The sequence below is a fragment of the Strix uralensis genome, chromosome 28 (genome assembly GCF_047716275.1).
Source record: "Strix uralensis isolate ZFMK-TIS-50842 chromosome 28, bStrUra1, whole genome shotgun sequence".
Taxonomy (NCBI): domain Eukaryota; kingdom Metazoa; phylum Chordata; class Aves; order Strigiformes; family Strigidae; genus Strix; species Strix uralensis.
Window position 1 is genome coordinate 4,926,162 of NC_133999.1, and position 124,216 is coordinate 5,050,377.

The window sequence follows — 124,216 nt, forward strand, 5'->3', positions numbered from 1 at the left end:
ATGCTGTCATTTCTGTCACTCGTTAGTGTCATGCTGCTGGTGGCGGGACAATGAAGTGTTACCACGGAGTTTACATACATGTAAATTCTTTCCTAGGGTTAAAGAGGGTATGACTAGATGCTGCCAAATATCTTGCTCTCCTGGCTGGAAGTCCCAATATCATGGCCTGCCCTGGAATTTATGAAGAAAACACTTCTCGCTCCAGAGAGGTGTCCCCCCAGCCCAAGTCCCACGTGAGCCTCTTGTGTGAGCTGGGGTCATGCTGCATTTGGGGCTTTCTCTGCTGCACCCCACGGCACCCCCACCACTGCGGTGCTGCTCGAGGAGAGGAGGGTTAACAAACAGATTCTCTACCTGAGCAAAGAAGCAAGTAAGACAAGTGTAGTGAGGCATATTTCTCATTAAATATAGTAACTGGAAACACAGCTACTGGAAAAGGGAGCTCATTTATCATATCTCATGGATGACACTGTTTTATTACCTCTGGGGCTGTAGGTAAACTTCTGTCTTACTGGGTAACACAAGGAATCAGAGCGTTGTAGCTGCTAGGGTTTCAGCTCCTGTTTTAATATTTCCCGTCTGCTCCGCTGCAGCTCTCATTAATTGTGTGGTGTGGTTTTGTGCGACATCATCCCAGCCTGTTAGGACGAAGCCCTCTGTGCCCCGCAGTGCCTCTGTTCCCAGGCGCAGAGACCTCCGTTATCTACGTGGACTTAACGATTGGATCGTGAAACCTTGCACCCTGGCATTGCTGCTCTCCCCACTTTACCTGCTCTCCTGCGTTAGGCACATCCCTACAGAAAGTGGTTTTTCAGTGCTAATACTAGTCCTGAGCTGACATTTGCAAGACAGTGACGATAGCTGCTGTATCACGTATTTATTTCTTTTACAGATAGCAGCAGCTACAAATTTAGGCCCTTTCAGCAAAGTTCCCGACAGTAATTGGTCGTATTAAATTTGTGTGCAAATTTTATGTGGGGAAGTTAACATCTGATGACTAAACGTTCCGCTAACATCTCATTTATATCAGTTGTTGTGGTATGCAGGTATTAGTATGCCTGCCTGGTTGTGCAGCCTGTGAAAACGTGTGAAAACTGGCTGAATGGAATCAACTGCTGCTAAAACATCTAATCTTTTGTTTTAATTTTTGCTGCTGTTCGCGGCTGGGCAGTTCACATCTCTGTGCATCCTTCTGGTGTGGGAAACTGTGGCAGCAAAACCCAGAAGGGTTTGTCTCTGCTGCAGAGACTCCAGCTGATTCAAAAGCACTTCTGCAGCCTAGAAGCCCTTTGGGGTTCAGCTCTGGTGTCTGCTCCATCGTGTCATTTTATTTTGGTGTCTAAGGGGACAAAGATAGAGTAGTTGTAGTGAGTACTATACCACAAGGCAGTCTAGGGAAGCTAACACCCGTGGTGGTTCAGGTCAGCCTTTTCCTGCCACACAAGAGGTTAAATGCCAGGATCCCTCGTCAAATTTTGGGGCCAGCTTGAGGTCCATGAGATCTTGAGGTGCTGGAGCGAGGGCAGAAGAGGGCAACGAGGCTGGGGAAGGGCCTGGAGAATAAATCCTGTGAGGAGCGACTGAAGGAGCTGGGACTGTTCAGTGTGAGGAGGAGAAGGGGAGGGGAGACCTCATCACTCTCTACAGCTCCCTGAAAGGACGTTGTGGAGAGGTTGGTGCTGGTCTCTGCTCCCAGGGAATTAGTGACAGAACGAGAGGGAACGGCTTTAAACTGCAACAGGGGAGGGTCAGACTGGATAGGAGGGAAAAATGTTTCCCCGCCAGAGTGGTCAGAGAGTGGAATAGGCTGCCCAGGGAGGGGGTGGAGTCCCCACCCCTGGGGGTGTTTAAGGGCCGTTTGGATGAGCTGTGGGGGGATGTGGGGTAGGGGAGAACTTTGTAGAGTCGGGCTGAGGGTTGGACTCCCAAGGGTCTTTTCCAACCTGAATGATTCTGGGATTCTGTGATGGAGCATCATGTCACTGCGGCTTTGCTGTACGTACCCGAGGGGTGCTGACAGGCAGGAGAGTTGGTTTGCAAGCAACGGATGCAGAGGTGGCTGACATGGCAAGCCCTGCCTGTGTTGAAGCATTCCAGGAAAATCAGAGCAGAGATCCCGACCGCATCAGTGCCCTCCAGAGGGGACACCCACATGTCGTCCTGGCAGTACGTAAAACCTATAGCATATATTTTAAAGCTCATATATGAATGTATGTTTCGGTCTACGTGATGCATAGGGGCCGATAGAAAAGCTCGTCGACATCCGAGGCTGACTAAAGGCTGCCTCTTTGCATGTCAATGCCTAGAGGTGTATTAATTTGCTTGATATGTCTTCTAACCTTATGTGTTTATCAGTCTTCCCTGATTTATATATCAGATGCATATCTTGTATTTATGCCATGCTTCACTTCAGACATCTCACGGTGCTGATATATTCTGGCAGATAGGAAGCATCTGATTCCTTCCCCGTGTGGAATTAGTCCTAGGTGGGATTAATTGCTCCATTTTGCCCATGCCTACGAGTAGCAGGGGCAGGGAGCTGTTGCTCCTTGTCGTTAGGCCTCAGGCTGGCCCAAGCTTTGTCATGCTAATTGCTTCCTAAACATATACCAAAGAAATTGCAATCTAAATGACGGCCAGATCAAAGTGGTACCAGGTAAGGATTGCTGATTATGAACCCACTAGAGCTTCGCTTGCTGTTTCCTCCCTAAAGCCCAACCTCTTTTAACGTTCAAGGTGGCAATTTTCTCACACCTGGTACTTTCCTCTCCATTTTGCAACCGTCGTCCTGCTGCGTAAGAGGAGTGGGAGCATCATGGCGCTGGCCCTGGTGGGATAGGGCTTCAAGCAGCTGGAGAAATGGCAGCGATACTTCTCCATCGCTCAATTCGCCTGTTTTTTTCAGCTTCCTGGTGAGGGTGAATTACAAAGGCAGAACAGATCTTCATGCATCAGCTGCAGCCCACTCAGAAGTGGAAAACTGTAGGTGATGATGATAAATCTTATGAGGAAAAATGTCAAACACTAGTGAGCTTTCTAGTTAAAACATTGCTACTCATAAGTGTCATATGGAAGGGAATCACTCTTTGCATGTGATATAAAAACTCATAGATACAAGAAAGCCACACAAACCAGGCAGAAAAATCTATTTTTGCATTCGGTGTGATTAAGCACAAGTCAGTTCTGCTGATACGAAATGCCTGCTCAAAAGAGTTATGCAAGCCAGGTGATAATAGCTGTGGGAGATGAATTTTAAAATACTGGGACATCATGTATGAATAGTGGGTGGACTATTCATTAAGCCACAGTTTTATTGCAGGGACATAACTTGTCCATGTATTTGATAGGAGAAGAGAAAACGTGGCGGAATGGATAACAGAGTAATTATCCATATTGTTGCTTACCATTATTACAGCAGGTCACAAGGAGGACATAACAGACTAGGTACCGTAAAGGTCATATTTCTGATTTTAATGGCTTGAATTTGCTCTCTAGACTGAGGTCAAAGATGACTGTTAATCTTCATAAACAGTTCTGGTGTATAAACTAGTTTACTCTTCCTTTTTATAAGGAAATGTGTACTTTAGATTAGGTGTAAAAATAAACAATTTTTTGTTCTTTATTATCACGTCTCTGCAGCAAGTGCCTAAGTTATTGGTAGCAGTTACAAAAAGCTAGATTTCTTCCTCGACTGGCTCAGGCTATAGTCAGTGTTGAGACTCAAACAGAACGTATATAATTTAAAAATATTAGATGAATAAAATGTGAAAGTGGCTTTCTCTCTAAGCTATCAGTTTGCCACTCTCAGTTGGAGAGAAAGTAAATGATTTTTACCGATTATGTGCCTTTATAGTGTAACAAAAAGTGTAGGGTAGAGTCTGAAGAACAGGTTTTTTGTCACCTTTTTCTGCCCTTGAAGGGTTTGCTGAATCCACCCAGGACTAAAAAACTGGGTGCTAGAGCGGAGGGAGAACCTGGATGTGTAAAGGAACCTGAACTGCCCTTCTCAAAATCCCTTATGCACCACCTTGCCTGTCAGGTGGTTTTTTTAGTTCGTGCCATTGTGCACAAGTCACCATCACTTTCGGTCCCTCTGCTCTAGCAGCTTGCTATCGAAAAAAGCCCCTTTCATTTTTCACTAAGTCTGTTGTTCAGCTTGAAAGCTTTCTTCTTCCTGACCCCCCCTCAAGTGGCTACAGGAAGCTCAGGAAACACATTTTGTTCTAGGAATGGTCTTTTAAATGGAAACTAAACCATATTACCAAAGGCAAATTGTGTGCTAGTGTTTCAATACATGTAGGCAGGAAAAGCATATTTTCCCCTTGAGGAAACTGAAAATACATGATGCTTCCCCTCATTTTTATTCTAATACTCTGTCTCTCTGTAATAAATATATTGTCTTTTCCCTATTACGGTTGCTTTGCTCAGCTTTGCCACATCTGACTTGGCTTCGTGGCTCTTCCCATCGCTCTGTCTGTGGCTTCGTCCATACAGCTTTCTGTGCCAGAGACTCTGGCGCTGGCCACCGTATTTCTCTCTGTTTAGCATTTCTGAAAGAGCCTGAAACCTCTTAGCAACTGGCCTTTGCACGGAGCTGTGCAATGGAAACTGCTCGTGGTTGGTAGTCTGTTGGCTAATGTGTAGACCAGGATGTCCATGGACACGGGCGTTGTTCTTCGTTTGACCCAACGTGTGCCAGGGGACAGAAAAATTCCTCTGCTGTGGCCTCAGGTTTCCCTCTCTGGAAATGGGGAGCGATGATAATTTATCTCTACCGAGTACTCCGGGAGAAAATCGATGTTTAATGTCTGAGCCAACGACCTCAAAAGCCTGCGAACCTCCCTGAACTGGGACTTGGGCATGGAAATACGCAATAACCAGCAACACCCATGTTCTCTAGATAGTCCAGGGGTATCGCAGTGGTGTCTGCTGTGATTTACAAGCACCTTCTTGCACACAGAGGGAAACATGTTGTCAGCGAGTTCCCTCTTAATTTGCATTCTTCCAATCTAATCAAACCTTTGTAAACACCAGCTCTCTGAAAATAATAATCAACAGCAAGAGACACATTGGCAGGCTAAGGGAAGGTGAATTAAGATGCTTTTCTTTCTCCTATGCTAATCTTTTTGCTAATTATGTTTTATTAATATTATGATGCAGATGCTCCCGTTCTTGTTTTCACTCATCTTGTCCGTAGTTAAAATCAAATTGCAAATGAATGAGCTATATATTTGACTTAATCACTTAAGCCTCTGACTTTCATCATTTTCATAAGCAACCCCTACAGTCATACCAGAATTGGGTACTTTTTTTTTTCCAGTTTTTGAAGTATTCTTGCATGATTATTCTATGGGTGACATTGACATTTTGTTATGATAAATTGGCTGAGTCATTATCATCAGGAGACGGTTGGGTTTTCTTACATTTATAACAAGGTGCTTTTCAATCCAGAATGAAGAAAAAAAAAAAAAAAAACACAACCCCTTTTTTGTTTTAAACAGTCTATTATTGCAGCTTTTATGTCAGAATTGCCATCAAATAATGTTATATTCTTCCCTTTTGATTCTTGAGGGATGCTTTGAAAGGCCTAATCAAAAAGAAATTGGAGTCTTGAGCTTGGTTGTTCTCTGTTCTCTGTAGATGAGCAAGTCTTTGAAGTTGAACAGTTGGTAATCCAGGCTGTTCCAGATGTATGGAGTCCACAAGACATCGCGCAGGCCATTATTTTTATGGGAATGTATGACAGGACCCAGCGTCTCCAGATACCGTGCAGTGTGGTATCCAAACCCTACGTTATTTAAATGTCTAAGCTATTGACTTGGTTTCGGGTGGGCTGAGTGATGACTATCACTTTGTGAGGTGCCACTGTGGCTGTAACAATATGTTGTTTTGTTTATATGTTACTGCTCAGGTGCAGCAGTGCAGTGAAAAAAATGGTAAAAGAAATGTAAATGTATGTCACGCTGAATTTAGAAGCTTTTGCTCAAGATCTGTTTTGATAGAAGTGCCAAATTCTATCAGCTTAGTTTATTTCAGGTGGCTCTTGCAAATCCTCCCGCTGGCTTGTCCATCTGTTGGTGCTGATGTTTTTTATTTTCTGGGGGTTTTTTAATGAAGAAATGAGGATACCCTTCACCACTACGGACAATTTTGAAAATATTGCCGATGTTCTGTAGCTTATCAAAAAAACGTCAGCCCATGAGTTTGTTTCTTTCCCAGAGAAACAAAATAATGCCTTGAGAAGAGAAAATATTTCTTGGTTGACAGAAACTATTTAAATACATAATTATCACTGGGAGGGAGTCATTAAGATTATACTTTTTTTTTTTTTTTACTCTGATGAATGTATTGAATTATTAGTTGCTTCAGAACCATTTATAGATCTAGCTTAAAGACAGATATGCAAATAAAATGCGGTGGCATACACTCAAGCTAACGTACCCTCAGTGCAGTTGTGGGATGATTAAAGGGCCCAGTTCTGATCCTGCAACTCCTAAAACTGGGCGTAAATTCGTTATTACCCAGCCGGTTGTCCTGGATTTTCCCAGGTATTGCCGAGATGAGTCTGTGGCCCTCTGTTTGTTGTAGTTATTCGAATTCAGTTTTGCATGGAGGATCAGTTCAAGCCCCATGCATGCTTAAACACCACTCAGTGTTTGAGGAGAAATGCAAGGTCTTCTGGAAAGCACGGTTTTAGGGGGTTAAGTGAAGCTGAAGAGGCACAGAGGTCTCCTGCAAAGGACTCTTGTTTTCGCCCTGATGGCAAGGAGGAGAGTATCTTCATTGCAGAGTGCTTTTTTGTGCTCTCTCTTCCACTCCATAAATCTGGCATTTGCTGAAGAATCAAGGAGGTGCAAGCTGCTAAGAATGGAGCCACTTTTAAAGGAAGATTTATTCATGGCTGACGAGCAAATATTCACATTAATGTAGAAAGAAAAGGACGGATGTTAAGAAAATGCTGCAGCAGTAAAGGCTGTGTTAAACTGAGGCATGTGGAATCTGCTTCTCATCTGGCACTAACTGACGTAGTCGTAAGGTTGCATGAGTTGACCCTGGAGTGGTTTTGTGCAAACAAATTGCTTTATTCATCCTTTCTTGCTGCACGTTTTCTTTATCTTATCAAGATTTTTTTTTTCCCTTTTAGATCCAGCTTTTATCTAATCGCAGAGCTCTCTGTTTTCTGTCTGCACTAAACTGTGGTCACAAAAAGATAGAGAGTAGTTACTAACAAAGTTAGAGAGGCAGGGACTCTAAGAGATATTTAATGGAATTGTACTCCAGAAAGTGCCCCAGAGAAGGTGTATATTGCAATAAATGGCCGACATTCTTGATTAAATTGCCTTCATTGAAGGAATGAAGTGTGCGTGCCTTGCCAGAAAACTTGATTTTTCTCCTGCTATGCACAATATATTTGCTTTCAAAGATGCAAATACTTTCAAGAGGAGCAATTGAATATGCAGCCTGTCATACCGATCTAGGGACGTTCTCAGGCTGAACACTGTGATCTATAGCATAACATGTTGGAACTGGGAACCTGTTCCTGTTACTCATTAATCCTGAAGTGCTGAGAAGAGATGCCCTGTGTAGTGTGACAAAGTACATCAGACACATACAGTTAAAGAGCAGTAATTAGAGTCGCTCCTGGCTCTCCAGCTATTCCCTCAGCACTCCCCTGCACACACCAGCGCTCCACGTACGTTTTCCCCATAGTCCTGCAGCTGATAGACCCAGTGACCCAGTCATTTGGATCAGATACATCTCAGATAATTTCTTAAAACAAGCTGCACATGCAGTTCCAGTTGGTTTCAGTAGCAATTAAGTGTGTGTAGGAAAAGACTTTCTTTAAGAAAAAAATAATCGAGGGGCCTGCAATGTGTGTTTTTCCACTGAACTTTAAGTGGGCAGGCTTCAATATTGTCATCACTCATCTTAATTGTAATTATTCTTAATTGTAGAATTCTTCTTTGGTTTATAGATAGTAAGAGTGAGTCACTCCTAGGCCAGAAATGACTACCGGCTGTAAAACGGTTGATGGATGTTCAGGGCCAGCATAAGATGATTTGGTCTCAGTCCAGTTCCCAGTAGACGTGTATCCACGTTACAAAAATAGGACATTATTAAATAGCCATTGAATTGATGGAGTCGGAACAAAGACTCAGCAGGCCATTAATAGCGAGCCGGGGTGCTGGACGCCTCAACGCGCAGGGTACCACCTCCCCGCACCCCTTCGTGACTTTGACTGGGTCACCGGCTGCTTTCCCCGACCGTAAAATGCAGATTGCTGCCCTTTCAGGAGAGCTGCGGAGTTTGTGATGTGTGCTGATCACAGAGGAAGCTGTGGAAATAGTTAGTTCCTTACTTCTCGTTGCCGTGAGAGTGCTTTTGATCAATAAATGGGCACACAGCCGTGTCTCTGGCCAGGTTGTCATTTCAGCGTACGCTGTCACAATCCTGCTGTAGAAACTTGAAGGAACATCTTCCCTGAGAGATATCAGGTACTTTCTGGCTGTGCTTGAGAGTATTGGAGCTGGGCTGGAAAAGGTGGATGTTGGCATTCTTTTTCCCAAATTCAAAATTTCGTGATTTATCAAATACAGATGAGCACTAAAAGATGAGGCAGCCCTAGTGGTGGAGGGGGAAACTCTACGGAGGAGATTTCACAGAAACCTTAATTGCATGTTGCTCAGCATTGTCAGTTTGACACGCTGACATTTGGAGATATTGAGCACATCTTTTTAGAGCGCAGAGAAGCCCTAACGGTGACAATCAATTATGCCGGTAGTAGTCGTCTTCCACTATTGTAGCGTGAACATCTACTCTGTAAATTAAAGAAGAAACTCTATTACTGAACAGCCAAAGAGGGCTTACATCTTCTTCTGAAGACACATGTTCTTCTCTGTATGTGCATTGCAGAAACATGGGGGCAACCGCCTTATTTTTGTCCGTTTGTTTCGGGCTAACGCTGTGCAGTTCAGGGGTTGAAAGCCTGGTCTCTCGCTATTACAGCTGAACAAGTTCTCCTTCATCTTTAGCAAAGCCTCGGAGGGAAAGCAGAGATAAAAATAAAAACCTGGTGAGAATAAAGGTCATCATGAGAGACAGGGATTCAGGATGAAAAGCCTCAAGAGAAAACAATAGGTAACAGCTCTCCAGGTGTCAGGGAGGAGAGGAGGGAGGTTTGTGCCCACAGGCTCTGCTAAGAAGCTGCCTGAAAGGAAAAGCAGCAATGCTGGTGAGGAGCGTTTGCTCTTCTGCTCTCAGATCAAAAGACAACCGGCAGCAGCAGAGTGGGCTGCTCTTTACAGGACGGTGTGACAGCAGTGGAGGGTACGTGATGGAAACATCTGTTTGTGCAGAACCTGCTGGAAAAGTAGGAAGATGCAGGGAAGGGGTGCAGAAGTGTGATGTTATTGATTGGATGACACTGTTATTGATTTTCCATTGTATTGGGAAGTGCCAGGTGGTTTTTGCTTTTCATTTCCTTGTTATCTGATTTAGGTAATAATGAAAAGGCTTTGAAGGATGGGAGGAGTAAGAATTACTAGCCCAGATCGTGTCAGGGGTCTTGTCTCATGGGTTCTGGACGCTGCCAGGCATTGAAGAGGAAGGTGGGGTGGGAGAAGCTCAGCTAGTATGGGATAAAGCAACCCCCTCGCGAAAGCTTCATCTGTATTTCTTCATGGCAAGGCCTTCAGGGCCCAAATCACACGGTTTTGTATCCCACTGAGCTGAATTAAATACAGCTGTGGTACTCCAGGCCACCTTTATCTTTTCCCCATCTATCCAAGAATTAGAAACACGGTTGGTTTTAGGGGTGACAGTACAGACTTTTGTAGAAAAATGAAGGAGCTTTGCTTTTTGGTAGAGAAGGTCTGATGTAGCGAATGAAAAACTTGAAATCCTGAGGTGGAAGCCTGAATCTAAAACCTCAGAGCTCAGTACAAGTGTGCGTGGTGGGTGCGTTTCTCTGTTCTGTGTCTACGACAGGCTGAGCACGAAACACCCATAGCTTCTTCATGACACCTCTCACCCTCTCGACCATGTGAAGCTCAATCTGACCCCCACCAGGTCTGACCGGAGCCCTTGGTGGCCTCACACAGGTCCCTGCTTGTGCCAAGCATGAGTCTTCCCAAGGGGGCATGTCCCAACCCAACTCATCTCTGTCACCCAGGACCTGGATCGTCCCCCTGGATCTCCGGGCAATAGCTGCCAGCCTCTGCTTTGTTGTGTGTTTACTCTTTTCTCATCTCTTACATTCATGAATATTTATGTGAAGCTCCAAAATAGCCAAGAGCACTTTAATCAGAGGACTATCTGCAACCTAATCAGGGATAATACTAATCAGGAAGTTCAGAGCACGCTTTAACACTTACTGCAGGAGGGGAAAGTTTACTCCCAACTCCAAAACAGAGTTTGGCGATGCGTCTTTTGCATTTGCCCCAGTTACCGGAAGAGAAAACAAAGATTTACTGTTTACATCTGGTGTTTTAAAGCTTCACGGCAGGAGCAATGAATGCTGGATATGTCATAGGAGCCGGTGTTGTCATGAGGAAATTATGCAAACAGCGCGATGCTAATTTAGATCCAATGTCTCTTGTGTTTCCAACCATAGGGATCTCACTTTTCAAGCCAATCTCTCAAAATCCCATCTTTTTTTTTTTTTTGTCACGTGGCTTGGGTTGGATACATGCTGTAGCTTGCAGGAGGATGATTTTAATGCAGAAAAGCTGATATGCTCCTTCTGTGTAAGTTTTTTTAAATCATTGACTTTGCAATCTTGATAACTAGGATTTTCTGACAGAGGTTGTATTCAAAAGGGAGGAAAAAAGGCTCTGGTATAAATAAAGGTAAAACTTTTTAAGGTTTAGCAAACTTAAAATTAGAGCTCATGAGGGTTTTAGACCTGCCAGGCAATATTGTACATCTGTTTAACATGATGCCCTTTCTGGAGTTGAGATTTTTTTTATTCTCACTCAGACACAGAGTTTTGCAGAAAATCCTTTTACATGATTCACATGAAAGTCTTTGCTTCCTGAAGTCTTCTCAGATATAAATGACAAAAGCTCACATTATCTGCCCCATTTTTCAATTGCAACTTTATGGGATAAGGAACCACAATGCTACTGGATTATATCTTTAATGCAGATTTTCCACTGAGGTTTTATTTTTAAAGTATTCATCTTTAGAAATATGTGGATTTAAAATAAATAAATCGTCTCATAGGTCACAATCCCGCTTCAACCGAAGCCAAAGGAAGCAGCATTAGGCAATAATTTCTGTCTCGTTAGTGTGCGTCTCTGCTTGCTGGATGTCTTTCCTCCCTTTCCCTTGGATAATAAGAAGCCGTGGGCCCGATCCCCTGCGGTGCCAGTCACATGGATGGAGCTCTGAAGCAACGTGTGCCTTAGGATGCACAAACTGCACAAGCGCAGAAACGACAGGGTGCTGACCCGCGGAGGGAGGATGCTTTGCCCTTCCCCGCTCCTGGGAATGACCCTTCTCAAGCTGGAGTAGCAAAATCGGTATTGGTTTTACAAATTGTGAAACAGGGTGTGGATGCCGAACGGCCGCGTTGGCTCCGGTTCAGCGCCTGAATCCAGTTTGGTGTCAGTGTAAATGTCACGCTGTGGATGATCACGGCCGTGGTGTTGTCGAGCTCGAGCGCCAGGTACCACCCCACCGGCGGAGGAAGGGCTTTTCTGCAGGGAGCAGGACTGAAGGCTGCTCGGTTGCCATCACCGGGTGGAAATCTTCTGCCCTGCAGTAGATTCCTTCTCAAATTCAGCTAGTGACTTAACGTATGGCAAAAAAGCTCTCGCTGTGGGCTGACCTAAGCCAACCTACCTCCACCTTTGTCTCTGGCTAAAACAGCCCGTGAGACAGTTACCGTCCATCAGCCATGAGCCATGATAAATTTTACACCACAGCAATTTGGTGGGTTTGAATTTGCAAGGGGCAGGTGGGCCGTATAAAAACAACAAACCGAGCTGGCAACGAGTGCTGATCCTCTCGGATAATTATCCTGTCCTCTCTCTGGCTTTAATGCTGATGCAGTTGTATGAACAAATTCAAAGTAGCAGTTGTGGTAGATTTAAAGCCGTTGCAGTCCTGATGAGCTGATAGTTTATAGCCCTACCACAAAGGGATTTTTTTCTGTTGTTTTAATCGCTAGCACAAAATAATTACATTCCTTTTTTTCCTCCTCTGAAGCAACATAATGACAAAACAGCAAAATAAAAATTTGTGTGATCTTCTTCACAGAGCAAGCAAAATTGGGTTTGCAAAATAAAATAAAGGAATCAATCACTTTCCATACACAAAGACTAGTTTTAAGTAATTCTTGAAGCAGGAGATGTTTTAGGATCAGAGAAGTGGCTGTAATCAAAATGCTGGGAGAAGATGGGATTCGTTCAGAAAACTAAGTACCTCATTAAAAATCAATCCCTTTTCTCCTCATTCAAATGGTGTATTGATTATAATACTTTAGCAGATCTCTTTATAGTTATGTTTGCTTGAGAGGGGGGAAAGAAACCCATGTTGTGTCATATTTACTAAAGTATTTAGCCATCTCTAGTTGCAATGTTATACTCAGAAGACTGATGAAGTCAGGTACCTACCACGGTGGTTGCATGGGGAAGGTTGGTTCTACAAGGAGTTTTTCTCCATTTCTCAGTTCCTAATTGTCCCATGACCCTCTGTGATGGGTTCATGGCTGCCTGGTGCTGCTTAGATCGTTCTTTCTTCAGCATCAGGGCTGTTCTCCCAGGAAAATGCGAGATCCTTCCGTCCTTGCAGAGCTTGTTGCTAAAGATTTGCAAGTGAAAACAGGGAAACAAGGAGTTGAGGGGAAAAGGTTTATTATTCAAATTCCATTTCCTGATTACTAGCATGCCAACTCTCTTAGTTTACAAGCAGGCAGCTCCCTTGAGTCTCCACGCTCATCAATTATTTTTATTCTTTCACCTAGCAAAGCTAACCCGGCAGGTATGAGCAGAGGCTTCAGAGTTCATTAGCAACATTGTGGTCTTCCTTGCTTTACTGAAAAATCCTCCGAGTGTAACCTTAGTGCAAGGCAAGATTATATCTGCACCCTAAACATGAATCTCATCGAACCATCCCAATGGTGATCTCTCCTCCCATACGGAACCCAGGCACGTTGGTATACGCGGTGTGATTACTCTGCGTAGCAGACACGTCCTTTGCTTGCATTTACCTGGTCAGTCATAAATAATTACAGCTGGTGGTACCTCCCAGTAACACTCAGTTCTCTTGAAAATTCTATTCTTATTTCCCTATCCACTGTCAACTGCTGGAGACTGGGAAATCTGACGGAGCCGACAGCGTAATCTGCTATTGATCTGCATTCACAGATCTAATCTAGAATAATCTCCAGCTTCTTTGAAGTGCCAGTAAGTACGCTATTTGGTTGCAGTTGCCTCGCTGAAAACCATACTGCTAGAGTCGCTCTCGTGTTGTTTGGGCTGGGCAGCCACCAGAGGCTCAGCTCGGCAATGCCAGCCGACGGCATCATCTGGAGCATATTTTTTTATACCAAGAAAAATGCAAATGTGGCAGAGCTTCCCACTGCCCTGCTTGAGAAGCCATGGCAGGCTCTGATTTTTATAAGACACAGGTGCTAATTACTGGGAAACGGTTTCCTGAGAGATACCAGTCCCCTGAGGGGAAGTGTTGGGGGAGGCATTATTTTCCATCTAATCTATTAAATTTAGAAGCTAGGATGGCTGCCACCTGGGAGACCCCTGTGATTATTGACTTATGCAAGCACACTAATTTCCACTGCTACCTTGTCTCTGCTCTCCTCCCACTGCATTTTCTCCATTTATATGTCAGCTGCATATTACCAAAATTGTAGACTTTTATTTAATACTCTATGAGCACCCAGGAGCCCTGGCCGAGATCAGGTTTTTCCTCTGACGAACTGCCCTGAGAAGGACAAAGTCTGTATCTATCCAGGATGTACAAATAGGCAGCCAGGTAGGAAAGAGCAAGAAGGAAAATAAACCTGGTATCTCGGTCTCACAGCTCTGAAAATAATGCCTGGTGTGCCTGGGTGTGCACAACATAAGGTTGTGAGTTGCCCAGAGCAGGGACTGCTCTGTGGGTGGTGTGTAGTCAGCACGTAACAAAAAAGGACACTTCATGTGGAATTTCAGTCACAGACCTGAGTCATCTCCAGGCATCAAACCATTTTAAAAAAAAAAAAAAAAAAAGGTGACTTTCTAGTTCTTCTTCCCAAATGTTGCTCCCTACAAGATATGAAGTTTTGTGGGGTTCTTGATTTTACTGTATTGCGACTTGAGAGAAAAAATGGTGGATAAAACCGGCTACGAAGAGGCAAACTGATGTTAAGAACCTTATTTTAAGTTGGAGGTACACTCGGGGTCGTGTTTGGTGGTGATCCAAGCTGCGTACATCTGCCACTCAAATGCAGAGCCCTGGAGACGGGACACAGCTGCTCCGGAGGAGCCGGACCTTGGAGAAGAGCTCATCGAAGGAACAGTACCCTTTTCAGTCACCCCGTGCTTCAGACATGGCTCAGGGGACAATCCACCACCGCTAAGCCTCTGTAATGCTTGCTCCGGACAGGCCATGTCCTTGGGGAACCCTCCTAGCCACCATGACATTGATCACAGAATCACAGAATCACAGACTCGTCTAGGTTGGAAAAGCCCTTGAAGATCATCCAGTCCAACCATCAACCTAACATTGACAGTTCTCAACTACACCATATCCCTAAGTGTTATGTCAACCCGACTCTCAAATACCTCCAGGGATGGGGACTCCACCACCTCCCTGGGCAGCCCATTCCAACGCCTGACTACCCGGTCTGTGAAGAAATACTTATTAATATCCAGTCTAAACCTTCCCTGGCGCAACTTGAGACCATTACCTCTTGTCCTATCACTCATTACTTGATTAAAGAGGCTCATCCCCAGTTCTCTGCACCCTCCTTTCAGGGAGTTGCAGAGGGCCATGAGGTCTCCCCTCAGCCTCCTCTTCTCCACACTAAACCCCCCCAGTTCCCTCAGCCGCTCCCCATCAGACCTGTGCTCCAGACCCTGCACCAGCTCCGTTGCCCTTCTCTGCACACGCTCGAGTCATTCAATGGCCTTTTTGGAGTGAGGGGCCCAAAACTGAACCCACTCATCGAGGGGCGGCCTCACCAGTGCCGAGCACAGGGGTCAGATCCCTTCCCTGTCCCTGCTGGCCACGCTAGTGCTGATACAAGCCAGGATGCCACTGGCCATCTGCCATCTTCTTCCCGCACTATACTGTTGTTGCGTACACCTACCCATATGCTCACCCGAGGCACCCTCCAGCCCAGACAGACCTCCAGCGGCTGAGGAATGGGCTTCAGCTCAGTCTATCACCGTGCCATTGATTTCAGCGGGCTTTGGATCGGACAGTAAGTCTTTACGATGTGTTTTACTTCTCACTTCCTAGCTCCTCGCTTTTTTTTTTTTTTTTTGGTTTAACGCAGGCCTTTCCACGTTACTTTAACAAAGTTTTATGTGTTTTAATTTTCTTTTATTACTTTGTAGCTGATTTCCAACTGCTTCTCAAAACAAGTCAATGAGACAGAGCTCCTAATAAACCTGCATTCATCAATGCCTTGTTTTACTCTCTTTCATCTCTCACCACTATCCAATCACTCGGACAACTGATGCTTCTGAGCTTGCAATTAGACCCATGCTTTCTGCTTTTGATGAAGGAAGATTAATTAAATCAGTGCTTTTTGAGTCTAGAACAAATGCAGGAACATTTTTGGCAATTTTCTCCTTCCCTTAAACTTGTAGCCTATTAATTTAAGACACCTGGCATAGAACTAACATTTTGCCCTGATAGAAAACAATAAACTGAGATTTATACACTGGAGCCTTATGGAAAGGCTTCTTTTTCCTTCCCAAAATGCAAATTACAGAATAAAACAACATGAGATCAGGTGAAAAGTTTATATAACTTTCCATCCAAAGAATAAGACAATGAACCTTTCACTTTTTAACAGCACCTAACAGAGAGAGAGAGGGCAACAGTGATATACCAATATCAGTATTTATCTCATGGAGCATTCAGAGCACTCTGTCACCTGAAATTCCCCATTATGCCGGTGCTGTATGTGTCCACATGCACATTTAAGAGCATATCTCAGAGAGGCTACAGCCTAAATAAACAAGACAAAATGAATAAGAGAAAGAAATCAGTGTGATTCCTATTGTACAGAAAAATAACTGAGTTGCAGCAAGATTTTAGATAATGGGAAACGGGGCTAAGAGGCAAAAAGTCAGAGGTGAATGAGTGCTGGTGTGCTGCAGAACGGGATCCCAGGACTATACCTTTAATTTCCCTACATAAGGGCGACCAGCAACTTGGCATTGAACCGTAAGAGCTGCGTGCATCTCTTGAGGGAGCTGGTGTGCTGGCTCTTCTCCCGGGGTCTTAACTCCTGCGCTCAGACTTTGAGGCGGATAAATGAATTTGAGTGCAGCTCTGCCCAGAGCGACTTACCCACCATGGGCTCTGTTGCGGTCACTGCAGGTAGCACCAAACACTTCCCTCTCTAACTCCTGGAGAAGACTTTTCCGATTTGTTTGTGCTCTGGTGACAGTGGGATTTAAGTAACTTGGGGGGATTTGCAAGAGGGCAGTTCCCCTTTGCTGAGCCCGAGAACAGCTCGTGCCTTTTCGTACATCATGCTTCTCTAGGACAGGGTTTTCTGGGGAGAAAAGATCGGTTGATCTTTTTTAAAAGCCTATTTTTGTGAAAGAACATCAGAGATAACAAAAGAATAATTATTTTCCTACATTGGCAGTTGCTAAGAGGAAAGTTCCAGGCAGCACCATTAGCTTGTGACAGGTATTCTCCATTTAGTAATTACAATATATTTAAGACCTTTGTTCAGGGTTGGTGGTCCATGTCCCAGCTGCCGATATCATGTGGACTTCTTAGCTTCCTGCGGTCACTGTTACAGGTTCAGTGAGTCTCTGCTGAAGCCAAAAAGAAAAGCGTGACTTAAAAAATCCAGATGAGAGTCATCACATTGGGTGGAATTCACCCAAGCAGGGTTCAGTAGATTTTCCCATGTGTTGTTAAGTCACCTAAATGTGAAAGGCCTAAATTCTCCTGTTCTCCTCGCAGTTTCTGTTACTGGTACTTATGAACCATCCAGAGACAGTTTCAGCTGTTGGGTTTGGGTGGCAAATTCTAACAACGCTCTCAGGAGATATGTCTGTCTGTGCACCTCTGCATCGATCTTTTAACGTGGCTGACTGGTTCCTTGGTAGATATCATTGTGTTTTTAATGATCGTGCATGCAAAAATATATTCCTAACACCATCTCTTTAGGTACCAGTGGCTGGGCACCTGTACTGGAGTACAGGTAAGGGACTGCAGGTGATTTTCATTGGTTTAAGTATCTTAGTAACACCACAGTAAGCTACAAATACCACACAAAGCCTTGTGAGATATTCCCTCTATATTTCCCAAAAGCTGATATGCTTTACCATGCCCTTTGAGCACTAACCACCTCTTCATGATCTATCTCTTGGTCGGCGTGGGTGCAGGTTGCACAATTCTGTGGGCTTATACCCATTGCCACCGCCTGTCCCCTCGGTGGTTGGTCAGTGTCAGTATCAGCCAGGGTTGCATTTCAGGAGCTCAGGGACAGCTTTGGGCACTGATCAGCCGATCTTAAAAAGTGCAGAGCCTCTGTTGGCATCTGTTGTCCACCCATAACCTGCACGTTGCAAGGGTTGGCTCCAAACGCCGCTTGACAGTGGCCTACATGCTGTGTTTGCCGGCCGAGGCGGTCTTTGCGTGGCAGAACTGTTGGCATTAACGTCCTCTCTTTTTGGAGCGGGCGAGATGATAAGCATATTTGTCGATGTCAGTCGTTGCATTTTCAGAGACACAGATGGCATGTGAATCCCTGCAATTTCAGACGGTTTGTTGAAGCCTTCCCTACTTGTCCACACTGCAAGAACAGTTTGCATAAGATTTAGGGCTCCTTTCTTCACAGAAAAAGTTACAAGAAGAAAGAAAACTTAAGCCAAGCAGTGCGCTGCGTGTGTCGGTTCCAAGGCAACGTGCTATTTTATTACCGTCAGCAAATTTTCCCTGGGTCTGCGTTCCAGCTCCCCGCCACGACTGGTGAGATCTGACAGTGCTGAACCTGAGGCAGAGCACAAAGATACCTGTGCTTTGAGCTGTGATTATTTTTTTTTTTTAATTTATTTATTTGTACCTGTGTTTTAAGGCATGGAGAGTGCTAGTAAAATACTACATGCATCTGTGTCCTTTATCTGGCGAGCTTTGAGCCGCTCGGGTTCCTCACAGCGATCTTGGATTAGCTTGAAGCAGAAGAGTTCCCCAGATCTTAGTTAATTGAAACACACATCAAGTAACTACATCCATAAATGAGTCATTTATAAATAAGACAGAAAGGGAAGGAGTTTGGCAGGAGTAAACGGCAAGAATTGTTAATATGTACCCGTGCTCCTCCAAGTGTGCCACATGCATGGACACGCATCAGAAATTCTCTGGAGCCATGAAAATAAGAGCGGTGGTAGCAGATGGATAAACACAACTAATACGAGGTAATCCAATTTTCAGTTTGGTGACAATCTTGGGAAATTTAGTAGCGTATCAAAAGACTCAGCTAACTGATGCCAGTCCGTTGGGCCCAGGCGTTGCCACCTGAAGGCTCATGGGCTCTAAGCAGGAAGACCCTACAGAGAGGAAGGCTTGAGTAAGATGCCACCTGATTTTGGTCATTTACGTCTCTGAGCATTAAAAAATTAATTTCAGTCTCTGATTCTTTGCCCCATCCGTATAATTTATAATCTCTCCAAGGTGTCTCTTACTCTGGGTACATGCAGTGTTTATTGTCAGAAGACCTGCGCCTTGAAGTCTGCTTTAGCATTGCTGCAGTCTAAATATAGACATAACAAAGCATGTCAGTGTTGTAAACCATCATTATCTGTAAGTAAAATGTTTTCCAATCTGCAGATGAAAGAGATTTTTAGTGCGAAGCGTTGCTATTACTGGAAGTTACTTCTTGTTGGGTTTTATTGAATTTTTAAAAATAATTTTGAATATCTTCTCTGGTTTTCTGGCTAATGTTTCACATGATATACCCAGACACGTAGATAACACTCACACTAGCTCTAAAAGAGTGTAATACTATTCAATATTTTCCTTAAAAAAACTTCTCTCTGGAGTCTTGCACTATTCATGCAAAATACCGAGTTTTCTGTTCAAACTACACCAATGTTGGAACTGAAAAAAATATAACGTGCTACTCAAAGATAAGTACTAGTTTGTACCCGTGGTTCTCAAGAGCTTTGAGAAAGACTCGTCATGTGGGGAGGCTGAGACGTGAATGGGCAAAATGATTCGCTTCTGAGTGCTGCTGATAGCATATGCGACTAAATCCTTTGGTGTTCCCTTCTTGGGACTAGAAGCGTTGGCTCTGTTGGTTACACCCGTGGTGTCTCCTCTTTTGCTTTCCTATTGAAGGGGCCTCGTGCGTCCCACCTGGGAGCAGACATCTCCAGCTGCCGTAAGAGCAGGACTCTTCCCACCTCAGCATCATATTGCCACCAACAGCAGCCAAATGTTTGCGTGTGCCATTTAGGGATGCGAGCAAACATATGGGCACCGTACTCAGAGCCTACTCAGTCTGTATCTATAAAAGTTAAGTCGTATTTACATGTTGTGTAGGAAAGGAGGCTCTGTAATTGTAATAAGAACTGACAAGCGAGATCGTCCATCTTTAGCAAAATTGCCAAAGGGTTGCTCTGATTTAAATCCACCGTTGAGTCGATATGGGGGGGGTGGGAACAAAGACATGTGTTGTTTCACAGGGTCCAACCCCGCTTGCATTCGTTCACTCCGTCCTGACGAAGCCACACTATGCCAAGTGAGCCCTTTGGAGCTGCTCCTGCTCACCGAGGTGGAGTTTGTGAAAGCAGCTAAAGCAGATTTGCGTTGGAATCCATCGACGTTGGATGCGATGAAACAAATTGGGCGCCTGCGAGCGTTGTGACGTTGGTGAGCGAGGTGTCCCAGCCCCGGGGAAGGGGGGATCTGCACCCCTGTAAAGGACCGTGCCACTTCGGTGTGTGTCACCGCGGGGTGGCCGCACTGGCAGCGTGGCTGGTGATCCATAAACATACCGACATGAGGAAGGTTTTGACCCTGGCTGCCCTCGTTAATCTCCTCCGTGGTCCACAGGGAAGTTCAAGCTCCAGAACTGCCAGTCCAGCATGAAATTCCCATTAAAACACGTACAGTTCACAGCTCCGAGAGCCAGGGGGTATTAGCCCTATAATTGGGCAGGTTAGACTCACGCTAGAGTTTAATGGCAATTTAAATATCTCTCGCACTCTGATGCAGAAATATTAACACTTTGATCAAGGCCTTTCAGTCTTCCAGCTCGTTATCAAGCACAGTGCAGAGCTGATTCTCTCGTAATGAACCAGGGGACCCAAGTGTTTAAGACATCAAAACTAGGCAAATTTCCTTTTTCTTTTATTTTAAACCCTCCGATCCGCTGTTCAAACCTGCCCTTTTCATACTTCTTCACAGTTCTTGTTATGAATGAATAAAGCAATTAGGGATATTGTGTTTGTAAGGCTAATAATAATTAATGCATTGATTAAAAATATGAAATTATGCAATTAGAGCAAAGAAGAAACCCAAACCCTTTTCTACAGGAGTCTGTTTCCTAGGAGGTTTCCTTCTGTTACAGAAATATTTACTTGCAATCAGAAAAACATTTCTTTCTAGTGGAAGAATAAAAAAGCCTTTTCTCCACAGCCTAATGGGCAGAGGCATATGTTTTTAATAAACATATGGAAGGATATTTTTTTCTGCAGTCAGGAATTAGTATTCAGGAGCTTTACAATGCTTATAAATCTCCGTGCCTTTCCTTTCTTTTTATTTAATTAAGGCAATTTTCAGTCTGTGTCCTCTGAAGTCCTAGTAGTTTCACTGAGTCTTTACACGATTGTTTCGGCTGTGCGAGTGTTTTAGGCATCTGAGCTTTAATTATGATGGGGTTCCCCCACTCTGCTGAATTTCACTCTTTCCCTGGTGCGGCGGGTTTTTATTTGCAATTTTTTTGGATGTGAACTTTGATGGAGGGAATCTGCTGTGATCTTTCAAAGTGTTGTCTTCACGTGATGTCTTTGCCTTTGCTGTAGAGCCCCGTTGTGAAAAGAGACGCCCCGGTTACATCCTTGGGATCCAGTTCTCATCCATGTTGTAGGTGGTTTTCCAGAGGTGGGGGGTTTTTTTTAAGGGTCTGATCCTAGGTCGATGGCTTTATAAAGAGGTTTGCACCGGTTGGGAAGTTGGATCAGTATCATCAGGCACTAGGATACTATTTGCTTTACAAATGCAGAACAAAATGATGGTTCTTGCCATAAAGACTGAGCAGCCTGCCCATCTCCTAGCACGTTGTAGCCTCCAACGGGCTGAGGTGCCTGTAAGCAACCTCTGACCAGGTTGAGAAGGTGCTGGGGTGCGTGGATGGGAACCTGCTCTACCTTTCCCTCCTCATTCCTTTTTATTCAAAGCACAGCATCGTTATTAGCAATGAAGTTTTTATACTTTACAGTTAGCCCAGCCAGGTCATGATGTGTTATAAATCTTTGACAAATCAACCACTACTTCTTGCTGGGTACAGTATATGCTTGGCTCCATTAAGAATAATAGCATGAATAACCATAAGCCATTAATTTTGACGAGATCAGGTCCATATCACCTTAAAAAGAGTGCACTGATACCATGGGAGATATTTGGCTGTTTCCGCTGTTCACTCCCTTAATGAATAAAAATATGAAAGTAGCTGCAGTTTGCCTGGCGGACAAGCACCCAGAGCCCACAAGAAAGTTCATCCTGTCAGCATGTGTGGGGGGAAGGCGCCGAGAAATTACTGCCGGTGCTCCAAGAAGTTGCAGCCATGGAAAGAGGCACTAACTGCACCCCACACAGAATCACAGAATCACAGAATCATCTCGGTTGGAAAGGACCTGGAAGATCATCTAGGCCAACCGTTAACCCATCACTGACAGATCCCAACTCCACCAGATCCCTCAGCGCTATGTCAACCCACCTCTTGAACACCTCCAGGGATGGGGACTCCCCCCCTGCCCTGGGCAGCCCATTCCAACGCCCAACAGCCCCTTCTGCAAAGAAATCCTTCCTAAGAGCCAGTCTGACCCTGCCCTGGCGCAGCTTGAGGCCATTCCCTCTTGTCCTGGCGCTGGTTCCTTGGCTCAAGAGACTCATCCCCCCTCTCTGCACCCTCCTTTCAGGTAGCTGTAGAGGGCCATGAGGTCTCCCCTCAGCCTCCTCTTCTCCAGACTAAACCCCCCCAGTTCCCTCAGCCGCTCCCCATCAGACCTGTGCTCCAGACCCTGCACCAGCTCCGTTGCCCTTCTCTGGACACGCTCGAGTCATTCAATGGCCCTTTTGGAGTGAGTGGCCCAAAACTGAACCCACTCATCGAGCGGCGGCCTCACCAGTGCCGAGCACAGGGGCAAGATCCCTTCCCTGTCCCTGCTGGCCACACTAGTGCTGGTACAAGCCAGGATGCCACTGGCCTTCTTGGCCACCAAGACCCCAGGGTCGGGGAAAGGCCTTTTGCAGGGTGAACAGATTTATTTGCTGCAATAGTGAGGAATAAAAAGCCCTGCTTTCTCAATCTGATCTAGTGGAAGGTGTCCCTGCCCATGGCGGGGGGGTTGGAACTAGATGATCTTTAAGGTCCCTTCCAACCCAAACCATTCTATGATCCTATGATTTGAGATCGGCCAAAGATAGATCCATCAAGATTCCCAGATTTTGGGGAATCTCAATTTATGGAGAGCCAGCCAGAACCCACTGTCCAACCCTGAGATGTTAGAAGTATCCTTAGCACCCCCTCATACCACGTTCTTGTCATCTTGCTGTGCCGCTTGCTGGCACCTTGCTTTTACCTGCGTGTGGGTTTGGGTGCTTGTAGCTATTTTCAGACTTGCCTTAGAGAAAAGATCCCTTCTCTGAGGAAAAAAAAAAAAAAAAAAAAAAAGTGGGCTGGGACAGTTTGTTCCCTTGACTTTCAAATGCTCAGAGTGGAAAAAAAAAAAAAAAAAACACGGAGGGAGGGCAGGAGGAGAGCTGCTGTCAGAGCCCCACGTGTAGACAGCATTCTTCGTACGGCTGCGGGTATCGTGGCTGCTGCTGTCATTTAAAGCGAGATATTGTTTTGTTTAAAAGCAGCATCTTTCCTCATTATTTTAAGTATCTCTGTGCAAGGCTGTTGCGTGTTCGCTGGATACACCGAGTTCCTCATCAAAGTAAACACCGTTGTGCCGGCACCAAGGGGAACGATGTGCAATTACGAGCTTTTCTCATCCCATCTCTTCTTGTTTCCAGTGCTCCTCTGGGATCTGCAGTGGAAATGAGGAGGGCAGGAATGGCAAAAATGTATATATTGTGTGATGGTGAGGGAGCCTTTGTGCTTGATTTAGAGGTTGATGGATGCTCTTGCAGCGCATGTGGGGATGTCTCTGTCTATTATATGGGTAAACCTGACGGGCTGAGGATGCGTGACCTTGTTCTGCCGGGTCTGGGGCTTTTTGGAGGGGTCCTGCAAACCTCTGTGCTGTCATGCCTGGTGCACAGCAGAAGCCCTCGGTACCTTCTGGTAGAGAGGGCCATGTCCACGTGAAGCTTTCGTAGAATCATACCATAGAATCACAGACTGCTTGGGATTGGAAGGGACCTTAAAGATCATCCAGTTCCAACCCCCTGCCACGGGCAGGGACACCTTCCACTAGCCCAGGTTGCCCAAAGGCCCGTCCAACCTGGCCTTGAACACTTTCAAACCAGCCAGTCTCATGGTTGTTTCAAAGGACTCACGGGTGAGTTTTACATCAACTCAGCCCTTGATGTGCAAGCAAGCAGGAGGCAAGCTAACCGGGCACCTGCTTTTCTCTTCGTGTTTTTGTTCCTGTGCAAGATAAAGGCATCGATGTCTAAATATTTGGGGTATGGCTCACTCCTCCTGTGTTTTCCCATGGATGGTGTTTCCCATGATTAAGGAGCCAGGCTTAAGGCAAAGGGAAAGGGGTAGAAAGGTTTTAACCTATGTAATTATTTCATAGCAAGCCTCTGGTTTCTGGGCGTTGGTATCCATTTGTTCCTGTTATTTACGTATGAATTCAGCAGCGATGATTTTGTCGCAGTGGCCTACCACTCACTTCTTAGGTTGTACCAGAGATCTGTTGGGTTTCCAGGTAGTTTTCTATTCGAGCGTCTGGCAGGCCACGAGCAGCCCATCTCCGATCAGACAAAAGTCGGCGCTTTCCCTCTGGCATGGCTGTCATCCAAGCATTTCAATATGTAATTTCCACTAATTTGCAGAACTGTACTGTTAATTACATGAAAGATTTACTTAGAGCTACCCCTTCCGTAATGTCCTTAATGCCTGCATTAACAACGTTGCTTCTCGTTTGTAATCCTCGGTGGCTCCACAAGGCTAAGATGATGTAGTCGATGCCCTTTGTTTGCTAAAAACTCACAGTGCGGAGCACGGTGTCTCCCAGCTGCTCTCAGAAACTGGGCACCATTTGAACACGGGTTGAGGCCATCGAGTCCCTGTGAGTGGAGGTGAGACTCGCTGGGGGGGGGGCGAGGGCTCTGCAAACCATTAAACACCTCCCGCCTGTACCCAGCCTCCTACACCTCAGATCCCAGTAGCCTCCATCTTCCTAATATCAGCCTTTCTTATTTTCCATTCTCCTCCTCATTTACCAGAGGATGAGGACAATGCTAAGCAACTGCCCTCTCTGCCCACTTTTGGGGAACTTTTGCTCCCGTTTTTCATTTTTTCACTGAACTTTGATCAGAGCGTCCTTACAGGACACAAATTATTGTATTGTGCATAACAGATCCCCTGTGGCCCCGCACTAGTACGTCTCTGGGACAGTTACAAGCGCCGCATGGATGCTCTCCCTCAGACAGGCTTTCTTGGGTCTCCCGGAATTAGGACTGATGACTTCTGGAAAAAGTAAATCTTCCTCCTGTGTCTTGTACTCAGCCACCAAGAGCTGCAGCGGGCAGCGGCACCGATCCGGCTTCTCTCTTTGGTGCCCACGTCAGGCTGTCTGTCACCGGCGCAATTTCACACTCAATTTCAGTAATTGCTTGGTATAATTTCTCTCATGTGAAGAGTAGGAAGATGGTTGTGCTTCATCAGAAGACTGGCTATTCATCATGAGAGCTATCTGACACCAGGACACAGTCCGATTTGTTCCTGTCTCCCATCAGGCACCTGCCAACACACTCCTCTCCAGGCAGCACAAGAGGAGCAGCAGAAAAAAAAGACACAAAATTCAATTACTCAGTCATTTCCCAGCTACGCGCTCCTTTTCAGAATGATTTATTGAAGGTCGCACCCACCATGGGCAAGGTGCTGGGTCAAGACATGGGAAGTGCCCCAGGGAGCTGCTGGTCTGTGACGGGGCCCGTTGGAGCCGACGGGACTGAAGCATTGGGGGCTTTGTCCCACTCGGATGACCAGTATCCAGCACACAGATCTGCTCCACTCTCTGTGCGTAGTCAAAGCTGTTAATCATGGCAAACACACCCAGCCAGCATGGCTTATCTCTGCAGGAAAACAGCGGGCAGATGGACCTACACCCAGTGGTTTAGTTGAGAATGCCTTGTTGTCAGGTTGTGTTATCGGTTAAAACGGAAAGGCACAACACGACCGAAGCCTGGCACGTGCAGGTGCCAAAAAAAAAGGGAAAAAAAAAAAGTGAAAGCCGATCTGGACTCATCAATAACCTGATGCACATCCTTGCCCATGCTCCAAGTTGAGAAAACACAGCAACGATCAGCACGCAGGTCAGGATTTCACCGAGCTGTCCAAGGAGAATTTACTCTAACACCTCCCTGACAAGAGACAGAGGTACAAAAAACAATACAGTGACTTCTCTTCAAGCAGTAGCTGTGTAAAATATTGTTCATGAGAGCTGTAAAGGTTACCTCAGTGGAGAAGTTTTGGCTTGATATTCCTCTGGGCGATGCATTGGCGAGTTTGTTGAAAGCAAGGAAAAAGAGCTGGTGATGGGCAAGGGGCAACGCAACACCCCCATCACTCCCGGTCTTGAATTGAGCATCATCTTTCTTCATTGGCTTTGAGTTGCACCTGGTTGATAGGGGTTTGTAAAGCAGTTGGAAGCCACCCAGCGTTGTGTTGTTATACGTAGCAGGCACTAAAATACCTTTGCGTGGCCGTACCACGCTGACGGCGCGTTCCCCCTCTATCAGCGTGCTGCACAGAAAAGCCACGTATCTAAGTGCGATGCTTGGCACTAGCTGAGCAAGCTGAAGTACGAAGAGGGGTTAAGCAACTATCACAAGACCTGACAATCCTACGTCTCACTTCTGGCTGTCACCAGATGGTTAAGAGAAGGTCAAGCCTGAAATAGTTCGCTCTACAATAACCTGATGACAGGGAAAGTTTCCTACTGCTGATTCTTTCTCAGTCATTGCTGTAGAACACCAGGAAATCTTGACTAGGACCAGATCCCTGTGTGTATTCAGCCCATGAACGCTGTCTCGTATTTATAGGCTGCACAAATGGCTTAAAACTCCGAGATTTGTAAGGGCACCCCCTAGTCTCTGTTGATCGCCTACTTCTACCTCTTCAAATAGATCAGTTCCGTCCCAAAAATCCAAGCAAGTGCTGGGGGAAGGAGACTGGTGAATAATTGACATAACAAACAAGATTTTTATTTAGTTGGGAGCTTGTTAGGTTACATTTGCATAGCTACAATGTCAGATTCATTATTCATGAGCATAAACTGCAGTGACCCCCACCTCCCCCCCTCGCACAGACGTTCACAAACACCAGCTCCCCGAGTCCCAAGATTAGACATCTTTCTTGCTGCTTTAAGCAATTTCTCTTTAAAAGGAGCACGGCAGAGTGACAGCCTGATTTTTTATTCATGTGTGGGTCTTTTCAAGGCATAACATTTACCACAGTACATAAAAATCAGGCTTGCAGGTCAGGGGGAGAAATTACTTAAGCAAATTGTGTTTAAGAGGAGTTTGCAGCAGCAGGTGTGGGCAGGGAACAGGCATGTCCCTCCCATGGTCCCATCCCTTCTCCCCCAACCCAGGGCAGGTCATCGCATGGTGCCCCAGATGACATGGAAGGGTCCCCAGGAGGGGCTGGGAGCAGGCTATTGCCCCAAGCAACGAGATTGATTTGTGTTTGTGTCTCCTAAACAGGAGTTAGAGAGCCAGTCCCACAGCAGATATCGCTGCCAGGAGAAGGGGAAGCATTACAGCCCTTTGGAGGACAGACTGATGGTCTTAAAAGATCCTGTTCACCAGAAAAATGGGCTGGAGTCAAGAGGATAAGGACAAGCGGATGCAGAAATACTAAATGGGGGAAATACCTTGCACAGAAGGGGATTAGGGGATTAACAGCACAGCCCACAATAAGCCAACACTGTGATGCTTGTGCACCACTGAAAAATAATAAAATACAAATGCAGAAGGGTATTGAGCAGCACATTGCATGAAAGACATGGGGGGGTTGCTATCTTGCTTGGTGCTGATGAGGACTGGGGGTCACCACGTGTTTAGAAAGACAGAATCACAGAATCATCTCGGTTGGAAAGGACCTTGAAAATCATCTAGGCCAACCGTTAACCCAGCACTGACAGATCCCAACTCCACCAGATCCCTCAGCGCTATGTCAACCCACCTCTTGAACACCTCCAGGGATGGGGACTCCCCCCCTGCCCTGGGCAGCCCATTCCAACGCCCAACAGCCCCTTCTGCAAAGAAATCCTTCCTAAGAGCCAGTCTGACCCTGCCCTGGCACAGCTTGAGGCCATTCCCTCTTGGCCTGGCGCTGGTTCCTTGGCTCAAGAGACTCCTCCCCCCTCTCTGCACCCTCCTTTCAGGGAGTTGGAGAGGGCCATGAGGTCTCCCCTCAGCCTCCTCTTCTCCAGACTAAACCCCCCCAGGTCCCTCAGCCACTCCCCATCAGACCTGTGCTCCAGACCCTGCACCAGCTCCGTTGCCCTTCTCTGGCCACACTCGAGTCATTCAATGGCCTTTTTGGAGTGAGGGGCCCAAAACTGAACCCACTCATCGAGGGGCGGCCTCACCAGTGCCGAGCACAGGGGTCAGATCCCTTCCCTGTCCCTGCTGGCCACGCTAGTGCTGATACAAGCCAGGATGCCATTGGCCTTCTTGGCCACAAAGACGTCAGCAGACTGGGGAGCATCCAGGGTGGGGGAACAGGCAGAGCCGTGCCAGCCAGAAGGCAGCAAGACCACAGCAGCAGGACAGACAACAGCTTGAAATATCTCCATGTACTGCAAAGCCACCGATGCGATGTGCTCATAGCCATTGAAGTAATGATGGTCTCAGCTTAATTTGCAATTAGGGGAGCTGAATGTGACCACTGTAGGAAAATCCTCCTGGGAAAAAAGATGCTGAAGCCCTTTCACAAGACCCTTCAACAACCATCTCCCAAGGATGGCCATGGCTGAGTCTTCCTTGGCACAGGAGGAAGAGCAAAACGACCTTGGGGTCCAGACATAAACACCAGGAGGAACAAGCGTCAGAACAGCTCCCTCTATCAGTATGTGGCCTGCAATAGAGAAATAAAGAAAGATATTTTTGAAGGAGCCTTGCATTGTTTGGGGACACCATTAGCATTTTTAACACCAGGAGGGGGGAATCAGAAGCTGTTCTAGGAAGCGCTGCCAATCAAACAGTGATTTGGTCTCAGTGTGAGGCACTCTCCTGCTCTCTTACCCAAAAAAAAAAAATGTAATCAACACAAACGATACCAAGAAAAGTAATTAAGCATCTCAAAAATGCTAGAGATTGCATTTAGCATGTGACAGGCACAAAAGATGCTCAAAGGGAGTGTTTCCAGTAGGCAAAAGCAAGACCGTGATAGGATGCTAATTGCTGGATTTCTTGACCTTTTCTTGTTGCTCAGCGGCAAATAGAGACAGGAACACGCCAGCCCCGCTTCTCCCTGCACCGTCACCCTTGTGTCCCTTCACAACTCACAACAGGGGGGTGAAAGGCAGCGACAGAGTCCTTGCCCCCACCTCATGCCTCCGGGTCTCGTTCAGCGGCAACTTCCCTCCTGAAGAACTGCACAGCATCAGGCAGAAACTAATTTAAACTAGAAAACAGTACAGGCTTAGGGCTGAGTTATTTCTCACAGGTCTGGCTTAGATTTGCTTCAAATTTTGGCTGGTCACAGCCACTCTGAGCTCCCCCATCTCTATGGGGGCAATAACGCTATCGCACAGGGGAGAGGGGAAACACGGTGTCTTTGGTGCCAGATGGGCAAATCATCAACCTGAAGGAAAATCTCTCTATTATCATTTTAATCGAAGGGAATATATTCTGGAGAGACCCGTGGTCACTTGCTATAAACAGAAATTTACCTTAAAGCCTCTTTCTGCTCCAGCAGCAAAAAGTTGATTCCATCATCAAGCAGACCCAGGGCACTGCTGGGGGGTCTCACCCCATCCAGGGCCAGGCTGTCCTCCGCTGACCCACCGCTCGCCTTCCCCGCTCGCCTGGTGTGTACGTGCCATCTGGTGGCAAACTGCAGGAAAGAAAATAGGTTTCAAATTATTTTTGCCAAGACTCTATTAAAAGGAAAAGGGCTGGAGGACCGGTCATCTTCAATTCGGCCGCTTTCAGGGGAAGGGGCTGCGCCGAGCCAGCGTGGCCCTTGCTCCATCCTCCAGCACAGGCATTGGCTCATCACAAGTCTGAGTGCTGGTAAATATTTGGCCAGGAGGTTGTTTTCTGATGGAAGCAGCAATTTGTCTCTATAGAGGTATTCTGATTTCTTATTGTAAGAGCTGAAAACTAAAAACAACCTGCAGAGTCTGGCTTTTAAAACTGCCCCTTTCTCTTGGCTTTCAGTTGCCATTTTTTTTCCTGTTACTTGGACTTTTTCCCCTTCTTTTCATACTTTTTCCCTTTGCCAGCCCCTCAGAGCAGCTCGCAGTAAGAGATGCTGAAAAGAGGTTTTTTGGGAGACCTCTGAAGACCAGCTCTGCTTGGTTTTATACTTCTACTGATGACTTTAAGCACTGAAGCAGTAATGAGGAGCTGAAGAGAAAGAGGAGAAACAATCAAAACTGGAAATCAAAGTCAACAGCCAGAAAACGTCCTTATATTTTCTGTCTGCTTTTTTTTTTTTTTCTTTCTGCTACAGGAAGAAAGCAGGGAAATGGGCACTGAGGGACTCGGATGTTTCTCTGTAAATGTTTATCAAATATTGATAACGCTGTCATATTTAAGCTCAGAATGATGTACGTGGATTTGTGGGAGTTCTTTAGAGCACGGAGGAAGTTGGTTGCCAGCACCCAAGTATGAACCGTCTTTCTGAAAAATACAGTGACAGAAGAGAGATAAATGCAATAGATTATTATCCACTTGGTATTGAACAGGATTACAAGGAACAGGGACATGCTGAGACAAAGATTTCGTGAGGCTGTACTTCACCTCCATGTAAAGGAACAGTGCAAGGCCACGCATCACTTATGCCTTATTTATAGGTATTAAATAAGACTTCTCTAGAACACAGCTCTTGTGCTGACCCTCTGCAGATGGGTGAATTGCACCCTAAAGCAAATATAGGAAACTTGTATTATTCATCAGCCTCTGTTAATAGGGTTATTGCAGGCTGAGATGTTGCCTGTCTTGACTGAAGAGCAGACGCTGGCCTCGGTGACTTACGTTTGCATAATTATACTGTAAATTCTGTCCTGCTGTGTCTGTCTAATTACATTTTTAAATAAGAAAAAAATATTTATATACATGTAGGGCTTTTTTCCAAAGCTTTTGAGGGCAGATTTTCAAACATTCAGCAGTAGGGGTGGTTGGAAAACAACAGAAAAGTTATGATTCACGTTTGTCTTGTTTGATAGCAGAAGGAAGCCAGCCACTGCCTGTCCAGGAGAGCAAGCCTGGGGCTTTTTAGGACGTTCAGCCAGAATGAAACAGGCCCTTTTCCCACCAGGGGAAGTCAGCCCTTGTGGTCTACCTGGTGCACTTGAACCTGGTCCTATAAATACCCATCGGGAAGGAGAAAGAGGTCGAGTCTCCCAAGCAGCATTTTTCAGAGCACTTGGTTTGAGGGGAGCAGTAAGAGATGCTGAAAAGAGGTTCTTGGGAGACCTCTGGAGACCAGCTCTGCTTGGTTTTATACTTTTACTGATGACTTTAAGCACTAAAGCAGTAATGAGGATCCAGATAAAGTTTTCTGACAATAAAAACAAACTCAGGGGAAGGCGTAAGCCCAGAGGAGTGGCCTCACAAACTTGAATGTGGTAAAAATGGATAAAAATGGAACAGCTCTGTAGACAAGCTGGTTTTGCTGTGTATGTGCTCAGCAGCTGGAAAGGACTGAAAAGGAAAAAAGCCTGCATATGGATCAGAGGACAAGGCAAGAACTCCACCAGGGATCAGAGGCTGCGTTGAGAGCGGGGAGCTGGGTGGGTGCAGCTCAGCAGAAAAAGAAATGCTGAGGAACCAGCAACTGCTTTTTATGGGCACCCCAGGGGGAGGAAAGCCACTGACCCCGACAGTGCTGGCACCGCAGCAAGTGGGTATAAAGGGGTCCAGAATAAATGAAGGCTGGAAATTAGAAAGAGCCATCGGAGCCGACAAGTGTCTGGGGTAGCGGGGGTCAGTCTTGCAGTCTCACAAGGCCCTTTCTAGACCAGTCTCCCTATTTTAACTTGATACCTCAAGTTTTTCTAGGTTTTTCTCTATTAAGTAGAGTGTTACCCTTTAGCATAGTCACTTTGTAATCGAAGCGCCGCTGTCACCACAGCCAGAGGATGGAGCCAGGCTGTTCTCAGGGCTGGTCACTACAAGGACAAGAGGCAACAGGCACAAATTGGAATACAGGGATTCCACTTACACACAAGCTTTTTCTTTTTTTCCTTAAACATGAGAGCTGTCAAACACTGAAATGGGTTGTCCAGAGAGGTCGCAGTGTCTCCCTTCTTGGCAATACTCAAAACCCAACAGGACCCCGCCCTGAGCAAGCTGCTCCGAATGATCCTGCTTGGAGCAGAGGGGTTGGGCTGGGGACAAACCTCAACTATGTTGTGGTTTAGTAGCAGAACCTCCCATCTCTTCTTCCCCTCCCAGGTGTGAGCCACTACCAGTGCTGCTTCACAGCTGCCTGCACCTCACCACCCCAATCTCCTCTTTCCAGGTAAGCAAAGCCAAACCATCACATCTCTACATCCTTTTTCTGTTAAGGAGCAGAGCAAGCTAAGGGCTAGAGCCTGCATCAGTGTCTACAGCTGCAAAAGCAGTTCTCTGCAGCCCTCTAGTGCTTATGAAATACATAGAAAAAGCAGAGTTTGCAACAGCCAAGGGGAGAAAGGGCAAGGACAGCTCAGGCTCGGTGTCCTTCACCTCCTGCAGCCAGGGGTCCAGACCCGAGCCCCAGCCCAGGCTCTGCCCCGAGCAGGCAGGTGCTGCCTTTCTAGCCCTGCCTCTGGGCAGCCTGAGCAAAACATCTTTCTGTGCCTCCTTTCACCACAGCCATCAACCTACCTAATTGTTCTCCGATCCCTCGTCCCCGCAGCGCAGCAGAGACACAACACCGATCTCCTGGAGACTACGGCCGTTCAGCCAGAGCATTTTCCCCAGGAGCTCCCCGTACCATTTGTATTTAAGTTATTTATTTTCCAGGGGAAGACAATGTAACTATTTAAACATTGTTCTTCCTTGCAAGACTAATTTAAAAGAGAGGCTTTTATTTGCTAACAGGACAGAGTACCAGCTGGTATTTACCTAAACAGTTTGAATGTTTAGACAGGCTCCTGATCCACAGAACACATTCCCACCAGAGAGGCTGTGCTAGTGTCCCAAAAGAGCCTGCTGGCCACGCAAAGGGTAGATTGTTTTTGCAGCACCAACATCTGGTATGGAAATGATTGAATAACTTCATTCCCTTGAGCATCACTGGGGGGATTCATTATAAGCCCCCTCCCAATGGACATCCCCTCTTCCTTCTACCTGCCCTGTTCTACTCCCTGGACCCTTTCTCCACGCCTTCAGCCGTCCTTGCTTAGAGCACGTTCCCCTCATCCTACAAAATCAAGGATTGGGAGGCCCCGTCAAGGGAACAGATTAGGAAAAGGGTACAATTTACTAATCTCCCTCCTGACAGCTTTTGCCTATTCACGTTAGGACCATGCTGTATCATCTCAGTGACAAAAATACATGTGGCGTTGGGAAACTTTTTCTGCATCTGTTTCACTTCTGTCAAAAACACTCCTCCAATATTCATTTAAAAATAATCAACCCCTTTTGCTAAATAACAGCCACAAAAAATTAAAAGTTAATTAAATGAAATACAGTTGCTTTCCAGGCTCTTTCTGATAAAATCCTGAAAAGCTTCTTCACAATTGGATTTCTCCCACAAATCTCCACTTCCACAAAAGAAGCTGTCTGCATATAAAATACTTCGAACGATTAATTCTCTGGAGCTCCAGAGACAGATGTACTGATACCAGCTACAGTGAAACAGGTCAGCTGTGCCTTATAGCTACAGGATTAAGCTCTTCCTCATCCCCACGCTGAGGTCCAGGTCCTCCCCCATGGTGCTGGCAGTATGGCAGCCCATTGCCATTTTCACTTTTTCCCCCCCCCAAATCAAATGGAATAAGATTTCTTTAAAATGAGTCGCCTGGTTTTTGACTTCATGCTTTTGCTGTTAAGGATGTGAAAAGCCACAGTGCTAGGTTTTATCCCTGGCAAAGTTCAGAGGCTCAGCCAGGAAGGAGCTACATTTGCCTGCGGGAGCTGGGCTCCAGGATGCTCCAGCACTTGTGTTGGGGGAATGAGCAGAAAAAGGTCCATGAACAACCACCTCCCCCATTTAGGTGACAGCAATGGCTTTACAAGGGCCAAGTCTTTGCCAGGACTTAGAGACAGAATTAAAAAACAAGGTACAAGAGCAACTAGCAGGGGTATGCCCATGAAACTTGGGAGCTGGTCCATAAATTGAAAAGCACTTTGGGATTTAAGTAGAAGATGTTGTAGAAATCCCCCTCAGCAGCAGAGAAATCTCAGCTACTCTCCTTCACCACCTATCCAGGCTGAAGCTGCCTTTACAGAAACAACCTGAATAACCTTGTCATTTCAATTTTTCACACATTTTTCTGTGCTGTGTGTTCTCAAGATCTGGGAAGTTTAATTTTCCCAGCATGACTGTCAGAGGCTGCTAGTCCCTATCAGGGCTCGCCTAGCCACATCAAAGGGAACAGGACACATCAGAGGGGAGCAGAAGGGCCAGGGTCCCATCCCGGGGGGCTGAAGGGATCCCACAAGCATCCCTGAGCTTCTGGAAACAGGGTTGGATTAGCAAAATGTGTTACCAGTGCTGTCGCGATTGCCCAGGCTGAAACAACTGAAATGCTGTCGTGTCTCCTAGGCTGCATCTGAGCAGCACGGGTGTACTGGGGAATCACAGCCAGACCCTTGTCAAGGTGGTGTAGGATGATGTTTTTCAAAAAGAAAAAAAAAAAATCACTCCTCTCCCAAAAAGCGACAGGAAGACAACTGTGTGATGACAGCCCTTGCGATCGTTGCATCATCATCACAGCCAACGGATGCAAGTAAAGACATCGAGTATGTCAAAGGCTCCATTTCGCTGATTTTTCTGGTGTTGATCCCGAAGTTGCTCAGATACTAAATGCAAACCCTGGCATTGAAAACAAGCTTCCTCTTACCTCCAGCAGAAGCCAAAACCTAGAATTCCCCCACCACCACTCCCAAAGGTAACACAGGAAAGGGTCCCCAGCACCAGGCTGAGTCCCGCGAGGGGACGGGCGCTCACACGAAGCCACCTCAAACTAAGATGCAGACATTCAGAAGGGAGAGCTGTCAGAAACCCAGAGATTCAAGCCACCTCATGAAAGAGGGCTGGATGCCTAGGCAAAATTTGCATTCCTTTGTTTATCCCAGCTGTGTCTTTCCAGAGCCTAATGCAGTCAGCAGCAGCATTTCCCTTTGGTTTCAAACAGGAGGGGGGCTTGCTTTGAAGACTTTGCTTGCATAGGAAATGAACTTCTTGATTCCTGTTGACATTTGCAGCAAGGTGTAGGTGGTGCGTGTAGCATTTTTCAAAGCTCCCTAGCTCTGTTTGTTCAGATACTTCACACTCCTGTGAAATGTGATAATACTAAGCAGTGGGTGGAAGGAACAGCACGAATGTATCCCTCCAGGAGACAGGAGGTTTCAAAACTCTTCTGCATGTAAAGACAACTCCCTCCGTTACCAGCCTCCACGCCACTGTCACCAGAGTCCCTGTCTACATGGAGCTTTTCACTGAGGAAGCAGCAAGATGCACCATTGTATTTTGTTCTAACGCTGCAGCAGCCAAAGTGACTCTTGTGATGGTTTGTTTCTCTGGATTCCTAATAAAAAGGCTTTGCCTTTCCAGGCTCATGCGCTGAAGACTTCTCTGTTACGGTAATACAGGAAGGGACCTGACCCCTGGGCTCGGCACTGGTGAGGCCGCCCCTGGATGAGTGGGTTCAGTTTTGGGCCCCTCACTCCAAAAAGGCCATTGAATGACTCGAGCGTGTCCAGAGAAGGGCAACGGAGCTGGTGCAGGGTCTGGAGCACAGGTCTGATGGGGAGCGGCTGAGGGAACTGGGGGGGTTTAGTCTGGAAAAGAGGAGGCTGAGGGGAGACCTCCTGGCCCTCTCCAACTCCCTGAAAGGAGGGTGCAGAGAGGGGGGATGAGTCTCTTGAGCCAAGGAACCAGCGGCAGGCCAAGAGGGAATGGCCTCAAGCTGCGCCAGGGCAGGGTCAGACTGGCTCTTAGGAAGGATTTCTTTGCAGAAGGGGCTGTTGGGCGTTGGAATGGGCTGCCCAGGGCAGGGGGGGAGTCCCCATCCCTGGAGGGGTTGAAGAGTAAAGTTGACTTAGCGCTGAGGGATCTGGTGGAGTTGGGAACTGTCAGTGTTAGGTCAATGGTTGGACTGAAGGATCTTCAAGGTCTTTTCCAACCTAGACAATTCTGTGATTATCACTCTTTAGGCTAAAAAAACCCAAGGTGGTAAAGACTGCACCATCAGGAGCAGCACAGCATTCATCTAATCTATAGAAGAGTCAATTAACACTTATTTTCAAGATTAGGTCTCAGCAGTGTTACTATGTGTCCGGCTCTACTTTTCAAGCGCCAGCTCCTGGAGTCAAGTGAGGACTCTGGGTGGCACTTCCATTCTAACGTTGGGTGTGAGGGGCTCTCGGGGACAGTGCTATGCTAGAAGATCACTGGCTTGGTTTAAGACAAGTCTGTGGCCTTTCCAAGTGCTGGGGGATGACCCAGCCCAGGTCCTAGAACAGTCTTGGCCTTAAAGCTTACAGTGCCCTTGAGAAGGCACTCAGCATCCTGCAGGATTATGGCCCGTAGCATTAAGTTGGCTGCAAAACCAGGCAGCTGAAGAGCAGCCAATTTTTATTTTTGTAAGATGGCAGCATTAGAAATTCAGCATCTAGATGTTGCAACACTCATTGCAGTCGTAGTTCTTTGATGTTAATGCTGGCCAATTCCGACTCCTATCTTGTTTCACTGCATGCTCTAAATTCACCTCCCTTTTGTTCTTTGTGTTGTAACCCACTTAGAGCTGCCCTTTCTCCCTGCAAATACCTTCCTTTTTCTTTTTTTGCCTTCCAGGTGCCCAGGAAGCTCTGCTCATTAAACAAGGCAACTCTCTGCAACACTTGCCAAGACCAGGCTCTGAATGATCCAAATCTGCATTCACAATCCTTCTCACGCCTGTGCAACCGGGCTAATCAGGCTCTGAGGCCCCCTAGAAGCTGCACTGAAGGAAGGTGCTGGGTTTTGCGATCTGCCTCCCAGAGCAAACCAATCTGCCTTAAATCCTCCCCAGCAGAGCCTGCCTATCCTGCAGCTGAGAGCGTGCTGACATTTCATGTCATTCCCTGTCACTGCCAAATGTTTCCAAGGAAAAGGGAACAGCCCCCCATCTCTCACCTAGCAGTAAGCAATGCCACAGCATCATCCTGCTACAGCAGAGAACTGGGAGGACTTTTCTTTCTAGAGAAGCTTCTGTCCTGACACCCTCTTTGAAAACACCTGCAGAAGATTAATTGATCTCTTAAATCATTGTAAAGACCAGCCTTATAGAGAAGTGAGGTCTAAATACCGGAGCTCCAAAACACCAAAGTCATCTACGTTCCTTGTTGTGTCCCGTAGGACCTCAGGACACGGTGCCCAGACTCACACTTCTGCACTGGCAGAACGAAGGGGGAAGCAGCAGAGGTTTCATACAGGCTACATTATGATATTATGGACTTACCCTGCCATAATTCATGGCTTAAGCGACACATCTTGCTTAATAAGGGAGCCTCCTTACGCTGCTTATCCTGCCAAGCTGCAAGAAGGGATGCTGACCAGGCACCACCCCTTGAGCCCAGCTCAAGTGCTGCCCCAGCTCCTCACCTGCTGCGCTGAGCACCAAGATGCTTGAGGAGCCAGAGATGACCCCAACGCTGCAGATGAAGCTTCTTCAGCAGCACAGGATACCTCCAAGATTTCTCCAGCAAATACAGCACACAGAGCAACTGCTATTTCTGGGGCAGGCTCACCCACAGCACCCCACAGATGAGGGGAAGGGCCCTGAGCCTGAGATTAAATAGAGCTCCCGGGCTGTGGGTGGGAAGGGAGGAGCAGGGGCTGAGCTAGGGCTGTTCAGGGCAGATCAGGTTGATTATTGCAGCCAGGGGCTGGTACCCAGGTTTGGGGGGGCGCCTGGTGGGTGCTCTATGCTCCTAAACTGGTACCAGAAAGTGGAAACGAAGCAGCTGGGCTTGTCATTTTGTCCCTCTTTGCTGCCAACCCTGGTGTCTGCAGAGAGGTGTCCCATGGTGTGTCAGGCTGGCATTCAGGCCATCGGTCGATAAGTAGCACTGGGGTTTTTTCTCTCTACAAACTGTTTTTTCTAAGCTTCTGAGCATGATTTTTCTTCAAGTTGTTATGGTAAGAATTTAATTTGGATGTAGCAAGAAGGGAGGATAATCAAATGTTTTTCCTGCTGTGTTAGTTTTGCTTTTCCTTTGGCTGAAGGTGATGGTTTGCCTGCAGTGCTGGTGCTGGGGTTTGCTGCCCTGTTTACAACCTGGGTCATATGTACAGATCCGATAAGGGGGAAATGATTTCATTGTTTAGGTGTAAATAGAACAGAAGATCTGAACCCCTTTGAGGGATGAAACCTCTGGATTAAGCCTCTCTGGGCACTATAAATCAGCCTTTTATACACAAGGGTTGTGTGAGCATTTCACCTCCTGCGAGGGCAGATCTCCCGTGTTCTGCTTTGTGCCCTCCCGACTCGTGCAGCTCCGTGCTGGGGCTGGCTGCTCTACCTGGCTGCCACACCAGTATCCGAGATGCAAAATAAGTGGGAAAACTCCTGAACAAGGTCCCTGTGGGGTGTATAGACAGTTTTATGCAAAGTGTGGTAGGATTTCCCTATTTAGCTACTGGAAAATGAAGGGAGCACTCCACAAACTGTAATAGAAGTGGCAATTCCTTCCCTGTTTCCTTCAACATCCCAACCTGCACGTATCCATTTGAGGTCTGGGCTTCATTATATCACCTGCCTCATTTTTCAGGCTAATTGCTCCCCGTGATTATTAGTGCTATCACTAGCTCTAGCACAAACACTTCCTAGCTAGCTGTCCGAAGCGATGTGCTGCTCATCAGCCAGCCCTCACGGGCTATCGATTGACATTGCTCGGGTTTGGCCAGCGTGTGAGTGTCAGCGGGGTATGGAAACTTCTTTCTGCTGGGGCCAAGCAGGCCGTGGACCACGAGGAAACAGAACTGATGGCAGAGGAGAGCTAAGTGAGAAGCAGGAAAGCTGCACGTGTGAATAAAGCGTGGGTAACTCCTTCCGAACCGGGATAAGCATGATGCCACTGTGTGTTAGAACTGATTAAAAACAAATCAAAAGTTTATCACGTCTGGATCTTTTGGGCTTATTAGTGATTATTTAATTATAAGAATTGTACCCTGGGTCTGGGGGATGATTTGTAAGAATGGCAGAAAGACATCAAACAAGAAAAGCTGAGGTGGTTATCAGGAAACTTGCGGAGAGGTGAAGGCTAATCCTTTTAAAACTATAATGGAAATATTCCAGGGAGCATTTGTGCTGGCTAAAGGGGTGTTATTCTCTGTTTCCACCCATGATGTGCCTGCAAATTAATTCAGTAGTTTCCCGTTTTCGCCTTGCATGTCTTGCCGAAGAGCTATGACAGTCTGACCCGTTCTCCCCCAAAAGTCAATGAATAGTATCTGCAAATCCATTGCACAGGATAACGGTTCAGTCATTTGCAGCAGACCACAAAAGTGGCGTTTAAAGGATGCTGGTGGATCTTGTTGTGCCGGGAAAGGGATTTCTTGGTCGTCCCAGAGTGTGGCTGGCACGGCAGAGGTGGGTCGGTCCTTGCCACGCTGGCCACAAGCTCTCCAGTCACCCAGAGGAAGAAATTGCTTAACAGTAGCCATGCTACACGGACAATTTTCTCAATCTAATCTCAATAGGAAATACTACAGTCTCGTGGATTCCTGCCAGCTCCTCTGAACTCTAAAGCAAGTTTGAGGAGCAAAGCAAAAAAAAAAAAAATATGGTATTGCATTATTCATGCATGAAAACAATTCCTTACAAGTGCTCCCCAGGGGTCTATCCTACCTCCAAGCCCTCTTACATCCCTGGCAATTTATAGGTATTAGGAGAGTGCTAAGGGGACAGATTCTCATCTTGTTTTAAATCAGGGCAGAGATTAATCGTTTGGCTCTGTACTGTAATTATTCCCTTTCCACACAATGTACATTCCTCGAGAAAGGGACCAAAACTTTTAGTCAGGCTGGATGTAATTCAACAAATCGTCTTGGCCAAAGAGGGGGGAATACTTGCAAATGTCAAAACATTCCAATCTGACAATTAAAAGTATGCATTTTGGAAATGCTCCAGTGTTTCAGGCAGAGATTTAGGACTGGAGCACTTTGATTGTTTGAAAGCAGATTTTTCACTTGGAAACAGCCCTGAAGCAAAACCGGGGAAGTTGAACGGAGGACAGAACCTGAGCGTGACGTTCAACGTGAGCGTGGTCTTTCCAGGCTGACCTGTAGCTCTGTGTGGGTTTTTCCCTTCCCTGAAAACCCAAAAGCTGCCTGTTTTGTTTCAGCCTGAACTAAAAAGCTTGATCTTCCGTAGCTTTTTTGCAGTTCTGCTACTGAACCGTGAGTCCCCCCTGGTTACATACGTTGGCGGGGCTGTGCTTAAGGACGATGAGGATTTCTTCCCTGACGTGGATGTGAATAGGAATGTACGTGGGGAGACGGTCTCGTTCCTGGCGTCACTTTGCTGTCTGCGTCAGAGATCTAGAAAAGTTTATTTCTGGATTTAACTGGGGCAGAACAGGCCCCTCGGAGCCCGATCCCTGCGCAGCCTCGTGCTGCCCCTCTCCTCTTGCCTCTGCCAAAACCTGCCCCGCCGCTGCTCCCTGGGAGTTAATGTTCAGCCAGGGTGGGATGAAATCTGGACATTAGGAAAAAAAATTTCCCCGCCAGAGTGGTCAGAGAGTGGAATAGGCTGCCCAGGGAGGGGGTGGAGTCCCCACCCCTGGGGGTGTTTAAGGGCCGTTTGGATGAGCTGTGGGGGGATGTGGGGTAGGGGAGAACTTTGTAGAGTCAGGCTGAGGGTTGGACTCGATGATCCCGAGGGTCTTCTCCAACCTGAGTGATTCTGGGGTTCTGTGATTCTATGAAATGCAGGTGACGGGTGGTCTCGGCCGCCTGTGCCCCTGCCCCGTGCCTCAGTTTCCCCGCCTGCACAGGAGGAGATCGGTTCTGGCCCTTTGCAGAGATGAGCATCCTTGGTCCCTGCGGCTCCCAGGTGTGGCTGCGGGCTGGGAACGGCCGGGTGATGCCAGGAGATGGCACCATCCTCCCAGCTGGGGCTGCCCAGCTCCGGTGAGCCCCAGGTTGGGGTGTCCTGCTCCCCGCAGCACCCCTGCAGATGGGCGAGGGCTGGCACAGCCATTTTTGCGGTGGGCGTTGGCCGTCGGCACCGCAACAAACCCTCCGAGCTGCCCCTCAGGGTGGCTGCCTGTGCAAAACCCTCCTCCACCCCGTAAAACCTCCTACACCCCATAAAACCTTGTACACTCCATAAAACCTCCTACACCCCACTAAACCGCACCCAGTCCTGCGTTGCTCCCCCAGGACTTCCGCAGGTTTTGCAGGGTGAGGCCAGCGAGTTCAGAGCAGCCCTTGGCCGTGGCGAGGCCCCGCTTTGGTAGCATTTCACAGAACCACAGAAACACATTTGGTTCCCTTTTCAGTAAAACAGGAATTATAAGGCTCTGGGAAGCAGCGTTTTGCCTTCTGCCACCCACCACAGCCAAGGGAGAGATTTTATTTCTGCTTTCTGGTGAGCAGCCCTGACCGGAGGTAGCTGGGCAGCATGCCAGGTCTTCTTTTATCTTTAATTTCTGGCATTCTGTATCTAATGGTATTTTGGGAAACAAATGTGAAAGAAGAAGGAGAATTGTGAAAGCTGGATTTGATGGAAGGTGATCTTTTCGCAAACCAGCCTGGCTCGCCCAGCGAAAGAAGACGTTGGGTGCTCTTTGCTCTTCCCCATCCCTGTCTCACCCCCCAGCAGTTTGGTGTTGGCATCGTGCAAAAGACCCACGTACCGGGGGAGCCCAGGAGGCAGAAGCCCCGTTTCAAGAGCGTTTGGGCTTTACTGAGCTGGGATGTGACGCGCATCGCCTAAACGGATCTTGTCTAAGCGCATCTTTGGTGTCTTACTCGGAAGGAACTCTGGTTTTAATAGGAGATTGTTGTTTCTGGGCGCATTGGTGGTGCGACAGGTTGGATGGAGGGCAAACCTTCAAAAATCACTGGCCAAAGGAGCGTAGGGTCAAGTAGGAGTTTTCCTCCTGTTTTTTTTTTTATTTTTCTCCAGTTCTCTCCATAGAGCTGCCTGCTCACCTCCCCGGCACACCTGCCTGCAGCCCCCGATCCAGCGGCTGCGCCGTGCCGGCTCAGCTCTACCCACCTTGACCTGGCTGCCGCGCCGGCAGCCTCCCGGCACCTGCACCAGGCTGGGATGCCAGAAAAGCCAGAGTGTTTTGCCGAGACGCGGCCTCCCCGGCGCAGGAGCTCGCCCCCCGGCACCGCCAGCCGTGCTGGGATGTCTCCCCGCTTCCCGAGCCAGCCTGCAGATAGATTTTTCCGCTGGGCTCCTTGCAGGCGCTGGCTGGCAGCCTGCCGAGGAGTTTACCCGGCTGTTCAAAGGCTTTTCTTGTTCTGCGCCCGGGCTCCTGGAGAGCCCCAAAGAAGGGCTCCTTTCACAGCCCTGCCTTTCCTAGACAGAAATTGTCATTTTTCAAACACAGCTTCCCTTCTCTTGGCCTGGAGCCTTTTGCCTCCCCGCGCCCTGACGTCAGGCCGCCTTTGTGATGCTCGGGGCAGCATTTTGTGCTCTCGTTTCTTTTCAGTGGTTTTAAATGACAGCTGGGCCGGGCAGCCAGCAAGGGGCAACTGGGGCGGCCCCCATGTGCCCCCAAAATGAGCCCGTTGAGTTTGCATCTTCATCCAAGCAGCCCCGGGTGACCATCAAAGAGCCCCGATGGATGCCATGAGCTTTGTTACTGAGATTCTTGATGTGATGGGAGAAGAAAAGCATTTTTAATTTTTTTTTTTTTTAATATTTTTTCTGGTTTGTAATACTGCCTGAGCTTTTGAGGCTGTCTGCGAGGGAGTTTTGCAGCATGGTGCATGCCAGAGGAACGACGGCTCCGTGTCCCAGGAGAGCTCCAGCCACGCTCTGCTCCGGTGCATCCCCCGAGAGGATGAAGGGCTCCCGGTGCCTTTTCTATGATGGGAAAACACCAACGAGGAGCCATCACAACTCTCGCAGGGGCTGTCCAGAGGGGAAGCTGGAGCAGGCATTGCAAAGGGCGTTTTTCCTGGGGCAGATCTTGTGAAACAAGGCAGGCCAGCGCAGATGCCGTCACCCGGCCAAGGCGCAACGTCACAGCTCAGGAAACCGTTGCAACACAACCCCAAAAATAGAAACCGTCCCCAGAAAACTAATTCCCTTCTCCCTGCCCGAATTCCCCTTCTTGCATCAGCTGCAGCAGCGCGTCCTCAGCTCCCAGCTCTGTCGTAACACTGAAGGGCAGAGCCCAGCTCTGGGGCTGCGGCAGCATTCGCTGTCCCGGGATGTGGAGCCCGGGGTTCGTGCACACACACACACACAGGCGCAGCCGTTGTCGGTGACTCTCAACTTTGCCCGCGCCGCTCCTTGCACTCGAAATTTTCCAGGCTTGGCACAAGCCCAGCGCCGAAGTTTGTTTTGCAACCGAGCAAAATCGACTCAGTGTTGTCAAGCTCGGCGGCCGCGTGAGCAAAGTACAGGTCTCCCTGGCTCTTCCCGATGCAGTGTTTGCCTTTCATCTGCCTTCCCACCGCCGCCTTGGCGTGGGGCCGTGGGCAGGTCTGCGCAGGGTCTGCGTCCCCTGGGCAGGTCCCCTTGGCTGCAGGGCTCCTGTCCCCACGGGGGGGTCCTTAAAATGAGTCTCAGAGGTCCCCTCCGTAAGGGGACTGAGCAAGCTGGCACCGCAGCTCCTCATCCTTGTCCCCACCTTATTCATGGAGGGGACCCTCGTGCTGTCACCAGCCCATCCTCGCGGTGTCTGCTTGAGCATCCCCTGGCAGGGGCACTGGGGTGGGGGGACAGCAAACCTTCTCCTGGCCATCAGACAGGGAGATCGAAGGCAAAAGCACCGCTGAGGGTGGCTGCTGCCAGCTCTCGCCCTCCCCGTCTGTCACAGATCTAGTTCAGTCTCTTCCTCACTCCGTTACGAGCCAAATTCAGAGCGTTTAAGTGTTTTTACGGTCAAACACGAAGCGGCGGGGTCCAGAGGCAGCAGCTGTGCGGTGACTATTTGTTGGGCTCAGGTGTGAATCTCAGCCTTCCCCTCCCAGGGTTTGTCTCGCTTGGGAAACGCAGGTGTGAGATGCTGCAAGATCTCAGAGGATCTCCGAGCGCTTGGGAACATCCGATCCCTCCAGGGTCTCTCTCTGCTTCCCGCAGGAGTTATGGCAGCAGAAAACGCCTGGACCTGTTATACCTGTGTGCGATTTCCCTGGGCAGGTACAAATTCCTGCCATTCCTGCCGGGCTGAGTCACGCGTGTCTCCCGCACCGTTCCCGGAGCTCCCAGCCTCTGCCATCCGTCACCTCCATCTCCGCTTCCGAAGGTGGTGGGTGACTCATTCCCGTGGGAGGTGGGGGGGTCACCAGCTCAGCCCAGGAGCTGGGGACACACACTGTGTTTGCTTTCCCACGTTCCCCCCGGGGGGGAAAGCCGGGATTTCTTTGCACGCTCCGGTGCAGCCGAGCGGTCTGCGGGGGCTCCAATGGGGCCGATGTTATCCCCAGCCCCCGCCGAGGGCCAGCGGACACCCGGGAGGTCGCTACGTGGGGACACCGGGGCTGCGGGTGCTGACTCAGCACTCCCGGCGGCGTTGGACGGGCGCGGGGCGGCGAGCCTGCCAGGCAGGCACAATGCAAATGATAGATAAACAAGCAGAACAAGGGCAAATACATCAAGCTCGGGCATGTGCCATGCATTGTGACCTGCCGCTGCGCCCTTTGTGACGGCCGGATTAATGGCCCAGAGACTGAGGGCCTCTGTTCAGCCGCCGGCTGCTTTCCGTCCCGACTTGGGTGCTTTTTCCCAGCCGGACGCCGAGGTCCCTTTGCCCCACTCCCATGGCTCAGGGAGAAAGAAAAGGCGTGGGGAGGCTGCCCAAGCCTGAATACCTCCGCTGGATATCTTGGATACCCAGCCTGGTGGGTCCCACCTGCATTTTGAGGGTATCTCAGCCCCTTCCCACTGTGTCCCGCAGTTATTTGAGGGGGGCTGCTCGCCCCAAAAGCCACCCCAACACCCTCCAGCCCTTCCAGCTCTGTGTGTCCCACCCTGCTGCTGCTGGCCACAGCGGGGGTCCTGCTGCCAAGCCCTCAGAAGAACCCCGAGGAGGAGGAAAAACAGAGCGTGGCCTCGGGATTTTTAAGGGCACGGCCAGACGTGCAGCCGCTCAAGTGCTCGCTGGGTCTCTGGCCACGGCGGCTGAATGCCCCTTGTGTCAGGCAGCCCTCAGCGGTGTAAATGAATGTGGCTTTCCGCGACCGCGGCAGGTTACGGCGAGCTGGTAAACCCGCCGCAGCCAAAACCCCTGGCAGAGGGACCCGACGGCCACTGCCGGGACCAGCTCCAGCCACGGGGCACCGGCCCCTCTGCCCTCTCCTGCGCTCCCACGGAGAATATCTGCTTGCTCTGATCCACGTCGCACCACGCTTATCCCCCCTCCGCCACTGCTGAGGAAAGATAAATATATATATATAATATAATCTCGTGCTAACCGGTCCACTATTGACATTAGCCCGAGAGGTGCCAGCCTGGAACCAGCTGCGTTGCTGCAGCCAACAAAGCCCTTTTTAGTGGCCAGGCTTGAACTGGGGAGCCCGTAGGTCAAAAATCCTTTATTTATAGAGGCTTTCTGCAAAGAAGGGCCATAAACAGAAATGGGGGAGCTAAAGAAAATGTCTGGGAAGGAACAAAACCCCAAGAAGTTATTTAAGAAAAGAAAAAAAAAAAAAAACACAACAAAAAAACAAAAAACCTTGAATAAAATGTACATTCACAGGGGAAAATCCTGGCTATGAAAGAGCCTTTTAAGCTGGCAGAAAAACAGAACCGGTGGCTGCAAGATAAAGCCAGGAAAAAAACTCCAATAAGGCCCCATTTTTAGCGGGCAGGCGGATTACGGGCCGGAGGAGACGTCAGAGGCGCTTCCCCTCCAGCAGCAGCTCCGGGATGGGTCGGACCCCCCGTCCCCGGGTCCAAATTCGGGATGGGGGAGCCCTGGGGGTGCTGCAGGGATCCAAGCATCCCGGGAACGGGACGCCGGAGCTCCGGGGCAGCAGCAGTCGGTGCCTGACCCTGGGCATAATATTTAATTTATCCTGAGCCCATACATTAAGAAAATAAACAGGGGAGGGACTGACACCACCACCCCCCCCCCCGGCTGCCACAGCCTGATTGATTTCTGCGTTCAACGGAGAAGCCAAAAACATCCCGGCGGCTACAATTTGGGTTTGTGTGAGCCATCGGGGAAGGGGCGGGGAGGGCGAAAGGCGATGTTTTCCCTTTGCCTAATTTTCACGTTCACAATCCAAAATAAACAGGCGGCCGGAGGCTTTTATGCCGGACACCAGCACACAGCCCCCTTGTTACACGCTGCTTCGGGGCAGGATATAGATGGGGGTTTTGGGGTGGGTTTTTTTTTTTTTTTTCCCTTTTTTTCGCCGCCACGTCAGAATATTTTAAGCGGAGATTAAAGGGATCTCTGTCGCGGGAGGGACGAGGAGATAGAGCGTCCTCGTGAGCAATGGCTGCGGACGGTGGCATTCGCCACCAACTTTCCCCGGCCGTCACGGGGGGGTTGAGTCTCCTCCTTGCACCGTTGGGGCACGGAGGGTGTTTTGCAGTGGGGGATCACTGAAAACCGACGCTGAATTTATGCTCTGCCACGCTTTGGGGTTGGTTTTCCCACCGGCCCCTGCAGCCTCTGACAGGGGAGGGGTGTGAACCGTCACCCTCCAGCCCTGATCACTGCCTGCAGGGAGATGGGGTGATGAAACGCAAAGGCAGACTTCAAAAATAAATAAGTACAAATGCGTCCTCCCCGCCTGGTGAAAGTCGAGGGGGTTTATACGCCTTTTTCAGGGTTTTGCCCTAAATTGATCAAGTTGCCGGAGCAGGATTCAGTTCGCTGCCTGCCCGGCTCTGCTGCAGCCTTGAGCAAGGCAGGATCTGCCCTCGGTTTCGCTTAACTTTGGGGAGGAATAACCCCTTTAATCCCCAAACCCAGAATAAGCCACTGACAAAGAGCGATTCGAAAAGGGAAAAAAAATAAAACCTGCGGAGGCTCCTGGCATTATGCACCTTGCCAGCATCAGGGGCAAAACAATTAAATAATTGTTTTTGTGGTTTTATAACAGCGTGAAGCCCTCGAGCCGGCGCTGGAAGGGCGGCAGGAGAGGTGACGGGCGCAGCGATGCTGTTGGATGGTGCTTCCAAAGCAGCACCCGGCCGGAGGGTGCTGGGGATGCTGGTGGGTGCTGGGGATGCTGGTGGGTGCCGGGGATGCTGGTGGGTGCTGGGGACTCCAACAGGTGCTGGGGATGCTGGTGGGTGCTGGGGATGCTGGTGGGTTCTGGGGATGCTGGTGGGTGCCGGGGATTCCAACGGGTGCTGGGGATGCTGGTGGGTGCTGGGGATGCTGGTGGGTGCCAGGGATTCCAACAGGTGCTGGGGGATGCTGGTGGGTGCTGGGGATGCTGGTGGGTGCCAGGGATTCCAACAGGTGCTGGGGGATGCTGGTGGGTGCCGGGGATGCTGGTGGGTGCTGGGGACTCCAACGGGTGCTGGGGATGCCGGTGGGTGCTGGGGATGCTGGTGGGTGCTGGGGATGCCGGCGGGTGCCGCGGCTGCCTGCACGCAGCCGGCCCAGAGCCTGCGGGCAGAGAGCGAGGAGCGCCGGGCAGCGACCTCGACCAGCCCTCTTCTCTCTGGGTTTTATTTGATCAAACACAACATATTCCCTTGCAGGGTTGCTCCTGCTCTTCCAAGGCGACTGGTTACAAATGAAAAAGAAAAATCAACAAGCTGAAGTTTTTCCTTTTATCCAGAACAGTCTCCATTCAATTACCCCCTTGCGTCGTACATCCCCAAACCCAGGGGTTTTTCCCCCGTTATACCATCGCTCTTTTGCCGCGAGGAAAGAGCCACCTTTTAGTGCAACTTGCCCATGACTTCCCAGCTGGCTTTCTAGGTACTCGAGAGCATCCCCAAATTCCTTTGGGCTGACTGCCCTGCCTGCCCTGCCTGCCCTGCCTGCAGCGCGCTCCTCCCTGCCAGCTCTGCCGCCCCGACTCCGCCGGCCCTGCCACCATTCCAGTTCTTGCGGCGGCAGCAACTGCTTCCACCAAGTGATTCACGCCAGGAGTGGGAGGACTATTGCAAAGGAGGAAGCCTCTATTTACAAATAAATATCCCGGTTATCAGCCCTGGGGGGGGGTGGGGGGAAAGCAAGAACCAAGGGAACAACACAACCTTGCCCACACCGGGGTCGTCTCCCAGGTTGTTTTTTCTTTGGTTGGTTGGAAAGTGAATCACTGGGTGGTGGCAGGGGGGTTGGTGACCCTTCGAGGGGACGGTAGGAAGCCCTGTCGGTCACCGCAGCCCCCCCGGAACGCGGCAGCCGGTGGAGTTTGCTCCTTCCCAGGGGTTTTATCTGCCTCGTGGTGCACGAGCAGCAGGGTGCAAGGGTTGGGGTGCTGAGGCCGAGCCCTGAAGGGCTGTGGGGTACTCAAAGGGACGAGGAGCTGAGGCTGCACCACCCTTGGTCAAACACTGCCTCGTCGCTGGGGCTCCACTGGGATTTTGACCGGCTGCTACGCTGAAAGACTTGAGCTTTTGGGGTAAAACTCAAGTGCTGGGGATTTTGGGATCGGCCGCGTTGGGAACAACCGGCTGCCAGCCCCTTCAAAGAGCTGCTTTCAAGTGCTAAGGGGAGATGGTATCACCTGGGAACGCCGGGAAGGCTCCGCTCAAACCGCAGGGCTGGGAGCAGCTCCCGTGGGGACGCTGGCTTAGCACCCGCACGGCTGCGGGGGCTCCCTGCACCGGGGGGGGGGGATCCGAGGGGTCCTCTGCCTGCCCCCCCTCGCTCTCTGACCACGCTCAGCCCTCCGTGCACCTCTCCTGCGAGGCCAAGCCCTATCTCAGGAGGCTTCTAGGCTTAAACGTGGCCGTCCCATGGGCACAATCCTCCAAGTGGCCGCGCTGGCCACCGCGACCGGTTTGGTTTTGGGTCCCCGTTGGGACACGCTTCCCCCCATCGCCACGTTCCTTCCCCCCTGCCGAAGGAAAACTGGGCTCGGCCTTATTGATTTAGGGATGACAAAGGCTGGGCTCAGCGAGGTGGGAGCGTGGGCGCGGGGCCAGCGGCGGCTGAAGGAATGTGGTCGGTGAGGGAAGCGGGGTGTCCGGTGATGCACGGCGAGGTGTCGGGGGGTGCGGGCTGCTCCTCCCGGCCCCCACCTACCCCAGCCAAAGCACGGCCCTGGGTGCAAAGCCGAGAGCTGGCGGCCCCGGGTTTCACTGGGGGGGTGGCGGGGTGGATTCGCCCAGTGGGTCCCGGTGGGAGCCGTGACTCGCCCCCACGGGTGTCCCCCCGCCTGGCAGCAAAGGCCGCGCAGACGGGTGACACGGGGTGACCCCCAGCCCACATTTCAGCCCCAGCAAGAACCGCGGGGGGGGGGGGGGGGGAACAGCGGAGTGGGGGGTCCTGATCCCCGCGACCCCCAGGGCTGGTTCCCTCCGTGGGGCAGCGGTGAGCACCCCGCGGGGGGGTGGAGGGGACACACGGACACTCAGAGCTGCGGGGGATGCCCGGGAAGGTTGGGGGGGGGGGGGGGGGGGCCGGGGGGTGGCGGGGCCGGGCTGGCTCCGCCCCGGGGCCGCGGTGGCTGGCGGCGAGTCCGCGCCCATTTCCGCCGGCGCGGAGCCCGGCCCCTCGCCCCGCCGCGCTGCTGCGCGCCCCGGCTCCGCCACCGCCGGCCCCACCGAGCGACCGAGCCACCGGCCCCGGCTCCCCCAGCCCCACCGCCAGCATGCCGGGCGAGGCGGCGGCCGCGCTGGCCATGGGTAGGTGCGGGGCGGGGAGTGGGGGGGGACACCCCCGGTCCCCCACGTCCCGACCGGCGGCTGCGGAGACGCTTGAGCCACCCCCAGCACGGGGCATCCCCAGCTGGGAGGGGGGGGGTTGGTGTGTGTGTGTGTGCAACGGGGGCTCTGCTCCCCCAAACTTTCTCAGCAGCTGGGACAGACCCCGCTCCCCCCGCCCCGACCCCGAGCATCCAGCCCCAGCATCCCTAAATAGGTTTCATTCTCTACAAGGAGCGGGGGGGGGGGCTGGTGTATGGGGAGGGGGGGGTCAGGTTGTGAATCGGTCGCCTCTTGCTCCTTAAATCCTACAAAATATTTGGCTTTGGTCCCTCCCGAAGTTATTTGCTTAACCGCTCCTCGCTTGTGGGAACGCGCCTTCGCCACGACTTGTAAGTACGGCCTCGGCGGGCGAGCGAGCCCTCCAGTCTCGCTCATTTATTTTAGGTAGAGTTAATTAGCGAGAGCGTATTGCTGGGTTTGCAATTAGAAGGAGGGGACGTTAATCGGGTGGCCCTTTTTGCTGGGGGAAGGTTTGCTGGGGTGAGGCAGTGCTGAGCGAGGTTGGACCGGGTGATGCTGCGCACGGGACGGATCCGGACACGCTTCCCAGCCCGGGGATCTGATGACTGTAGAGGTGGGAGAGCGCAGACCCGGGGCGTGGGTGCTCCTCGCCGGGACGTGGGTGATGCCGTGGTGCCGGGGAAGGAGACCCCAGGGCCGGCCGGGGCTGGCGCTGGGGCAACACTTGCAGGACCTTGGTTGGCTTTTTTTTTTCTTCTGCTGTCCCCAAGGAGGAGAGTTGTGCGTCCCCTGCCCGTGTCACCCGCAGCTCCGGGGCTGCTCCAAGCCAGGGCTGGCGGGGGGGGATGAGGCAGCGCTGGCCCGGCGGGAAAGAGGCTCTTTGCAGCACTTGGGTTCAGGAAAGTAGCCAGTCTTGGCCCCCCTCCAGCCCTCCGCTCCGGCGCTGGCACGGCCGCACCGAGGTGCCTCCTCGCTCCGCTCCTCCGGCACGTCTCCTCCGCCGAGCATCCCTCGGGCAGGGGGTTGGTTACTCCAGCACCCGCGTCCCTCCTCTGTTCATCCAGAGGCTCCTGCCAGCTCGGTTTGGGGACAGCTGTGTCCCCTCTGCTCCCTGCTGCTTTGCTGCTCGTGTGGCTTTGGACCTCTCCAGCCCCGAGGTGGGGCTGAGCTGCAGGTTTCCCACCCGGCGAGGCGCCCCACGCTCCCCAGACCCCCAATCCAGGGGTGATGGCTGCTCCCGGCCTCCAGCCTGGGCTGGGTCCAAGCCTCTGTGGTGCCCTGGTTGCCACGACGGGGAGAGGAGCCCTTTATAAACCGCATGGAAGCAGCAGAGTGAAACATCCACTTAAAATACCAAGGGAAAGGGGAACCTCCTCTAGCCCGATGTACCTGATGGCTGCCAAGGGCTGATCTGCGAAGCCGAGGAGAAAATGTGAGCCAAGTGGATTAGGAGGGAAAACCTGGGGCAGGGAACAAACCCCAGCGATAACTGGGAGCTTGTCACAAAGTCACTGGGAGATGCTGGGGGCAAGAGGAGTTGAGTCCTTCGCTGGTGGAGGTGGTGGAGGAGAAGCAGAGGCTGGTAATTAATGTTGCATTGGGGACGGAGTCGTTAAGTGTGTGTTTGTCCATCAGCAAGGCTTGGGGTCCATCAGCAAGTTGGGCGTCTTCTGCTGGGAGGGGGCTTTGCTGGCTGGGGGTGATGGCAAGGAGCCCTTCCCAAAGTGGGGGGCCAGGGGAGGGATGAGGATGGGGTTGGGGGGCGGCAGCCCGGCTGGCACGGCCGAGTGCTGACTCTGAAATTAAACCAGAGATGGCAGAGGGTTTGTCTTTCAGGTCTGGGGAGAGAAAAGGCTGAGAACGGGGCCGGGATGGGATTGCCAAAAATCAAGTGAGGGCGGCTGCTCGGGGTGGCTGAGGGACACAGCCCTGCTCTCGGGGGTCCCGGTTTGGCCGGTCAAAGCAAGGGCGCGGATGCTCCGTGTCTCGGCGAGGTGCCCAGCGTCCCCACACCGGCTCCCGGGGAGCTCACCGGAGCCCTCGGCCGGCATCGGAGATGTAAAACTGCCGCCGAGGGGCGAGGGAGGGGAGGCAGCGGGCGCTGGGGCAGTGACCGGGGACGAGGCGGTGGCACAGGGCGAGCCAGGCTGCGTCCTCAGCCGGGCTCCTCCGGCCAAAGTGGCTTTGACACGAGCGGGACGTTCTATCCGCCGGCGGGGAGAAGTGGGGAAGAGGCACCGCTGGAGCCAAGCGGGGTCCCAGCGGGAGGACGGACAAGGCGGAAAGCTGGAGGGGATGATCCGGCCGCCCCGTGACACAGGGATGAGCCATTTCCCAAATAACGCGGGGTTTCCTCGGCGTGCGGAGGTGCGAGTGTCGGCACGAGCAGGGCAGGAGGGTGAAGCATCTTCCAGCAACGAGCCAGCGGCGACAGCAAAAAAAAAAAAAAACAACCTGGGAGGAGATGGGATGGCTCTGATTACATTTCCATGGGAGGAAAATCCCCGAGTTCTGCAGCGGGGACCGAAGGGGAGAAGGCGAAATGAAGGAAGCTGTTGCGATAACTAAAGCGCCCGGGCGCAGGGTGGTTTGCTGGATGCCAAGGCCAAGGGCTGGCGTGTGGGTTGGTCTCTCACCCGTCGCTTTTTCTGCGTGATTTGATTAAACCCACGGAGGAAATTGGGTCAAACCCAGCGAAGGGGCTGCTGGCCTCATCTGGCTTTGCACCCCGGGGTCGAGGTGCCCTGGGAAAGCCTCTTAGCTGGGGAGCAGGGGGGTGTCCCTGGGCAGTCCCCCACAAAGGGATGGGTCAGGGGGGGTTGTTCTGAGCCTGCCTGAACCCGCAGCCCCCCCATGCTCAGGGTTGCAGGGGTAGCTCTGCCTGCAGAGGGTATTTCTGCCTGTACAGAATATTTCTGCCTGCACGGAGCCCGCTGTGCCGGGGCATTTTGCACCGGGGAGCCCCGCAGCAGGTTGGTGGTGGGAGGCAGGATCCAGCTGGGTTGTGCTGTCCGGTGCCTCAGGGCTTCCTTATCCCTTTGGAAAACAGGGATGTTTGTGCCCTGCGCTTGTGGGAGACCAGGTATGGGCAGGATCTGGGCTGGAAACACCCATATTGGTGTGCTGAGAAGGGGGGAGCATCCCTGCCGGAGCAGAGCCGGCGGCAGCGGTGCGGTGCACGGGGGCGGCTGCGTGGCTGGCACCTCCGCCGGCACCCTGGTAAACACCCGCGCGTTTTCCTTTTAAAAACCCTTGTAAATCTTCGAGTGGTTTTGTGTAAACCCCCCCCCGTCTCTCTGGCCTCTCCACAGGCGTGCTGCTCGCCGCGTGCCACGCGCTGGAGAACACCACGGCGGCCCGGAGTGGTGAGTTTGCCGATGGGGCAGAACCGGCGCGATCCCGGGGTGGGTTTTTCTGGGATTTCTTGGGAACAGGCAGCGAAACGTGGGCGCAGGTAAACCCATCCCGGCGCCGGATCAGCCAGAGGGATGCTCTCACATCCCATCCTCCTCCCCAACGGGTCCCCCAGGTGGGATGCTGACCCCGCCAGTGCTTTATCCTCAAGGGGAAAGTGGGAAACGGGGCTCTGCAGCGGGTATTCCCCACGCACCTTGGTTGGGGGTGGGGGGGGGGGGGTCAAATCCTGGCGCGCAGCCACTTAGCGTGCGGGGAAGTCTGGTCTCGTTAACCGCAGGGAAGCTGCCGGTGCCTGACGCCGGCTCGCGGCGGCACCGTGCCGGTGGTGCCCGATAAATCGCCTCATTCATAAAAGCGGCACAATGGGCTGCGACAGCCAAGAGCCCTTCGCTTCCCCCCGGCACGGCGCGGGGGCTTTGCCGATAGTCGGGATGTGCCGGCTCCGGGAAGGGCTGTTTGCAGGCCGGGGTGGAAAAATCTCCTTTTGGGGCTGGAAAATGGGATGGTTCAACGGCATCGGCTGGGAAGCGTTAAAGGAAACGGGAGCAAAACCCCGGAGCTGAGGGTGCTCACGGCCCCTTTCCTGACGGATCCGTGTCCAACCGGGGGGGGGCTGGAGGAAAGGGGCCACTGCGAGGGGCGGTTGGGGACACCTTGGGGTCCGTGCGGGCTGCGGGAGGATGAGGCGGCTGCAATGTGGCCGGCAGCTGCGAGCGCACCGAGGCTTAATGCGAGCCAGGACGCCCCGGGAACCGGCGCTGGATCCGGGGACGCGCTGCCAGCAGCGGGGGGGACAAAGGGACGCGCTGCCCCGTGCAGCCCTGGTGACACTGTCCCCACCAGTGCTGGGGCGCTCAGAGCCCAGGCTGGGGGGGGATGGCAGGTGCTGGCAGCAGGGCTGTGCAAAGCTGTGTCCGGTGCTCAGCTTTGCGGGTTAAAACCCCCAAAAAGGATTATTTTGGGGGGTGTATTGAGGCAGGAGGCGTGGATTTTGCCCCTCTCCACGCTCTCGGCAGCGATGCGGCTGGCGGTGGCATTTCTCATCACGAAGACCAAATCCCAGCACTCCGAGGATGCTGCCACCAGCTCTGATATCTCCAAACCTCCCGCCGATGCCTCTGTCCCCACCACCAGAGACGGGGCCACCGGGCCACCGCGCCGGCACGTCCCCGGCTGAGCCGGCCCCGCTCCGTCTTTCCTCGCTTCGCCTCCCCGAAGACCCGGAAGCATTTGGCAGACGTGGGTTTAATTACCCCAGCCTGCCATAAATTCACGGCAACAGGAACTTGAGGTGGCTTTGAAACGACAGCGATCGGATGTGCTTTATACCCGGGCTAATCCAAAAGCAGGATATTTGTTTTCCGTCTCTGCTGCGGAGGATAATTTAAACCAGCGCGGGATATAATGGAAAACAGCATCCCCAGCAAAGCCACCGGTCCAGGGCTGCAGCCAGCTCTGCCGTTATTTAACTCTCTCCTCCTCCATTTTAAGCTTTAAGCTCTTTAGGAAATTCCTCTAGTGCTGGTGAGGCTTATTCTCAGTGCTGGTTTAAGTAGGACCCGTCTGGGCTCCTTTAGGGTGGTCCCGGCCGGGATATGGCCACCGGCCCACGTCCCACCCAGCAACCTCAAAATAAACGCATCCAGCCCGAAAACAGAGCTCCCGCCCCGCCGTCGGTGACGCCTGGGCATCTGCTGGCCTGGCAAATGGCAAAACGTAAAAATAAAAATGCTGTTTTCTCCTTGTTTTTCCTCCCAGCTCCGGGCCCGCCGGTGGCGGCAGCGGTGAGGTCGCACTTCAACGACTGTCCCGACTCCCACAGCCAGTTCTGCTTCCACGGCACGTGCCGGTTCCTGGTCCAGGAGGACAAGCCGGCGTGTGTGTAAGTGCCGGGAAAAACCCGTCCCTGCGAGGAATCCCCCAAAAAGTGGGGTTGAACCTGGCTTTGCCTGGCATCGTGGTCCTCGGGTGGTGCTGAGGTTGTGTCCGTGTGTCCCTCCCCGCCCCGTGCAGGTGCCACTCGGGGTACGTGGGGACGCGGTGCGAGCACGCCGACCTGCTGGCCGTGGTGGCCGCCAACCAGAAGAAGCAGACGATCACCGCCTTGGTGGTGGTGTCGGTGGTGGCCTCCGTGCTGCTCATCGGCGTCTGCGTGCTCATACAGTAAGTACGGGGTGGGGTGGGGGGGGTCACCTCAGCGCCCCTCCAAGCCAGTTTGGGGCAGGATGCAGCCCAAGAAGGGGGGAAATGGAGCCCCCCGGCAGCCCCTCACCGTCCCCTCCCGCTCTCTTGCAGCTGCTGCCGCCTGCGCAAACGCTGCCCGTGGTGCCGTGGCAGCGGCCAGGAGAAGCCGGGGGGGCTCCTGAAAGGTGGCACCTCCTGCTGCCACGCCGAGACGGGTAAAGGGGCCGGGGGGCACCGCGGCGCGACGCCGGCCGCTGGCATCCCCGCGGTGTAACCGCCCCCCCCCGGCCCCTTCCCGCAGGACTCTGACAGAGCGGGGCGGGGGGGGGGGATCCCGCCACCCCCCTCACCCAGGACGTCCGTGCCGGGGACCAGCGCAGCATCTTCTCCTCTGGTTTTGGTCTTTTTTTTTTTTTTTTTTAATTTGGTTTGTTTTCCTCTTTTGGTTTGTTTTTTTTCTTTTTTTTTCTTTATTCTGCAACACCCCCCGCCCCGGCAAAGCGCTGGCAGTGCCGCAGAGCCGAACCCCAGCCCGGCAACGTGCGACTTGGGGTTTTCCTTTGGGTTTGGGGTTTTTTTTTTTCTCCTTTTTCTCAGATTATTTTTTTTTTAAACCAGAACCCCCCCACCCCTGCAGGATGGGGCTTTATTTTTCTATAGAGACAGAAACACCGGCGAACCCTCCGCCTCGGCAGTCGCACAGACCGTGCTCACTTTGGGGACAGATACGAGCTTTTTATTAATAAAAAAATGAACCTTAATCCTAGGAAACCTCCTCGGGCCGGTGCTCTAACCTCCCGGTACAGCGTTAATCCTTTCCGTAGTCTTTATCATAACCAACCCGAAGCTTTTTTGTTTGTTTTGGGTTTTGTTTTTGGTTGTTTTTTTTTTTTTTTTTAAGCCATGGTTACTCTCATGTCTTCTGTATATGTTGCACTGAAAGTTAATATTTAATGTTTTAATTTATTTTGTGTGGTTAAATTAATTATGATTTCTATAATATGTTATTGTGATCGGCTGGTCTTTTTTTCCCCTAATACCTGGATTATAGTTATTTAAGTGATATAAAGGACACTTTTTTTCAGAAAACTCGTCTCTTGAGGCTTTTTTGGGGGGGGGGGGGAATATTTGTGAAGGAGATGCTGCGTCCCGGGGCTGGTTGCGGGGGGAGCATCCCTGGGGTGCAGAACTGAACCCTGGTGATGGGCTCAGCCCCAATCCCCCATGTTTCCACCCCAAACCGTGAAGCGAAGGAGGGGGGGAGGGAAGGGTGGATGGGGTTGATCCTGCTCGGGGTTGATCCTGCTCAGGGTTGGGGGGGCCCAGCCTTGCACCATGCTCAGTGGGGACCCCCCCCAGCTGCCTCCCCAGGGAGAGACCCCCCAACACAGGAGCTGGAGGGGGGGGAGGATGCAGCCAGCAGCAATTTGGGGACAACCCCTTCCCTTTCACAGATTTTAATTTCTTTTTTTAATATATTTTACCACTAAGAGCAGCAGCAGCAAAGCCCCTGTGGTGCAGCCCGGGGGAGGGGGGGGGGGGCAGTGGCTGATGGCACCTCCCTCACCACTGGGCCCCCCCCTGCAACCAGCCGTCCCCGAGGAGCAGTGGGTGCTGTGCCCGGGTGCTGGGCCGTGCCCGGGTGGGTGTGCGTGCGGTGTGTTGGGGGGGGGGGGGTGCGTGTGTGCGCACACCCTTTCCTCTGCACCCCCACCGCCGGCCCAGCTGGTGCGCAGGTGCCGGAGCGCATATGGCCTCGCTGGGGCTGGGCGGGGGGCCCAGGCCGATGCTCCCCCCCTGCATGGAGCTACAGGCCTCATCCTGCACTGAGCCCCCCCATGAGGTCATGTTCCCCCACCCCAGCCTGGCCTCAGTGTACCGGGCTGGGAAATGGGCTAAGGTGGGATAGTGCTGGGGTGCGCAGGAGGGGTCGGGGTCAGCCCAGAGCAAACTGCTGCTGCAAAGCAGGGCCAGATCCTGCCCCCCCACCCCTCGGCTCGGGTTAGGGGCACAGGGGTGGCCACGGGGCTATTTTGGAAGTGGCCTCTGGCCTTCCCTGGGCCCCCCCAGCTCTGGTAGGTGTAGGACGCTGGTTCTTTGCTGCAGGGTATAAATTGAGCAGGTTTTCGAGGAAGGGTCGAGCCCAAACCCCCCGTGGGTCCCCGAACACTCCAGCGGCGCTGGGATGTGTTTGCAGAGAGGCAGTGGGTGCCCTGCATGGGCCCCGGAGCATTTTGGGGGGGCCTGGGGCTGGGGGGGGTGGGTGTTGCATTTGGTTTCTTCGCTGCCATGGCTGGTGAGATGGGGCTGGCAGCTGCCCCACACCGCTGCCCCACCTGGGACATGCCCACTATGATGGTGCCCGGCCCATGCACCGGCCCCGGGGCAGGATGAGGCCATGGGGGCTCAGCGCAGCCCTGGCTGGGGGATTGCGGGGTGGCAGGGGGTGCTCTGTCATGTCACAATCATGAATAACCCTGGTGGGGTAACATCGCCGGGGCAGAGCTGGGCCCTCGCTGCGGCACGGCGGGGGCTTCGCATCGCTTTGCAGCGCGGGGTGGGTGTTGCATCACAGCACGGGCACTGCATCATGGTGCAAGTGTTGCAGCACAGCGTGGGCATTGCAGTGCAGTTCGGGCATTGCAGTGCTGCACAGACACTGCATCGAGGTGTTGCAGTGCAGTGCGGGCACTGGTGAGGCCGCCCCTCGATGAGTGGGTTCAGTTTTGGGCCCCTCACTCCAAAAAGGCCATTGAATGACTCGAGCGTGTCCAGAGAAGGGCAACGGAGCTGGTGCAGGGTCTGGAGCACAGGTCTGATGGGGAGCGGCTGAGGGAACTGGGGGGGTTTAGTCTGGAGAAGAGGAGGCTGAGGGGAGACCTCCTGGCCCTCTGCAACTCCCTGAAAGGAGGGTGCAGAGAGGGGGGAGGAGTCTTGAGCCAAGGAACCAGCGGCAGGCCAAGAGGGAATGGCCTCAAGCTGCGCCAGGGCAGGGTCAGACTGGCTCTTAGGAAGGATTTCTTTGCAGAAGGGGTTGTTGGGCGTTGGAATGGGCTGCCCAGGGCAGGGGGGGAGTCCCCATCCCTGGAGGGGTTGAAGAGTCGGGTTGACCCAGCGCTGAGGGATCTGGTGGAGTTGGGAACGGTCAGGGTGAGGTTCATGGTTGGACTGGAGGAGCTTCAAGGGCTTTTCCAACCCAGATGATTCTGGGATCCTGGGTGCAGGCGCTGCCCGGCGCGGTGGTCGCTGCAGTTGAGGCATCGCAGCGCCGTGCAGCACAAGCCGGGGTTCCCCCCCACCCCCCCCGCCGTGACGGTCCCGCCCCCGCCGGTGCCCCGGGGCGGGGCTGGGGGCCCGGGATGGCGGAGGCGGCGCAGAGCCGGGTGCAGGCGGCGGTGGAGGGCGCGGTGCAGGGGCTGGAGCGGGAGCGCATCCGCGCCATGCAGGTACCGGGGGGTCGGGGCGACGGGGGGGGGGGTCCGGCAGGGCCGAGCGGCTGCGGGGCGGCTCCGGGCCCCGCGTGGAAGCCGCTACCGCCGCCCCCCCCCCCGCCTCCCGCCGTGGGTTTGCCCGGCGGGACCCACGTGTGTGCCCCGGGCAGCGCTGTGCTCCCTCCCCCCCCCAAACACACCCCCCGGCGCATGCCTGGGAGCTCTGTGCGCCCCCCCCAACCCTGCACCCCCCGGCCCAGCCCCGTGCCTGCCCCACGCCCCTCTCTGAGCATGGCCCTTGCCCCCCAGCCCCCCATTGCATGCCCTGTGCCCCCCCACCTCCTGTGTCACCTACACACACCCTGGACCCCCCCCAGTGCATCTCCTGTGCTCCCACACACACCCTGTGCCCCCCCACACATCCTGTGCCCCCCCACCTGCCCTGTGCCCCTCCACATGTTCTGTGCCCCCCCAATGCATCTCCTGTACCCCCCAGTGCATGCCCTGTGCCCCCCACACACATCCTGTGCCCCCCCACATGCCGTGTGCTCCCCCAGTGCATCTCCTGTGCCCCCCAACATGGTTTGTATCCCCCCACATGCCCTGTGCCCCCCTCAGCGCACCTCCTGTTCCCCCCCACCTGCCTTGTGCCCCCACATATGCCCTGTGCCCCCCCACATGCCCTGTGATCCCCCCCATACGCCCTGTGCCCCCCCCAGTGCATCTCCTGTGCCCCCCCCACCTGCCCTGTGCCCCCACATGTGCCCTGTGCCCCCCACTGCCCTGTGTCCCCCCCACATGCCCTGTGATCACCCCCATACGCCCTGTGCCCCCCCACCTGCTCTGTGCCCCCCCACATGCCTTGTGCCCCCCCCAGCACATCTCCTGTGCCCCCCACCTGCTCTGTGCCCTCCCCAGCGCATCTCCTGTGCCCCCCCACCTGCCCTGTGCCCCCCTAGTGCATCTCCTGTACCCCCCCCGCTCTGTGCCCCCCCCAGCACATCTCCTGTGCCCCCCACCTGCTCTGTGCCCCCCCACCTGCCCTGTGCCCCCCTAGTGCATCTCCTGTGCCCCCCATCTGCCCTGTGCCCCCACATGTGCCCTGTGACCCTCCAGTGCATCTCCTGTGCCCCCCACCTGCCCTGTGCCCTCCCCACATGCCCTGTGACCTCCAGCACATCTCCTGTGCCCCCCCACATGTGCCCTGTGCCCCCCCAGTGCATCTCCTGTACCCCCCCACCATGCCCTGTGCCCCCCCATGCCTGGGGTGTCCGCACACAGCTGCAGGCTCGGGGTGCAGCCAGCCCCTCCCAGACTGCTCCCACAAAGCGGGGGGGGGGGCATCCCTGCAGGTTGCACCCCACTAACCCACCCCAACCCCCCCGCCGTGTCCCCGCAGGGCGCCATGTTCCGGTGCAGCGCGCGGTGCTGCGAGGACAGCGCGGCCTCCATGCAGCAAGTGCAGCGCTGCATCGAGCGCTGCCACGCGCCCCTGGCCCAGGCCCAGGCCATCGTCACCGCCGAGCTGGAGCAGTTCCAGGTGAGACAAGATGGGAGGGGGACGGGACACACACACACACACCCACACCAGGAAGGGGGTGCACAGGGTGCACCGGGACCCGCTGACACCCCCCCCCCCTTCCCCACCCAAACCCCCCAACCCGCGCAGGACCGCCTGAGCCGCTGCACCCTGCACTGCAACGACAAGGCGAAGGATGCGCTGGAGGCGGGGGGCACGGAGGCGCGGGTGCGTGGCCAGCTCGACGCCTGCTTGGCCACCTGCGGCGACGACCACCTCCGCCTCGTCCCCGCCATGGCCAAGAAGATGAAGGACAGCCTGGCCGCCCTCCAGCAGTAGCCAGACTTGGGGGGAAGGGGTCCGGCGCCCCCCCACGCAGTCATTAAAGGCGAGGTGCCACGCTCCTACCGCCCCGCGGGTGCTGCGGGGTCGGGGTGCAGGGGTGGGGGGTGCGGAGGTCCTGGGGGCCCGCAGCAGCACCCGTGCTGGGGGCGGGGGGTGCTCTGAGCTGGCACGTGGGTGCAAGGGGAGCTGGGTGATGTGTTGGGTGATGCGTGTGTGTGTGTGTAAGGGGTGGGGTGGCCCCTGCACGTGTGCTTGTGCATGTGCAGGGTGGGGGGGCACCTGTGCGGGTGTGCGCGGTGTGGGGGTGGCCCCTGCGAGTGTGCAAAGGAGTGGGGTGACCCCTGTGTGCGTGCAGGGCTTGGGGTGACCCCTGTGAGTGTGCAAGGCACAGGGTAACCCCCGTGTGTGTGCAAGGCGTGGGGGTGACCCCTGTGAGTGTGCAAGGCACAGGGTGACCCCATGTGTGTGCATGGCGTGGGGGTGACCCCTGTGAGTGTGCAAGGCACAGGGTGACCCCATGTGTGTGCAGGGCTTGGGGGTAACCCCTGTGTGTGTGCATGGCGTGGGGGTGACCCCTGTGAGTGTGCAAGGCACAGGGTGACCCCATGTGTGTGCAGGGCATGGGGGTGACCCCTGTGAGTGTGCAAGGCACAGAGTGACCGCATGTGAGTGCAGGGGATGGGGGCGGCCCCTTCGCGTATGCAGCGCAGGGGTGACACACGCCCCCCCCATGTGCTCATGCCGTAGGGCCCCCCTGCCCGTGCTCCATGCACCACGTGACCCTTGTGCGCTTGCGCGGCCCCTGCGCGGCCGGAGCCCGGCGGGAGGCGCGTGGAGGCCGTGCGGCCGTACCCCCACGTGTAGCTGCGCCCCGTCCCGCCTCGCCGCCCAAGCGCCTGCCCCGCCCCGCCGCTATCGCGCCGCTACTCGGGGGAGTGCGGTACCGGCGGCGCGGGCGGCGATTGGCTGCCGGGGAGGCGCGAGGGGCGTCGGGAAGGGAGGCGGGGGGGGAAGCGGGGAGGGCAAGGCGCGGCCGCTATTGGCTGGCGGGGTGCGTGACGTGACGGCGCGTTGACGTCAGAGCGCAGCGCGGGCGGCAGAGCGAGGGGCTGTGGAGACGCCATGAGCAAAGCGCACCCGCCCGAGCTGAAAAAGTGCGTCTGGGGCTGGGACCGGGACCGGGACCGGGACCGGGGCGGCGGCGGCGGCGGAGGGGGGGGAGGACACACACCGGCGGGGTCCGCCGTTATCCCGGCGTGCACCGCGGGCGTCATGGCGGCTATGTGTGGGGGTGAGGGGCTGGCCTGGTTGCTTACCCGCCGCCGCCATCTCGTTGCAGGTTCATGGACAAGAAGCTGTCGTGTGAGTGCCGGCCGCCCGGAGCTGCTCCCGGCCCTGAGTTGTCTTTACCGCGGGTGTCTGCGGCGGGGCGCGGGGTAAAAAAGGGGCTGCGCGGCCGCGGGGGAGCCCCCAGCCCCTCCTCAGCCAGGAGCTGAGCGCGCGGAGCCGGCCCTGGCAGCTGTCAGCCCTCAAAACCTATTCACTGGACTCCACATCAATTTAAAATTTACACTCTTTTAGGACACTCTTTTCTCCCCACGCCGGGTGTGATGCTCTAAATGCCTCCAATGAACAAAATTAAAATTAACCCCCCTCCTCGCGGTCCCCCGGTGAGGGAACCCCCCCCCCGCACCCAACACTTCCCTTCTTTAAACTTACTCGATCTCTTGTAGTGAAATTAAACGGCGGCCGACACGTCCAGGGGATATTGCGGGGTTTTGATCCCTTCATGAACCTTGTCATCGATGAGTGCGTGGAGATGGCGCCGGGGGGACAGCAGAACAACATCGGCATGGTGGTGAGTGCGGCCGCCCGCACGCGGGAAACGAGACGGATTCTAAGAGGGGGATGAATTTACTGTCACAGCACGGAGCAATCCGGGTGGGCTTTAGGGTTAAAATCGGTGTTTGTCCTCGTGGGGGAGTTGAGTTCCATTTCTGGGGCAGCATCAGCTTTTTAGGGAAATAAATTAGGTGGGGGGGGGGGCTGGGAAGCTGCAGGGTGGTGGGTAACAGCACCGGTCGCTCCAAACTCTCGCTTTTTTTTTAGGTGATAAGAGGAAACAGCATCATTATGCTGGAAGCCTTGGAACGAGTCTAGCGCCCGAGGAACCCCCATCGCTACCAGCCCTGACAAGTCCTAGCCCACGAAGCATCCTGAGCATAACCTTATTTTGTTTTGTTTTGTTAAATAAATTTTGTAATGGTTGATATAACTCCGTGTCAGTCGTACTTGCTTTTTTTTTTTTTGAGTAACGGGTTTTTCAGCACAGTGGGGGCGGTTGTTAATTCTGCTCCCCATTGCTTTAAAGTTCTGCAAAGACTGTCAGGAGACTTAATTTATTTAAGCAGATGCCTTGAGTGTCCTTCCCCTTAATATCTTGTAAAGAATGAGCTATAAAGCTGTGTTGTGTTTGTTCAGTGGGTTCTAGGTTCTTAACTGGCAGGAAAACGGTAAAATTCTCCTCTGTCACTCTTCACAGAGTATTTGTGCCCAGCTGGGCTGCCTGAAAGTAGGATTTATTTTAAAAATAATAATTTTTATTTCTGCATCACGGAGTTGCGCAGGAAACAAAGCCTGGACGGGGCTGGACTACACGGTCGCACAACAGCCCTACGCTACCTCAAGGCAACAGCGCCAGCTTCCTCTCCAAACAGCATTGATTTTATTTGTAACAGCAATATTCAGACGTGGTGAGGTATCGCAGCGATATTAGATACAGTCAAGGGACACAAGATTCTCACGAAAAAGATTTTTACTTCAACCTAGTGGTAGGGTCAGGTCATCTAAATAATTAATGCTTTCAAACCTTGACGAAGCAAAGGACGGCTGTGGTTTTGCTTGCTTACCCCCCGTTTTGGCAAGTCGTGTGCTTCCCGCAGAGCAGTTCCCCCACCCGTAAGCTGCTGGTTCTGGAAGCAGATGAAGAACGCAGCCCCAATTCCCACTGCGCTGGTTTCACCCTATAACTATTAGATAAACCCTTCAGAAAATAGCTGAGACAAAGAGATTCACAGTCAAAAAGGTAATATTCCCTGCCTGAAACACATCCAGAGAGGGAAAGCGACGTGCACGGGTTAATCACAGTGATGCAGATCCTGAGTTTGGCAGTCTCCTTACCGTGGAGGGCACTTTTGGGGTCAATATGGCATTTAAAACCTTTTTAATCTTGCATAGGGATAGATTGAGGAGTTTGCTCGAGGAAGGAGCAGAGTTTGGGAAAGCTCTCTCCGCCTTTTCGCTGCTGTTCTACTCTGTCTCGAGTGGGCCGGGTGTCTCCTCAGCAGCTAAGCAGTGAATTCCTCGTTCGTTAGCTTTAATTGTGGCTAAACCGCTCGGGTACGCGAGCCCTATCTCTGGAGGCTGTAGAGCGGACGTCGTTGCGAGCACCCGGCCGTTGGCTCCGCGGGGCTCAAAGCTCCGTTTTCAGCTTCTCGTGCAAATCTTCCTGGTCAATCCTGTCCGTGTTCCCGTACCACCGGTGGTAAGCGAGCAGGGCGGCGTTTTTGGCCGCGATGACGCTCATCTCCATGGCGCTCGCGGCCCGCTCGATGCCGTTCAGGTAGTAGATGTTGTCGTGGAGGACGATGGGAGGACATTTTTCCGGGGGGCTGTAGTGGGGGTACGCCAGCCACTTCTTCATTTTGACTGAGTCGTAGGAGGAGAAAAGCAAGTTAAGCTGCTCTTTGGTGAGCACTTCCTTCGAAAACACCTTCCAGACGGCCGATTGCAAGGGCAGCTTTCCTCCACCGCCTACGTCTCCCACGGGAGACACCACCCCCAGGCTGTTGATGAACAGTTTGGGATTCTCCGTAGTGAAAATGGCACCGAGATGAAAGGCAGATGGATCCCGGTAACCAAAGAAGGAGGCGTTTAATCGTCCGTGCACGAACGTTGCGACAGTCTGGTGGTAAGGGTTTGGGAAGTCTGGGACGGGAGGGTCGAAGTTCCTGAAGGTGATGTCGGCCATTTTGCGGCTCAGCGGAGCAGCGATGACAACGATGTCATACGTGTCCCCCGTTAGTCCCGATGTAGTGTTGTAAGTGACCTGGTAGAGCTTCACCGGGTCCCCTGGGGAGAAGAGCTCAGTTATCCCACTCCGTGGCTGCAGGAAATCCTGTTTGTCCCTCTGACAAAGCAGCTTTTAAAACGCAATCCCATCTCGGCTAATTATGCCTTGTTGCGAGCTGATGCAGCTTTATAAACTAGTCCCAGCTTAGCTGAGGGAGTGCTGCGAGTCGGAGCTTTGAGCAAAGCCCTATTTTCATCTTAAAAAAACCCAGGTTGTTGCTTCAGTCTGCCAAGAGCTGCAGCCGAGCAGTGACAGAAGCCAAGGTCATTCTCCGGCTCCCCGCCCCACCGAAGGGAAAGCAAACCCAACTCACCTGTGGGTCTGGGTCTGATTTTTGGCTCTATAGATAAAACTGTACCAGGGACAACTTCAGCTTTGGAGGCGTAAATAAGGCCAGTGCAGACAAGTTTGTTCCCCCCTTTTACTGACCAAAGGCCCGATTCCACCCCTGCCAGAGAAACAGCACCTACAAGGAAACCACAATTATTAGAGCAGCTTGCTCGACATCATTCTTGGAACAAAAAGTGGAAAAATAGGGGACAAACACATCCCTTTGGGGCACAGAACTTGCTGAAGGCCAGGGCTAAGCCTGTCACGCTTGCTCAGCATCATTCTTGAAACAGAAAGTGGAAAAATAGGGGACAAACACATCCCTTTGGGGCACAGAACTTGCTGAAGGCCAGGGCTAAGCCTGTCGCATTAGCCAGCAATTTGTCAGAGTAAGGAATCCCAGTCCCAGGAATCCGGGTCCCTGGGACAGATGCCTTGGGAGGTTAATCTATGAAACACTCACCTACGAAACTGTTGATGTTGACGCCTTGCCCATAATTGACTCTCATGGCTGGACAAACCACCTCATTTATGAACTTAAGGGAGAAGCCGGCTTTCTGCATGGCTTCATCGATGGTTTGGTTCAGCATGCGGGTGAAGTCGTTCCCTCCCAGGGCGTGAAGCAGGCGCTCGTTACTGCTGAAGGCGTAGTCGTGCGTCTGGTAGCGATAGATCCTTTAACCGGAGACGAGAAATAGGTGTTCACTCACTGTTAATTATCTATGTTGCCCTTGGAAGCTGTGGAGAATCTCACAGCGCAGCTTCTGAGAGCCTCACAGCCCTTCACGGGAGCAGCGGGGCTTGTCCTACCAGCCAAGCCCTAGCCAAAGTGGCACATGCCTAAGCAGTCCTGGATGTTCATTATTCATTTACAGATCTTTCCTAACAAAAGCACTTTGCGCACAGTTATAAGTTTAATTCTCTTTAGCACCCAGGTGCATCCCACACCTAACACGCGTTTCCACTGCACCCTCATTATTGCTGTTTGACAGCGCATATCTCAATGTTTTCCTTAGAAAAATGATTGGCAATGGAGAGAGGGCAACAGGAGTATCCTTTCTCATATTTCACTGATTTTTACCACTCAGCAGCATGTTTTGCACCTTTTCCCACAGACACTTTCCCACCTTTTCCCTAGCAGGGGCCCGACATACCGCATGAACTTGTCCAGGACGTCCTCCACCCACATGTACATTCGCAGGGGGTTGAGCCCGTAGTGCCAGAGCAGCTTGAGAAGGTTGACGATGTACCAGCTGCTCTCCTCAAACACGAACTCCTCCCCGTTATAAACTCCTGCGAGGCTGCTGGGCACTGGGGCAACCGCGAGGCCTTGAGGAACGGGGTGAAAAAAAGATAACTTAATGAAAGGTAGAACTTGCGTCGAGCTAAACTATATTACGCCTCGATTTTAACTTCCTGAGACAACTTAGCTTCCAATTGGTAAGGGTGAGCAATTAAAGACTGGATCCCCAAGATGTAGAAAGGGGAATTAGTTCTTGACCAGGAGCCAGTTAGTTGTTTGCGGTGACTTTTGGACTTTTACAATGGAATTACTGCATCACCCATGGTGGGGGGTTGTGTCCCGTTTCCATCAGGACGCAGGTCTCCTTCTCCTGGGGGAGGCGGGAAGTTGGGGTACCACAGTGGGATAAGGTGCGGGGGAGAGCTGGGGTACCACAGGAGGGGATATGGACTCGGGGGGAGCTCAGGGAAGGAAGGGCGACAACCAAGGCTTGTTCTTTATGGGGGTGTCCCCCCGGCAGAGTGGGAGAGCTGGACCCAGGGCACCCCTTTGGGGGGGCCATGTGTGATTTTGGGGACAGGGCAGTCAGGGGGGATCCCCACTTACCCAGCTCCTTGACAAAGTGCTTCATGTGCAGGTTGAGGGGGTGGAGGACAGACCCCCCAGCCTCGTAGCCAGCTCCCTCCATCTCCAGCGTGGCCAGCCGGCCCCCCACCGCCGCCTTCTCCAGCACCTCCAGCCGCACGCTCCCCCCGAACTTCTGCCGCAAGAAGTAGGCAGCGGCAGCTCCACCGATCCCACCGCCGACCACGGCTGGAAAAACCGGCACCGGCCGTCAGCGCTGCCCCCACACACCCCCAGACCCCCACAGCCCCCCTCACACACCCCCACAGCCCCCCACTGAGCCCCACACCTCTAGAACCCCACAGCCCCCCTCACACACAGCCAGAGCCCCACACCCGCAGCCCCACACCCCCCCCCAGAGTCCCACAGCCCCACACCCCCCCCCAGAGTCCCACAGCCCCACACACACACACACCCCCACAACCCCCCAACACCGCCCCGCCTCGCCGCACCGATCTTGCCGGGACCATCGCGTTGCGGCCGGCGGGCCGGGACGGGCAGGCAGAGAGCGGCGAGGAGCAGGAGGAGGCGGCGGGCCGGCATGGCGCTGGCTCGACGGACGGACCCGCCCCGTCAGCTGGTTCCCGCCGCGGCGGCGGGGCGGCAGCGCCATGAGGGCGGGCGGCGGGACACTGTTAAGCGCGCCGCTGGTGTAGTGGTATCATGCAAGATTCCCATTCTTGCGACCCGGGTTCGATTCCCGGGCGGCGCACGTAATCTTTTTAACCGCGACTTTCACGCCTTTTATTCTTATTTTCCCGCCCCGCGGGGGTGAGGAAGCGCCAGGCCCGTACCCCGCTGCCACCGGGAGCGGCGTTCCGGTTACCGGTTACCGAGGAGCGGGGGGACTCGGTGTCGGGGCGCATGCGCGGGAGCGGCGGCGGGCGGGAAGCCGCATCCGGAGGCGGCTCGTCCCCTGCCGGGGGCGCATGCGCGTTACCGCCCCCTCTCGGCCGGCCGGGCCCCTTCGCCCGCCACCCGCCATCTTGCGAGGACCGTTGGGGTTATTGTCCGCCGCTCGGGCTCGGCGGGGCCGGCGGCGCTCGGGCTGCCCAGGCGCTGACGGGGCCGCGGGGCCGGCTCGGCGTGAAGAGCCGGGGCGGGCGGGGGCGGCGGCGGCGCCATGGAGGATGAAATGCCCAAGACCCTGTGAGTGGGGAGGGGGCGAGACCGCCTATTGTTCCCGGCTCCGCGGGGAGGGGCGGCCCGGGCTCCCCTCACGCACGGTCCCTCAGGCCTCGGGCGGCGCGATCGGGCCTCCGCGACGGGCGGCGGCGGCTGTCCCGGCCCCTCAGCCGCCTTCAGTGCCAAGGGGGACGGCCCCCGGCTCCCCCCACGGCCGGCCGGCCCGGGGAGAGCCCGGCCGGGGCCGACCCCAGCCCCTCCGCCCGTGCCCCCGCTATTCCCGTCCCCTGCGTTGCTTCCCGGTGGTGGTCACCGGCTTTCTGGCCCCGGGCCGGGCCTCTCCAGCTCACACCTGGAGGGAAGGGGGCTGGGGAGATGTAACACCCCCCCCCCTCCCCAGGTACTTTCTCCATGCACGTTTTCGCGAGCATCTGACAGAATTTTGCCAGCTCTGGGTTGTGTTAGCACCGTCAGCTCACGGCGGGGCGGGGGGCGGGGGGGGGGGGAGGGACGGCCCTGGCCTAACAGCTGGAGCACCACTGCGATGTTCAACAGCTTGATGGAAATAAACGGGGGGTGCCCATGAAATCGGCGCTTGTCCAAGTGTTTAAAGCATGCTGCGAGCCTGTTATTTCCCGAGGAACTAATCGTAGCCATAGGGCAGCTCCTCGCCTTGTTAAAATCATAAATGGGGTTCCTTTAATTGCAAGCAACTTTTCTGGCGGTGTTAGGCAGCTGACACCCGCCGCTGTCAAGAGGCGTTTGGACTTTTCTGCTGTTGCTCCTGCAGCTGGCTCTGAAAGGCACAGGAGAGCTCCTGTGCACATCTTAGAGGTGCGTTTCTCTCCTTTTCTCTGGCATTATCTGGAGGGGTTTCTCTCGTTTAGATCAGGGAAATAAATCACTGACTCCAGTCTTCCTATTATATCTCCGTGTAAGCTTTGATCTCTGTGTCAGTCTAGAAGTTGAGGGGAGGAAAGACAGGAGGGAGAGGGAATCTTTCCGAGATGAGGGGAAAGTTTCGCCCTTGGACAGCAGCTGCACCTACCCCAAGGGTTGATAAATGACTTGGCTGAGTGACTGCAGGAAAACAAGACTCTTACGTGACTGACGCCAGCTCCTCTGGTCCAGGCTTTCCTGAGTGGTAAACACTGTCTGCCTCCCTGTGTGTACAATCCCGTTGTCTTTCTAGAGCGTGCATTTTTGGAACTATTCTTGGCGTCTGCAAACATGGTCAGACCTGTTGGCATATTTGCGTGTTTATTTAGAAGAATGTTTTTCCCTGTCCCAATGAAACAGTTGTCTGGAGCCTGGTGGTCTCGGCCATACACGGTGTATGCTCGAGGGAATGAATTATCTGACCCTGAGCACGTGCCACTTGTTGCACAAGCACGGCCGGGTTTCTGGGCTGCAGAGCTGAGTATTGAGCAACGTACCGAGAATGATATTTCTCTGAATCGCTCCGAGTGACTTGTCTCAAGTCATACGGAGGATTGTCACGAGCTGAATTTCACAGATTGGGTTTAGAATGAGCAGCTTGAAGGAAGAAAGTGCAGCTAAAAGTAATCTTTCCAGCTCGGATCTGAAGTGTGTGTTAAATATTTGCTTGCACAAGGATTTCTGTAGGTAGTGCTACAAAAATCCCATCTGGATGTGGGTTGCGGGGCTCCCTCCTCGGTTGTGTTGTCTTACTGCGTCGTGAGGGGCCACCAAAGTGGTCTGCAAGTCGTGTGCCTTCTTCTTTAGTTCCTTTAGCACATTTAAGTCATTTTTCTGAAACGGATTCCAGACGTTGTTGGAAGTAACTTCTTGGTTTTGCCATTTCCACGTCACCTGTTTCTTTGAAAGGGGGGTGTTAGAGCCTTGGCGTTTCGTTAGGAGCTGTATTACTTATGTAAATGATTTCCTGGATAGGCAGCTCGTTTTCACGAGGCCAGTGACCTTCCTTGAAAGCCACTCTTCAACGGCAAAGATCATGAATTTGAAGAGCGGTTACAAGGCAGAGAGTGTTTTTGAATTTACAAAGGCCTCTTGTATGTAGTTTTCATGTAAGTATGTAGATGTCTGTGGAATACATGCGCTTCTAATTCACTTTGTGTGTCTAAAAAGATGGAGAAGTGCTAACACCCAGTAGTTTGCTATTACTTTTCAAGAAGCCGTATACCGATCACTGTGCACTGGATAAATGGAGTTGTCTGCACAGCTTGCCTTGTGTACTGCAGGCCTTCATCTGCAAAGAAACATCAACCGACTCATTAATGAGAATCCAATTAGCAGGAAAGGGAGGGATGGGAAAGGCGCAGGAGGCAACAGAAGAGACGCAGGAGAGGTCTCCTCCTCCTGTATTAGCTGGCCCTACCTGGCAAGGTCACCTCAGCACTCGGTTATTTCTCATGTAACTGGCCCAGGACAAGGTCCAGGTGTGCTGGACCCTGCCCGTGTGCCAGCTACCTGGAAAGGGAACTGCAGCAGAACTCCGGGGAAGGGTCCGGAGGGTCGAACAGCTCGAGGGTAGCACGGAGAGAGTACATCAGAGAAAAGAACACAGGGATTGTTGCTCGGGGTGGGGGGGTTACAGCTCTGTGTCTTTCCCATCCATCTTGGTGCAGTTGATACTATCGCAGGACTTGGTTGTAGTTTGTCAGCCGGTGGCTTGGAGAAACCTCTCCAGACTTGCTGGCTGCAGAGAGCAGGCAGCAGATGTACGCAGCTACGGGTAATGAGGTTACGCTGACAAATAACACGAGAAAAATGCTGCTGAATTTGTACAATGTTAAGCTGTTTTTCTGAGCGACCGATGCGCTTTACAATCCCCCCTCCTTTTTTTTTCGTGTTCTGCAGAACGCTTTTGTTCTGTGTGTCATTCCTGCTTGCGTGGCTGTTAGGGGATATCTTGACCACATCTGTGCATGAGGAGCTGAGATTTGTTTTTACCTTTGTGCGGAAGCAAGTAGGTCAGCATCTAGTGTGCAATTACACGTACTCTCTCCATGTGTACGTATGTCTTGCTGCAATCGATCCTTTGAGGGGATGCATTTTGAAAGGTCTGGCCATGCAGAGATTGATGGGGCTGTCGGAAATCGCTTACCTAAATCCTGCTTTGTCTAGCTAAATCCAGAGTTCACCTAGGGAATGCTTCAGGAGATGCCTGTCTGATTATCGAGGTGAAAATCCAGCGTTAGTGCAAAGGTCAGGGTGTTGACACCCTGTCTAGGAAACTTTCAGTCACAAATAAACTGTTAATAAACTTAGACCTAGAAGGTCACGTGAGAGTCTCATCACTTTAGTGCCTCGGCTTACTCATTATCCAAATAGCGATAATACTTCAAAAAAAGAGAGAAGAAAAGAAGTCTTGCTAGTTATGACCCTCAGTTGAACTTGGTGCAGGCTAGAACGTCCCTGGTGTTATCGAGCCCAAAGTTAATTGCCTTAATGAAGCGCACTGAACCCTCCTCTGCTGAAGGAAACCACGTCAGAAAGTGCAGGAATTACTTGCTTTGTTGAGCGAGAGGATGCCTGTGACAATCTGATTCTGGTGAAGCATGTGTTGATTTTAAAAAGGAGAATGCTTCTGAGTCCTACCTAAAATAGTTACTCAGACTATTAATACACAGCTTGACGGGTCATTTCTGACAGAAAAACAGGGGCTGTGTGTCTTGTTCTCCCATTCTCTCCTCTGCTAAACCAAATATTGGAGTGCATCCATCCTTCGGGAAGGCTGTTCACAGCCTTGTGTCAACAGAAGGAGCGCAACAAGTTCCCGTTTTTGCTGCCTTGTTGTTTTCTTACAACATCTTTGCAATTCTTGCACCAAGACAGGGAGGGTTGCTGATTTATTGACGTGGTTTCAGCAGTGCAATTTGGCCGAGGTGCTCATTGCAGAGGCCGTGGTTTGCCACGTAACGTTCCTTTGCGGAAGGGTGCTGCCACGCCTTTGGAGTTGAGGTTTCTGTGTGTGCTTTTTTTAAAAATCCCGTGACTTGGGCTTAACAACAACAACAAATCCCCCCACCTGTGGATCAGGGATGATCTTCATCGCTGAGAATGCCAAAATCCCGAATCAGAGCAGGGGTTGGGGTTGTGTTTGTGCTTAAGGAGGCTGATCCTTTCAAATGGAGGAAGACGGGGGAATGCCCATGCTTGAGCACATGTGCCCGTGGTTGTTTCAGGCAGATCTAACACTTTCAAACGATAAGTCCTTTTCTAAAAGGAACTGACTATAAATATTGTGTAATGTGCGTGCTAAACCCAGGTTGAGCTACTCTGGCAGCTAGGGAAGTGGTGCTTGGTGAGCAGTGGCTGCGTATGGTTATCAGAACTGCTGTTTCTATACACGGAAATCCTTCTGGTAGGTCGAGTTGGCCGTATGTGGCTTTCTGTTCAGCTTTGAACCGGGGTGTGGTTTTAGAAATGCAGACCTTGGGTGGGAGTGAGGACAGGCCTGTCTGTCACCGAACAATTTCTGCCCCATTGCTCCACAAGTCAGGGTATAATCCTGCTGCACGCTTTCATTTCGATGTCCTAACCTGGCAGGTTGGGTGTTGGGGGAACAACGTTGGGCCATGTTTGCTCAGTTACCGACGAGCAGACTGGAGCGTCGGGATGACTTCTAACTTTGTATTTGATCCTATAGGTACGTGGGGAACCTGTCAAGAGATGTGACCGAAGCTCTAATCCTCCAGCTGTTCAGCCAGATCGGGCCGTGCAAAAACTGCAAAATGATAATGGATGTAAGAGCTTTCACTAGTGATTTTCATGTGTCTTGTAGCTAATGGCTTTGGGCCGTACTGGCGTGATTCAGAATTCCACTGGAAGTACGGCATGACCACGTTAAAGGGGTGTAATAAAGCTGGAGATTGCAGTCATGTACTTTGGGCATCATTTCTACCTCATATTTGTCAATAAATTTAAGGATGGGTGGATGTTGCGAGAGGGAGTGAACAGCTTAATCTACGTGGGTGTTGTAGACGAGATTTGAAAAGTTCTTCCTTGCCGTACTTTTACCTTTCTAAAGCAGAACTGGAACCTCCTGGAGCGTTGTTAGTGCATTGACTGTGCTCTCTGTGTCGAGTAAGAAAGCCTATCCATTTTGAGACGTTTAGGTGTAACGAATAAGGCGCTGAGTAGAATAGTGAGGGTACAGTTTGAAGGAGTTTGTATCGGTAATCCTTTGGTTGTTTCTTTTATCAGACAGCTGGAAACGATCCGTATTGTTTTGTGGAGTTCTATGAGCACCGGCACGCGGCTGCAGCACTGGCTGCTATGAATGGCCGGAAGATAATGGGTAAGGTAAGCTGTCATGTCTACAGGGTGAGTTGGAGTTGAAAAACAGGCTATCTCAGATGGCGCGGGTGAAATACCGCTTGAGACGAAGTGGATACGCTGCAGATGTTAGTCACTTCGTTTGGACGGAGGTCTTAACGTGACAGGACTGAGAAGAAAAGCTGTTCAGACTGTTGTAGGAAGAATGCAGGGGGAGGTGGGGATGTAGAACTGGGAGGGCTCAGAGCCAGCGGGCACAATGATTATTTTACATATGAGTAATATCTGGTGACCTTACCAAGATAACATCCCCCTCTCCCCACCCCTGCAAAAAACCCCACCCAAGCAAACCCAATCCCCAGACCAGGTCTGTTTCCCGCCTTTGCTCTTGGAACGCAGTTCGGAAGAAAGAAGCCTCACCCGAGAAATGTGTCTTAAACTTGAGCTTTCACCCCAAACTTGCACACCTGGTGCCCCTGGAGCATCAGAATGAAGCGCTGGAGGTATCTGAGCTTAGTTGGGATTTGCTTGATCTAACGTGAGCGCCTGACGTTTGCAGGAGGTCAAAGTGAACTGGGCGACGACCCCCAGCAGCCAGAAGAAAGATACCAGCAGTAAGTGTCGCTTACGCTTTGAGTACGTGTTTGATTTGTACAAGTAGCTTTTAAACCTAAACAGTAAGCATCGTACAATTATATGCAGTAATGTTTTGATCGTAATCCTAAGATATTATTTAATGTGTTTGTGTTAATAAACTTAAGAACAAATCTAATCTTTGTCATCAGGTAGTACCGTTGTCAACACACAGCGTTCACAAGGTAATTGTATCTTCTTAAACATAAAATGAAATCTCTCAAGGGTATTCACTAACCACCTGAAGCTATGTATGGGGTTTTTGTTTGTTATGAATTTATTTTTTTTATGGAAAGACTTCCCTTTCAGTTCCCTATAGCATCAGAAAGGGATCTAGTGTCCACTCTTTAGTTCTGGTGCTAATCTCCAGCTGTTTGTTACCAGTGCCTTTGTGAAAAAAAGCCCAAAGACCCCTTGTCCCCTGCTGTCGAGGCAGAGCAGTCGGCTCCCTGCGAGGCTGCGGTAGGCGCTCCTGCACACAGGCTCCTTGGGCGTAGCTGGGCTGTTCCCAAAACTGGGCTCCATCGCTCACGGCGAGCCTACGGATCGCTGCTTTTCTCAGCAGGCTTTGAATTTCTGTAGGCCGGTGGGGCTAAACTGCATCGGCCTCCGAGTGGACTCGAGTTTCATAGCACAAATAAGCCTGTGTATTGCTAGGATGGTATGTGACATACTGTTGGATTGGAGCGGAAAACTCCTTAGATACAGGACTTTTGTTTCTCTTTGGTGTGTGTTTTTGATGGCTCGGATATAAATTGAAGGGATTACTGTTTCCATTCTGTTGCCTTCAGTCTTAGTTCACTTGCACATGGATTCACATACATTGAATTCACATGGATTCACATGGTGTGTTGGCTGGGCAACCAAAACTGTTGGCTTTTGAGAACTCAAATGCTTTAACAGCAAACTGTTGCAAGGCAAGGTATTTTTTTTGATTTGTTCTCACGACCTCTGGTGTTAACCCAGACATTGTGGCTAGATTCAAAACACATCCTGCTCTAGAACGAGCGTTATCCTGCGTTTCTTGAAACTGCTAGACGTTTCAGCTGATCAGAGTTTGAATAGCTAGTGATCTCCCGCCGTGTCGACTAGCGTATGGAGCGAAAGAATTTCATGTAGTCGTGGCACATTAAGTAAATAGTTTCAGACTTTGTACGGTAAATTCTGACTGGTCTTAAAAGCAAAGTGTAAAATACAAAACGTAAATGCTGTGTGTCACTGTAGCATCCTTAAAATCACTGACTTTGTAACGCTGCCAGGCAAAGGATCTGTTACAGCAGCAGTAAATTCTCTGTTTCGTAGTAAACTCTAGTCTTCATGTAGTTTTTAATAATGGCTGGAAGGCCGTGCTCTGTCTGCGTGTGCGCGGGTGTGTTCAGGGGTCGTCTTCAAACACTAAGATCCTTTTTTATCTTTTTTCCCCAAAAAGACCATTTCCATGTCTTTGTCGGAGACCTCAGTCCAGAAATTACAACTGAAGATATAAAAGCAGCTTTTGCGCCGTTTGGAAGAATATCGTAAGTAATTTCCTAGGGCAAATAAACTAAAAGTTATCTCTCCTAAATGGAGGCAGCCTTATGTTTCAGTAAGTAAAAAAAAAATAAGAGTTGTCACAGTGCAGGAATATACATTCATCTGTTCATACAGCGACTTGAGTCTGAACGGCCAGGCATTAAGCAGGGATGCGTAACCCGATTCCTTTATAGTAGTTTGTTCTGCTTTCCTAGAAAAGTTGCATCCAACTTGCTTTGATTTTATACTCCTTGCCTCGTTTGGCAAAGCAACGCTGGAAAAAATTGACTCCTAAAACCTGGGGTTTGCATTTCATTGGCCCTCTCAGCGATCAGATCACCATCACGCTGTTCAGTTTGTGACCGAGTCCGTTTGCACGTTCACGTCTTTGAGAGGCTGTGGATTTTTTTGTTAGCCGTGGTGTGCCGGCCACCAGTAGCCAATGTTTTTGGTTTTGCTTTTTTTTTTTTTTTTCAGTTAAATTCCCATTTTCCACAAAATGAACATTTTGTTTTTAGCACAAGACTCGTTTGGGCGCCCGGAGGCTGCAGCTAGAGTGGCCTCGAAGTGTTTGGCACTGGGTCAAGCGTAAACCCTTGACCCGAAGGGCTCGGCCCAAACCACGGGGCGTCTCGGGTCAAGGAGTTGCACTCGTCCCCGCGGTGCAGAGCGGTGGTGTAACAGGCGAGCGTGTTACACACAGGGAGCGGTGCTCGCAGGTCTCCGCCTGCCACTTGGTTGTATTCAGGGTGTAGCAGAGTAAGGAGCGGTTCGTTCATTCCATCCTCCAAATGTAAACCATTAATTTTCCTTGTAGTGTTGTCTGTACTGGACATTGAAGTTTCTTGATGGTGATGTAAGAGAACATAGAGTGCTTTGGAGTGTTGTGTAGTGAAGCATTTAATTGAAGTAAGTTTGTTTTTTGTTGTTTTTTTTTCCCCCTCAGAGTCCAGTGTATTACTCTTTTAATGCCAGCTTGATTTCCTCTTATGATAAGGTTTAAAAAAAAAAAAAAAAAATGTGATCTGAATGTGACTTGCTTCAGACAACTATAATGCTTGACTGCATCTTTTGTAATTGTCATCCAGGAAATGCAGAGGGTCGGACTCCTAAGGAGAGTCAATTTATCCTCTGGCCAAATGTGGTCTGGATGGAAGGAACGAGGGGCTCTAAAGCAGAGCTGAACTGCTGGAGCGAGCGCGGAAGGGAGGCAGAGATAGCCGGCCGCGTTGGTGGGGCTGCGGTGGAGCTCTGCAAGAGAGTTTCCCCTCCCTGAGTCAGCGCTGGGTTTCTGAGGTGACGGTTCCGTGGACAGTCACCTTTTCCAAACCAGCCCCCCCAAAAATCCCAAACCCCCTCCCGAGCCTGAAGCAAAAAGTAACGGCTGAACATCAGCTGGGGGAGCGTCACATCTCAGCGAACATCGGACCACGGTCCGTATTTTGGGGGCCGTGCCCATTTCCCATTTTTTCTAGAAGAGCTTTCTGGACGCAGAGCTGTCGCTGCGTGCTGACGGGGAAGGGGGAGCGACGCTTTTGCTTTTGGGTGCGCAGCTGTAGAGCTGCCACGTGGCAAACTCGTGGTTTGCCCTGGTTCAAACTGACTGTCCAAAATGAAACTCAGTTCTTTTCCCCTCACAAAAGCAGTAGATTAAGAATTGTCCCTGTAACGACTCTTTTGAACTCTTGTTCCAAAACTGAGGGATTAAATAAAGCCGAAGAGACCTCGATTTTCTCCTTGTTTAAATTTAACCTGAAAAAATATTGCTACTGTCTCTGAAGTGGTCGAATGAAGTTACTTGACTTTACCTGTTCTTCATCAGTGACTAGTTTCTGGAAATGTGGTGCTAATGGAATATTTCCTGATCTATTTATTTTTTTTTAACATTGTCTTTGTTGGTGCTAAACTGAGCTTTTTTTTTTTTTTTAATGACACCGAGGTTGAACTACTGCATGATTAGCGCATAAGAAATTTTGGTAATTCTTTGCATCTGGATTTTTTAATCACTGTAAAAGCACACTTTCACTGTGGTTTCCTTTTATGCTTGCTGTACGCATGTTTTCACTTGTTCTCAAGTCTTTATTTTCAAAGTTTTCAGTTGAGGGTAAGTAGAGATGAGTTTTTCCCCCCCTCCCTCTATAGGCTCTTCAGAGCAAACCAATCTAAGCTTACCAAAGTGGCTCTTCTCAGGCAATTTGTAACATATGACCCAAATTCTGACCTAACACAGGAAGGGGAAAAGAAAAAAGGGGGAAGGGGGGGTGGGTCTCACAAAGAGGAAAGAAATAACATTTCTGCTGTAGCTTTGGGAGAGGTATTATCCTTCGGCGATGGTGTCAGCGCTATGGGCTAACGTATGCCAGAATTAGGCTTATGATGCAGCATTTGCAGTTACTGTAAAGGCTTAAAAAAACCCCCCGAGTGTTAACGAACCTTCTCTTCATTGTGACTTTTCTCGCCAGTCTTGGAATGCTCAATGTTGTGCACATGTTAACGCTAGTTTCTCTGAACCCTAGTATTTTATACAGCCGTAAGTTACACTGCATGACTTTCTGACTGGTTTTATGTTGTTGTTTCTGTTCTTTTAATGCCTGTATGTGTGGGGCAAAGGAGGGGAGGAGAGGGTGGCCTGTATGTGAGAGCATCTCGCCCTCGGCTAACTTGTACGCAGATTGCCTGAGAAACACTGTAGAGTGGCGTTCCACGAGTGGGGTTTAGCTCTTGTAGCTGGGATCTCTTTTTAACTCAATCTCAAATAATAGGGCTCTGGTTATTTTGCAGAGTGTCTCTGAAGAATGGACAGAATTGCCATGGCTAACTACAAGCTACAGTTCACAGTGGACAAACGTTGTAGTTTTCTTATTTACTTTTATAAATTATTTTTTTCTTTTTTTTTTTTTTTATATCTTGTAGTTTCCAATCAGTCCTGTATGATTGCTGTTGTACAAATGCAGTTTAAATGATGTGTATTATGTAGTTTAAGACATGAATGTTTCGGTGTTTTATTTTCTTCAATAATTTCTGAAAATGTCAATCTCTCAAAATTTACAGCTGCCCACAGTCCAAAAAGGGGGTAACGAATTGACCCGAGAAAATTAAAGAATTCAGTTAACAGGCGACGTATGCCTTTTAATTCCTATCTTTTTTCATTTTTTCTATTTAATATTTTGAATGAGTAGGTAGAATGTGTTGGCAAATAGCGAGTTTAAAAATTGCATGGTTAAAGAGAGCCATTCAGCTAATGTTAGTCAGCTACGTGCCTTAAGTGATTCTTTTGAATAGCTGCTTTGACCATGCTTTGTGTCTTAACAGTCTGTAAAAGCATTTTGAAGCGGGAGCCAACTGTCGTAAAGTACATACGTTTGTTAGAGAAGCTATTGATTTGCATGTTTACACAATTAAGTTTAATTTTGCTACTACCTGGCAAAGCATTAGTAAAGTTCTGTTTAGAAAAGAAGCCTTTTGCTTTGACTGTGTTGCTGGTGCAATAAACAGTTGACGTTAGTAAAGGTGAAACATGAAAATAAGCTGTACGTGTGACTCAAGTTGTCGTTTTAGTAAGGTCGCCTTTTGAAGGCGCTGAACTGGCTCTCGTTTCTGCTTTTTAGAGACGCGCGTGTGGTTAAGGACATGGCGACAGGAAAATCTAAAGGATATGGCTTCGTTTCCTTCTTCAATAAATGGGTAAGCGGCAGCGCGGTCTCGAGCGCCCCTGAACAGCGGACGACGAGTTTCAGCGGCCGCTGCGGGGAAGGAACAGTGTCGATCCCGATCCCTCCAGCTTCGCTTTCCCCACCTGCTGAGGGAGAAGCTGTTCTCTCCGTTTGTTGAGACTCTCCGCTGTGGCTTTAGCGTTTCTAAAGCACGTGGCAGGTGACAGCCGGCGCTGTACAGACGTGACAGAGTGACAATACGTCTGGTGTATATCGAGAGGGTCTTAGTTGCACTCAGTGAGGCCTAACAGCATCCTTGACCCAGCGCTGAGGGATCTGGTGGGGTTGGGAACGGTCAGTGGGAGGTTCATGGTTGGACTGGAGGAGCTTCAAGGGCTTTTCCAACCCAGATGGTTCTGGGATTCTTTTGAAGTAGGATTTCTTTGACACGTTGCAAATGGCGGGCAGGGGGGGGTGTTGCAAAAGGAGGAGATGCCGACGGTGGGGTTTTCTTCTCTCTCGTGGACAGGACGCAGAGAATGCGATTCAGCAGATGGGTGGTCAGTGGCTCGGTGGAAGGCAAATCAGAACAAACTGGGCGACAAGAAAACCTCCGGCTCCAAAGAGTACATATGAAAGTAGGTTCTCCGTTATTTGCATCTTTGCAAACCTCCCGCCACACGTGGGAGGAGGAAGAGACAGGGGCGAGCTGCATGGAGATTGTGGGAGAGGGGAAAGCGGGTACGAAAGGCAGAGGCTCTCTCAAACAGTTTCAAACCTCCCAGATAAAGCAGCTTCCTTAGCTACGGCGACTGTGTTACCGCTGCGGGGGGGACGCTTTTGGCTTCTGCGCGCTCAGGTTGGAAGCTTGCTTTCTCTCTGGCTTTTTAACTTTGCTCCCTCGCTTTTAGGGCTTTCTGTTGTGATACAAAGCGGGACTGTGCCAAAGAAAGCGTTTCCATTGGAGCCATTTTAAATTAGGTATATCGGACCTGCTTGATAGGTGTTTGCAGTTTGCGCTCGACATCTCGTGCCACCCAGGAATTAGAATTTCTACGTAATGTGTGTCCCATCCACTGAAAAGCTCTGTAAAAATCTCTTTAAGCAAACGCCAAACAACTGTCTTACGACGATGTGGTCAATCAGTCCAGCCCGAGCAACTGCACTGTGTACTGCGGAGGTGTTACTTCGGGACTGACAGGTATCGTGGCTTCAAATCCCCGTCGCGTTCAAACTCTCTCAGTAACAACTGCGGTCGCCTCATTTTGCTGCTCTGTTTCTTCCTGCTTCAGAACAGCTCATGCGCCAGACCTTTTCTCCCTTCGGGCAGATAATGGAAATTCGAGTCTTCCCGGATAAAGGCTACTCCTTTGTACGGTAGGCTTTGCGTGTCAGTGAATTTAAGGAGAATTACGGGTTCGCACGCTTTTGGTGGCGGTGGAGCACGGGTGGGCGTGTGCCTGGCTGGAGGCTGCGCTTTTTCTGACCGCAGCCTGATCTGCGGAGAGTTACGGCGTGTAACGCTCCGGGCAGGAGTAGGAAAAACCCCTGAACCCAGTCTAGTGTGGTGCAGGGAGAGATCTCTGTCTGTTCCTCGTGTGGAGTTTCACAGTGGCGTTACTGGGGCAGACGGTCGAGTTTTAGAGTGTTGTCCAGCAGCATCCTCATCTCTTTGTAGACAATAACAAAATACCGGATAACAAAATACCAGATAACAAGAGAACAGATCACAACAAATCATTGTAAATTGACTTGGTCTCCTTGCCACTGAATTTTCCGGTTTGTTGAGGGAGAATTGGGACACCGAGACAGGAAAAGTGGCCGTAGCCTCGCAGTCCCTGCTGCCCGCTCTGGGGGTGACAGGAGAAAGTTTCTGCAGCCAGGCTGGTGTCCCAACAGAGCCCAGATCTCTCGGGGTTGCTCCTGGCTGTCACTCACCGAGTTGTTTATTTTGCCACGACTTCTGTTTCGACAGGTTTAACTCTCACGAGAGTGCCGCGCACGCCATCGTTTCCGTCAACGGAACAACTATAGAAGGACACGTAGTGAAGTGCTACTGGGGCAAGGAGACACCAGACATGATCAGTCCGGTCCAGCAGGTCAGACCTTCTCTGCTAAAAACAATGGCTTTGCTAATTAATAATTAATAACTAATAATCCTGGGCTGCCCAGGGAGGTGGTGGAGTCCCCATCCCTGGAGGGGTTGAAGAGTCGGGTTGAGCCAGCGCTGAGGGATCTGGTGGAGTTGGGATCTGTCAGTGCTGGGTTAACGGTTGGACTGGATGATCTTCAAGGTCCTTTCCAACAGAGATGATTCTGTGATTCTGTAATTAGTCTTTGCTAGAAACCCGTTAAGTGGCTGTAAATTCTGTGCACGTGACAGCTAGGTGAAAAATTCTGATGTAAAATTCTGGAGAAAGCTTGCAAAATACTGTCCAGCCCATGGGAGGGCTTCTAAGGTGGATGGAGCTGCTGCTCCCGTTCCCTGGATCTCTGCAGATATTTGAGACCACAACTATATCGGTGACTGGGGGGGCAACGGGGCGCTCTGGTAATTAAATGCTCTAGTAATTAAACGCTCTAGTAATTAAAAGGGGTGCCCGACTGAACGTTTGTATGGCCGTTGCGGTCTTGTTTTAGCCAGCAGGCTCATAAGCCCCCCTCACAGCCAGACTCAGCGGGCGGGTGATGGAAATCGCCGCTTTCTTAGGCCCCGCTTAACTAACCCTGGGTGTTTGTCCTTGCAGAACCAGATCGGCTACCCGCCGGCCTACGGGCAGTGGGGCCAGTGGTACGGCAACGCCCAGATCGGGCAGTACGTGCCCAACGGCTGGCAGGTCCCCGCCTACGGGATGTACGGGCAAGCGTGGAATCAGCAGGGCTTTAAGTGAGTATTTGGGAGGGGGGGAGATGGTTTTTTGCCCCCCCGGGGAGGTGACAGAGTCGGTAGCAGCGTAAAAGCTGCTGAGACGTGGGATGGGGAACGTGCCGATCCAGGACGGCGCCACCACCCGCTCGGGCACTGTCTCTGTTTAATTCTCCCTCATTCCTGACACATTTACCTAACGAACTGGGGTTTGGTTTTTTTTGTCTTTTGTGTGTTTTGTTTTTTTTTTTTTTGTTCCCCACCCCCTGACAGTCAGACGCAGTCGTCAGCGGCGTGGATGGGCGCCAACTACAGCGTGCAGCCGCCGCAGGGGCAGAACGGGAGCGTGATCACCAACCAAACGGGATACCGCGTGGCGGGCTTCGAAACGCCGTGAGGAGGAGGAGGAGGAGGAGGGGACTCCCAGCGCTGTGGGCCGCCGAGATTTACCAGATTGAGCGTCGGATACGATGTATTTATTTAAGAGAGAGAGAGAGAGAGAGAAACACACACACACACACAAAAAAAAAAAAAAAAAGAAAACACACACAAAAAAAAAAAAGGCATTTTTACATGAAATTGTCATCCGCATTGTTTAAAAACGAAACGAAAAAAAAAAAAAATCACACAAAACGAGATGCTGGATGTCTGCCAACTTTTGCCTTCTTTTTCCTCCTTTACGTGTTTCTTAAGATCCACGTTTTTGAAACACAGCAAATGCAGGGACTACTGCCGCTGAAAATTGGGGCAGCAAATTGCACAATGTCAACCTTTTCTTTGTTTGTTTGTTTTTCTTTCCTTTCCTCGGAAGTAGCGTGCCGTTCTAGTTTGCATTCCGAATGATTTAAAATGTATTATAAACCGTTGTACAAAAAAAAAAAAAAAAAAAAAAAAAAAAAAGCCAAAAGCGTGCGAATCCTGAAGGCGCCGTGTCTTCAGCCTTTGCACCGTCTTGTTTTAAAAGAGCCTCTTGTATAAAGCCTCCGTCTCTCCGCTTTTGTTACACCGGGTTTTTTCGACGATAAATTATTAGTTTACATCGGTTTTTTTTGTATCTCAGCGTGTTTTTCAGGGTCGTTTTTGCCTTACGAAGGGGAAAGGGGGATGCTCGGCGGGACGACCCCCTCCTGAGCGAGGATTTCCACCCTGGGACAGCGAAAATCCTGTTGCTAAAATGTGACAAAATTCCTACGAACCAGCCGGGTTGTTGTTTTGTGGGTTTTTTTTCTTTTTTTTTTTTTTTTTTTTTACCGATTTCTACATTGACATGTACTGATTATGTAAAATATTTTAGCAAATTAATATTTTGCACAACCGTTAGCCACCTTTGTACGTTTCCTTATTTAAAGGTAGGACGCCGAGTCCTTTGACGTGAGTTATGCCTCAAATCTTCGGGTTTTTTTCTTTTTCTTTTGGCGTGTGGTACTCTTGGAAAACAAAATTCCTCCTTTCTGGGTTTTATATAATTGGATAAAATTTCCCCGCTGTGGCATGCTGGGAGTTGCATTTCACCCAGCGAGCGGAAGGCAACGGGAGCTCTTCAAACCTGGTCTTTTTGCAACGTTCGGAGGCCAAAACTGACCTTTTTTTCTTGACCAGCCTTCAGAAAAAAATGAAAAAATTAAGAAGGAGGGGGGGAGAGGAAAAATAGAAACAAAACTGAAGCTTGGTGTGTGCTCGCTTCTTATTTTGGGGCCCCGTGGCTGGTTCTCGCCCTCCACGAGCCGAAGCGGGCGGGAAGGGAGCGGTCGCTCGGGGAATTTGGCCTGAAAAAGGGGCGAAATCGGTCAATTCTGGCTGCGAGCGCGCCGCGGGGAACTCTGGGAGGTGTAGTCCGCGGAGCCATGGGCACCGCGGCGGCTCCGCGGACTACACCTCCCAGAGTTCCCCGCGGTACGCCACGTGATATTGGCGGACCAATGAGAGCGAGCGGGGCGGGCGCCATGATGGGGGCGGGGCGTTGAGTCCCCTCGCGGCGGTGCGGGCAGAAGCGGGGGGCGCGCGCGCCGCCGCCCAGGTAAGGCGGGAAATGGGGTGGGGGGGGGGGCCCGCGCGCGCGGGACAGGAAGTGACATCACGGGGGCCGGCGCGCGGTGGAGATATGGGGGGGGGTACGGCGGGGCGGGGGGTGACCCCTCCCCCCCCCCCCCCTTGCGTCGACGGGGTGCGACGTCACGGCGACGCCACGGCGGTGACGTCAGTGACGTCAGCGCCGCGCTCTGGGAGCTGGGCGAGGCGCTGGGGTTGAGGCCTCCGGGTGACGGGAGGAGGCCCCGGGCCTGTTCCCTGAGGCAAAGCGGGGCCTGGTCGTGAGGTGACCGGGACTGAGGGGTGGGCCCCGCTCCGGCTGCCCGGCCCCGCGGGCTGCCCCAGTCCCGGTCCCACCGCCCCCTTCACGCAACAGCCGGTGGCTGTGCTGCTCCCCGGGCCCCGCTGGGACAGGGACGGGGTTGCTGGTCTTTGCTCTCCCCTCGGGGAGGGATGAGCCGCGGCACTCCTCCGCCTCTCCGGCCCTTCCTTGCCACCGGGGGGGCTGGCACGGGAGCCCCCAGTGAGCTCTGGGCCCTGGCGCCGAGCCCCGGTTCCCAAAGCTGGGCCCTGTCCTTTGCAGTTGGGCTGGGAGCTCGCACCTCCCGGTACCGGCAGCCTTTATCTCGTGTCAGTAACCATCGAGGCCCTGGGATCGGTGTCAGCCACCACAGGAGTGCCGGGAGCTGCTTTTCGTCATCCCACGCGTCTTGTCACATCCACTTTAAGGTGCTGATATCTCCCAGAGACGTTGCGGCTCCGGCAGTGACAATAAACATCCATTTCGCCTCTGCCCGCTCTCTCCATCTCTCACCCGCTGCTCTCACTGGGCGCAAAGGCCAGCTTGAAGCCTTGGCTGAGTGTGGCTCTTCACACCGTGCCTGGTTTTGCCCCAAAAAGAGGGTTTCAGCCATGAAGGGGAGCACCAGGTGAAGGCAGGGGTGAGTGGAGGACTCTGTCGCAGGGGCAAGGGGAGCTGGGCAGCCTTCCCCGCCCGTCTCGTGTGCGGGCGTGATGGGGACAGGGAGCTGTGCGAGCCTGGGCAGGGGAAAACACGTTTGGCAGGGGAGAAATGGTTGAAGCTTCATCACTGGCAGCTCCTCCAAGTGCCAGGAGTTGCTGTCGTGCTCCTCGGCTGCCAACCTGGTGCAAAAAACCTGATGTGGGTCAATCAGGAGGGAATCGCCACGGTTCTGTCCTGTTTGCGCGGGGTTTTCTCCCCATCATCGGTGCCTTGGACAGTGATTTCTACTCTGGTGTCACTCAGAGCAGCTCTGGCGTGCTCAGCAAGTGCCTGGGGGCTCTGGGAGCCCCCCTGCAGTGGTGGGCCGGCCACCCAGCTTTATTTATGTCCCACATCCTTTATTTAATTTTATGTACCCCCACGAGGTGAACTTGTGGCTTAGGCCACACCAAAAGCTCTCTTTTTTGCCTTGTTTTTTCTCCTGCACGGCCAAGACTGGGGAATAGCAGGGGGTGAGCGCCAGGGTGGAGGTGACGGGGTCCGGTGCTCCCAGGGGTGGCACTTTATCACTCCGTGAGGAGAGACACACCGCTGTGGTGTGTCATGTCACACCGGGGTGTCACTTCAGGCCTCAGTTGCAGCAGTGGGACTGCAGCAGGGTGGCGCGGTGACCAGCAGGGACCCCTGTCCGTCCTGCCAGGACCAGGCAGCCGGTCGCTTCCCCCCTCTCTTTTTTTTCCCTCCATTTTCCTCCCTCTTTTTTCTCTGTCCCGTCCTGTCCGCCCCCCCGCAGGCTGTTAACTCACCCCCCCGCCCTGATCTCTGCCCTTCCAGGTTCACCGGAGGATGGAGCCAGCATCGGTGAGGACCAAAGTCCCCTCCTTCCTGTCTGACCTGGGGAAGGCCACGCTCCGGGGCATCCGGAAATGTCCCCGCTGTGGCACTTACAACGGCACCCGAGGCCTGAGCTGCAAGAACAAGAACTGCGGGACCGTTTTCCGTTACGGCACACGCAAGCAGCCCAGTGTCGACGCCGTCAAACTCATCACCGGCTCCGATTTACAGGTTTATTCAGTGCGGCAGAGGGACCGGGGACCAGATTACCGGTGTTTTGTGGAGCTGGGGGTCTCGGAGACAGCCATCCAGACGGTGGACGGGACCATCATCACGCAGCTCAGCTCCGGCCGCTGCTACGTGCCGTCGTGTCTGAAAGCGGCCACGCAAGGCGTGGTGGAGAACCAGTGCCAGCACGTCAAACTGGCCCTGAACTGCCAAACCGAGGCCACCCCGCTCACCCTGAAAAGCTCAGTGCTCAACTCCATGCAGGCTTCACCCGAAACCAAACAAACCATATGGCAGCTGGCGACCGAGCCCACGGGGCCGCTGGTGCAGCGGATCACCAAGAACGTCTTGGTGGTGAAGTGCAAGGCCAGCCAGAAGCACAGCCTCGGCTACCTGCACGCCTCCTTCGCCCAGAAAATGAGCGCCAAGACGCTGGCGGACCACAGGTTCTCCTGCTCCTGCCAGGCTCTGAAGCCCGGCAAGGGTGGCCCGGCCGAGGAGGAGGCGCCGCCGCCGCGCTGCATTCATTTCTTCGCCTGCATCTGCGCCTTTGCCAGCGACGAGAGCCTGGCGCAGGAGTTCGCCGACTTCCTCGCCTACGACTCCGGCGGTAGGTGGAGGGGGGGAGCAACGCACAGAGGATTTTGGGGGGTTTCGAGGGGCCGTGTCGGGCTGATGCCTCCCGCTCCCCTTCCTCCAGCTCGTGCCTTAGCAGCTGCCTGGTTTTCCTGGGCTGCCATTAGACCTGCTCCCCATTGGTGCTTCGTTAGCTGAGGCTTTATTTCCTGCCCCCACCTCCCCGCAAGCAGAGAGCTTTGTTGGGAGCGATTCCTCCTGGCTCCCAGCATGTGGGAGCAGAGCGGGGGGGCTCCCTGTGCTCCCCCGGGAGCTGGTGGAGGGGCAGATCCCACCAGGCTTTGCTGCGATGGGCGCTTGGGGCGACCCGGTTTCCTCTTCCCTTGGGGCTGGAGCAGCACTGGGGGGAGCCCAGCTCGCTCTGAACCCCCCTCCCGCAGCAGCAGCTGTGGGTTCAGTCCCCTGGGAGGGGCTTGTGCACCCCGATAGGTGCACCCGGATAATCCCACCCTGTCTTTAGGCACCCTAAGGTGAAAATCCACCCCGAGGAGAACGACCTGGGTGATGTGAGTGAAATAAAATCACCACTTGCTTCAAAGAAGCGTGTCTGCAGGGCCGGGAGGGCTTTGGGGTTTCTCTGAGGATGTTTGGGGCGTGCTGGGAGGTCTTGGGGATGCAAGTGCTGGTGTGGGGAGGGGGACACGGGACCCTCATGTCCCCACAGCGCTGCCACATGTGGCTGAGATGCTTTTAAGGACAGAGTCTCGTTTTTCTTAGGTCTGAAAGGGATCGTGGTCCCGCAGTTGGTTGGTGGTCCCGAAACCACGGTGCAGGCTGGGGAGGCAGCTGCTGCCAAGCCCAAGAAGAGGAAAAAGGACGTGACACCTGGTGAGCGTCTGCTGGAGGCTCTGTGGGATGGGGGGGACGTGGGCTGAAGCCAAACGCCGTGGCATGGCCACAGGAGGGGCAGCCCCACCGTGACCTGCCAGACTCGCAGCCGGCCGTGGGCTGCGTCCAGTGCCGGTGGGAGCTTTGGGAGCAGTTCTGGGTGTTGAGCCCACTCCTGTCCCGAGTCCGAGGGAGTCTTTTAGTGATTGTTAGTGGTGTAAAGGTGGCAAGAGCTGTGGTGACAGCCCACCCTAAGGAGAGAGGTGACTTCTCCATCCCACCCACTCTGCCCGTGGCAGGGATGCCCTCAGGGGGTGCCCGCGGACCCCCGGGACTTGTGCATTGACCCTCTCTTAAACAATCCCTCAGGGACACAGGCCACCAGCCCTCTCCTGGCTCAGGACCCAGCTCACAGCAACCCCAGGAGAAGCAGCCTGAAGAAGCCGGCCGTCGCTTCCTCGCTGAAAAGACAAGGTAAGCCTCGATCACGCGTCTCACCGGCAGCCGGGAGCGCTCAGGGACCAGGCGGACGCCCACAGCCCTTCGGTTCGTGCCACCGTAATCCCTGCAGAGGGGTCGGCCGAGCCCTCTCTATCCATCACTTGTTCTAGGAGGCAAAAATTGTTCTCAGGCACCTTCGTGTTGCTGGTAGCCGTGTGCGTCTTGCGAAGCTCAGGGTTATATTAATGTCTCCTGATGCAACTGAGTGCCCTCCTGGGTAAAATGGATAGGCAAAGCGGTTCAGGCAGAGCTGCGCCGGTTTCTATTGCTTTTTTTGCCACTGCCGACGTTTGCAGTGTCTCTTTGGGGAGGAGTGGCTGGAGAGCTGCCAGTCAGAGAGGGACCTGGGGGGGTTGGTTGCCAGCTGGCTGAACATGAGCCGGCAGTGTGCCCAGGTGGCCAAGCAGGCCAATAGCATCCTGGCTTGTATCAGCACTAGCGTGGCCAGCAGGGACAGGGAAGGGATCTGACCCCTGTGCTCGGCACTGGTGAGGCCGCCCCTCGATGAGTGGGTTCAGTTTTGGGCCCCTCACTCCAAAAAGGCCATTGAATGACTCGAGCGTGTCCAGAGAAGGGCAACGGAGCTGGTGCAGGGTCTGGAGCACAGGTCTGATGGGGAGCGGCTGAGGGAACTGGGGGGGTTTAGTCTGGAGAAGAGGAGGCTGAGGGGAGACCTCATGGCCCTCTGCAACTCCCTGAAAGGAGGGTGCAGAGAGGGGGGAGGGGTCTCTTGAGCCAAGGAACCAGCGCCAGGCCAAGAGGGAATGGCCTCAAGCTGCGCCAGGGCAGGGTCAGACTGGCTCTTAGGAAGGATTTCTTTGCAGAAGGGGCTGTTGGGCGTTGGAATGGGCTGCCCAGGGCAGGGGGGGAGTCCCCATCCCTGGAGGGGTTGAAGAGTCGGGTTGAGCCAGCGCTGAGGGATCTGGTGGAGTTGGGAACGGTCAGGGTGAGGTTCATGGTGGGACTGGAGGAGCTTCAAGGGCTTTTCCAACCGAGATGATTCTGGGATTCTGTGCTTCTGTTCATGTCGAGCTGATGGAAAGACAAGTTGGTTTGCTGTCCTGCTGCCTTCCTGAGCTCTGCTTAACACAGGTAGTTTTATCTGCGCTGCTGGGGAAACCCATGCAGGTGAAATGGGGAATACTGGGCTGGAGCTGGCCACAGAGGAGCTGCGCCCATGGGGCAGCCAGTGTGCCTCGGTCTTAGTTATTTCTCCTACCCCTCGGGCTTGGCACTTCACTTGTGTGCCCCTGTGGATTCTGATTTCCCTTCCCTTTCTCCTGCAGGCTGTACCCAGCTGCTGGACGAGTCGCAGGTGACCCTCTCCTTCCAGGACTGGCTGGCCAGTGTCACTGAACGCATCCATCAAACCATGCATTACCAGTTTGAGGGTAAGGCCTTGGGGGCCACCTCGGGAGAGCCGTTGGGCACGGCTCCACGCCACGCTGCTCCGCTCACTGCCCTTCCTCTGTCGTTAAGCTCCTGGCAGCATTAAATAACTGTCAGCTCCAAGGGAGGCGAGTGCTTCGCTTGGAGCAAATGTTATTTTGCCCTGGGAGGTTTCTATCAGCTTGGAGTCATTTCCCGAACATGGACTTAACGGTTATCAGCAGCCTGGTGCTGGGTTTATCCTGGGGAAGGGAGAAATTCCCTCAGAGGTTGTTGATGCTCAAATTCAAACTGCCTGAGGTCGTGCGGAGGAGGTGAGGTTAAATAAGGTGATGCTTAGCGGCGTGAGGTCTTGGAAATTATAATCCACTTTTCCTCCCGTGGCTTGGCTGTCCTTGTCCCCACCACGTGCCCTGAAGGCAGGGCTCGGCCATGCACGTGGCTACTGGCAGTGGCTTGTGGCTGTAATACCTGGGCAGGGGGCTACTGGCCCCAGCGACCAGCGTGGGGCTTGTGGGGGCAGCAGGGCACGTCTCTGGCCCATCCTCCAGGTCTGTAAAAATCCTTATTGGGGAGGTATTTCATAAGTCTGGCTGCTGGGAGAGCCGTGCCTGGCTGGCAGGTGCTGCAGAGGGACCTCCAAAAAATGCCTGAAGGGGAGCAGCTCTTTACGAGCAATGTAAGAGCACTGTGCGTTTGTCACGTTAGACAAACACGCGACCTGCTGTCCAGCAGCGGGCCCTGAGGTGTCATTACGGGCAGGGACCGTGCCAGTGCGCTGGCCTCGGGCGGTGACAGTCCGTGGTGCTCAGTTTGTGGTTGGACTCCATGATCTTAAGGCTCTTTTCCAACCTAAATTGTTTTGTGGTTCTTAAAAACAGTTACGTTGTCACCCCCCAGCCCCCTTCAGCAGCATCACCCCACTTTAGCAAACAGTGACTGAAAGCCCTGAGGGGCTGAGCCCCGTTGCTGCGCTCCCCGGGACAAGCACGGGAAGGGGTCCAGCACCGGGCCGCAGAGACTGGGGCACACGCAGAGCCTGCGGGGAGTCACTGCCCAGAAGGACGAGAGAAAATCTCAAGTTGGAAAGATCATCAGGTCCAGCTCCCCGCTCCTCACCAGACTAGATGTGATCTGGTGAGAGGCCTGAAGCCCCCAGGGCCAGGCTCTGTCAGCAGTGCCCTCAGGCAGGCCCAGAGGCAGAGGACACAAAATGAAGCGCCAGAATTCAAGAAAATATGTCAGCCTGATGGTGGCAGTGCTCTTCCAGCCGGCTGCTGGAGGCCCCGCTTGCAGAGATACTCAAAACTTGAGCAGGATGGGGGTGTGCTTGAACAACACAGCACCCCCTTTCCCCCCCAGCGCTGCCTCTCCCCTGCCCTCACCCCATGTCTTCTTCTTCCTGCCCGCACAGGCAAGCCCGAGCCGCTGGTGTTCCACATCCCCCAGGCTTTCTTCGACGCGCTGCAGCAGAGGATCTCCAGCGGGAGCACAAAGAAGAGGCTGCCCAACTCCACTACAGGTAAGACAGGAGCACACTTGGCGCTGGGTGAAACCATTTAGGCTGCTTTTAGAGGAGAAACCCAGCAGCAGCAAGAGGAAAAAGATTCCTCACTTCCCTCTGGTTTCCAGCAGCTTTTCCCCTCCCTGCAGCCATGGAAGGCCAATGGCATCCTGGCTTGTATCAGCACTAGCGTGGCCAGCAGGGACAGGGAAGGGATCTGACCCCTGTGCTCGGCACTGGTGAGGCCGCCCCTCGATGAGTGGGTTCAGTTTTGGGCCCCTCACTCCAAAAAGGCCATTGAATGACTCAAGCGTGGCCAGAGAAGGGCAACGGAGCTGGTGCAGGGTCTGGAGCACAGGTCTGATGGGGAGCGGCTGAGGGAACTGGGGGGGTTTGGTCTGGAGAAGAGGAGGCTGAGGGGAGACCTCCTGGCCCTCTGCAACTCCCTGAAAGGAGGGTGCAGAGAGGGGGGATGAGTCTCTTGAGCCAAGGAACCAGCGGCAGGCCAAGAGGGAATGGCCTCAAGCTGCGCCAGGGCAGGGTCAGACTGGCTCTTAGGAAGGATTTCTTTGCAGAAGGGGCTGTTGGGCGTTGGAATGGGCTGCCCAGGGCAGGGGGGGAGTCCCCATCCCTGGAGGGGTTGAAGAGTCGGGTTGACCCAGCGCTGAGGGATCTGGTGGAGTTGGGAATGGTCAGGGTGAGGTTCATGGTGGGGCTGGAGGAGCTTCAAGGGCTTTTCCAACCCAGATGATTCTGGGATTCTGTGAAGTGAGTCCCATGGCAGAGGACACTCGCTCAGTGGGACACGCAGCCTCTGCCACGCAGGGTGTTGCTGTGAGCTCCCGCCTAAGCCTAGCCTAAGCCCAGCCTACCTGCAGGCTCTGTGCCTGACCATGGGCACCAGCTCTCGGCATTTAGCTGAGCACGAGAACAGCACAAGCCTGGGCTGCAGGAATAAACCCAGCCCCAGGGAGGCTCAAAGCTGAGACTTCGTTCACTGTGTCACCTCCGCCCAGCTCTGACCAAGCTCTGCCTCTGAGCCCAGCGCGGCCCTGGGCCCTGGCATGTGTCCTCACTGCTGTACACCCTTTTCTAGATGAATGTGGAGTGTAAATCCAGGCTTAAGCGCATGCTCAGGGCTCTCTGTGAAGTTAAGCACATCCTGGCAGCGCTGCAGAGCCTCCGCTGCAGCGAGGCCTCGGGCCCACCAGCGCCAGCTCCGTTTGTGCCCCCCTCTACCCTCAGCACGAGCAGAGACAAAGCCCCTCCCAAGCCCAGTGCTAGTTAGGATTCACTTTACTAGCAACTCTAGATTAACAGAGCCCTGGAGAAGAGCCCACAGGCAAGGACAAAGCCCAAAACGCAGGAGCTGCACCCAGACCAGGCAGATTTGGCCTCAGCTCTCACTCTGGCTTGTGGCTAAGAGGAAGGGGGAGGAGAAGAGGAAGAAAAAGCGCAGAGTGAACCTTATCCCCCCGCCTCCTCACTGCCTTTTCTTTCCCTCCCCACAGCTTTTGTCCGCAAGGACGCTCTTCCCCTGGGCACCTTCTCCAAGTACACGTGGCACATCACCAACGTCCTGCAGGTCAAGCAGATCTTCGATACGCCCGAGGTAAGGGGGGGAGGCAGCAACCCCCCCAGCCCTGCCGCTGCCCCTTACCCCCAGCCCCTCACCCGGGTGCTCCCCCCGTGCTTGCCGGCAGCTGCCACTGGAGATCACACGCAGCTTCATCCAGAACCGGGACGGGACCTACGAGCTCTTCAGGTGCCCCAAGGTGGAGGTGGAGAGCATCGCCGAGGCCTACGGCCACCTGGAGAAGCAGCCGGCCATCCGGCCACTGGAGCTCAAGACCTTCCTCAAAGTGGGTAAGTTCCCCCTGGGGGGAACAACCCCCCCACCCCTGGGCAGCCCCGGCTTCTGCTGTCCTGACTTGGGAGCTCCTGGGACTAAGTTGGGCTTTGGGCGGGACTAAGTTGGGCTTTGCGGGGTGACCAGACGACTCTTCCCCCCGGTATGGGAGCAGCAGCCCCTGCCCAAAGCCTGGAGCGAGACCCCTGCATGAGCTGCAGAGCACGGGGGGGCCCAGGGCTTTACCCCAACCCCCCCTCTCTCAGCAGTTCTTCTAAGCCTTGCCTGGGACTTGGGGGGCCCCCCCCCATGCCTGAGAGGCCAGTCCCCAGGAGCAAGGGGCTCTCCCCAATGCTAAGGGGGTCCCCACTAACAAGGACCCCCCTCCACGTTCCTACCCACACTGAGGGGGCCTCAGGCATAAGGGCCCCCCTCAGACAGGCCCTAAAAGTCCAGAGGGGACCCCCCCCGTGCACCCCCAGGGAGGGCCCTTCCCAGAGGAGGTGTCCCCCCACCCCTAGACACAGCCCACCCTCCTGCCCCCCCAAAAAATTCTCAAACACCCGAGATCTTTCTGCCGTCACTCCTAGCCCCCACCCAGACCAAAATAAAGCAAAATACAACTCCCCGCCCCCTCCCCCCCCGCCCCAAAATCTCACCAGCAAAAAACAGAACACCCACCATCACACACACAGAAATTGCACAGCCCCCTCCCAAACCTCAGCCACGGGGGGGCCCTGCACTGCACCCCCCTTTGGGGATAAGTGGGAGGCTCCACCTTGGGACCCCCCCAAACCCCCAGGGGACCCCAACCCACATGCCTCAGCCTGGCACTAAAAAGGGGGGGTGGGGGGTGGCGGTGTGGGACACAAGCAGACCTGGGTGCTTAAGGGCATGTGGGGGGGCCTGGGCCCCCTCTTTCCCCCCCAGGAAACACGTCCCCCACCCAGAAGGAGCCCACCCCCTTCATCATCGAGTGGATCCCCAACATCCTCCCCCAGTCCCGCATCGGGGAGCTGCGCATCAAGTTCCAGTACGGCCACCACGGGGGCCCCCAGCCCGGCCCGGGCCACCGGCCCCCCGCCACCATGGAGCCGGCGCTGGAGCTGCCCCCCCTCACCACCATCGCCTTCCCCTGAGCCCCCCCTTATTGCGGGGGGGACTTGGGGGGGGCAGGGGGAGGCCCAGCCCCAGGACTGGCCTGCAAAGACTCCGGCAGCAGGAGCACCCCCAAAATAAAACTCCTGCTCATGGGGTGCACTGAGCCTCCCTGCACCCAGTATGGGGAGTGTGGGGGGGGGGGAAGTGGGGGTACACCCTGGGAACCCCCCCAGGAGGCTGGGAGCAGTGGTCCCAGTACCCATATTACCCTCAGTTTCCCCAGTACCCCCTATCACTCCCAGTGCTACCACAACCCCCCAGTGCTACAGTACCCCAACACACCCCAGTACCCCCAAATTACCCCCAGTACACCCCAGTAAACCCCAGTACCCCCATTCCTCCCCCACGGCCTCCAGCCGCCAGGGGCGCTGCTGCCGCCCTGTGCCAAGATGGCAGCTGCCCCGGTGCTGCGGGTGAGGGAGGGGGGGGGACACAGGGGGGACACAGGGGGGGTGCGGGGACACCAGGAGTGGGGGGCACCAGGGACTCCAGGCATGGGGGGGTGTGGGCGTGGGGGGCTCTGGGGACATGGGGGGGATGGGACACTGGGGACACTGGATATAGGGAACACTGGGTGTGGGGGGCACCAGGGCCATATAGGGGATGCCTGGTATGGGGGGGGCACTGGGGACACTGGGGACATCGGGTATAGGGGACAGAGGGTGTGGGGACACCAGGGATGGGGGGTCACCGGTTGCAGGAGGCTACAGGGACACCATGGGGGGGGTGTCCAGGCATGGGGTGGGGGCACAGGGGACCGGGCAGGGCCAGCCCCCACCAGCTACCGTGGGGTACCCGCTGCCCCTCACCCCTGTCCCCTCCCCAGGCAGTGCCCTGCCTCTGCCCTGTCCCCACAGCATCCTTGTCCCCCTCGTGTCCCTGTCACCCCAGTACCCTCTGCCCTGTCCCCCTGATGTCCAAGTGCCCCACGTGGCCTTGTCCCCCTGCTGTCCCTGTCCCCACAGTGCCAACGGGCCTCGTCCCCATGATGCCTGTGTCCCCCCAGTGTCCCTGTGCCCTCTGCCCTGTCCCCGTGATGTCCCTGTCACCAAGGTGCCCATCACCCTGTCCCCACGCTGCCCTTGTGCGCCCCATCGCAGCGACACCCCTGTACCCCACATGTCCCTCTCCCCACAGCACCCAGTCCCTTGTCCCCCCCGTCCCATCACACCCCACACGTCCCCACCCCTGTGGTGTCCCCATGTCCCCACACAGACCCCCCACACGCTGCAGTCTCTGTATAAGGTGCCACACCCCCCCCCCCCCCCCATCCCAGTTAAACCCAGTCCTGAATTTGAGAAAACCAGTTTAAATATGACAGCAGTAGAAAAAGCAGCAGTGGGAGGGGGCGGGGAGGGGCGGGGGGGCTCAGCCCTTCCTGGGCGCCTTGGCCTTGTCCTTGCCCTTGTCCTTGCCCTTGTCCTCGAAGCAGGGGTTGCCGATGACCAGCCCCGCACCCGCCACCATGTTCTTCGCCGACACCCGCGAGCTGGGTCCTGTGGGGACAAAAAGGGACAGTGCCAGGGGGTCACCCTCCCTGGGAGGGGACACTGGGGACAAGGCACCATCCCCAGGGGGTCTTACCCACGTAGCTGAGGAGGACGGGGAGGAAGATGAGGCCGTGGGCCAAGCCCACCAGGGTGATGATGAGGTTGAGGCGGAAGAAGAAGATCTGGATGAGCTGGGCCTTGGCGAAGGCCAACACCACGATGCCCGGCAGGTTGGTCATGGCCACCCCGGCCACCACCTGCGCCCAGGACAGGGTCAGTGACGGGCGGGTCACCCCGTCCCTCCTGTCCCCGGGGAGGGGAAGGGCCCCCACCGGCCGTCACCCCCCCGCCCCGGCCCCTGCCCACCTTGCTGCCCATGTTGACGGTGGCCTCGGCGGCTCGTGCCACCCGGCCGGGCTGGGTGCTGTGGGCGAAGGCGCAGGTGACATGGGACACGAACTCCACTGAGATGCCCACGGCCTGCGGGGACACGCTGTCACCCAGGGGCACCCATGGGTGCTCCTCCGGGCTGGCAGGGCAGGGCACCCCCGGCTGGGGGGGGCCCATCCCGTGCTTGTGCACCCTGCCTGCCCCGTGTCCCTGTGCCACCCTTCTGCCAGGTCCTTCGGCCACCTCCTGTACCCCCAAAGCCACCCCACGTGCCACCCCGTGTATCCCAAGCCCCGGTGGCCACCCACATGTCCCCGTCCCCACACCACCCTGCCACCCCACATGTCCCTGTCCCCTGTGCCACCTTGCACACCCCAGGCTGCCCCGTCCCCATGTCACCCTGCATGTCCCAAGTCCTCCTGCCACCTCCTGTACCTCCAAAGCCACCCCACATGCCCCAGGTCCTTGTGCCACCCCACGTGTCCCAGATCCTCGTGCCACCCTGCATGTCCCAGGTCCTTGTGCCACCCCACGTGTCCCAGATCCTTGTGCCACCCCACGTGTCCCAGATCCTTGTGCCACCCTGCATGTCCCAGGTCCTCGTGCCACCCTGCATGTCCCAGGTCCTTGTGCCATCCCATGTGTCCCACGTCCTCATGCCACCCTGCATGCCCCAGGTCCTTGTGCCACCCCACATGCCCTACATCCTTGTGCCACCCCATGTGTCCCAGATCCTCGTGCCACCCTGCATGTCCCTGGTCCTCCTGCCACCCCACATGCCCCAGGTCCTCGTGCCACCCCGCGTGCCCCGCACCGCGACGAGGTTGATGAGGGCCACGGCGTTGTAGGGGATGTCCCAGAGGGCCATGGCGCCCACGGTGTCCACCAGGATCATGGCGATGGTGACGAGGGTGGCGGCGCTGGAGCGCAGGTCCATGCCCAGCAGCAGGAAGGAGACGCAGAAGGTGGGCACCAGGCACAGCGCCAGCGTGATGACGCCCTCGGCCACCACCGTCAGGTACTGCTCGTAGTAGACGTAGGTCACCCTGCCAGGGAGCGTCGCCGCCGCGCTGGCACCCTGGCACAGGCACCGGGCACCCGCACCCACCCCAGCTGGGCACCCCTGAACGGGCACCCGCACTGGGCGCATACTGGGGCACCCACTCCTGACCCTCTAACTGCGCACTGGGGCACCCACAGCACCCTGGGCTGGGCACCCCTAACGGGGCACCACACTGATCTGGTACTAGGGCACGAGGGCACCCATAGCACCCTGGGCTGGGCACCCACTTCCAACCCCTAACACCCACTTCTGACCCTCTAGCCGGGCACGGGGGCACCCATAGCACCCTGACCTGGGCACCCACTTTGACCCCTGACCAGACCACCCACAGCACCCTGGGCTGGGGACCCACTTCTGACCCCTAGCAACCGCTCCTGACCCATAACAAGGGCACTGGGGCACCCACAGCACCCTGGGCTGGGCACCCACTTCTGACCCCTAACAAGGGCACTGGGCCACCCACAGCACCCTGGCCTGGGCACCCTGACCTGGGCACCCACTTCTGACCCCTAACAAGGGCACTGGGGCACCCACAGCACCCTGGGCTTGGCACCCTGACCTGGGCACCACACTGACCTGGTACTAGGGCACCCATAGCACCCTGACCTGGGCACCCACTTCTAACCCCTAGCACCCGCTCCTGACCCATAACAAGGGCACTGGAGCACCCACAGCACCCTGGGCTGGGCACCGTGACCTGGGCACCCACTTCTGACCCCTAACAAGGGCACTGGGGCACCCACAGCACCCTGGGCTGGGCACCCTGACCTGGGCACCCGCTTCTGACCCCTAACAAGGGCACTGGGGCACCCACAGCACCCTGGGCTGGGCACCCTGACCTGGGCACCCACTTCTGACCCCTAACAAGGGCACTGGAGCACCCACAGCACCCCAGGCTGGGCACCGTGACCTGGGCACCCACTTCTGACCCCTAACAAGGGCACTGGGGCACCCACAGCACCCTGGGCTGGGCACCCTGACCTGGGCACCCGCTTCTGACCCCTAACAAGGGCACTGGGGCACCCACAGCACCCTGGGCTGGGCACCCTGACCTGGGCACCCACTTCTGACCCCTAACAAGGGCACTGGAGCACCCACAGCACCCCAGGCTGGGCACCGTGACCTGGGCACCCACTTCTGACCCCTAACAAGGGCACTGGGGCACCCACAGCACCCCGGGCTGTGCACCCTGACCTGGGCACTCACTTTGACCCTTGACCAGGGCACCAGAGCACCCACAGCACCCCAAGCTGGGCACCCTGACTTGGCACCAACACTGGCCCCTAAAATCAGGGCAACCACTTCTGACCCCTAACAGGGCACCGGGGCACCCCCAGCACCCTGCGCCGAGCACCCCCAACCCACGGGCGGGTGCTTACGTGTAGGGGAAGACTCGGAAATCGGGGTGGGTGCCGGGCACCCGGCGCAGGGTGGCGGTGATCTCCTCGGCCAGGGCGCGGGCAGCCCGCAGCGCCGCCGTGTACTCCTGCGAGGTGCGCAGCGGGCGGTGGTACGCCATGAAACGGGAGGCTGCCGGAGATGGCGGGGCAGGGGGGAGGAAAAGGGGAGGTCAGCCGGGCACCCTAGGGTGTCCCACACCCCCCACCCCACCCTGCACTCACCCAGGATGGTGCCGTTGGCGTCCATGCTCAGCGCCGTGTCGTAGGCGCCCAAACCACTGCGGGGAGGGGGCGAGGGGTGAGGGAGGCACCCGGGGCCATGGTGGGGGGGGCACCCACACTCTGGGTGCCCACACTGATGTCCTTGTACCTGCGTTGCCACCCCCCCGCCCCCCGACCCGAGTGGCACCTACCCCTTGGCGCACTGCAGGGTGGGGCGGTCGTGGAGGAACCAGGGCAGGAACCGCTCGAATTCCTCCACCGTCGGGCGCCGCGTGGTGTTCAGGCACCGACCCCCGACGCAGCTGAGGTCATCTGAGGGCACGGTCGTGCTCAGCACCCCGCGGGCACCCAACGGGCACCGCGCTGGGCGCCCAGTTGACCCCTCCCAAGGGACACCACAGCAAGCACCCAATGGATACCATAGCAGCCAACCATGGTGCCCCAGTAGGCACCCAATGGCATTCAATGGGTGCTATGGTGGCCACCCAATGGGCAACCAATTGGCATCATGGGAATTCCCAGTGGGAATACAACAGGCACCCAACGGCACTCAGTGGGATCCCAATGGTCTCCCAATGGGACCCATGGTGGGCACCCAATGGGCATCACGATGGGCACCCAACATACAGCCAATGGCCTCCACAGTGAGGACCTTACACGCACCCAACGGCCACTGTGGTGGGCACCCAGTGAGCACCATGATGGGCACCCAGTGGCCACCATGGCATACACCTCATGTGCCCCCAGCAGCCATCATGGCAGGCACCTAATGTACACCCCGTGGGCACCAAGATGGACGCCCAACGTACACTCAACGGCCACCATGGTGTAGACCTCGTGTGCCCCCAGTGGCCACCATGGTGGGCACCCAACGTACACCCAATGATGGACACCCAATATGTGCTCAGTGGCCACCACAGAGTAGACCTCACATGCCCCCAGTGGCCACCATGATGGACACTCAACATATGCCCAACAGCCACCACAGTGTAGACCCCATGTGCCCCCAGTGGCCACCATGGTGGGGACCCAACACACACCCAATGGGCACCATGATTGCCACCCAACACCCACTCAATGGCCACCATGGTGTAGACCTCACATGCCCCCAGGTGCCACCATGGTGGGCACCCAAGGTACACCATGACAGCCACCCAACATGCACTCAGTGGCCACCACGGTGTAGACCTCAGATGCCCCCAGCAGCCACCATGGTGGGGACCCAACGCACACCCAACGGGCACCATGATGGCCACCCAATGTACACTCAATAGCCACCATGGTGTAGCCCTCACATGCCCCCAGTGGCCACCACGGCGGCCCCCCAGCACCCCGATGCCCACTCACTGCTGGTGGACGGACAGAACTTCCCGGTGAGGTTCCCAAACTGGTGGATGCGGCAGCAGCGGCTGGTGGGGTTGAGCCAATCGAGGAAATCATCCACCCAGGAGGTGGCGGGGATGGCGAGGTAGGACCTGGGCAGGGGCAGGGCTGGCAGGAAGCTGGCAGGACCCTGCCCGTACCCCGCCCCCCCACCCAGCGCCCCCCCCCACACCCCACTCACACGTTGGGGAAGCGCGTGGCGTACTGGATGGTGTGGGTGAGGGAGTCGGGGGCGCAGCCGGCGCTGGAGCAGATGCCGTTGGTGCCGTTGGGGGAGGAGAAGTTGTAGCCACCGGTGGTGACGAAGTAGGTGGGGACCCCCACGGCCAGGTACTGGTTCAGGGCGGCGAAATACTGCAGCATGTAGGAGTCCTGGGGGGGCACCCACCCCCCGTCAGCCAGGGCACCCCGATGGCCATCCCCCCCTCCCCCAGCGCATCACCCCCCCGTGCGGGGCCGTCAGCTCCATGGTGGCCGTGCTGTGCCCATATGGGGCCACGCCACCCCCATGCTGGCCCTATAGAGGGCTATGCTGGCCCCACAGGGGCCATACCCCCCCTTGCGTCCCCATATGGGGCCGTGCCATCCCCATGCTGGCCCCATAAGGGGCCACAGCGCCCCTGTGCTGGCCCTATACAGGGCTATACTGTCCCTGTAGGGGCCATATCACCCTCTGTGTCCCCACACAGGGCCATGGCACCCTATAAGGTGTCACACTGTCCCTATACAAGGCCATACTGTCCCTGTAGGGGCCATACAGGGCCATGGCACCTATAAGGTGTCACACTGTCCCTGTAGGGGCCACACAGGGCCATGGCACCCTATAAGGTGTCACACTGTCCCTGTAGGGGCCACACAGGGCCATGGCACCCTATAAGGTGTCACACTGTCCCTATACAGGGCCATGCTGTCCCCGTGTGTCCCTGTATGGGGCCATACCACCCCTATGGGGCCACGCCATCCCCACATGGGGACACACTCTCCTCAGGCACCCCTATAGGGGCCATACCACCCCCATGCATCCCCATACAGGACCACTGTCCTCACGTGTCCCCACCCCCGGGCACCCTGCTGTCCCCAGGTGCCCCGTCACCCCCTGCCCCCACCCATGGGAACCCCCCGGCGCCAGCCCCACCTCGGGCATGGAGAGCTCCTGGTCCAGCCCCACGGACACCTGCAGCGTGAGGTAGATCCCAGCACAGGCCAGGAAGAGGAAGAGCAGCACCTGCCAGCAGCACCCGCGTGAGGGTGAGGGGACCCCCCCGGGACCCCCCAATCCCCTCACAACACTTCTACGTCCCCCCAGACCTCCTGGATCCCTCCAGAAGCCCCAAGTGCCCCAAGCACCCCCCCATGTCCTGTCTCCCCAAGCCCACCATGTTCCTCCCACACCTCCCAGACACACCCCACACCCCCCCAACCCCCAGGAACCTTGACACCCCCATGCCCCCCCCACCCCTGAAAGACCCCCCCCCCAACCCCCTTGTCCCCCTTTCACCTGCCAGGACCCCCCAGACACCCCCCCACAACCTCTCCAACTCCCCCAGAAACCTTGAAACCCCCATGGTATCTCCCCACCCCTTGAAGACCCCCCACCCTCGTGTCCCCCCTTCACCTCTCAGGACCCCCAGACACCCACACCCCACCCCACCCACGACCCCCAGGAATCTTGACACCCCTATGGCACCCCCCCCACCCCTCAAAGACACCCCCCCCCCATGTCCCCCCTTCACTTCCCAGGACCCCCTAGATTCCCCCCCAACCCCCCACAATACCCAGACACTTCCAACACCCCCAAGGCCCCCCCAGTCCCCCCCCAGCCCCCCCTCACCACGACGGGCCGTGCCAGGCGGTGCAGCAGCAGGGGGGTGTAGTAGCGGCGCAGCAGCGGGCGCAGCAGCCGGGCCCCCGGCCCCGCGGGCCCCCCCTTGCCCATCCCGCAGCAGCAGCACAGGTCGAAGCGGGCGGCCTGCGGGCAGCGCCGGGCTGGCACGGGGCCCCCCCACCCCACCCACCACGGGCACCCCAGTGTCCATGGGCACCCCGTGCCAACCCCAAACACCCCACGTCCATCTGGGGCACCCTAAAAGGGCTTTGGACACCCCACACCCACCCTGGGCATCCTCCTGATGTCCACCCCAGGTACTTATGGGCACCCCATGCCCACCCCAGGGACCCTAGTGTCACCCCACGCCACCCCCTGACACCCTCATTCCCACAGGCACCCCCATACCCATCCTGGGCGTCCTTATTCCCATGGGCACCCTGTGCCCACTCATGGCACCTTGAGCACCAGGGGCACCCCATGACCACTGTGAGACACCCTGGGCACCCCATACCTGCCCTGGGCACCCCATGCCCACCCTGGGGACCCCATACCTGCCCTGGGCACCCCATGCCCACCCTGGGGACCCTAATGTCCTTGGGCACTCCATGGCAACCTTTACACCCATGGGCACCCCATGCCCACCCCACACCCACCCTGGGCACCCTCAAACCCATGAGCACCCCAGATCCAACCTGAGCACCCTCATGTCCAAGGACACCCCATGTCCACCCTGGGGATCTTAATGTCCATGGGCACCCCCAAGCCACCCCCAGACACCCTCATACTCATGGACACCCCACACCCACCCCGGACACCCCATGCCCCCACCCTGTGCCCACCCTGGGTACCCTCAAACTCATGAGCACCCCACACCCAACCTGAGCACCCTCAGGCCCAAGGACACCCTGTGCCCACCCTGAGGACTTTAATGTCTATGGGCACCCCAAGCCAGCCCCAGACACCCTCATACCCCACACCCATCCTGGGCACCCCATGCCCCCACCCTGGGCACCCTCAAACTCACGGGCACCCCACACCCACCTTGGGCACCCCCATGGGACCCTTTGGGCACCCTCCCACCCAGGGTCCCCCAGTGCCCACCCTGTGCCCACCCTCCCACACATGGGCACCCCGTCACCCCCCCCAGGCACCCTGTACCCCCCCCAGAAACCCCGTGTGTGTCCCCCCCTGGCACCCCACCTCCTGCCGCCGGGCATCGAGTGCCACCAGGGCGACGAACCCCGACATCTGGAGGAGGAAGTCGAAGGCGATGGCCACAGCGGCCGTGAGGGCGAAGGTGCGGACGGCGGGCATGGAGGAGAGGGCGCCTGCGGGCACCCGGTGTCAGCGCCCCCGCACCGTCCCCGTCCCCCCCTCCCGCTCCAGGCACCCCCACCCACCGGGCGCACGATGCCCGTGGGCGCACGGCACCTGCTGCGTGTGCCATGTCCCCGTGCCCCCATGTCCCTGTGCCACCCGTGCCCCCCCATGTTCACCCTGTGCCCACCATGTCATCTGTGTCCCTTTGCCCCCTGTCCCTGTGCCCCATGTCCCCTTGTCCCTGTGCACCCCGTGTCCCCCATGTCCTTATACCCACACCATGCCCTGTGTTGCCTGTGTCACTGTGTGCCCCGTGTCCCCCGTGTCCCTGTGCCCTCCCTGTGCCCACTTTGTGCCCCATGTCCCTGTGCCCCCATGTCACCTGGTGTCCCTTTGCCCCCTGCTCCCCATGTCCACCCTGTGCACCCCATGTCCCTGTAACCAGTCTGTGCCCCCCATGTCCCTGTGCCCCCCATGCCCACCCTGTGCCTCCCGTGTCCCCTGTGTCCCTGTGCCCTCCATGTCCCCACATGTCCCCTGTGCCTCCCCCGTGCCCCCGCTCACCCAGGAGGAAGCAGATGACCTCGGAGAGGCTGCAGAGCAACATGCTGGGTGCCACCTGCGCCAGGACCCGCCCGATGTGCTGCTCCCGCGTCTCGCCCGGCTCCCGCTGTGACTGCTGCTGGCGGGGGTGGTGAGGAGGGTGGGGGGATACCCATCATGAGTGCCCCCACCCCTGGGAACCCCACACAGGCACCCACCGCCCAGCCTGGGGGTGCTGCCTTGTGCACAGCAGAGGCCCCACTTTGGGGATCCCTGCACCCATGGGTGCCCCACGGCACCCCCATGCCCACAGGTGTCCCCGTGCCCCCCCAAGGCGCTCCCCCCCACCGTGCCCACCGACCTGGTACTCCTGCACGAAGATGAAGATGTTGTCCGCTCCCACGGCCAGGACGAGGAAGGGCACGACCTCGAGGATGATGAGGGACGAAGGCAACCCCAGCAGTGCCAGGAACCCCATGGAGGCGAAGACGGCACCCAGCACCACGGCGATGCCCCCCAGCGCCAATGTCACCTTCGACTCCACCTGCAACGGGGTGGGTTAGAGGGGGAAAGGCCACCCATTCAGCACCCAACGGGGCACCCTAGGGTGCTGCCACCACCCTGACCCCACCCACCCACCCACCCGTACCAGGACGCGGCGCCAGGCCGTGTACTCGCCCAGCGCCAGGGCGATGTAGGCGAAGACCACGAGGTAGCTGATGGCGAAGATGGGGATGTCCTCCCCCGTGGTGCGGTTGATCTCATCCTCCAGCGAGCGCTGCCGGAAAGGAGATGGAGTGAGGGGGTGCTGGGGCACCCCAGGGTGCTCCCCGCCCCGCCCCAACCCAGCCAGCAGGTGCTTCACCTCAGCCATGAAGGCGACGGAGAGGTTGGGGCCGTGGGTGCGCTGGAAGTCGCCCACCACCTCGAGGAAGCGGCGCTCCCAGCTCAGCACCCACTCGTGGCGGGGGTCGTCGGGGGGGAAGTTGTTGAGGGAGTAGGTGACAATCAGCGCCTCCGCCTCCGTGTACTCCGAGTCTGCGGGGACAGCGGGTGACATCCCCTGGGTGACATCCCCAACACCGTGTGTCCCCCCCGCCTTGCCCGTCCGGGCGATGCCCGGTGCTCACCGGGGTAGCCGCCGAAGGCGATGTAGGGGAAGACGGGGCCGCCGTACTCGGCCATGCAGCTCAGCTCCAGCGCCGTGATGTCCTTGAAGGAGAGCGGGGAGCTGGTGGGGACACGGCGCCGGGTGAGCGGGGGCTGCGCCCGCCCTGAACCCCGCTGTGGGGCTTGGCACCGTGACACGGCCGGCACACGGCACCCCGGGGGCACACCGAGCCATGGGAGCAGCACCCCACGGGCAACGTGCCCATGGTGGCAGCGCCCTGACCCCAAAACCCAGCACCCCACAGGTAACCGTGCTGTGCTCAGCACCCCACAGGCATCACCCTGACCCCACAGCACCCCACAGGCACCGTGCCGTGTCCAGCACCCCACAGGCATCACCCCAACCCCAAAACCCAGCACCCCACGGGCACCATGCCATGCCCAGCACCCTACAGGCATCACCCTGACCCCACAGCACCCCACGGGCACTGTGCCATGCCCAGCACCCCACAGGCATCATCCCGACCCCAAAACCCAGCACCCCACAGGCATCACCCTGACCCCACAGGCCCCGTGCCACGCTGGGCACCCCACAGATATCACCCCAACCCCACAACCTATCACCCCACACACACACCAAGCCATGCCCATCACCCTGTGGGCATCACCCCCACACCCAGCCCAGCACCCCACACCCATTTCCCCTGCTCCCCACCCCTCGGGAGCGGCACCCACTTGACGCAGTAGATGAGATGGTCGTGCCAGTCGACAGTGCCCGTCTCCTTGCCGTCAGTCTGGGTGGCCGTCATGGCCAGGCGGGTGCTGTTGTTCTGGAAGTACTGGGTGACACTGTTGACGCAACAGTCGCCCAGCCCGGGCTCCGTAGGGTTGAGGGGGGCGTAGCAGACGTCACTCAGTGTCACCTCCCTGCCCGCCACCGGTGCCCAGGCTGTGGTGGCCGCCAGCTGCTCCTGCAGCTCCAGCACTGCCCGCAGCACCTCCTCCGACATCACCCCGCTGAAATTCTTGGCACCCAACACCACCGATTCGTAACGGGAGCTGGGCCGGCCCGGCGCCGTCACAATCACCTGGTTGGTGCGGAAGAAAGGCCCGAAGTGTTGGTCGTAAAAAGCTTTTTCTTGCCGGGCACGACTGCCCGGCGCCGACCACAGCTCCACCGGATCGGTGGTGAGACGTAGGGTAACCAAACCGGCTGATAAACCGCCTGCCAGCACCGCCGCCACCGCCAGCACCACCACGGGGTGCCCGGCCACCAGCGTGCCCCACCGGCAGAAAGCCCTGGCCAGGACACGGTGGCTGGCGTCGCTCAGTCGCGCCGAGCAGCTGGCGGCACGCGCCGGCACCGGCTGCGGCGTGGGGTCCCCCTTGGAGCGCCGGCACCGGCACAGCAAGGCCGTGATGAAGATAAGGGCGAGGAGGCCGAAGAGCAGCCCGCAGAGGACTAAGGCGCCATCGGCGTTGCCCAGGCGGAAGGGGGGAGGCGGGTCGGAGGGGGCGATCACCGGCGGGCAGGATTCGGCGCAGTCCTGGCAAGAGCACGGCTGCTCCTCGGCGCTGAGCGCCTGGTCGCAGCGCCAGGCCTGCCCGTGCAGCGGCACGACGGCGTCACCGGGCTGCGTGCCGTTGGGCACCAGCTGGAAATCGATCTGCAGCGGCGCCAAACCGTTGTTTTTATCCCCTTGGAAATCCAACCAGCGCTGGGTGGTGCAGAGTTTGGCGCCGTAACGCCCGCACATGGTGTCGATGGCGTAACCGCCGGTAGCCGGTAACCGGACGCCCCGGCAAGAAGCGAAAGAGGCGTCGGCGAAATCCTGCCCGTAAAAACATTGGTACTCAACGACGGCGAGTTGGGGCTTCCCCAACACCGTGGTGCGGTTGACGATGCGGGTGACGTTGGTGAAGAGGCTCTGGTCGGGGCTGCAGATGTTGTTGCAGTAAAGGTTGGCGAAATTCCTGGCGCACGCCGGGCAGCGGGAGAGGACGGTGCCGGAAAGCGCCACGCTGAGCCTGAGGGCGATGAGTTGTGACAAGGAGCAGCAAACCAGCGTCGTTTCGCCGTCGCCCCGCACCAACTCGGGGCAGACTGTGCGGAGCAGGTTCAGCACCGAGGCCGTGGCCACCCGTGCTGGCGTGTTGGAGAGACACGGCACTTTGGCGGGCACCAGCGAGATGTTCACCTCCGGGTTGCGGCCGCATTCGCCGTAGAAGGCGCAATAACCGGCGCGGTGGATGGGAGTCAGCGTCGGTGCGGCCTGCGGCAGCGGGGAGGGATCACAGAATCACAGAATCACCTCGATTGGAAAAGCCCTTGAAGCTCCTCCAGTCCAACCATGAACCTCACCCTGACCGTTCCCAACTCCACCAGATCCCTCAGCGCTGGCTCAACCCGACTCTTCAACCCCTCCAGGGATGGGGACTCCCCCCCTGCCCTGGGCAGCCCATTCCAACGCCCAACAGCCCCTTCTGCAAAGAAATCCTTCCTAAGAGCCAGTCTGACCCTGCCCTGGCGCAGCTTGAGGCCATTCCCTCTTGGCCTGCCGCTGGTTCCTTGGCTCAAGAGACTCCTCCCCCCTCTCTGCACCCTCCTTTCAGGGAGTTGCAGAGGGCCAGGAGGTCTCCCCTCAGCCTCCTCTTCTCCAGACTAAACCCCCCCAGTTCCCTCAGCCGCTCCCCATCAGACCTGTGCTCCAGACCCTGCACCAGCTCCGTTGCCCTTCTCTGGACACGCTCGAGTCATTCAATGGCCTTTTTGGAGTGAGGGGCCCAAAACTGAACCCACTCATCGAGGGGCGGCCTCACCAGTGCCGAGCACAGGGGTCAGATCCCCTCCCTGTCCCTGCTGGCCACGCTGGTGCTGATACAAGCCAGGATGCCATTGGCCTTCTTGGCCACCTGGGCACACTGCTGGCTCATTACCAATCCCCCCCAGGTCCCTCTCTGACTGGCAGCTCTCCAGCCACTCCTCCCCAAGCCTGTAGCGCTGCTGGGGGTTGTTGTGGCCCAAGGGCAGCACCCGGCCTTTGGCCTTAGTGAAACTCCCCCAGGTGGCCTCAGCCCATCGCTCCAGCCTGCCCAGGTCTCTCTGCAGACCCTCCCCACCCTCCAGCACATCAGCACTCCCACCCAACTGGGTGTCATCTGCCACAGCCCCCAGCCCCTCCGAACAGGCACTGCCCGCCGCCTCCACCACCCCCAACCTCACCCCGACGGGCACCCCCATGGCGTTACCACCGCGGCCCGGCCCCTGGGCCCACTCCAGCTCGGCCGTGCCAACGCCCAGGCACCTACCAGCGCCAGGAGGGTGCTGAGCACCACGCCAGCCAGCGCGACGGAGCCTGGCATCTTGGGCAAAAGGGTGCTGCCGGCTTCACCCGGGCCCTATAAGACCCCGGTAGCCCCGGGGCGGTCGCCCACTGCCGGTGAGGTCGTCTGGCCTGACAGCACCGAAGCCAATCAGCCCTCGCCGGAGCTGTAAAGCCCTTGTGATCATTAACCGCGATCGATAGCGGACGTGTCCCCGCCGGGGAGCGCCCGGGTGCCCCCCCGGCGCGAGGAGGGGGCACCCCGCTTTCCCGGCAGAGCCTTGTTTTGAGGTGAAAAAAAGGGGGGTTTGGAGTTGGGCCCGACTCAGGGTGCCCCGAGGGGTCGGGGGGGGGGGGGGGGGGGTGGGGGGGGGTGGAGTTCGTAGCGGGGAGAAGGAAGCGGAAAGGCCGTGCCAGCCGTGGGGAACTCATCCCGCCGGCCTGGCACCGGGGACACGGGCACCTTGGCAGTGCCAGGCCACCGGGAACGAGGAGAGGGGGAGAGAAACCGGCTGCCTGCCCCACGCCACGCAGGCAGGAAAACCCCCGACGCCGCTACCGAAGCCATTACGGGAGCGGGGCTGCCGTGCCCCAGGCGGGTGCTGGTGCCAGAGCCCTCTGCCCCGGTGCCAGGAAGGGTTCAGGGCCAGCGGGCAGCCTTGGACGAGCCGTGGCCCCCGATAAAGACGCTGTAACCCCGATAAAGACGCCGTAGCCCCGATAAAGACGCCGTAGCCCCGATAAAGACGCTGTAACCCCGATAAAGACGCCGTAGCCCCGATAAAGATGCTGTAACCCCGATAAAGACGCCGTAGCCCCGATAAAGACGCCTCGGCGAGCGATTACGGGCACCCCGCTGGGTAACGCCTGCCTCGTACGCCACAGGGCAGGGCTGGGCGAACCCTGGCGCCCCAGAAAGCGCCTGGCCGGGGCCAGCGGGCAGCACATAAAGCAAAAGCCACCCCAGGCACGGTGCCAGCCCCGGGGAGAGACGTGCCAGGCTACCGGGCTCACGGTAACGCCAGCAGAGGGGCGGCGGGGCGCTTGAGGGGAGCTGAATCCTCCTCAAAAAGCTGGCAGTGCCACGCCACCACTGCGTCCTTATCCCTGTTTATGGCCCCCGCACAGCCTTGGCCTTGATAAAGGGGGGGTGATAACGCCCTGGCACCTTTGCCCGGCATCAGCGGGAGACGCCGATTCCCGCCTCTGCGTCACCAACCTTTCCCCGTCACGTAGCCGGCGCCAGCACCGCCCCGGCAAGGAGCAACACCCGGCAAGGTAACGGCACAACATGGGGGTACAATCCATCGGCACCTTTATTGGGCACGTCCAGCACCACTGAGACACCTCACAGAGGGGGGCTGCGAGGCAGCCGCGGTGCCCCCACCCCAGGGTTGGGGGCCAGGGGGGGCTCAGGATGGCGGCACAGCCGGGCGCTTGGCGCGGCGGCGGGTGAACTTGAAGTTTTGCAGCGGGTTCCCGGTGCCGCGGGACTGGAAAGGGGAGGGAGGGGGGGGGAAAAAAAAGCAGCGTTAGACCCACCCCTGGCAGCGAGGGGGGTGCACAGGGGGGGTCGCTCCGTGCCCGGTTCCCACTCACCGTCGAGCTGGCCCGGCGCTTGGCACCGGCGTGGCGCAGCCGCAGCCCTTTGCGCTTCTTGAGGTTGGGTTTGGCGATGCCGCGGAGGCTGGGGGGGACTGCGGGCGGGGAGCAGGGGGTAAGCGGGGTGCCAGCCACCCCAGGGATGTCCCTGTCCCCCCCAGACATCACCCCCAGGCACCATTTTCCCTCTACGTGTCATTGTCACATCCCAGGGTCCCCCTTTCCCCCCCCCCACAGAGCCACGGCCGGCGGGGGGGCACAGGGACGTACCCAGGTAGTCGGGCACGTTGCGGAGGTGAGGCTTGACGATGGCGGGGTGCAGCGGCTTGTCGTGGCGCAGGACGTGCAGGTCACGGGGGTTGTCCTCAAAATACGCCTGGGAGGGGAGAGAATTGGGGGGGGTGGTAGCAACCAGGCCCCACCCCGCACCGCCCGCGGACCCCCAGAACGCTGCCCCAGGGCGGGGGTTACCTTGAGCTTCTCTGAGTTGAGCAGCTCGTCCTTGATCTCCCGCAGCCGCGCTTCCTTCACCGCCTGCTTGGTGACGGAGCGCATGGCGTCCTGGTTGGGGCGGGGGGGAAATATGGGGTGTCACGAGCTTGGCACCCCCCGCAGCCGGTGTCAGCAGTAACACACACCCCCCCCCCGTCGTTGCCCACCACCCACCTACCCGGCAGCGGTAGCGCAAAGCCTCGATCTCCTCCGTGGAAAACTTGTAGGGCTGCAGCATCGACTCGCCGTTCTCTGGGGACACACGTGGGGTCACCCCTGTCCTCATTCCCAACACCCCGCACTCCCCCCGCGATGCCCTCAGCACCCACTGTCACCCCAAAGTGACACGGGGACCCCCCCCAACCTCCGGCGAGTGCTTCCTCGATGCGGGCCAGGCCGTCCTGCTCCTCAGGCAGCGCGAAGGTGAGCGCTGTGCCAGGGTTGTCGGCACGGGCCGTCCTGCGGGCAACAGAGAGGGGGACACGGCGGTGGGACGGCCACCGGCCACCGTGGGCACCCCCGTGTCCCCTCTCCGTGTCCCCACGTACCTGCCAACGCGGTGGATGTAGGAGTCAACCGTCGGCGGCACGTCGAAGTTGATGACAGCGGCCACGTTTTGGAAGTCGATGCCCCGAGCGACGCTGTATTCCGGGTCCTTGCCCTTGCTGGGTTGGGGGGGTACATGAGATATTGGGGTGGCTTGGGGACCCCCAGGGACACCGCAAGTGACACAGACACTCATGTGGGCACAGAGACACTGGGAAAGGGGATCCCTGGGGGTAACGAGGACACGCTGGGCACGCTGACCCCAGACCTGCGGGGACACGGCAAGGAGACCCCCACAGAAGGGACACGCTGGGCACAGGGACCCCCCTGGGCATCTACAACCCCCCCGGGCATGAGGTATAAGCCCCCCAGCCAGGCAAAAGAAACCCCCCCACACCCTGGGGACATGGAGGGGGGGCACAGAGAACCCCCTGGGGACAGGGACCTGCCCCCCAGCCCCGGGCAGAAGCAACCCCACAGCTCTGGGTGACCTTCCCTGGTGGCAGCGGGACGTTGCCCTGGTGACACAGTGGCACCCCCAGGACCTCGGTGGCACCCCCAGGTCTCACCTCGGGGCAGCACCCTTTTGTTTCTTGCGGGGGGGCTGCTCCGTGGGCACCGCTGGCACCTCCTCGTCGGTGGCCACGATGTAGTCGTAGATGCCCCGGTTGAACTGGGTGATGACATGGCACCTGGGGACAACCCGGGGACCCGTCAGCATCCCCGCCCCGGGGCACCCCTCCTTGGTCTGTGCCCCCTCCACCCCACACCCAAAACCCACAGGCACTCCTGCTCTTCCTCCACAGGCACCCTGCACCCTCCTGGGGTGTCCTTACCCCCATGGGTGATTCCCCCCGCACCCCAAGGGCACCCTATTCCCCTGGGCACCCCTTAGCTCACCAAGACACCCTCAGGCACCCCTTGGAGCACCCCACTTTCCCCCCCCAACCCCTTCACCTCCTTTCACAAACCCCCAGCAGTCACCCTGCTCCCCGGGACACTCCATCACCCCCAAGACCCCTCACGCTTACCCGTTATCACCCCATTTTCCCCTTCACCCTCCTCCACACCACCCCAGGGGTACCCCCACCCAACTGGGCACCCCGCTATCCCCTCTGGGGGGGGGGGTGTTACCGGGAGCGGGCGGGCAGCTCGGAATTGAGGGCGCAGGCGGGGATGCCGAACTGCTCGAGGAAGAGTTTGAGGCGATAGCAGCGGGCGAGGGTACCCACAAAAAGCAGAGCCCGACCCCGCAGCAGCCGCAACTGCAGGAGGGCGCAGAGCAGCAGGAATTTGTCCTCCTCCGTGCCGCAGCGCACCGCGAACTGCCGCAGCTGCGAGCTGCCCGGTAACCGGGGCTCCGGCGGGCGCACCGTCACCTGCACCCCGAATTGAAAGGTTTGGGGGGGACACACACACATACACACACGGAGCTGTTGTGCTCCCCCCAGCATCCACCGTACCCCATATCCCTCAAAACACACCCCTGGGGGTGCTGCGTTCTGACAGCGCAGTGTCCCCCCGTCTCTGTGTCCACACTCTGGACACCCCCCCCACCCCAAAACCTCCCCCCCGTGCACCCCCCAAACCCGTCCCCGCACCCCCCCAAGTGCCGCTCACCGGGTTGTGCAGCACCAGCTCCCTGAGGGCCTCCACGTCAGGGCTGAAGGTGGCCGACATGAGCAGGGCCTGGTAGATCTTGGGGAGGTGGCTGGGGGGGAATGGGGGGGTCAGAGCCAGCCCCCGTGCTTGGGGGTGACAGGGGCCCCCCCAAAGCCCTTGGCACCAGCCCTGCAAGTGTCCCCCACGTTCTCCAGCCCCGCTGTGCCCCCCAGCCCTGGCACTGTTCCCCAAAAGCATGGCTGTACCCCCCATGTGCTCTAGCCCCAGCAGGACTCCCCAAGTTCTCAGTGTCCCCCAAAACCCCTGGAACCCACAGCGCCTCTCAACCCCCTGGTTGTGCCCCCCATGTCCTCCAGCTCCAGCAGTGCCTCCCAGCCCTGGCACTGACCCCCCAAATCTTCAGTGTCCCCCAGCCCCAGCAGTGTCTCCCAGCCCTGGCAGTGCCCCCCAAACCCTCGGCTGTGCCCCCCCCATTCTCCAGCCATAGCAGTGCCCCCCAGTCCTGGCAGCATCCCCCAAACCTGCAAAGTACCCCTAAACCCCAGGCAGTGCCCCCCAAACCCTTGCCTGTGGCCCCCCCTCCATTCTCCAGCTGTAGCAGTGCCCCCCAGTCCTAGCAGCATCCACCAAACCCTCAAAGTACCCCCAAACCCCAGACAGTACCCCCCAAACCCGTGGCTTCCCTCCCACATCCTCCAGCCCCAGCAGTGTCCCCCCATGTCACCTGTCCCCCCCAGGGTGCCCCTCACCACAGCAGGGACTTGATGTCCTCGCCGAAGCCAAAGGAGAGCAGCAGGTCGGCCTCATCCAGCACCAGCAGCTCCAGCGAGTGCCGCAGGCTGAGGCTGCGGGCGCTGAGGTGTGCCAGCACCCGCGCCGGCGTGCCCACCACCACGTCTGGCTTCTCCATCAGCACCGGCCTGGTGACACAACCGGGTCACCCACCTCTGTCTGCCAGGGCGGGGCAGGGGAGACCGGGAAGGGGGTGGCAGAGGGGGGGCTGTGGGGGGGATTTGAGCTTACCGCTGGGCAGCGAGGTCGCTCTGGGCGCAGAGATCGGCCACGCGCAGGTCGCGGGCGCAGAAGGCCGCCAGCTGCCGCAGGCTGCGCACCACTTGCTGCCCCAGTTCCTTGGAGGGCACCAGCACCAGCGCCCGCACCACCTGCGCCACCGCCGAGGGGGCCTGTGCCCACCCCCCGGCACACAGGAGAGCTGACCCCGCGCCCCACGGAGCCCCCGTACCCCACCTCTGCCCACGTACCCCCACAGCGTCCCCCCACCCTGCTCAACACCCCACAGCACCCACCTGCCCCATGGTGCCCATCTGCGCCTGACACCCTACAGCACCCACCTGCCCCATGGTGCCCACCCATGCCCAGGCACCCCACAGACCCCACATACCCCCTCTGCCCGCCTCCCTAGGTACACCACGGTGCCCCCCACCACATCAAATACCCCACAGAGCCCACATACCCCACAGCAGCACCCACCCCTACCCACCCCCCCCACGTGCCCCCCCCAAGCCCAATACCCCAGGGTGCCCCCATGCCCCACAGCACCCACCCCTGCTTGACACGCCACCTGACACCCCACGGTGCCCCCCACCACGCCAAATACCCCACAGAGCCCACGTACCCCACAGCAGCACCCACCCCTACTCACACCCCCCAGTACCCCCATGCCCCACGGTGCCCTCCCAAGCCCAATACCCCAGGGTGCCCCCATGCCCCACAGCACCCACCCGTGCTTGACACCCCACCTGATACCCCCACCCCCCCCCAGTGCACCCCACTGCCCGGCTCACCGCCTTGACACGCAGGAGGTGCTGTAGGAGGGGCAGCCCGTACGCCCCCGTCTTCCCGGAGCCGGTTCTCGCCCGGGCCAGGAGGTCGCGGCCCTCCAGCGCCAGGGGAATGGCCTCGGCTTGGATGGCCGTGGGGGTGGCCCAGCCCAGCTCTGCCACCGCCTGCGGGGGCCGTCACCTCGGGGCTCCCAGGTCCCTGGGCTCCCCAGGTCCCCCCCGCCAGCACAGGGGGGGCACCCACCGCCACCCCCCCTCCCCGCGGTGGGGACAACCAGGCCTGTGAAGCACCCGCACCCCGATGGACCCAGACGTCCCGGCCCCTCACGGCCTCCCCAAGGGACCCCCATCTCCCAGCCCCCTCCCCTCCGAGGGACCCCAGAGTCCTGGCCCCCTCAGGGCCTCCCCAAGGGACCTCCATGTCCCGGCCCCCTCCCCTCCGAGGGACCCCACAGTCCTGGCCCCCTCAGGGCCTCCACCCCCACCAAGGGACCGGGGCATCCGGGTCCCCCACGGCTTCAACCGCGACGCCCCCCGGGTACCCTCCTCCCACCGTAACACCCCCCCAGCGCACCCGCAGCAGCCGCCCGTCCAGCCCCATGTGTTCGAAGCGCGGCGCTGCCGCCGCCTCCGCCGCCATCTTGGCCGCCGACTGCGCCTGCGCGCGCGCCCAGACCACAGACGCTTCCGCCGCACGCCCAGAGCGGCCGCCAGCGCCGCCGCAGCGCTCCCGGGCGGTGGAGGACTGAGCTGCCCCCTCCGCTGCTCGGGGGCAGCCGCGGGGGGGGCCCCCCCCGGGTTTTGGCGATGAGGAGAGTGGGGGATTTATTAGGGTGGGCTCGGTTTTGGGGCCACTCCTCTTTAATATCTTTATTGGTGACCTAGACGAGGGGATCGAGTGCTCCCTCAGTTTGCAGACGACACCCAGTTGGGTGGGAGTGCTGATGTGCCGGAGGGTGGGGAGGGTCTGCAGAGAGACCTGGGCAGGCTGGAGCGATGGGCTGAGCCCAACTGGGGGAGTTTCACTAAGGCCAAAGGCCGGGTGCTGCCCTTGGGCCACAACAACCCCCAGCAGCGCTACAGGCTTGGGGAGGAGTGGCTGGAGAGCTGCCAGTCAGAGAGGGACCTGGGGGGGATTGATAATGAGCCAGCAGTGTGCCCAGGTGGCCAAGAAGGCCAATGGCATCCTGGCTTGTATCAGCACTAGCGTGGCCAGCAGGGACAGGGAAGGGATCTGACCCCTGGGCTCGGCACTGGTGAGGCCGCCCCTCGATGAGTGGGTTCAGTTTTGGGCCCCTCACTCCAAAAAGGCCATTGAATGACTCAAGCGTGGCCAGAGAAGGGCAACGGAGCTGGTGCAGGGTCTGGAGCACAGGTCTGATGGGGAGCGGCTGAGGGAACTGGGGGGGTTTAGTCTGGAGAAGAGGAGGCTGAGGGGAGACCTCCTGGCCCTCTCCAACTCCCTGAGAGGAGGGTGCAGAGAGGGGGGATGAGTCTCTTGAGTCAAGGAACCAGCGGCAGGCCAAGAGGGAATGGCCTCAAGCTGCGCCAGGGCAGGGTCAGACTGGCTCTTAGGAAGGATTTCTTTGCAGAAGGGGTTGTTGGGCGTTGGAATGGGCTGCCCAGGGCAGGGGGGGAGTCCCCATCCCTGGAGGGGTTGAAGAGTCGGGTTGAGCCAGCGCTGAGGGATCTGGTGGAGTTGGGAACGGTCAGGGGGAGGTTCATGGTGGGGCTGGAGGAGCTTCAAGGGCTTTTCCAACCCAGATGATTCTGGGATTCTGGATGATGCACACCGGGAGGGCACAGCGGACCAGTAGCCACATGCCTGAGCCCCCCCCGCCAGCTCGGTGCAGTGCCACAGCCATCCCCACCCCCACCCCACCCCCAATACCCCAAAAAACCACCAGCAAGTCCCATCGGACCCCAAAACCCTTTATTTTCCCACAAAACGCCACCGCGGGAGCCGGTCCCCACCCTCCCTGATTGGGGTCCCCCCCAATCTGCCCACCACCCCTGGGGAGCCAGCAGGGGTTCCCCCCCAGGGCTGTGGGACCCCCCCCCGGGGTGGGTAACATGGGGGGGCTACACCAGTTTCTTGGCCTCGAAGAAGCTTTTGAGGTGCCTCATCTGCCAGATGCCGGTGAGGATGAGGATGATGGTTTGGGCGATGGACCACCACAGCACCCGTTGGTTGGTGCTCTCGCTCGTCATGCGGAAACGCTCCTCGCGGTACTGTCAGCCACAGAAAAAAAAAAAAAAGAAAAAAACCCACACAAATAAATGGTGATGGGGTTTGTGAGGAGGGAAAAAAATGGGGGTTCACTCCGCTGGAGCCCCCTCCTCACCCGCTGGTAGTTCTGCTCCTTCTGGATCTGCTCGACCTGGTCGAGGAGCTGGCGGGCGCGGAGCTGCAGCTCCGTCAGCTTGTCCTTGGCAGCGATTTCGGGGTAGTTGTTGGTGTGTTCACCCACCTGGATGTCCAGGTGCACCCGCTGTGGGGCAAAGAGGCGGTAGGGACACGTTAGTGGACCCCCGTTGCTGCTGATGCCCCTTCCCCAGGTTCAGGGGTGTCCTCCCCGTTACCAGTTTGCCACCGGCGAAGAGCGCCATGCGGGTGGAGTTGGAGTGGAGGCAGATCTGGTGCTCGCCCGGCGTGTGGGAGGTGAAGGTGAAGCGTCCCTCGGAGCCGTACTGCCGTGACAGCACCACCTGCGCCGGGACACGGCCACCATCACCCAGCGCCCGCCCCGGGGGGGACACCAGCACAGCCCCGCCGTGTCCCACAGACCACCTGCCCTGGCTGGCGAGGCACCCCGTGTACTCCAGAGATCCCCTGCCCATGTTGGGGTACACCATATACTCCAGGGACCCCACGCCCGGGCTGGCAGCTGCCCCGTGCACCCCAAGGACCCTCTGCCCCAGCTGGAGAACACCCCGTATGCCCCAGAGACCCCACACCCAGGAGAGCGGGCACCCCATGGACCCCCTGCCCTGGATGGAAGGCACCCCAGGGACCCTCCCACAACTCAGCCAGCAGGCATCTCAGGGACCCCACACCCAGGCTGGTGGGTGCCCCATGCACCCCAGAGACCCCCTGTCTGGACTGGTGGGTGCCCCAAGGACCCCCCACCCCAACTGGCAGGCACCTGAGACCCCCACAACCAGGCTTGCCCCATGCACCCCAAAACCCCCCCACCCTCATTGGTGGGCACCCCACATGCCCCAAGGACCCCAGACACCCCCACAGCCGGGCTGGTGGGAGCCCCACACATCCCAGGGACCCTTACCTCAGCTGGTGGGCACCCCACATGCCCCAGGGACCCCAGACACTCCCACAGCCAGGCTGGTGGGAGCCCGATGCACCCCAAAGATCCCCACCCTCATTGGTGGGCACCCCACATGCCCCAGGGACCCCATACACCCCCACAGACAGGCTGGTGGGAGCCCCACACATCCCAGGGACCCTTACCCCAGCTGGTGAGCATCCCACATAACCCAGAGACCCCACCCCCGCAGTCGGCAAGCACCCAAGGCACCCCTCACCCGCAGGGTACCCGAGCCCCCCAGGACCCTCACCTTGCCGTCAGGGTCCTTCACCTCCACGTGCATGCCCAGCCCCGGGGTGGAGGGCAGGAACGACTCTGACTGCTTGTCCCACAGCTGCGTCCGGTAGTTCCCTGGGGGGCGGTGGGTCAGAGCGGGCCCAGCACCCCCCAGCCCGTTACCTCTCACAGAATCACAGAATCATCTCGGTTGGAAGGGACCTTGAAGATCATCTAGTCCAACCGTTAACCCAGCACTGACAGATCCCAACTCCACCAGATCCCTCAGCGCTGGCTCAACCCGACTCTTCAACCCCTCCAGGGATGGGGACTCCCCCCCTGCCCTGGGCAGCCCATTCCAACGCCCAACAGCCCCTTCTGCAAAGAAATCCTTCCTAAGAGCCAGTCTGACCCTGCCCTGGCGCAGCTTGAGGCCATTCCCTCTTGGCCTGCCGCTGGTTCCTTGGCTCAAGAGACTCCTCCCCCCTCTCTGCACCCTCCTCTCAGGGAGTTGCAGAGGGCCAGGAGGTCTCCCCTCAGCCTCCTCTTCTCCAGACTAAACCCCCCCAGTTCCCTCAGCCGCTCCCCATCAGACCTGTGCTCCAGACCCTGCACCAGCTCCGTTGCCCTTCTCTGGCCACGCTCGAGTCATTCAAGGGCCTTTTTGGAGTGAGGGGCCCAAAACTGAACCCACTCATCGAGGGGCGGCCTCACCAGTGCCGAGCACAGGGGTCAGATCCCCTCCCTGTCCCTGCTGGCCACGCTGGTGCTGATACAAGCCAGGATGCCATTGGCCTTCTTGGCCACCTGGGCACACTGCTGGCTCATTACCAATCCCCCCCAGGTCCCTCTCTGACTGGCAGCTCTCCAACCACTCTCCACTCTCGTTCCGTCCCGTTTCCCGTTTCCCGCTCCCCTCCTGGGGGATCCTGGGGGTCTCTCCCGCCCCTTTTAACAACCGCCGTTCCCGGGGGTTGCCCCCGGGCTCCCCCCGCTGCCCCGTGGTTGCTCCCATCCCCCCCCCCAAGCCCCGTCGGCCCTTCCCGCGCTTCGCACCGATGACCATGGTCTCGTCGGGGATTTCCTCAATGAAGCAGCGCTTCTCGGTCTCGCCGATGTGGAAGTAGAGGCCGTGCGCGCTCCAGGCCGCCAGCACCACGGCGGCCACCGCGGCCCGCAGCGCCCCGCCGCCCGCCATGGCCCGCGCCCCCCCGCCCGCCGCTCCCGTCATGCACCGCGCATGCGCCGCCCGCTCCCGTCACGCATCGCGCATGCGCCGCTCCCCGCCCGTGCGCACCGCGCATGCGCCGCCCGCCGCCGGCCACTCACTGGGCCCCACGCCGCTCCTACGGGTGCCCGCTGGGCTCCGCCCGCGGCGTTTCACTGCGCATGCGTTGTTGCCACGGCGACACACGCATGCGCAGCGCGCTCCGCCCGGTGGCGCAGCGAGGAGGGCGCCGCCCCCCCAGCTCTGAGGTTGAGAGTTCGAGCCGCGCTCGGGCCACTTCTGAAGGGCCCGGTGACACCCAGGCGTGTCCTTGTGTTTCCCCCTGGGACGATCAGCCTCGGTTGCCACCCCCAGCCGTGCCGAACCCTCCGGCGGGGCGGAGCCAACCCTTCACACCCCTCCAGCAGCGTTGCCAGCTGTGTGGCAACACCACCTCCAACCTCCTTCCTTCCTTCCTTCCTTTCTCCTAGCCGCTGCCCCGGGGCTTGGCAGGGGTGGGGGGTCCCATGGGTGAGCGGGTGCTCGGGGTCCCTTCGGGGAAAGGCCCGGCGAGATGGGAGGGGAAGCGGAACCGCGGGGAAGATTGCGCCACTGGCAGCCCCCCGCCTCCGCAGGCTGGAAATTTCGGGAGGGGTTATAAAGGCGAGGGGGGGCGCAGGCGGCGGGGATCGGGGCGCCATGGCATGCCAGCCCGCGCTCACCCTCGCCCTCCTCTTCCTCTGCACAGAGGCCGAAGGCTTCACCCTCTGCCACACGCCCACCCTTCAGACCAAAGTCTTCCAGTATCGGTAAGTAGGGTGGGGGGAGCACCCATGGGTGACACCTCGAGGAGGGGTGGGGGGTCAGGGTGGTGGGGTGGGCACCGCTGTCACCGCTGTCCCTGCCAGGATCTGGGATGTCAACCAGAAGTCACTTTACCTGCGCAATGACCAGCTGGTGGCCGGGCACCTGCAAGGGGCCAACGCCGCCCTCGAAGGTAAAATGGGGATATGGGGACATGGGAGGGGACACGGCAGACACACCCTGATGCCCCCGGGGGTGTGTGTGTGTCCCCAGAGAAGGTGTTTTGGGTGCCCAACCGCGCCTTCGAGCCCAGCCGGCTGCCCGTCATCCTGGGCATCCAGAACGGCACCCGCTGCCTGGCCAGCCCCCCCGCTAGCCAGCCCACCCTGCAGCTGCAGGTCAGGGGACACCGCGGGGACGGGGACGCTGCGGGGACACCGAAGGGATGGGGGTGCCGCAGGGATGGGGACACTGCGGGGACAAGGGTGCCACAGGGATGGGGACACCAAAGGGATGGGGACACCATGTGGATGGGGACACCATGGGGAGGTCACAGGGATGGGGACACTGTGGGGACAGGGATGCCACAGGGATGGGGACACCATGGGGATGGGGACACCATGGGGATGAGGATGCCACAGGGATGGGGACACTGTGGGGACAGGGATGCCACAGGGATGGGGACACCACAGGGTTGGGGACACCATGGGGATGGGGACACCACGGGGATGGGGACACCAAAGGGATGGGGACACCATGGGGATGGGGACACCAAAGGGATGGGGACACCATGGGGATGGGGATGCTGCAGGGATGGGGACACTGTGGGGACAGGGATGCCATGGGGATGGGGACACCACAGGGATGGGGATGTCACAGGGATGGGGACACTGTGGGGACAGGGATGCCACGGGGATGGGGACACCACGGGGATGGGGACACCATGGGGATGGGGATGTCACAGGGACATCATGGGGACACGGACACCATGAGGATGGGGACACCATGGGGAGGGGTCACATGGGGCTGTCATGGGGCTGGGGACACCATGGGGACAGGAATGCCACAAGGTTGGGGACACTGCGGGGACAGGGCACATGGGGATCCCAGGGCAGCGACAGGACACCATGGGGAGGGGACACCTGGGGACAGGGACACCGCAGGGGTGGGGACAGAGGAATCCCAGGGCTGGGGCATCGCAGGGACGGGGCCCAGCGTCGCGGTCACCCCGACTGCGGGTGACATTACGGCGCCGGTGGCCGTGGCAGGTGGCCGACATCAGGGAGCTGCCCCGTGCCGGAGAGGCCTCGGCCGCCTTCACCTTCTTCCGCTCCTACAAGGACGGGCTGTGGCGCTTCGAGTCGGCCGCCAACCCCGGCTGGTTCCTCTGCACCTCGGCCCGCGGCCACCAGCCCCTGGGGCTCTCCCGGCGCCCCGATGCCACCCACCTCCTCGACTTCTACTTCCAGCTCTGCTGAACCCCCTCGTCCCCAGGGACGGTGACATCCCCCACCAGGATCAGTGACATCCTCACCGCAGGGATGGCGACATCCTCCCCGGGGCACAGTGACATCCCCCTGGGGACAGTAACATCCCCCCCCGGGGACGGTGACATCCCCTGGGAATAAAGATGCTCAGGACACCGTGGTCCCCGTGACGTGGGTGGCGGCGAGGACGGGGCGGGGGGGGACAGGGCAGGGTGACAGCGGTTGGCCCCCAGCGCCTGCGTCACCCCGCCGGGATGGCCGGTGTTGCGCCACCAAGTCGTTAGGGACTGGGATGGGGCGTCCCCAAGGGGGGGTGACGCAGCCGGCGGGGCTGCCCCATAGTCGGGCAACTCCCGGGCTCGGCCCCTTCCCGGATTTGGTGGTGGTGGCAGATGCCTCCCGCCCGGCACACCCCAGCCACCGCCGGCACCGCGTGGCGTGGCACTGAGTGGTGGTGGCACTGTGTGGCATGGCACCGCGTGGCGTGGCACTGAGTGGTGGTGGCACCACGTGGCGTGGCACTGAGTGGTGTGGCACCGCGTGGCGTGGCACTGAGTGGTGGTGGCACTGTGTGGCATGGCACCGCGTGGCGTGGCACCGCGTGGTGTGGCACTGAGTGGTGGTGGCACTGTATGGCGTGGCACCGCGTGGTGTGGCACTGAGTGGTGGTGGCACTGTATGGCGTGGCACCGCGTGGTGTGGCACTGAGTGGTGTGGCACTGAGTGGTGGTGGCACTGTATGGCATGGCACCGCGTGGTGTGGCACTGAGTGGTGTGGCACTGAGTGGTGGTGGCACTGAGTGGTGCGGCACCGCGTGGCGTGGCACTGAGTGGTGGTGGCACTGCACGCCATGGCAGGGATGAGGCACACCAGACTCTGGGGATGGGGCACACGGGCACCACGGGGACGAGGTACATGGGACCTTGGGGACAGGGTGTGTGGGACCTCGGGGACAGGGCACGTGGGCACCATGGGGACAAGGTACGTGGGCACCACAGGGACAGGGCGTGTAGGACCTCAGGGACAGGGCATGTGGGCACCATGGGGACAAGGTACATGGGACCCTGGGGACAGGGCGTGTGGGACCTTGGGGACAGGGCTCATGGGACCACAGGGTCAGGACAGGGGGGACCTTAGGGACAGGACACGTGGGCACCATGGGGACAAGGCATGTGGGCACCATGGGGACAAGGCATGTGGGACCTTTGGGACAGGGCACGTGGACACCGTGGGGATGGGACACAGGGGACCTTGGGGACGGGTCTCACGAGGCCATGAGGATGGGGCACGTGGGACCCTGGGGACAGGGCTCATGGGACACAGCAGTACCTTGGGGACAGGGCACAGGGGGCATCACGGGGACTGTCCACGGGACAGGGGACGCTGCGGGGACACAGGGACTAGGTGGCGTTTCACCATCGCTCCGCGTCCCCGTCACCCGTCCCCCGCCCAGCCCAGCTCGCTCCCATACAATTACCGGGGCGGGCTCTGCCCCCCCCCGCCCCACCCAGCCCTATAAGAGCCACCGTCACCCAGAGCAGAGGGGACACAACCCAGAGGACACCACCCAGAGGACACAGGACAGGATTTGGGAAGCTGACGGATTTGCAGGTATCGCTAGGGACGGGGACAAGCTGGGTCCCGCTTGGGCAACATTCTGAGGGTGTTCACTCTGGAGCCTACTGACAACCAGGAGCCTATTGGCAACCAGGTGTGTTGGGAGGGGGGTTGATCCCCCACCCGCGTCACCCGTGTCACCCACGCGCTACCCTCTCTCCTGCGCAGGCTCAGCCATGTCCCACGTGTCCAGACCTGCCTTCAGGTGAGCGGTGACAGGGTGGGGACGGGGTTGTCCCTTCCGTCATATCCGGGGCTTGAGTCACCCAGCGTGGTGCCCGCCCTCACCCTTGTCTCCCCCCCCTCCCCCTCCTCCTCCCCCGGGTGCAGCGGGGCTGAAGGTCCCCAGGGACACCCGGAGCAGTCCCAGGCTCGCGGGCACCCGCTGGGTGTCATGGCGGGGCTGAGCGCGGGGACCGGGGACGTGGTGGAGTCTGTCACCGACCCCGACATGGTGGCCTTGTTTAACGAGTTCCTGGGGAAAGGTAGTGCCCAGCTGGCACGGGGGCCCTGTCCCCTTGTGTCCCCCGTGTCCCCACCTGCCCCCTGTGTCCCCCTCCCCATGTCCCCGTGTCCATCCCTGCCCCTCCGTGCCCTGAGTGCCCCGTCCCTGTGTCCTCATGTCCCTGTGTCCCCCACCCCCATGTCCCCGTGATGCCCACATGTCCTTGTGTCCCCATGTCCCCATGCACCTGTGATGCCCATGTCCCCTGCTCGTGTCCCCATGTGCCTCCATTTCTTGTCCCCATGTCCCCACGTGCTCATCACACCCATGTCCCTATGTCCCCTAATCCTATGTGCCCACATGTCCCCATGGCCCCACGTCCACCACACCCGTGTCCCTCATCCCCATGTCCCCAATCCCCACGTCCCTGTGATGCCCATGTGCCCCCATGTCCCCATGACACCCTCTGTGCCCCCTCCCCCGGCCCCTGTCCCCGTGTCCCCATGTCCCCATGCACCTGTGACACCCTCTGTGCCCCCTCCCCATGTCCCCTGTCCCCATGTCCCCATGTCCCCTGTCCCTGTGTCCCCCTGTCCCATGTCCCCATGCCCCCATGCACCTGTGCACCCTCTGTGCCCCCTCCCCATGTCCCCTGTCCCTGTATCCCCATGTCCCCTGTCCCTGTGTCCCCCTGTCCCATGTCCCCATGTCCCCCATCCCCATGTGCCCATCACTCCCGTGTGCCCCATCCCCACGTCCCTGTGTCCCCCCACCCTCATCCCGTCCCTGTGATGCCCACATCCCCACA

General features: G+C 56.1%; 11 protein-coding genes and 1 non-coding gene across 27 annotated transcripts in view; 8 read left to right on the top strand and 4 right to left on the bottom strand.

The window, feature by feature from the left end:
• The first annotated feature begins 49,821 nt into the window (after positions 1–49,821).
• On the top strand, positions 49,822–56,660 carry TGFA (transforming growth factor alpha). The gene is made up of 5 exons (XM_074852142.1): positions 49,822–49,928; positions 53,282–53,335; positions 55,146–55,269; positions 55,401–55,550; positions 55,683–56,660. Exons 1-5 carry the CDS (start codon positions 49,895–49,897, stop codon positions 55,843–55,845), a joined length of 525 nt encoding a protein of 174 aa, XP_074708243.1. The 5' UTR covers positions 49,822–49,894; the 3' UTR covers positions 55,846–56,660.
• A 2,234-nt stretch (positions 56,661–58,894) lies between these two features.
• FAM136A (family with sequence similarity 136 member A) lies at positions 58,895–60,925 on the top strand. Its single transcript, XM_074852189.1, has 3 exons — positions 58,895–59,017; positions 60,402–60,542; positions 60,672–60,925. Exons 1-3 carry the CDS (start codon positions 58,931–58,933, stop codon positions 60,858–60,860), a joined length of 417 nt encoding a protein of 138 aa, XP_074708290.1. The 5' UTR covers positions 58,895–58,930; the 3' UTR covers positions 60,861–60,925.
• Positions 60,926–61,900: 975 nt separating this feature from the next.
• On the top strand, positions 61,901–63,141 carry SNRPG (small nuclear ribonucleoprotein polypeptide G). Its single transcript, XM_074852205.1, has 4 exons — positions 61,901–62,020; positions 62,206–62,228; positions 62,600–62,724; positions 62,976–63,141. Exons 1-4 carry the CDS (start codon positions 61,989–61,991, stop codon positions 63,024–63,026), a joined length of 231 nt encoding a protein of 76 aa, XP_074708306.1. The 5' UTR covers positions 61,901–61,988; the 3' UTR covers positions 63,027–63,141.
• A 427-nt stretch (positions 63,142–63,568) lies between these two features.
• On the bottom strand, positions 63,569–68,020 carry PCYOX1 (prenylcysteine oxidase 1). Its single transcript, XM_074852204.1, has 6 exons — positions 67,648–68,020; positions 67,178–67,384; positions 66,483–66,657; positions 65,792–66,003; positions 65,312–65,464; positions 63,569–64,997 (listed from the first exon to the last, which is right to left on the bottom strand). Exons 1-6 carry the CDS (start codon positions 67,736–67,738, stop codon positions 64,339–64,341), a joined length of 1,497 nt encoding a protein of 498 aa, XP_074708305.1. The 5' UTR covers positions 67,739–68,020; the 3' UTR covers positions 63,569–64,338.
• On the top strand, positions 67,837–67,907 carry TRNAG-CCC (transfer RNA glycine (anticodon CCC)). The gene has a single exon. It is a non-coding gene; the product is annotated as a tRNA-Gly (tRNA).
• A 140-nt stretch (positions 68,021–68,160) lies between the features above and the next one.
• On the top strand, positions 68,161–83,566 carry TIA1 (TIA1 cytotoxic granule associated RNA binding protein). Of its 6 annotated transcripts, XM_074852036.1 has the most exons (13): positions 68,161–68,344; positions 72,954–73,050; positions 73,511–73,609; positions 74,142–74,196; positions 74,368–74,400; positions 75,645–75,732; positions 79,336–79,411; positions 79,910–80,018; positions 80,486–80,581; positions 80,673–80,757; positions 81,356–81,479; positions 82,128–82,267; positions 82,520–83,566. In XM_074852036.1, exons 1-13 carry the CDS (start codon positions 68,319–68,321, stop codon positions 82,641–82,643), a joined length of 1,152 nt encoding a protein of 383 aa, XP_074708137.1. In that variant the 5' UTR covers positions 68,161–68,318; the 3' UTR covers positions 82,644–83,566. The 6 variants fall into 6 exon arrangements, with proteins under 6 accessions (XP_074708137.1, XP_074708138.1, XP_074708143.1 ...); XM_074852037.1 differs by lacking the exon at positions 74,368–74,400; XM_074852039.1 differs by lacking the exons at positions 68,161–68,344; positions 72,954–73,050; positions 73,511–73,609; positions 74,142–74,196 and adding an exon at positions 78,779–78,847 and having other exon boundaries at positions 74,382–74,400; positions 82,520–83,238.
• A 621-nt stretch (positions 83,567–84,187) lies between these two features.
• On the top strand, positions 84,188–94,267 carry C28H2orf42 (chromosome 28 C2orf42 homolog). Of its 7 annotated transcripts, none has more exons than XM_074852244.1 (11): positions 84,188–84,263; positions 85,004–85,215; positions 86,073–86,099; positions 86,304–86,910; positions 87,654–87,764; positions 88,134–88,238; positions 89,552–89,656; positions 91,069–91,176; positions 92,670–92,770; positions 92,862–93,024; positions 93,938–94,267. In XM_074852244.1, the coding sequence occupies exons 3-11, from the start codon at positions 86,085–86,087 to the stop codon at positions 94,144–94,146; spliced, it is 1,524 nt and encodes a 507-aa protein (XP_074708345.1). In that variant the 5' UTR covers positions 84,188–84,263; positions 85,004–85,215; positions 86,073–86,084; the 3' UTR covers positions 94,147–94,267. The 7 variants fall into 7 exon arrangements, with proteins under 7 accessions (XP_074708345.1, XP_074708346.1, XP_074708342.1 ...); XM_074852245.1 differs by having other exon boundaries at positions 85,004–85,203; XM_074852241.1 differs by having other exon boundaries at positions 86,073–86,910.
• A 1,194-nt stretch (positions 94,268–95,461) lies between these two features.
• Positions 95,462–108,506, bottom strand: NPC1L1 (NPC1 like intracellular cholesterol transporter 1). Of its 2 annotated transcripts, none has more exons than XM_074852203.1 (19): positions 108,227–108,506; positions 105,653–107,190; positions 104,938–105,038; positions 104,673–104,845; positions 104,457–104,585; positions 104,169–104,351; positions 103,829–103,943; positions 103,145–103,272; positions 101,948–102,085; positions 101,252–101,341; positions 100,322–100,488; positions 100,081–100,208; positions 98,925–99,045; positions 98,734–98,789; positions 98,491–98,641; positions 96,863–97,094; positions 96,025–96,138; positions 95,753–95,915; positions 95,462–95,664 (listed from the first exon to the last, which is right to left on the bottom strand). In XM_074852203.1, exons 1-19 carry the CDS (start codon positions 108,278–108,280, stop codon positions 95,537–95,539), a joined length of 3,909 nt encoding a protein of 1,302 aa, XP_074708304.1. In that variant the 5' UTR covers positions 108,281–108,506; the 3' UTR covers positions 95,462–95,536. The 2 variants fall into 2 exon arrangements, with proteins under 2 accessions (XP_074708304.1, XP_074708303.1); XM_074852202.1 differs by having other exon boundaries at positions 100,298–100,488; positions 108,227–108,505.
• A 1,032-nt stretch (positions 108,507–109,538) lies between these two features.
• DDX56 (DEAD-box helicase 56) lies at positions 109,539–114,970 on the bottom strand. Of its 2 annotated transcripts, XM_074852136.1 has the most exons (14): positions 114,880–114,970; positions 114,309–114,470; positions 113,527–113,687; positions 113,253–113,423; positions 112,501–112,591; positions 112,015–112,259; positions 111,450–111,572; positions 110,883–110,999; positions 110,699–110,793; positions 110,513–110,586; positions 110,314–110,403; positions 110,113–110,218; positions 109,840–109,937; positions 109,539–109,733 (listed from the first exon to the last, which is right to left on the bottom strand). In XM_074852136.1, exons 1-14 carry the CDS (start codon positions 114,943–114,945, stop codon positions 109,653–109,655), a joined length of 1,680 nt encoding a protein of 559 aa, XP_074708237.1. In that variant the 5' UTR covers positions 114,946–114,970; the 3' UTR covers positions 109,539–109,652. The 2 variants fall into 2 exon arrangements, 1 of the variants encoding a protein (XP_074708237.1); XR_012626605.1 differs by lacking the exon at positions 109,539–109,733 and having other exon boundaries at positions 109,894–109,937; positions 110,509–110,586.
• Positions 114,971–116,216: 1,246 nt separating this feature from the next.
• On the bottom strand, positions 116,217–119,093 carry TMED4 (transmembrane p24 trafficking protein 4). The gene is made up of 5 exons (XM_074852137.1): positions 118,904–119,093; positions 117,882–117,982; positions 116,889–117,014; positions 116,651–116,797; positions 116,217–116,537 (listed from the first exon to the last, which is right to left on the bottom strand). The coding sequence occupies exons 1-5, from the start codon at positions 119,076–119,078 to the stop codon at positions 116,388–116,390; spliced, it is 699 nt and encodes a 232-aa protein (XP_074708238.1). The 5' UTR covers positions 119,079–119,093; the 3' UTR covers positions 116,217–116,387.
• A 214-nt stretch (positions 119,094–119,307) lies between these two features.
• On the top strand, positions 119,308–121,498 carry LOC141935680 (interleukin-36 receptor antagonist protein-like). Of its 3 annotated transcripts, XM_074852140.1 has the most exons (5): positions 119,308–119,585; positions 119,803–119,863; positions 119,963–120,051; positions 120,132–120,256; positions 121,127–121,498. In XM_074852140.1, exons 1-5 carry the CDS (start codon positions 119,582–119,584, stop codon positions 121,334–121,336), a joined length of 489 nt encoding a protein of 162 aa, XP_074708241.1. In that variant the 5' UTR covers positions 119,308–119,581; the 3' UTR covers positions 121,337–121,498. The 3 variants fall into 3 exon arrangements, with proteins under 3 accessions (XP_074708241.1, XP_074708242.1, XP_074708240.1); XM_074852141.1 differs by lacking the exon at positions 119,308–119,585 and having other exon boundaries at positions 119,615–119,863; positions 121,199–121,498; XM_074852139.1 differs by lacking the exon at positions 119,308–119,585 and having other exon boundaries at positions 119,620–119,863.
• Positions 121,499–122,849: 1,351 nt separating this feature from the next.
• LOC141935728 (interleukin-1 receptor antagonist protein-like) overlaps positions 122,850–124,216 on the top strand; it is a 2,912-nt gene continuing 1,545 nt past the window's right edge. The window contains exons 1-3 of the mRNA XM_074852221.1: positions 122,850–122,957; positions 123,132–123,168; positions 123,294–123,448. Of these exons, the coding sequence (XP_074708322.1) occupies positions 123,140–123,168; positions 123,294–123,448 (184 nt within the window). The 5' untranslated portion in view covers positions 122,850–122,957; positions 123,132–123,139. The remainder of the gene's footprint in view (positions 122,958–123,131; positions 123,169–123,293; positions 123,449–124,216) is intronic.

Excerpts from the sequence above, each read along its gene's own strand:
- TGFA (XM_074852142.1), top strand. The coding sequence starts at position 49,895 with ATGCCGGGCGAGGCGGCGGCCGCGCTGGCCATGG. Across the intron at positions 49,929-53,281 it reads GGCGGCCGCGCTGGCCATGG|GCGTGCTGCTCGCCGCGTGC; the intron begins GTAGGTGCGGGG and ends GCCTCTCCACAG. Across the intron at positions 55,551-55,682 it reads GGCGTCTGCGTGCTCATACA|CTGCTGCCGCCTGCGCAAAC; the intron begins GTAAGTACGGGG and ends GCTCTCTTGCAG.
- FAM136A (XM_074852189.1), top strand. The coding sequence starts at position 58,931 with ATGGCGGAGGCGGCGCAGAGCCGGGTGCAGGCGGCGGTGGAGGGCGCG. Across the intron at positions 59,018-60,401 it reads AGCGCATCCGCGCCATGCAG|GGCGCCATGTTCCGGTGCAG; the intron begins GTACCGGGGGGT and ends GTGTCCCCGCAG. Across the intron at positions 60,543-60,671 it reads CCGAGCTGGAGCAGTTCCAG|GACCGCCTGAGCCGCTGCAC; the intron begins GTGAGACAAGAT and ends CAACCCGCGCAG.
- SNRPG (XM_074852205.1), top strand. The coding sequence starts at position 61,989 with ATGAGCAAAGCGCACCCGCCCGAGCTGAAAAA. Across the intron at positions 62,021-62,205 it reads CACCCGCCCGAGCTGAAAAA|GTTCATGGACAAGAAGCTGT; the intron begins GTGCGTCTGGGG and ends ATCTCGTTGCAG. Across the intron at positions 62,229-62,599 it reads CATGGACAAGAAGCTGTCGT|TGAAATTAAACGGCGGCCGA; the intron begins GTGAGTGCCGGC and ends GATCTCTTGTAG.
- PCYOX1 (XM_074852204.1), bottom strand. The coding sequence starts at position 67,738 with ATGCCGGCCCGCCGCCTCCTCCTGCTCCTCGCCGCTCTCTGCCTGCCC. Across the intron at positions 67,385-67,647 it reads CGATGGTCCCGGCAAGATCG|CCGTGGTCGGCGGTGGGATC; the intron begins GTGCGGCGAGGC and ends CGGTTTTTCCAG. Across the intron at positions 65,465-65,791 it reads CAACATCAACAGTTTCGTAG|GTGCTGTTTCTCTGGCAGGG; the intron begins GTGAGTGTTTCA and ends GTTTCCTTGTAG.
- TIA1 (XM_074852036.1), top strand. The coding sequence starts at position 68,319 with ATGGAGGATGAAATGCCCAAGACCCT. Across the intron at positions 74,197-74,367 it reads CCAGAAGAAAGATACCAGCA|GTAGTACCGTTGTCAACACA; the intron begins GTAAGTGTCGCT and ends CTTTGTCATCAG. Across the intron at positions 74,401-75,644 it reads CAACACACAGCGTTCACAAG|ACCATTTCCATGTCTTTGTC; the intron begins GTAATTGTATCT and ends TTCCCCAAAAAG.
- C28H2orf42 (XM_074852241.1), top strand. The coding sequence starts at position 86,085 with ATGGAGCCAGCATCGGTGAGGACCAAAGTCCCCTCCTTCCTGTCTGAC. Across the intron at positions 87,765-88,133 it reads GAAAAAGGACGTGACACCTG|GGACACAGGCCACCAGCCCT; the intron begins GTGAGCGTCTGC and ends ACAATCCCTCAG. Across the intron at positions 89,657-91,068 it reads CATGCATTACCAGTTTGAGG|GCAAGCCCGAGCCGCTGGTG; the intron begins GTAAGGCCTTGG and ends CTGCCCGCACAG.
- NPC1L1 (XM_074852202.1), bottom strand. The coding sequence starts at position 108,280 with ATGCCAGGCTCCGTCGCGCTGGCTGGCGTGGTGCTCAGCACCCTCCTG. Across the intron at positions 102,086-103,144 it reads TCGATGCCCGGCGGCAGGAG|GCCGCCCGCTTCGACCTGTG; the intron begins GTGGGGTGCCAG and ends CGCTGCCCGCAG. Across the intron at positions 100,209-100,297 it reads GCCACGCGCTTCCCCAACGT|GTCCTACCTCGCCATCCCCG; the intron begins GTGAGTGGGGTG and ends GCCCCTGCCCAG.
- DDX56 (XM_074852136.1), bottom strand. The coding sequence starts at position 114,945 with ATGGCGGCGGAGGCGGCGGCAGCGCCGCGCTTCGAACACATGGGGCTG. Across the intron at positions 111,573-112,014 it reads GAGCTGCCCGCCCGCTCCCG|GTGCCATGTCATCACCCAGT; the intron begins GTAACACCCCCC and ends GGTTGTCCCCAG. Across the intron at positions 110,219-110,313 it reads TCAACTCAGAGAAGCTCAAG|GCGTATTTTGAGGACAACCC; the intron begins GTAACCCCCGCC and ends CTCCCCTCCCAG.
- TMED4 (XM_074852137.1), bottom strand. The coding sequence starts at position 119,078 with ATGACGGGAGCGGCGGGCGGGGGGGCGCGGGCCATGGCGGGCGGCGGG. Across the intron at positions 117,983-118,903 it reads CGACGAGACCATGGTCATCG|GGAACTACCGGACGCAGCTG; the intron begins GTGCGAAGCGCG and ends ACCGCCCCCCAG. Across the intron at positions 116,538-116,650 it reads AGGAGCAGAACTACCAGCGG|TACCGCGAGGAGCGTTTCCG; the intron begins GTGAGGAGGGGG and ends TGTGGCTGACAG.
- LOC141935680 (XM_074852139.1), top strand. The coding sequence starts at position 119,754 with ATGGCATGCCAGCCCGCGCTCACCCTCGCCCTCCTCTTCCTCTGCACA. Across the intron at positions 119,864-119,962 it reads ACCAAAGTCTTCCAGTATCG|GATCTGGGATGTCAACCAGA; the intron begins GTAAGTAGGGTG and ends TGTCCCTGCCAG. Across the intron at positions 120,052-120,131 it reads GGCCAACGCCGCCCTCGAAG|AGAAGGTGTTTTGGGTGCCC; the intron begins GTAAAATGGGGA and ends GTGTGTCCCCAG.